Source organism: Arachis hypogaea, chromosome 18 (assembly GCF_003086295.3).
Source record: "Arachis hypogaea cultivar Tifrunner chromosome 18, arahy.Tifrunner.gnm2.J5K5, whole genome shotgun sequence".
NCBI classification, from domain to species: domain Eukaryota; kingdom Viridiplantae; phylum Streptophyta; class Magnoliopsida; order Fabales; family Fabaceae; genus Arachis; species Arachis hypogaea.
Window position 1 is genome coordinate 1,762,275 of NC_092053.1, and position 142,423 is coordinate 1,904,697.

A 142,423-nucleotide genomic window follows, 5' to 3' on the forward strand; every position below is an offset into this window, starting at 1 on the left:
TGTAGCAGGTATCTCCATTAAAAATATTGGCTAATTATTACCGCATACAATGAGAGTGTAATAGTGAATTGTAACAATTATTTATCATCTAAAAAATTCGTATATCAGACATAGTATTTTTTTTGTTTATTATTTTTCATACCACATACCATTCTATCAACAATATTACCTATGGTAGATTATGTAATGAAAAATTTGAAAAATAAAGGCAAGAATAACGAGTAAAGATGGTCTGCGGATGAACGTGGTATATAGAGAAGTTTTTGAGAGCTTATAATGAAAAGGTAATAACGAAATCTCTTAATTAAATTTATTAATTTATTTGTTATCTAGAATTTTTTTTATTAATAATAGGCTTACCATTGTAATTATTTTTTAGTGAGAGTACATAAAGAGTACATAGTATATAAGGTGTAATAACTCAACAATTATTTTTAAAAGGAAATTTTTCATTTTCTTCGACAATGAGAAGAACTTATTTTTCTCCCTCTCTTAGTCCATTCTAATTCATCAAACCAATAACATCACACCTTGTATAACTACTTCATTGATACACTTTATTGTTCAACCATCTCCGTTGCATTTCAAAACTCCAGTTCCCTCTCTTTCGGTTCTGTTCGAATTTCAGAATATACTCCATCCTAAGGACTGAAAGCTCGTCTGTGAGATAATGGATTTTATTACATCAGTTTGGAATAGGGACCTGGATCTATATTAATGTTCTAGACAACAAGTATGCGTACGTCTCAATTGAAATTTCTTCCAAGGAGAAATTTCTAGCGAGTATGGTAGGCTGTATACTTAGTGCAGCAGCCGCAAACAGTGGCTATGGCGCCAATAGTGCTTCGGTTATGGCATTCTTTAGGGACGAGGACTACACCCTCAGGGGAGGGGATGGGAACAGCGACAGGGATCAGATGTCAGCCGTAAGGCAGCAGATGAGGATAACAATCGCAATGGAGCGGATGAGGACTACAACTGCACCACCGTCTGGGCTAGTGAAATTTTTCGGAATTTAATATTTTGTTCAACTATAATTTAAGAATGGTGAACAATAAAGTATATCAATAAAGTAGTCATATAAGTTGTGGTGTTGATGGTTTGATGAACATAATGCATTAAGAGAGAGAGAAAAATAAGTTATTTTTCATTGTTGAAGAGAATGAAAAATTTTCTTTTGGAAATATTTGTTGAGTTATTACACCTTATATACTATGTACTTTTTATGTACTCTCACTAAAAAATAATTAGTTAATTACAATGATACACTTATTATTAATAAAAAAATAATATAGGTAATATTATTAAAATTTATTATTATCAATTTAAAAGATTGACAAATTCTAGGTACTAATAGGTAATGCATTCTTATTGTACATTTATAGTTTGAGAATATTAGAATTATCATAAAAATTCGTATTATTTTATTCTCCTGATAAACAATTTTATAATTACGTTAATTATATAATTTTGTATACTAGCATTGATATGGTATTGTTTCAAGTATATTTTGCAGGCATCAAAGGATAGTGTTAAATTGTTATTTAGTGGGTTAAAATTATTTATTATTTATTGGAGAACTTTTTACATTAAAATTCTCTAATAATTTGGTGTTCATTTTCAGCTGATTTTAATATGTTCTTACACCTATAACAATTTGTTGGTGGATTTAAGCATTACTAGATTATTTATGGTCACATCCAATATATATGTCTGATTTATTGAAAAAAGTAGATTACTAAAATCGGTTAATAACTATTTTAAAATTAATACAATTAACACTAAATTAAGAAAAAATAAACAATACATAACTCATTACTTTTTTATTAATCAAATTATTATAATTTAAATTAATTTTAACAAAATAACTTAAAATTATAATTTCAATTTCACGCATAATTACACTTGTTATCTAATAATTTATGATAGTAACTTTATAACATTTTCATGAATTCATATTAGACGCACCTATATATAGTCATGTTCAGGGTTAAGTTACCTTTTGAAGTTGAGTTTACCTAAGAGGCCACAATATTATTGTGCAGAGTCTAAGCGAAAATGACCTTAATCATGTATATTAGCATATTCATTATTAACACATTATACTAATATATTTGGGAGTTATTCTGATAAAAACGTTTAAAATATTTTTTTTAAAAGATATTTATTAATAATTAAAATTTAATACATATAATTGATTAAATTGTGTTATTTTTGTCAAAATTAAGCTAGACAAATTAATTTAATCGAAAATTGGTGAATCAAATTTTGAATTGGTCGAAATTAATATTATTTTTTATAAAAAACTACTACAATACTCTTATTATAAAAAATTACTAAAATACTCTTATTATATATATTAATTTTGAGAATCCTAAATTCTAGCTTTTTTCTTTTTTGTCGTCATAGGGTTAAGATTTAGAATTTTCAAAATTAATATATATATATATTTAATATGGGTATTTTAGTTATTTTTATAATAAGAATATTGTAATATTTTTTTATAAAAAATAATTTATATCAGTTCAAAATTTAATTTATCAATTTTTTGGCTAAACTAATTTATCTGGTTTAATTTTAATAAAAATATCACAATTTAATTAATTATATGTGTTAAATTTTAATTTTTAAAAATATCTTAAAAAAAAGACATTTTTACCATCTTTATTTAAGTGACTCCTAATATATTTTTGAGGGCAATTTACGCAACTAAATTGTTTGATCCTCAATATTACGCAAATACATTGTTTCAGTTTTTAATACGCAAATGCATTGTTTCTATATTTTATGTAAACCGCTACTGCCAGTAGCGGTTTACGTGTGAGTGTGTGTGTGTGTGTAAACCGCTACTGGCAGTAGCGGTTTACGTGTAAGTGCGTGTGTGTAAACCGCTGCTGGCAGCAGCGGTTTACGTGAGTGTGTGCGTGTGTGTAAACCGCTACTGGCAGTAGCGGTTTACGTGTGTGTGTGCGTGTGTGTAAACCGCTACTGCCAGTAGCGGTTTACGTGTGTGTGTCTGAATGGGGCTGCCTATATAAACCATAGAGGGACCAAATGTGAAGAAGTAGAGTGTTATTCACAAATGGAGGGAGAGGATAGTTTTGTGGCTCTGGTTCACTGCTCTGGAAAAATTCAAAAGAGCAAAAGGCATGGTGTAAAATTTACAGATAGAGAACCACTTAGTGTTTTTATCCGATCTTCGAATACGTTGGCGGAGATTAAGCAAAGCATATTACGGAAGCTCGGTGTGTGTGGGACGAAGTGGGTAAAAAAATTATTTTACAAGATTTCCATTGATGTTGTCTCAACTGGTGTGAGATATGAGACCTTCGTGATCGGGTCGGATGAAGACTTGCATGTCTTGTTTCACTGCAGGCGTAGTTTTCCGGAGGTGAGGGTAACTGAGCTGTTTGCAAAGTTGGAAGATGGTGTGGATAGCTCAGGGGCATCGGCCCCTAATCCTCAGTCGATCCCAGCCGGTGGTGCCTCAACATCGATGCCTGTGGTAGCAGTGGCAGTTCCGAATCCGGAGCCCGAACGTGCTGGGGCTGTTCATGCATATGTTGGTCCTGTTGTTCCTGATTTTGAATGCGATGCCGGACCGGATCGGGTTGAGAATGCACTGTTTGACGATGATTTGGATGAGGAGCCTCTCGATATTGGTGGGGACAGTGATGATGATATTCCAAGAGACGGACGTTCAGCCCATGGATGTTCCGGTTCTGCAACACAGGAGTACCCTCCCCACCTCTCTTCTTTGAACTTGGAAGCCATCGGCCAACAGCAGAATGCTGATGCAACATTCGAGGGGCAGGGGATGCATGATGGGACAAATATGTCTGAATTTCAGATTGGCCAATCCTTCCAGAGTAAAGAGGAAGCCGTGTTGAGTGTGAAGGATTACAGTATTCGGCGTGGAGTTGAGTACAAGGTTATGGAGTCCGACAACCTGAAATACCAAGGGAGATGCAAGGAGTTTGGTAACGGGTGCACGTGGTCGGATAGTCATGCGGAAAAGGAAGGGCACATGAGAGGTTAGGAGGTACAACGGTCTGCACACGTGTATGGCCACATCGATATCAAGCGACCACAAGCAGCTTGATTATCATGTTATCTGTGCGAGAATCTATCCATTGGTTCGAGCTGATGCGTCGGTGTCTATTAAGGTGTTGCAAGAGGCCACGGAGGCGACTTATGGATTCATGCCTAGTTATCGGAAGGTGTGGTTGGCGAAGCAGAAGGCAGTAGCGCAAATATATGGTGATTGGGAGGAGTCATATGCAGATCTGCCTCGGTGGATCCTTGGAGTCACATGCACGATGGAAGGTTCGATTGCTCTATTGAAGACGTCCCCGGTTAGGGTGGGTGACCAAGTTGACGAGGATAGAGTTTTCTTTCATCGGATGTTCTGGACGTTTCCTCCGTGTATTGAGGCTTTCCGCCACTGTAAGCCGCTGATAAACATCGACGGCACACACCTGTATGGCAAATATGGCGGGACGTTGTTGTTGGCGATCGCACAGGATGGTAAGTCGAACATTTTGCCTGTTGGGTTTGCACTCGTGGAGGGAGAGAACGCAGATTCTTGGTCGTACTTTCTATCGAACCTTAGAAGGCATGTCACTCCACAGCAAGGTATTCTCGTGATCTCTGACAGACACAACGGCATCAAGGCTGCATTAGAGAGCCCCGATAGTGGTTGGCAACCCCCCCATGCTTATCGGGCATTTTGTATTCGGCATGTTGCTGCAAATTTTGCCCTCACTTTCAAGGGGCAGGATGCGCGGAGGTGGTTGGTAAATGCCGCGTATGCGAAGACGGAAGCAGAATTTGACTATTGGTTTGATATAATGAGGACGGAGAACCCGGCCATGTGCGAATGGGCAAACAAAATGCCTTATGAGAGGTGGACACAGCATAAGGATGGTGGGAGAAGATACGGTCACATGACCACCAACATCTCTGAGTGTGTGAACTCTGTCTTAAAGGGCACAAGAAATCTCCCGGTGACGTCTCTGGTTAAGTCGACATATCTCCGGTTGGCCGAGTTGTTTGTTGTCTGTGGGCAGACGGCAGAGGCACAGTTAGGGTCCGGGCACCGGTTTTCACAGGTAGTAGTTAAGGCCATTGAGCGTAATCTGAAGGAATCGAGGTGCTTCACGGTGACAGTGTTTGATAGGCATCAGCTTGACTATACTGTGGCTGAGACGACTCCCACCGGGAAATTCTCTTTGGGTAGCTATCGGGTTTCTCTGAGGGATCACACCTGCGATTGTGGATACTTCCAGGCGCTTCACTACCCCTGCTGCCATGCCCTCGCATGCTGTGCGCAGTCACGCCTAGATTGGGCAACTTATGTTGATGAGGTGTACACCATGTCTGAGGTCTTTAAGGTGTATGAGATGTCCTTTTCACCATGTATTCCAAAGGGGCTTTGGCCACCATATGACGGGCCGACGGTTATACCCGATCCGGGCATGAGAAGGGCTAGAGAAGGACGACCACGGTCCACCCGCATCCGCAACAACATGGACAAAGCCGACACCAGCCGACCTAAGAGGTGTGGTCTGTGCAGGCAGCCCGGTCATACCCGACGGGTTTGCCCTTAGCGAGGATCTACTAGTGGGATGTAGATTTATCTTTACTTATTTCGTTTGTCGTAGTTTCCGTGATAACAAACGTGTCTGCTTGTTATGAGTTTTAAGTTATTTGTTTTTAGTCTTTTCGTTTATCAGTTATGAGTTTTTAGTCTTTTTGTTTTGTCTTGTTAATGATAATATCGGTAGTTGTGTTTCACTTTTCTAGAGATATTGTGCTTAATTTCCATTTTAGCTAATAGATCGATAAAGAATAGACTGTCTCAACATAATCATAATGTAAAAACTGAACAATATAAAAGTCCTTCCAACAAGACTAAATATAAGGTCCAACGGGCATAAAACATAAAGTAACAAGTACCCAAAATAACAGTCATCCAAATATAAAAAACATAAAAGTCCTAAATCAGAAAATAAACTACATAGCGAGAAATAAAAAACAACAACACATGGTGCTAACCATCGCGATCATCCCTCGCAACATCATGAAAGTCACCAAGGAGATGAGATCCTGTCCCACATCGAGCTGGACGTCTGACTCGAGTCGGTCGGGCTGCCTCCTGTCCAACATCATCACGTGGAGGGTCTAACCCGAACGCGGACTGGGGGGTGCCCCCCATAGTGAACCAAGTATCCAACGGACTACCTGCAGGCACGTTCAGATCTACCCCATACTGACCCTGATAATCATGTGGCTGGGAATGCATCTCCGTCATATGTGGCTGGTAAGCTCCGGTCTCCATCTGCACATCCGGCATCTGCTGCTGGTAAGACTGGCCACCAAACTGCACATTCGACGTGCCAGCATCATCCCTAATCAACTCAGCAAAGTCTGCATAAAACCGTGGACTGACCAGCTGATCATCTAAATCCATAGTCATGGTCGGTGTGAACTCCGGCATCTGAGAATAAGCTCTGCTAGTGAATGTATCCCCTCCAGCCTCAGTCGCTGCGGTCCCACTAATTCCGCCTGCGTGCTGTGTATCATCCGGAGTTCTCCCACGTCTGGCATTAGCCCGACGAACACGGTGATCGACCTCAGCTCTAGCATCTCCGCCTGCGTCATCCTCCTGCATGACATCATGTAACCACCTCCACTCTCGACCAGTGTCCCTAGTACCAACACGACGGCGTCTCTCAACACGACGGTTGTCCGGCATATCAGGTAGCTGTGATCTGCGTGGAACCTGGGAGGATCCTCTCTGATATGCCTCCGGAGGTATCTGGGTGCCTCTAGGATCGGCAAATGCAGCCCCAGGGCTAAGGAACCGCTGAGCCTCTCGGTACCACCAATCTAGGTAATCTGCGGATGGGCCAGGATCTGCCACTCGCTCAATGGAAATGACGGCATCAAGTCGGTTCTCCCAATGCTCATGCCATTTCCGATAGTAGTGGGGAAACCACCTATCGCCACCCCTACCGTCCTTAGCATGCAGCCAGTCTACGTTCAAAGCATCCTCGGGGATATGTTGTACTCCACCTAGCTGTGGAACAACCCTGTCAACCTGATGCCACTCGATGACCGCAAAGTATATCAAGGCAGTCACGGCTCGCCACATGCGACTGTGCTCCTCTGTAAGTATCTCTGGATGGACCACGGCAAGTACATCAAGCGCGGAGTAGGGCTCCCACACAATCTGAAATTTAAGAACTCATCAAGGACTACAATAACAAGTATATATCTAGTCACGAATAGAGATCAAACAAAAAGTAAAACTCTTGCTGCTATAAAACTTACATCACGAGCGGTCAGTCGATCCAATGCAAGCCGATACCTAATGACCCTCTGCTCCTTTCCATCATTAGGAGGTAAGTAGGCAGACCACCTAAATTTAAGTCATATGAGACACAAAATTTAAAATATGCCCAATAAATTTGTTAAACTTAAAAAAGCATAACCCATACCTTGATGCCAGCGGGAAAGAGAAAACCTCAAACCCGGCCGGCCTAAGAGACGGAAACCGCCAGAATATCCAACTCTGAAGTAACTGGAGCGGGCCCGCAAGATTAGTCACATTTCTGTTCGCTACCCGACACATACATCGGTACAGCCACGCCAAAGCGGCCGAACCCCAGCTATACCTCCCCATGCCATCAAGGTTTGCCACAAATGGCAACCATCGTATATGAACCCGGTTCGCACTCTTGTCCCCAAATAACTGAGTCGATAACAGCATCATGATGTAGGCCCGTGCGTAGATGCGGACAGTCTCCTCGCTCGCATCTGGTGGTAGCACCCTAAACCTCTCGTGGAACCATGTAAAGTGTACTGTCATCTTCTTGACCTTATTCGGTGGGGGCCGCTCACCGAATAGGTCCTCAAACCACTCCCAAGCTGGTCGGCCACCCTCCATGTATGTCTCAAACTCACCAAGGCAACCACTCACAGCCTCCCCATCCACAGGAAGCCCTAGCTGAAATGCCACATCCTGCAATGTCACTGTGCATTCTCCGAAAGGCATGTGGAACGTATGCGTCTCAGGACGCCACCTCTCAACGAACGCACTAACGAGTGGCTCATCCAACCAGAACCATTGGCTATTTAGCCTAGCCAAATGGTACAATCCAGCCCGCTCTAAATACGGGATGATCCTTTCATGCATGGGCATATTCTGTTGCCGCCTCACACTGTATATACACCTATTGGGCTGCACAGAACAACAAACGAAAACAGAGTCCAATTAAATTCTCCTATCCTTAAACAGATTTCCATATCTAACCGAATACGAATACCTTAAACCATCAGCAAATTCTCCTATATAATATTTAAAAAAAATTTCCTACTCACGATAGGGAAAATAACAACACAAATAATTTACTTATTAACATCCAGAAATTTTAAAATATTGTAAAGATTTAAAATTTAAAACTTCATATCATACAAATATCCTAAACAAACTATAATAATTCACTAATGTCAACTATCCCGTTCCCTAAACTAAACCAACATTAATTAGCGGGCATAACATTCATTGAATGGAATTAAATTTCAGGTAACTAGGCATATCTATAACTAACCAAGAAAAACTAAAAACACTAAACCAAGATTAGTGAACTAACATCCTAGCATGCGAACCCTAAATTCAGGATACAACGACTAATCTATAAATTCTAATTCGTCTACCTAACCTACCGTTTTTCTGACTAAGATATGCAAAGACTAGAAAAAAAATAAATATTAACTAACCTCGTCACCAATAGAACCGGCAATATGCGCAACGCCGTTCAGTCGGTACAGGTTCCTGCCTGCCATGATAACTCGCCAGAAGTCGCCGCTGAGGAACCTCGGGCCCGCTCACAACTTGCTCTGACTTCTCTCTACAATTTCCTCTCTCTAGAAAACTCCTCAAACCTTCTAAACACATAATCCGCGGCTGCAACCACGGTTTATATAGGCAAACCATCACACGTAAACCGCTACTGGCAGTAGCGGTTTACACACACGCACACACACACGTAACCGCTACTGCCAGCAGCGGTTTACACACACGCACTTACACGTAAACCGCTACTGCCAGTAGCGGTTTACACACACACACACTCACACGTAAACCGCTACTGCCAGTAGCGGTTTACACACACACACACTCACACGTAAACCGCTACTGGTAGTAGCGGTTTACATAAAATATAGAAACAATGCATTTGCGTATTAAAAACTGAAACAATGTATTTACGTAATATTGGGAATCAAACAATTTAAATGCGTAAATTGCCCTATTTTTGACGTACCTAACATGTTCCCTATTATTACAACAGCTAATAATAATAATAATAATAATAATAATAATAATAATAATAATAATTTGTAATCTAAATCAATTTTGCCATCGTATACAGTACTTGTTTGGAGTTTTTTTGATCCATGTGCCTCAATTTTGAATTGTGAAGGTCAATTCAATTGGTAAATGGTAGTAAATTAGCCATAATTCAATGATTTAATTTATGCATGATTTTTAGCTAGGGGCTAAAAAAACAAATAGATAGTTCCAAATTGATAGAAAGATTCAAAAGTATATTAAAAAAATTAAGTGGTAGTTAAATTCATCATTTCTTTAATATCCATATTTAACATATATAATATATTTGAAAAACTAAAAAATTCAATTAAAAAAACATAACTACAATTCTTGAAATTAAATTAGATGAATCGAATTTGTTGTACATAAAAAATAATAAATATAATATTACGAATTATGAATTCATTTGAAAGAAGGAAACGTGCATTCATGTCATATCGTTTCAAAGTTTATTAATTATTTTTTGATGGAATAATTTCTTTAATTTTCAGATCTCTTCTGCCGTTTTCAAACTCTTCGTATTTTATGTATTACTTTATTGTAAAGTAGGTTACTCATGTTTGATTAATAACTAATAAGCTTACAAAAGTGTTTATTCAACGTCATTCTATTTTTTAATGTCACAATTAAATATATGACAGTATAAATTAAAGCTGGACCATCATGTTGCAACGTATTAATCTAATTAAAACTTCTGGAAATTGTTTAGTATGTATCACTGATCTGAATGCGAAAGCCTGATGATGCTAACTATAAAGCTACAAGATATTATTATTATTATTATCATAATTAATTAAGATGTGACTATATTATATGATTCTAATAGAAGTATATAATATATGAAGAACAGAACAAAATTAGTTAGAAGGTGGCCAAACGTGAAGTCCATGCACAATTCACAACTAATCATAAATCATGGAACATGGATCACCAACTTCAGCAGCAATTGAAGTTATCACATAGAAAACCAGAAACCACACATACACAAAAAATTGAGACCATATGTTATAACTTTAATTCAAACTATTAAAAATTAGGTAAACAATTAAATTAATCTTTGAAAAATAAAATATTTTTTAAATTTGTCTTTAAATTTTTTTTCAATCAAATTAGTTTATCAAAAAATTAAAAGTTAATCATATTTGTCATTTAATCATTTTATTAATAATTTTTTTAATAGTTGATATTGTAAAATGTTAATTGACAACACATATTAGACCTAATATGTCTAATTGAACATTAACCTAATATGTCTAATTGGACATTAATCAAATATGTTTATAAAATTTTATTACTTTACTTATTTTTCTCAATTATATAAAGGTTTAATTACTTAATTGAAAAAAAAATTGGTACAGAGACTCAATTAAAAAGAAAAAAATATAAGGACCTAATTAAAAATTTTGCGAAACTATAGGAACCAATAGAGTAATTAAACCTTATATAAACTCTATTCCCAAAATGACATAGCGACTAAACTAATAAATTTTCATAAATACATTTGGTCAGCGTCGAAGCGTCCAATCGAACATGTTATGTGTCCTGTATTCTATTAGTTAACATTTTACATTATCAATAGTTGACAGAAATTATTAATGGAATAACTAAAAGATAAATATGATTAATTTATAATCTTTGAAAAAATAATTTAATTGATAAAATCTGTTAAGAGAATGAATTTAGAGAAAATCTCAATTTTTATGTCACCCATTAAGTATTTATGTAGATAAGGGAAAATGGTTAGTTCAGAGTTATTAATGTGAGATAGCTCTATGGTTGAGGCCAATTTATAGCGTTAGGCTCTGCACAAATTCTGATTCACTTTCTTACTTCTCTGCCTCCCAAGTAACATGATGTCACATGTATGAACCTTTGGCAGAATTGGAACACCATTGTGTTTCAGACTTTCAGTTTCATCCTAAATTTGCAATTATTCTTAAGAAAAAAAAAAATCTTAATATCTTTATCTGTGTTCTCTTCACTTCTCTATATGTCTCTATCTCCATTGGTTACTACTCACATGTCACAAAAGAAAAGAACTCTCCTCTCTTTTCTCTCTTTGCATTGAGGATTGGGCTACTTGGGTTGTTAAAAGTTCCAAACTTTGTCTCATTTCTTTTCATGGTGGTCCATTCCCTTGTGCTTGGTTTTGGTTTTGACAACCCCTTTTCATCATTTTCTTTTTCCTTTCATTCTGTGCCATGGCGTTAATACTACCCAAATGATGATGCTGGAAGTGCAAGTGTAGCAAAGTAAGCAAATGCATTTACGTTAAAGCTTTGAGCTTTTGCAAGTTTAAAGTTGAATGAACCATAAGAAAAAAAGAGGGTGTTTGACAAGACAACCCCTTGAGCTCATTGAAGGTCTTAGTTTTCATGCATATGTTCACATTGCCTGGTTTTTGAGGATATTTTTTCTTGTTATTCTCTTTTTCTTTTTTAATCATATAAAGTTTTGTTATTCCCAATGAGGAACTGTTACGAGCTTGACTCTACAGGGTTTTCATTTTGTTTACTACAATAATATTAAACAGAAAAGTGTATGATATGTTGATATCTTTGTTTTATATTCTTATTTTTTAGCTTAATGTTCAATGTCCAATAGAGTAGAATGATAGAAAAACAATATATGATAATAGAGAAAAAGAAAGGTTTGGATCTCATCCCTAGTGTCTTTTTTCTCTTCTTTGTTTGATAGTTGCCAAATTATGTTTCTGTATCTTCTAAACCAACAAGATGTCAGGTACCAGTTCTTTCTTGTGGCTTGTCTCTCACATTGTTTTGGATTTCTTCTTTTTCTTCATTCATCCAAATCACTGTTTTTCTACTTTTTAATTGAAATGACATTTGGGACTGTGCAGAGTGAAAAAACTAGTACTGAACTTTGAGTGGCTCAGAGAGCTAAAATAACCTTTATCTTAAGTCATATCAGTGGCAATTGAAACTCATGGTTACTGTTTCTTTTGGTGTAGAGGGGTTCCTCTAAGGTCATGTCAACAGTAAATCCAGCTAGTTGGATCCATGTTTTGACTTGGAGGTTGATTTGAAGGCTCAAAGGCAAAGCCAATGCAAAACTGAAAAGGCATGTTCTTTGGTTCAGTGAGCAGTGCTTTTCAATCTTCATGGATTTCTTTTTTCTCACACTTGAAATCTACATTGCACTGTGAGCTGGGGAATGCAGCATGTTGCTTTCTGAGCCAAAAGGGTCACATGGATTCTTCACGGATTTGATACTATTTTGGGAACCTAGCTACATGCAGAAACCATCTTGTTCTTGAGTGAAGAAAAAGCAAGTTCATGAGGAAGTTAAAAAGAGGAGTTGTTTGCATTTGATTAAAAAGGTCTTATTACTGGTTTCTCTGCTATTGCTTGATGATTGAAAAGGTGGGGTGGGGCCAAAGGAGTGAATTTGATCATGTTCATCTGATACGCTTCTCCAACTTCTTGTTTAGTATATACAAATACATGTCTTTGATGGTTATTCACTGAAACCTGTTATAGCTTTTGTGGGATTGTTGGTGGTGGTGGTGGTAGTGGTGGTGGTGGTGGTGATGATGAGTCGAGAACAGCATAAGCGAGGGAAGGAAGAAAAAGGTTCAGATGGTGCTGAGAAGGTTATTGTTGCTGTTAAGGCATCAAAGGAAATTCCAAAGACAGCACTTGTTTGGTCTCTGACTCATGTTGTTCAACCTGGGGATTGCATTACACTAATAGTGGTTGTGCCTTCTTCACAAAGTTTTGGTAAACCTTCTATTTGCTTCCATATGCTCATTGTTTCTGTGCTTTCTTTCCTTTTTGTCAGATAATACTTCTCTTTTACAAAGTACTGAATAGTTTAGATGCTGTCCTATGTGGCACTCACAGGTTCTAGCATTCAAGTTGTTATTATTGTTGATTGAGAATTTTGAAACATAGCTATTTTGTTTGGTATCTTTTACCTGAATATTTTTGTGCAAATATGCAGGAAGAAGATTATGGGGTTTTCCAAGGTTTGCTGGTGACTGTGCCAACACTCAAAAGAAATCTCATTCTCCAACTAGTTCAGAGCAGAAGAGTGAGATTACTGATTCTTTCTCTCAGATGATTCTTCAGCTCCATGACATCTATGATCCAAATAAGGTTAGAATCCTTTGATGTATGTATTGTTAGGTTCATCTTTGTTGCTGTTTCAGTATCATTATTTTAAAACTGTTTTCCTTGTTCAACAGATAAATGTCAAGATTAAAATTGTTTCTGGATCACCTTGTGGAGCAGTGGCTGCAGAAGCTAGAAAGGCCCAAGCCAATTGGGTTGTATTAGACAAGTAATTAGTGATAACAAAATTGATGAATTCTCAATTCCTGGTTTAATTTACAATTTTATTGATCTGAGATGATAGTTTTTTGCTTTTGGTATTTATTTTGGTTGTGCTTTCTTTGCAGGCAGCTAAAACAAGAAGAAAAGCAGTGTATGGAAGAGCTGCATTGCAACATTGTTGTTATGAAACAATCCCAAGCGAAAGTGCTCCGGTTGAATTTGAATGGATCACAAAAGAAGGATCTTGAAGAAGCAGCTCCATTACATTCCAAGCAAGATGGGAAGCTTGGAAGACAAGCCAAGAATAAGAATGATTCTTTGAGTTCCATAAAAGGAGCAGTTGTCACCCCAACTAGTAGTCCAGATGTAGGGACGCCTTCTACTGCGACTGAAGCCGGTACTTCATCTGTTTCAAGCTCTGATCCTGGAACTTCACCATTCTTTGTTTCTGAGATGAATAATGGTGAGTCAAAGAAAGAGGAAACTATTAAACGAAATGAAGAAGTTGATGCTAGTTCAGACTCGGATAGCGAAAAGTTGTCCCTATCCTCAGCAACCTTGAGATTCCAACCATGGATCAAAGATTTACTTTTATGCAAACAATCATCTCAATGCAGAGAAGAAGGATGCCATAGCAAGAATCAAACATCCACAGCTAGAGCTTTGATGGAAAAGTTCTCAAGGCTAGAAAGAGAAGCTGAAATGGAGATCTCAAGCCATATGAATGAGTTGGATTTGAGTGGAAATGTAAGAGAAGCAATAACATTATCAAGAAATGCTCCACCTGGTCCACCTCCATTGTGTTCAATATGCCAACACAAGGCTCCTGTTTTTGGGAAACCTCCAAGGTGGTTCAGCTATGCGGAGTTGGAACTCGCTACGAGTGGATTCTCTCAAGCTAATTTCTTGGCAGAAGGGGGATTTGGCTCTGTTCACAGAGGGGTCTTACCTGATGGACAAGTCATTGCTGTGAAGCAGCATAAACTGGCTAGTTCTCAGGGTGATGTTGAATTTTGCTCAGAGGTTGAAGTCCTCAGCTGTGCTCAGCATCGAAACGTTGTAATGCTCATTGGATTCTGTATTGAGAATAAGAGAAGGTTGCTGGTTTATGAGTACATATGTAATGGATCTCTGGACACTCACTTATATGGTAATTTTACTTGCTTCTGCTTCTAACTTTTGAGTTGGTTTGAACTTATTGAAGTAATTCTAGATGCTAAGTTCATATAATTGTAAACTGACATTATTTTTTCAGGGAAAAAACAGGAACCATTAGAATGGTCAGCGCGTCAAAGAATTGCCGTTGGAGCTGCTAGAGGCTTGAGATATCTTCATGAGGAGTGCAGAGTAGGCTGCATTATCCACCGTGACATGCGGCCGAATAACATTCTTATCACCCATGATTTTGAGCCACTGGTAGGTGAAAAGGAAGACCTTTAGTACATCATCCTCTGCAGTTTCTTTTTTCATGAAAACATTGTGTTGAATTGTGCAATGCAAGGTTGGTGATTTTGGGCTAGCAAGGTGGCAGCAACATAGAGACACTGGTGTGGAAACTAGAGTGATTGGAACATTTGGGTAATTATTTTTTCATCATCTAACTTGTCATTGTAATATAACAAACATGCAACTAACTATGCTCTAATTTGTTGATATTCTGTTCTGTTTTTAGGTATTTGGCTCCTGAATATGCTCAAAGCGGCCAAATAACAGAAAAGGCTGATGTTTACTCCTTTGGGGTGGTATTGGTGGAGCTTGTTACCGGACGAAAAGCTGTCGATCTTAGCAGGCCGAAGGGGCAGCAATGTCTTACTGAATGGGTGAGTTAAGGGAGGACTATTAATATATTGGTGAAAATTCACGTGCAGTTGTCTTCTTGCAAAGATGATTTTTAAGAGTTTAGTTTAGTCAAATATATCAAATCACCTAACGTTTCTTAACTATTATCTTCAGACGAAGACAACTGCATGTGAATAGTCACCTTATATTATGTCTAAGATCTTTGCATCATTTCAAGAGTATAAATGTTAATATGAAAACTTGTATTATGAAGGCACGACCATTGCTAGCAGAATATGCAATTGAGGAACTAATTGATCCGAGATTGGGAAATAACTATGCAGAAAATGAGGTCAATTGCATGCTTCATGCAGCTTCATTATGCATGAGGAGAGATCCTTATTCCAGACCACGCATGTCACAGGTGAACAAAACCATCATGTTTCTAAGCAAGTTTTACTTTGATTTAATCAGCTACATGATGTAATCCTAACTCTTTTGTTTGTATTAGGTTCTCAGAATACTGGAGGGTGACATGATCATGGACACAAATTACATTACAGCTACCACTCCCACCACCACATAAAGATGATATATTTTCTTGTTTTAAGAATGTCATGTAATTTTGTACTTGTATTCTGATCTGTACAGTATAGTAGGAAACTAGGATAGTGTCCAATAAGTAGAAGCAGCCTTTTGTGCTTTTTCAGGTACAGTTACAATGTCTTCCAATTTTACAGTGAGAATGTGAAATGTCTTTAGATGTGTGGTGTATGTTACATCAATTGCCTAATGTTTTAATTGTTTAAAGAGTAAATTAACCGTTTTCAGTTTGATCTCTAAAAAAAATACACAAAAGATTAGTTTAATCTTAAGAAAAACTTGTCATGTTAAGTTAATCTTTAAAAAAGATACACATAATATTAGTTTAATTTCTAAAAAGTTTATGATACTTATTTGTTCCTAAAAGGTACACATGATTTTTTTTTTTTTAATAAAGATAGGAGACTCGAACCCACAACCTGTTAATTGAGTATAGAGAGATTATGCCATTTGAGTTATAACTCATTGGCTAAAAGATACACATGATTACTTCTATTCTTCGAAAATAAAAAATATATAATTAAAGTGAGACAAAAACTAAAAAGTTATGTATTTATTGAGTTTAATTGTTTCTACAGTCATTTAATTAATCACATGTTTCTTTAGATAGTTATTTTTGTCCATTTCATTTTTTGTAATTAGATGTATGTATAAAATTATTTTATATTGATAGTATATTTAAATTAAATTTTTTATTAAAAAATAATTAAAAAAACTTCTGCACTGCTAATAAATTAATTATAAATTTTAGTTTTGCTAAAATGTATTTCAAAATCTTATTTTAAGAATATCATAAAAAATATTTGAATAAAATTTTTAAAATTTTTGATATATTACGTATATCAAAAAGTAGAAACTCAGGTGCAGTCTACTTCATATGAAGTTGATAATTGAGAGTCGATAGACTAAATTTTTATCTAACAACTATTAGTTATCAACTTCACATAAAATCGCCTGCAGGTAAGTTTTTACTGTATCAAAAACTTAAATTTATATATATTAGACAACCAGTCAAACGGAGTTAATTAACTTTTCTCCACACCAAAGAAAAGGAGAGAAAAAAAAAAAAAAAGAGTCAACAACAAACAAAGGGAGAAAAGAAATTAAGAAACAGTGACGGCATAACGCAGTGAATCTTCTTACTCCGTTGGGTTAGGGTTCGCTGTGAATCTTCTTCAACCTCATTTGATTCGCCACTCCCTCTTCTTCATTTCATTTCCAGAATACGGTAATATTTTGCGCAAACTCAATGGACTCTGAAGCTGAACCTCCTGAAACTGAAAACCCACCCAAAAGGTTAAACACTTAAAACTTTTTTTCTCTTTCAATCATTTCATTCTGTTCTATGTGTATGCATGTGTGCGTGTTTTCGATTATTTAGATACTTAATTAAATGTAAACTACCATAATCACGATCGCTTCTTTGTTAGTAAAAGTATTAGGTAGCTAGCTAGCAGGAATATTCGATTCATTTTTTCAGCTTGTTTATGTTGCCTATAGTATCTTCTAGAATAATCTTCCCCTTACTATTCAAAGTTAAGTTAGATTAACATAATGTATTCTATGTTAGAATTCTAATATAATTCTAAAGCATGCTTTGTTCTGTGGTGCTTATAAATTCAAAAGTTAATAGATGATAGGATCTTTTATATGTCAAGAGACTAGAGGAGGGTTATGTATGTTAGAGCATGTGACATCATCTTAAATTGTTTAAAGAATGCGTAATTCATTCAATTACAGACACAAGTGCTCGGCATGCTATAAGCAATACAAGAAAAAGGAGCATCTTATTGAGCACATGAAAATCTCTTACCACTCTCTTCATCAGCCGAGATGTGGGGTTTGTCAAAAGCATTGCAAATCTTTTGAGTCTCTCAGGGAGCATCTTACCGGTTAGTTTCCGAATCCATTGCAAGTTCAAGTGTAATTGCTTTTGTGATCTTACTCCCCGCTTTTAGTTTTTTATTCCCCTTCGCGTCTTTATGTTGTAGGTCCTTTGCCAAAAGGACTTTGTGCAACAATTTTCTCTCAACAAGGTTGTCAACTTTGCTTGTCAATATTTGATAGTGCCGTATCTCTCAGGGAGCATTTAGAAACATGCCGCTTATCTTCCCCTGCTCCTATGGTAAGTTGATTGTTGGCAGCATAAAGCACCTATATCAAATAAAATGTGTTATCTGTACTTTTAACCACGACCTGCTAAAGAAAACCTGCTAGCGACCAATGCGCTTTGTCTTCTATTTTATGTTTTTGTGTGGATGTTTATGTTTGGCATGAAGCTGTTTTCCAGGGAACCGATGCAATGCCCTATATAAGCTCCCAAATTGACGATCTAGATTCCTATGATGAAAATGGTGCTGGTGGACGTCCTAGAGCAATTGCAATGGATTGTGAAATGGTTGGTGGTGGGAGTGATGGAACGCTGGAAATTTGTGCAAGAGTATGCTTGGTTGACGAAGACGAGAATTTAATCTTCCACACATATGTACAGCCAATAATCCCTGTTACTAACTACAGGTACATTAAACTTGTATGGTATTTGTCCTGTTCTATCCAAGAGAAAGGTGGAAAAATGATCCAAGAGCATTGGAGTTGACTTCACTTTACATTTTCAGATATGATATAACTGGGTTGACTGAAGAGAATCTTAGAAATGCTATGCCACTGAAGGAGGTTCAGAAAAATGTATTGCAAATTCTATATAACGGAGAATCCACTGGCAAAGTTCTAGATGGGGGGAAGGCCAGGCTTCTTGTGGGGCATGACTTAGAACACGATTTTGATTGCTTGAAATTGAATTATCCCAAACACTTGCTGAGGTAGGTCTTTGTAGAGTGAAATTTATGTTGTGCTAATTCATTCCAAATATCATACTTTATTATAATAGGCTTATTCTCTGATGAATGAAATAATTGATGGAAATTCCTGTCTTCGCACCCCCACCCCCTCCTCCCAAAAAAAAAAAAGAAAAAGAAAAAGAAAAAGAGGATTATTTTTGTATGTTGAAATGCTATCAGGTTTGTTGTTGAATTCACTTTTGAATTATCATTTACTTCAGCAATAATTTCTTTTAGCAAAAATGAGCTAGATTTTTGTGATCCATGTTCCATCCTATTCATTTGCTTGGATATATATCTTACATTGAATTATGCTAGGTTGATTAAATATTTTTATTCTTTGAATGGATATTTTTAGTTTGGCAGCAGTTTTTTTATTTTTTGAGATGCTTGATCTCACTTTATGCCAATGCCTATATTTTGTGTGAAGGGACACTGCAAAGTATCGACCATTGATGAAGACAAACTTGGTTAGCCATTCGCTCAAGTATCTTACCCGAACATATCTAGGGCAAGTTAACTTTTTCCTTGAGTTTCTTTCAGTCTTAATTGTCTCTTCCGCATTTTGCCTTCTGTTTTTTAAAATCTTGCATTTACATTGCGCCTGAATTTAGTTGCTCTAGGTTAAACATGATAGATTCTTGGAAAGACTATATAGTTTTATGTTGATACAATATCATCATTAGCTAGGAATTGCAGATCCTATGCAATTTTTAAGCTGTCTCATGTAGGGCTTTGGCTTTTACAGTTATGATATCCAAAGCGGCGCTCATGATCCATATGAAGACTGTATTTCTGTGATGAGACTATATAAGAGAATTCGAGGTCAAATTCATAAGGAGGAAGGCTATGGAACATTGACTTCCAATAACAACATAGGCAAGTCCGATTGTTGGGAATCCGAGAAAGTAAGTAACCTCACACCAGATGAACTATATGCCATGTCAAGATCAGACTACAGATGTTGGTGTTTGGATTTGAGACCAAACTTGGCACCCTGATTTTATTCATATCTTCAATGCGTCTAACTACACGGATTTGGGGGAAATGTTTTGGCATGTTCCTTTACGTAAATGTCTTACTAAGCCTCCGGGATAAGAAAACGAAGTAATTGGAGGAAAAACAGGCACTATGTTTTGGAACTTTTGTAGATATTTATAAAGCTTTGTTTCAATCACCTGCCTAGTTTTAGAATTTGGACTCATGCTGCATTTTGATGATAATTGAAACATCACACAAGGATAAAACAGGATTTTGACTTGGTCGTTGATCCACCTTCAATGGAGCTACTCGTAGATCTAAGGTTATGGCTGTTTAAATTGCAATACACAAACAACGTTGAAGGAAACTTTGAGAAAAGAAAAATATTGGTTATCTATTACCTTCCAAAAAAATGCCGAATTGAGCAAAATAATTAATTAGGTATGATTTTTTAGAGATGAAATCCAACCAACCAAACATCACATATGAATACTTTTATCATTGCTACTTTGTGTCAATTTTATTTAAAGGGACCCCTATTGTTTCTCTCGTTGAATTATTTTTTAATTAATTAATTTATTTTTATCTCAACTACTACTTCCAAACTAAAACCCACCCGCAACAGAGAATTAAATTTAGTCCATACTTCATATCTTGCAGTAAAATTCAATATAAAATAAAATAAAATAAATCAAAGCTGAACGAAGTTCTCCCAAGCATTATTGCAACTTTCTTCACAAACCCCCTAAAGAGGAAAATTTAAAAAAAGAAAATTCAAACATAAATCTGAAGGGGGATAAAAAAGAGGAACATTTTGAAAAATATAAAAAATCTAAAAATTTTCGCTAACAATAAACCAAATTACAAAATGATGGTTGAAAATTGAAAACATCAACACCAAGTTACCACCACAACGTGAACAATAACCAACAACAAAAAGAACAAAGATTAGAATAATATGAATCTCTTCATCATAATCACAACTTAGAAGAATGAAATTCAAGAGGAAGAAGCAACACCAGGGTGATGATGGTGGTGGTGTTGTACCAATCCAGCAGCCTCCTCCTCATCAAAGAACAAGTCGTCCGTCCGGCGCAGCGCGGCGTGCACCACCACCAGAACCACACCGACGAGGAGCGCGATGAGTATGTTTGCGGTGGCACCGGTGAGCAGCAAGAGCACGACGGTGAGCACTGACATGACGATGAGGATGACGCGGTCACTGATGAGGCGGCCAAAGATCGTGAGTGGCTCGTCGCGGAGGAAGTAGAGGAAGAGCCACGCGGCCATGAGAACGACGAAGACGATGAGCGAGATCGGGTGCCATAGGAGGCTGAGGAAGAGAACAAGGAGAACGACGATGGCGTAGTTCATCTGGAAGTAAGCGATGTTGGTGCGCACGCGCGAGAGCGCGTCTGAGAATCCAGATGGGAGACCGAAGGAGTGGAGGTTGAACATGAGCTTCCATGGGCGGCGCGTGCCTAGACCCTCCTTGATCCGCTGCTTGGCGCGTGAGAGGAACTCCAGATTTGAGGAGGGAGAAGAGGAGGTTGGGATGGTTCCGTACGTCGTCATCGGTGTCTAAGCTTGGAAGTGAAGAAGACGACGAAGGATATTGACCAGCTTTTGGGGATTTTTCTTAGAGAGAACGTGCTGATGGAAAATGGAAAATGGTGAATGAACGCTGAATCATTAATAGGAATGCCAATTTTTATTATTTATTTATTTATTTATATTATAAACTCCTTGTGCTATAGTTGCTGAACTCGTGGGACTATGAATGATATCTTTCCTTTTATTCATATTGGGTTCATCATTCATTGGAAATTTTTATCCGAATAACTAATTAATAATTAATTTCTTTTTATTATTTTCGGATTAAGTTGGGGGTTTTAATTTGTATTCTCTTTTGGGGTTGTGTACTTGTAAGTTGTAACTTTTGTTTCTCTAGTTTACAAACTCCTAAATCCTAATATTTGGTTAATTAGATTTTTTTCCTCAAGTCTAATTCAGGTTAAAAATTATCTTCTAGTCACTAGTCTTATCGAATAAGGTTCCGTTTGGATAAACAGCTTAATTAAATTTTTTTTAAAAAAATAATTTAAATAATAAATAATTATATTAAAAATAATTTATAAATAAATTATTTTATATTTAAATTTTTAATTTTAAAATTATTTATTTTGTAGAAATGTAATAAAAAATAGTAGTATTATGAGAAAAGTCATTTTTTTAATTTTTCTATAAATTTTTAAATAATTTTTTAGAAAGCTGCAATTTGATTTTGAAAATTGTACTAGACATTAATACTACTACTTTTCATAAGTCAAAAGTTCAAAAAAATTATTTTTAAAACTTTCCAAACGGACCCTAAATATTAAAATTTGAATTTCACAGTGGAATTAGAAAATATCATAAAAAAAATAATACAAGTAAATACTATTATAGTTTTTTTCAAAAAAAAATCATTATACATTTAAAATTTATGTCAGCTAATTATTAGTTTGTTTTTATTTAATTAAGCTCAATATTTATCTATTACAATTGCAGAATAAAAAACAAGAATATAAGAAAAAAATTACAATATTACTTATTGTTCAAAAAATTGAATTTGAATATGTAAAAAAAAAAAAAACCAATAAACAGTAAAAGATCTAGAAAAAAAAAGGACAAATGTCAAAAGTTACAGAAAAATTTGAAAAAATTATATATAAGATGATTAAAAAAGATTTATGAATAAATAATTTTATTATAAATATGATATATAATAGAATATAGAGAAAAGGACAAATAGGTTCCTAACCTTTTGCCTCGAGGACATTTTTGTCCCCGACCATTGAAAAATACTTTGAAGTCCCTGACCTTCACAAAACTTGGACGGATCAGTCCCTAACGGAGGCATTTGGACGGATCAGTCCCTGACGGAAGCATTTGGACGGAGGGACTGATCCGTCCAAATTTTGTGAAGGTCAGGGACTTAAAAGTATTTTTCAATGGTCAAGGACAAAAATGTCCGCGGGGCAAAAGGTGAGGGACTTATTTGTCCTTTTCTCTAGAATATAATAGCAGTGTTTAAGCGATTTTCTCTAATTGAATAAGGTTTTGTTAGTGTTGTATACTCTATAATTATGTTGTAAATATATAGGAGAATTTACAATTGATGATGTGAACAATCATGTGCCACGAAAAGAGGAGTTCTTGATTGAATATACTATAGTTGAGTAGGATGGAAATGTCACTTGACTTTGTGAAGAAGGAGAATTTATTAACATTTCCGTTTCGATTTCATCTCTTAAATGTTGCTTTTATCACACAATAATACTACATCAATAATACAAATGTCCCCTCATGTGTTTTATTAGTGATTGAAATAAATCTCAATATTCTGTTTAGTATAAAGTGGAAGACAAAAATTGAAACAAGAATGAAATTCTAATTTAATTTGTACAAAGAGTAAAATTAGAATTAACTAATTGAAATAAAGGTATTTTAGGTATAAAATGTTATTCAAGTTTCCGTCTCTATCTCTACAAATTTTAGTCTCCTGTATCCCAATTTTTTGAAAGTACTGAAATACTAAAATTTTGGAGATAGAGACAGAAATTTTAGTACCAGTCTCTGAACCAACAAATATGATACTGAGTTTTAGTCTCCCAATCTCTGTCTCAGTACCTCAAAACAAACGCTACCTTATGATTGTTACATGTTAATGTAACTTTTATGTTATCGTAGCATATATTTATTTATTTTTGTCTAAGGTTTAAAACTTCTAATGACGAAACATGATATAGTTCTTTCATAGATTATGATAAGTTCTAAGTTTGAACAAACTGATGAACATAAAACAATGTCACATATCATACATATATACAATTTAAATCATAGTAATAGAACTGGAATTATAACTTTTTTTATAATAAGATATTACATACTATATATATATATATATATATATATATATGAAGTATAATTGAGCAATGAATCAGCAATAATATTATGAAATTTATAATTGAATTTGGAGAGGACATGAGTTGGGTGGATAAGGGCACTTTAAACATTGTAGGGACGGCAAATCAAAAAACAAAAGGCGACGGCAATGTAACGACTATAACTAAACCCAAAGCAAATAATAAAACAACGTGTGACCAAGTCAGAAAAGCCACGTGTCCACTATGAAATGTCCCAGAACATTGCCAAAAAATCTTTCTTATGCATTTTTTAAAAGTTTGGTTTATTTGGTCAAATAAGCATAAACATCATCAACATGACAACTCACTTCATCCACGTTTCATTATTCATGTATTACTATGATTTCGTTAATGAATTCTTTTATGAATAAACATGATATAGTATGCAGTGTTCCCTTTTTGACCATGCACTACTAAACACAAGATTTTTGTGAAGATATAAATTAGTGATGGTGCATAACTGTGATTTGGATCCATCATCATCATCAATATGATTTGATGGTTAATGAAGAATTTCATCTATTTTAGTAGTTGTTGTGCTATTAGATTAGTTGCCAAGTGCCAACATAGATGCCCGCAAATCAAATATAACCTTGTCCAAAAATTAGAGTAAACAATAAATCAGTTCCTGATTTTTTATTTGAAATAGGGCTGGAAGTGAGTCGAGTTGAGCCGAGCTAAACCAAGTTCAAGCTCGACTCACCAAAATTGAGTTTGGCTTACAGCTCGACTCATTAACAATCGAGCCTATTTCTTAAGTTCAAACTCGGCTCACCAAAAGCTCACGAGCTGGCTCAAATAATAGAAATATAAATACATAATCTATAATTTTATATCAATAAATTATAACTTATATATTTTAAAAAATATTTAAAAAGAACAATTATTGTTTATCTATCAATAAATATAAATTTTTTATTTATGTCTTACATCAAAATTATATGTAATAAATAAATATAAAATTTTAAATAATTAAGATCATTAATATATATAATTATATATTACTATTTCATATGTATATATATAATATTAAAAGTATAGACTAGATGCATATAGGATATGTGTATTAAAAATATTTGAAAAGAATAATTATTGTTTATCTATCAATAAATATAAATTTTTTATTTATGTCTTACATCAAAATTATATGTAATAAATAAATATAAAATTTTAAATAATTAAGATCATTAATATATATAATTATATATTACTATTTCATATGTATATATATAATATTAAAAGTATAGACTAGATGCATATAGGATATGTGTATTAATAATTATATATATAATCGAACCAGTTCACGAGCTAATGAGCCGAGCTTATCCAAACTCAAACTCGGCTCATTTAATTTATGAGCTCAATTTCAGGCTCAAGCTTGGCTCACGAGCTCACGAGCTTAGCTTATCGAGCTATTAACGAGCCGATCTCGAGCTTGCTTATAAGCTGACTTGACTCACTTCCAGCCCTAATCTAAAAGATAAATAAGTCATTGACTAATTAAAACTATAAAAACGTCTTTTATTTTTTAAAATACGAGACATTTAACTTCTTTCAAAAAACTAATTTATCTTTATATATTTTGAATAAAAAACTTAAATATCTTATATTTAAAAATATCTCATATTTAAAAAATATATATTTTATATTTTTAATTAATTAATAAATTATATATTTTTGAATTAAAAAATTAAGAACTTATTTAATTTTTTCTCCAAAAAATTATTATCAGGTAATATAATGTAGGGTGCAAAGTGGTTTATTAACACAAAGCTGGGCCTAGGCCTTAAGTTAACAATGTGTGTTAAGATTTTAAGGATGTTCTTAAGTCCAAGTTTGTTTTGGAGTGGGATGGCCCATTACTACTGATTTGTGGTTAGGCATAAATATCGTATAATTTGGGCAACAGCCTTATGTGATCACTGCCAAACCAAACACATGTGATGTTTGTTCACATTAAAATTTAGTTAGTTTAATGAGAGATGATGTAAAAGGGGTTCCTTGCCCCGAAGTTAGTTTAGTTTTGTAGGTTTTTTTTCTTTTTTTGGGCCTACGGCCCCTTACACTTACCAAAAAAAAAAAAAAATTTAGATTCTTAATATATAAAAGTAGGTACATAGGTCATTGCTTCTAAGTTATTTCTCTTTTTCTACTAACGCCATATCAGCATCAACGTTTACTTGGCAAAATTTTAGAATACATCACTCAAATCTTGTCAAATCAATTTTTATTTTCACATAAAAAAAAACACAAAAAACAACTAAAAAATACAATAAAAACTAACAAATTAACTTTTTTTTAAATCAATCCTTATTTCTAAAACAACAAAAACGCAAATTAACATTTACCCCAACAAAAAGCTCTCAAAACCAAAGAGCTTATTACCTTTCTCAAACCCTCACCCTCTTAGCACCTCTCCGTACCAAGATCCTATTTCCTCCATCCTCTTTCGGTCCTATCATATTTCCTTCATCCTCTTCCGGTCCCATGAGCCATTGTTTTTTCCTCAAAACAAATTGTACATCGCGATATCCATCTCCGGCGGAGCCGCATTGCATAAATTGCAGAAACCAAGGCAAACTTCATTCCTCCTCTTGCGGTCTCAGACCAACGTCACCATTCGACACCGCCAACGTAAGAAATTTGTCTCAGGTATTTTCCTTAAGATTTTCAACTTTGTCGTTTACTCTTCTCATTGTTCAGTATCATTTTCAATAACCTTATTTATTTGTTATAAATAATAACATTTTTATTGTTAACTCATTGCAAGTAGCACAAGTTTATGTATTCCTCTTTTGTAAATGGTTCTGTCCAACACTCAACCAAAATTGATGTGCATTTAAAATTATTGCTCCCTATATACTATTAATTGCAATATTTCATCATCAAATTATAAATTCTTATTTTACATGTGGAGTACTTCTTCCACAATTTACATTTACGTGTTCCTCTTTTTCAAATTGTTATTCCACATGTGCAATATTACTTCCACAATTTACTTAAAATGGATTATCATTCTTTGACCATGTTTTATTCTCTTTGTTGTAGAAGGATTTGCAGTGGTAATGACAGACCAGAAGAGTTAATACCGAAAATGGCTAGATGAAAATCAACCAATCACTATTTAGTAAAATGTTTTAAAAAAATTAAAACAAAAAACTCTTATCTATTATTATTCAATTGAAACATCAAGTACTAATTAAATGCAATAAACATACATTAAAAGTGTCATAATAATAATTATTATAAAAAATTTCAGTTACAAATATTCAAATTCTACAACTTATACATATTAAGACTCTTACTACTCTTCATTTCTTAATCTCTTATACTAATTGTCAAAAATTCTTTAAATTTAATATAACATTTTTATATATTTTTCATTCTCATTCATTTATTTTTTCATTATTTACAAACAAAAAAACCGCAAGAAAAGACAAAGTATAGCTATTAATGCAAATCGAAAAATGAAAAAAAAAATGCAGTTTTGTATAACTCTAATATAAATAACCTATGTCTTTTTTAAAAATAAATAAATTTAAAATCTATTATAAATATGTTCTCTAAAATATTTTTAATATAACATTTATTAAAATATACTATATAGTATAAATAATCTACCTCTCCGCGCATTGCGCGGGTCTCACTCTAGTTTAGATAAATGCTCGGCTGCAATTTTTTTTATGTGAAGTTGGTAATCGATAATTGTTAGATGATAATTTAATTAAATTTGTAAAATTATATAATAGTTTTCGACTATCAATTTTACATTAATACAACTATAGATAAATTATCATCTAAATTCTATCATTTATAAAAGCTTGAAATTTAGTATTATTTTTTAGAGTAAAGTATCGTTTTTGTCCCCAACGTTTGGGGTAAGTCCTATTTGTGTCCCTAACGTTTAAATCGTCCTATTTGTATCCTTAACGTTTATAAAAGTGATTCAATGTTATTCTACTATCAATTATACTAACAAATTATATTATATTTTTCAATTATTCTCACTTGGATGTGTTCGATTTTAATATTATATCCATTATTTGTGTTTAGATTCAATTATGTCCCTAGAAAAGTGAATTATGTAAATGTTGTAAGAATTAGTTTCAACATTTGATGAGGTATTTTTCGGAGTAGATCATCGATTCTATCCCAGACATTTGTATTCTAACTTCAAGAAGAGATTTTTGAAACTCAAACTAAAGCATTCATGATGTGTAATTGACGGCAGGATAACATTGAATCACTTTTACAAACGTTAGGGATACAAATAGGACGATTTAAACGTTAGGAACACAAATAGGATTTACTCCAAACGTTAGGGACAAAAACGATACTTTACTCTATTTTTTAAAGAGAACATACCTAATATGTACCAATGAATGCCTCCTATTTGTTTCACTAAAATACGTAGTTTTGAGTAATTGCAAAATGCGTGTTTTGTTAGAGACTTATTTGTTCTTTTAATACATAACATCGTCACGACAATATAACAGTCACATATAATTAATAAAATAAAATTTGTGGCAAAAGTGTTTGATGTGAAATTCTATTATAATTAACTATAAGATGTTCATTAGAAAACTTCAATTTTGAGAATAAGAGCAATAAAAGAATAATTAATGAAAAATCAAATGCAACTTTCTTCCATTAAAAAATGATTTTTTATGTTTCCCACAAGGCACACGCCATGGATAGTTGTTAGCTTGATATCAAAGAGCATAATTTGTTTCGCATATACTCCTTAATTAACACATATTTGAAAACAAGACAATAGACGACAGTGACACTTTGGTTTCTTAATTAATTTTTTTCCCCCACCATGTTTTTATTCCGGAATCTTAAGTATTGATAAGTTGTCAATCCCGCAAGGCACTCATCAACCAATTATGTTAATCAAAAGAAAGTGAGTAATGTGACACATACAACATTGTCAAACCTTCACGTATTTGATGAATTATGTTTCATAATCTTCACGGTTGGGATTCATCATGCATGGTGGTGAACCATGTATGAGATTAAGATACTCAATCTATTCAATTTCATAAAAAAAAAAAGTTTAATTACTCTGTTGGTTCTATACTTTCGCAAAATTTTCAATTAGGTCTCTATACTTTTTTTCTTTTAATTGAGTCTTTGCACAAATTTTTTTTAATTGGGTTCCTATATTTTTTTTCCTTTTATTTAGGTCCCTATACCAATTTTTTTTTTTAGTTGGGTCCCTATAAAATTAAGCCAATTACTACTAAGAGGGACTTAATTGAAAAAAAAATAGTGCAGGAACCCAATTAAAAAGAAAAAAAGTGTAGGGACCTAATTGAAAATTTCACGAAACTATAGAGACCAACAGAGTAATTAAACCAAAAAAAATTATTATTCTAGTTACAATAATGCTAGGGAACCAAGATGGTTCTAGCAAAAAACCAGCCAAATGCCTCTGGGTGAATCCAAAATCTCTATATGGATGGTATTTATACTATGTATTAAGATGTTTTTTTCTTTGTAAATTGGATGATTCTGAATATGTTTTTTGATTTATCATGTTTTAAGCATTTAGAGAGAGAAGGGGGGTGAAGAGACAGAAACTAATTGAATCAGTTTCCATGATTCACGTTGCAATGATACATCTCCTCCTAATTTGAATGTGGTGAAATATTTAATAACCAATATTTTAAATCATAAATATATAAAAGTAATTACTATATTTATAATTAATTAAGTTGATCCATTTTTGGCTGATTTGGAGTTGGTTCCATATACTTTTCTTTCTAGTTAATAATTAATACGACTAGAAATTCTAGTGGTGATGCAGTTGACACGAAATTGTTTGAATCCAACAAAACTGTTCCAGCTTTAATTAATTAATTAATTAATATTGGATTAATATAACAAAGTCAGCCTCTTAATCCTCTGCATATTCTTCTTAATTGACCATCATATTGATTTGGTCTTTTCCTGTGTTTTGAGTTCAAGAAACTTGTGCTTCAAGCGAAAACTTGTTGGAAGGTTAACTACAAGTTTTTCCAAGCTCCCCTCTAACAGTTTAATTGCATTTTAAGGTCCCTTCTTTTTGCTTCTTCATCTGCATTATGTAGCACCACCAACCTCATAGAACCTTTATATATGAAATGTGATCATATATATTCAGTTTACCTCAAAAGTCAAAGCAAAGTTGATAGTTTTCTCATTGTGAAAAAGTTGCTACAAGGTTATGGCAGTAATGGAAGAAAAGCATTCTCTTCTCCATGGAACAATTGAAGCTACTATCTTTGATGCCACACCTTATTCTCCTTCATTTCCCTTTAATGTGAGTTTTAGATAACTATCATTCTATATAGTATTTACATTATTCTCAGTTTTGAAATAACTGTCATGTCTCTTTTTTTGTTTTAACAGTGTCTATGTCCAAATGGAAAGCCTGCTTTTGTGACCATCAAAATAGGCAACAAGGTGATGGCAAAAACTACACAAGAAAGAGGGCGTGTGTGGAACCAAACTTTTCAGATTCAATGTGCTCATCCATGTGATTCAACCATCACCATCACTCTGAAAACATCATGTTCCATATTGGGAAAATTCCAAATTAAGGCTCAGCAATTGAAAGAAGGAAGCTTCATGAATGGTTTCCTCCCCCTCCTAATGGAAAATGGAAAACCAAGCACACAACTCAAGTTGAGGTTCATATTATGGTTTAAGCCAGCAGATTTGGAGACAAGTTGGGCAAAGATAATTAGCAGTGGGGATTATAAAGGGATTAATGATGCTACATTCCCTCAGAGGTCTAATTGTCAAGTTAAGCTCTATCATGATGCTCATCATTCACATGATTTTCAACCTCCTTTTGATCTATGTGGAGCACCAAGAAATCTATGGGAGGATGTCTACAAAGCAATTGAGGGTGCAAAGTATTTAATTTACATTGCAGGGTGGTCCTTCAATCCCAACATGATTCTGGTAAATAAGAAAATATCATATCATTCATACCATTTTTGATAATATACATGTTGGTTTTGATAAAGTTGCACTCATGCTATTTTGTTCAGGTTAGAGATCCTCAAACAGAAATCCCACATGCCAGAGAAGTAAAGTTGGGTGAACTATTGAAGAGGAAAGCAGATGAAGGAGTGGCTGTGAGGATTATGATTTGGGATGATGAGACATCTTTGCCTTTTATTAAGATCAAAGGTGTTATGAACACCCATGATGAAGAATCTTTTGCTTACTTCAAACACACAAAAGTAATATGCAGAAAATGTCCAAGATTACACCATAAGTTCCCCACAGTCTTTGCTCACCACCAGAAAACTATAACTGTGGACACCAGAGCACCCAACAACTCTGCTAATGAAAGAGAGATTCTGAGCTTCTTGGGTGGTGTTGATCTCTGTGATGGTCGGTACGACACAGAGACACACTCGTTGTTCCGAACACTTGACAAGGAATCTCATTACCATGACTTCTACCAGACAAACATTGCAGGAGCTAGCCTCAACAAAGGAGGGCCAAGAGAGCCATGGCATGATGCTCATGCTTGTGTAACTGGTGAGGCTGCATGGGATGTTTTAACAAATTTTGAGCAAAGATGGACAAAGCAATGTGATCCTTCTCTTCTAGTCCCTGCCAACACCTTAGTAAAGCTCTATCCTTCTTTTGCAAGTAATCCCTCTGAGAGGGATTGGAAAGTTCAGGTATACCGGTCGATTGATCATGTATCTGCTAGTCAAATGTTTAGAAAGCTTACTGTTGAGAGAAGCATACATGAGGCTTATGTGGAAGCGATTAGGCGCGCCGATAAATTCATATATATTGAGAACCAATATTTCATTGGAGGGTGCCATATGTGGGAGAAAGATAGTTATAGTGGCTGTGGAAATCTGATTCCAGTTGAGATTGCACTCAAGGTGGTTAGTAAGATCAAAGCAAAAGAGAGGTTTGCAGTGTACATAGTAATACCAATGTGGCCAGAAGGTGTTCCTGAAAGTGAACCAGTTCAAGATATACTGCATTGGACCAGAGAAACAATGGCAATGATGTATGGATTAATTGGAGAAGCAATACAAGAAAGTGGTGAACCTGGGCACCCAAGAGACTACTTGAATTTCTTCTGCCTTGCAAATAGGGAACAGAAGGGAATAGATGAGTTTCTTCCACCACATTCTCCACATCCTGAAACACAATACTGGAATGCACAGAAAAACAGAAGGTTCATGGTTTATGTCCATTCCAAGATCATGATTGGTATGAAATCATTACATTATTGTTGATTAGTTACAGTAACTTATGTTGCTCATTCTATGAAAGTGCTTAATTTTGTTGGTTCTTTCTATGAATAGTGGACGACCTATACATATTAATAGGATCAGCCAATGTGAACCAAAGATCCATGGATGGGCAAAGGGACACAGAGATTGCCATAGGATGCTACCAGTCTCAAGATGGAGCTGAGTCTGACAAACTCATGAATCATGGTGATATTCATGCATACAGAATGTCACTGTGGTATGAACACACCCGGAGCACTGATGAACTGTTCTTGGAGCCGGAAAGGTTGGATTGTGTGCATAGAATGCGGTTGATAGGAGATAAAATGTGGCAAGTGTACAGGAATGAAGAGATTGTGGACATGGATGGTGTGCACCTTGTAACATACCCCATTAAGGTAACACAAGAAGGGTGTGTAGAGGACATGCCTAATGGTGAAGATTATTTTCCTGATACAAAATGTTTAGTGAAAGGAAAGAGATCTAAATTACTACCCCCTCTATTTACCACTTAGCAATATGGGCACACAAAAACAAGACTAACAATTCTTTTGTGTATATCCCTTTTTCCTTCTCAACCAAAAAAAAGATATATATCGCTTTTCCCTTTCAGTAGTGTTCATGTACATTATGAATTTATGATTCTGATAAAAGCAGAGACCTTGTACATTTGCTGATGATTGGTGTTGACAAGAGGGCTGAAACAACATCCGATGTAAATTCAAATTACTTAATAATATTGTTTAGTCTTTCCATTGCTCTGAGTGATATGGAAACGAATTTCTAAGTGAAATCCTAACAGTGAATGAAATCAAATCGCAGTTAATTTCCGAGCAAAAAGTCCTGTTCATGCAAATCTCAGCATAACATCAATAAAATTATAATGCTTCATCTGCAGCTATATTAGTCTAGTTATTGAAGAATAGAAAACAAAAAATGATTATCTTCATAGATTAACTTTAAAAAAAAAAAAAAAATTTATAACAGCACCAAAAGGTATAGTAAATCAAATCTGTGAAACATATTTGAGTCCAAGGAAGTACAATGCATGGAACACACGATGACGGAACCGTGGCGGTTATATGAAAAATCTCGATGGAATAATGAATAATCAAATGATAGTAGTAAAGTTCTTTGCCATGTATAACACATGATCATGAAAATGAGTGCGGAGAAGCGTTGAAATGACTATCGAACAGGTTTCAAGCTAAATCTGATTATATAGCAACGACCTTAAGGCATGATTCATTGGCCTAACTTCAAATATTGGTGGTATGAAGTAGTCTGCATCAACCTGAATTTGAGGCATGTGTTGAAAAATATCTAAACGGAGACATCCCTTCCTCCAGAAACCACATTTAGCAACATCTGAAGCAATCATTCATGAACCATCTACCAGACAAAAATTGTGTCACAACTTTCAGCATTACCATTTGTAAGTCGAAACAATCCGTGACCACCACCTAAGCTTCATATCCAATCTCAGAATATATGATCCCAGCCAAAAATGGCATGCTAATATATGTAGTTTACCTTGACGCAACAAGCTATCTAAGTACATCCTCTTGATTGACCAGTCTTTAGCTCACAACGGGAAAATTCATCCCATTTGCATTTCAAAATCAATCAAGAACACACTGTTGTTCCTCAAAATCTTGCAACATTAAGGCCAAAAGACGTGGACAGTTTTCCTCATTTCAAAGTCCCCTACAAAATTTCCCAGCCTCTCATCTGCAACAATAATAGAAAACATCAGTTACTTGAATATGCGTGCAAAGGGGGGGAGAAAACATTAAAAATAAAAAATATATATATAAAAAGACAAGTGCATGAACATTACTCTTAATGCCATATCATATAGAAAAGCCTTATCGAAACAAAATAAAATGAGAACTACAAGATACGGGAGCAATCTTGAAACTATAAGAAACTAATGAGGAAGCCAAATGACTGTTAGCATCCTTCATCCTGACCAAGTGTAACAAAAACCTCCTCAAGAGATTCATGACATTAATCACTAAAGTACTTGTTATAATGAAATGTGTCCTGGTATTTCCAATCCAGTTGGACACTGGAACAGCATTATAAGCAACTCCAAAGCCTCTGACTCCCCAGGGAAGCTGACTATTCATCTTTTCTAGAGAAGACTCAAACTTACTCTAGAGATAGCCAACTCCGAGTGCTTCATGTTCAAGTCAGCAGTAACTACTAGCCCTGGGTTAATGCTCCTAAATTAATATAGCCTACATGAATTACTGAGAGAAGTAGCAACATCAACTCACCACTTGAAAGGAATTCAACCTATAAGTTGCAAGCGTCCAACTTTAGCCATGAATCCATCCAAGTTAATTGGATGGTCAGGTATTCCAGAAGCAATCAACCATACTTCACAAAATGATAGTAGGTCTTAAATTGTGAGTCTTTAACTTCACTTCAAAAACTAGCTCAACGGGAAAGGGATGCTAAAGTACTTATAAAGGCTGTCTTTGCATATCCATAAAAAATGTAGAAGCTTACACACCACAATGACAGCCACATGATTGGTTCTGATACTGCCTTAACAAGGTTGGACTCCAGAGTTTGATATCTTCATGTAATGCGGGACTTAATGATGTAACAATTTGTTAAGATACAAACCAATATCTCAACCTTCCTTTCACTCCTATTAGATTGATAATGACAACTGGGACCTATGTGAAGGTTTTGCATCCTTTAGCTTTCCAGGCAGCTTCAATTGTCGAAGCACCTAACTAATAAATATGAATACAGAAGATTCAATTTCGTAGGAATGGATGCATTGCAGCTAATATTATACTACTGCTTAAAGTCGAATTAGAAGGCTAGATTCCTAAACATTACTCTAAATTTTCTGGTTAGATAACATTCCTAGAAACAAAATCTGATGATGGAACTTGGTGACCTAATACAGGTGTGCAACTACTAGTTTATATTAAGCAGAATACTAAACCTTTACATGATGGTAATCAGAAGGGTAACACATAGCAAGTTCCATACTTGTTACATCATTTAGACCAATAAAATAAGCAGAATACTTGCCTATGAGCTTCAGATCCCCAGCTCGCCTCCAGACATACTTCAGGTTGAAAGTCTTCTCTTCAGATATTCCACAGTGATGGTTGCAATATATGATAGAATTTTGGGCATCATGAAGATTTCAGCAACCCAACCAATATGAAGAATGGGAAACTCCCTGATGTATGAGATTCACTCTTCATGTTGAATGGGTATAGAACTAACTTACCCCTTGAATCCTAGTGCCGGTCAGATTTGTAAGCTAACATACATCTCATTCTACATCGACAGCAGCCAATTTCTGGCCCTCTTCAAATAAACAGTGAACAAGAGCAGTACAAGACCTAATACACTACCATCTTGCTGGGAAAATCCACTTGTTTAAAATCAGGCTCTAACATGTACCACTACAGCACTTAATAGTTTGAAGCATTCGAGGTCCAATCAAACTGAACATGTTTTAAAGCATGGCCAAATAATGGTGCAAAATACTTCTGAATCTGTATTCACTCCATCCAATTTCATTGTTCTTGGGGTTTTCCTCACGACAAAGTATCATAGGGTATTGGGCATCGTATGCACCAACAAACAACTGCTTCTGGACAAACGCAACACGCTTCTACCATCCACCACCCATCCTCCATGCCAGCAAAAAGCAGTAGTTACCACCAGCAACTTAGCAGAGAAAACAAAACAAAAGGTTGAATATTTCAAAAACCGAACATCTCGTCCAGGCATGTATATTAAATCCGATATTTGATTACAGCCACCGTCAATACAAGCACCTTTTCCAGCAATGAAACTAAACAAAGTCCCAAAAACTTAACTAAATATGAAACCCTAGAGCTTAATTTCCAGGAAATGGATATCTTACATTCGTTCAGCCATTAGCAACATAATCACCCACAAGGTTATATTCCCAAAAATTTATGCAGGATGCCTCCTTTATCAGTTGCAGGACTACAATGACTAATCCTAATAAAATCCATCAGGTGAGGAACACCATACTGCTCTTCAGTGAAGTTTATCCAATCTTAGAAATAGCTATAACTGAGATTTATCACATCAAGCCTAAAGAAACATACTCTATATTCTCCTTCAAACTGTAACGTCTCATTTTGTTCACCTCAGTAAACAACAGAATACCTAATATAAATTATGCCCCAAGTTCCTCTCTGTCTGATGACTGCTGTGACAGAAATAATTACCCACTAGATGGGACTAATTTCAATATCACACATCCACACTCCATCTGTGCAGCACCATTTATTTAACATATTGCTAGATTACTAAAACTTCAACAAGGAGCACTGATAATAATAATGATACAACTTAAGTATCCATCGCCCTCTAAAACAGCTATCCACGATCACCCACCAAATACTGAATCTCAGGCAACATGTTTCAGCACATGGGAACTATACCTCATTTCATCTCATGAATTATTTAAAACATGTCTTTCCGAGAAGAAAGATAGACAACAATAATAGCCAAAAGCAATAATAAAAAAACTAGAAATATGTATCAATGGAAGATAGATAAATTTAAGTTTCATCATACTAGGTTTTGAACTTAGACATATTGCAACAACTTTCCCTATAAATACGAAACAAAGCAACACCGAAACCTATATATGCTAGTTACGAACCAATTATAACCAGAAAATAAGCATTGATGAGGCATGCACAGATAGAAGGATGCCAAACTCAATCACAGCCATGGTGTTAACACGGGCTAAAGTGATGGCAAGCCTCTCTTCTTCACCAACAGCGATCACTTGAATTTCAACGGCGATTAGTGCGAGACTTCTCAGGTCCTTTCCTTGAAGTAGCACCTGCCCCATACAGAGGACCTTTCTCCACAGCACCCTAGACAGAAGCATATAAGAGGTGAATAAAGCCTTGAAGGTGAAGCCTAACATTTAAAACTTATAAATTAAGGATGACACATACCAGGTGAACGCCATATGGTCCATATCCATCTGCATACAGAGCTGGATAACCCCCTTTGGGGCTACCAAACTGTGTTCCATAAGGCCCACCTTTGTAAATGATTAGAAAACAAAACATCATCATTTTAATTATTTAGATCATCAATAAATGGAGGATACAACTCTATTAAGGCCATCTATTGGTCTAATTGAATGACCTTCCTTATTCAAGCCATTAAATCAAATCAGGCAATTATAACTTTTCTAACAACCCATACAGTTAATAAAACACAAGAAGATATCTATAGAAGGATAACATAGAGGTCATACCAGCACCCCACTGTCTGCCATCAACACTAGCAAGCTCTGCACGTAGCTTCTCCACTTCCCGAGCCATGGAAACCATGTTTTTCTCCATTGATTGCCTTTGTTCCATGAACTCTATGTTTGCCTTCTTTTCATAATCCATCATGGTTCTAAAAAGCAAAAACTAATCACCATCAGTTTAAGCTAACAAATTCAGGAATGCACATCAGAGAAGGGCTCGAAGCAGAATATGGGAACTGCGATCACAGCAGAGCCACACACCTTGCACGCATTAGCTCCTGGCGTAGGCCATCAATCTCGGACTTCAACATGGGAATCTGTTTATTATCAGCTTGTAACCTTGCAACATCCTGATTAAGCGTCTGAACCTTCCCTGTAAGTTCTTGCTTAAGAGTGTTAAGTTTCTGAACCTCGGCTCGCAGCTGCGCAACCTCACTCTTCAGGGGCTCGGCAGCCCTGAGATCAGACTCCATCTTCCTTCCTTTGTCAATGAGCTCCCTGGAATGCAGCTCATGCTCAGCACGAATATCACCAATGGCAAGGTTCATACGGTGAAGTTCCTCCTTGGCAGCAGCAAGGTCACGCTGCAATACCACACGGTCCTCAATGAGCCTGCGGTTGTCAGCCACAACCCTACGCATCTCGGCATGCTGCAATTCGAGTTCTTCTTCGAGGAGGGCGGCGGGATGCGGCGGGGGGATGGCTGGGCGGGGAATGGGAGGAGGCGGGCGGGCATAAGGGGCGTCGGAAGGGTAACCCCGGCGGGAACTCAAGGGTTCCCGGTGATGAACGCGGTGCCTTGACATTTGAAGTAAGCCCTACCTTATCTACCTAACAACCTATAATAATCTCACAAACACATATGATATAATATATTTCATTTCTTTAGAAAATATCAAATCTTTAGAAATCATGAACGAAGTTCTGCTGACGTAAACAGAAACTAGGAAAATGAATGATAGAAAGAAAAGATGAATGAAATCGGATTTCAATATGAGCGAGAGAGAGAGACAGAGACAGAGACAGAGACAGAGAGAGACAGAGAGGTTAAGGGGAAAAAGCGAACCTTGTGAGAGGGAGAAGATGAAGATGAAGGTGTAGGGTGATGCTGATGTGATCGAAGAGCAGAAAAGAAGGTCGTGTTCTTCCTCTCTGCGGCAGCGGAAGGCAAACACAAAAGACACAACCGCAATTCTTATCAACGGCGTCGTTTCAAACTCTTAAAAATAATGGACCAACAGTTGGGTTGGATTGGGCTTATATTGGGCTTTCTTTCATAAATAATGGCCCATAAGTAAAACTCTATATAGAGAAGCCCAATATCAATACCAACAAATAGAACAACCAAAAAGACATACTTGAAAAAGAATTTGTTCCTTGACCAAAAAAGAAAAAGAATTTGTTCCTCACCAAAAAAAAAAAAAAGAATTTGTTGATCCATATTCTTTTTTTTATACTTACTCTTCTTTTTTTTTTTTTTTTTTTTTTTTTTTTTACTAAAGATAGGAGACTCGAACCCGCAACCTCTTAATTGAGTATGGGGAGACTATGCCTTTTTTTATACTTACTCTTGGTTCTTAGAAATTTCTCTAATAAATGAATTAAAAAGTTCAATCCAACATTTGACAAATTAATTTTTAAATATTTTTTAGCTGATGTAATTCACCAAAATAAGTGATTGAAGTGCTGCACATCGATATGAACTGGTTTACTTTTTATAACCTGCAAAAAACCTAGAGAAGAATTATACGTTCTAGAAGAAAATACATATTATCTTTTGTAAACTGCAAAAAATTTCAATAGCCTATATAACCTGTTTTAAAGAAATTCACATTTTTTGAAACCATATACAATTGTTTCAGCCTATATTTGAAAGATAACAATGGAACGGATTATCAAATAATTTGTTTATACGGAAAACTGAATTGTATTGATCAAATGTAGAAGTACAAGAGAGAGAGAGAGAGAGAATTTTTTGAGCTAGTAAAATGTAAAAATCTTAGACCCACAAAATGATCTTGGCGCCGTTACAAGTGAAACTACTTCATTCAGATCTAGTATACCTAAAATTTAGTATTATGTTTGTTTTGAGGTACTGAGACAGAGACTGAGAGGCTGAGATTTAGTATTATGTTTGTTGGCTCAGAGATTGGTACTAAAATTTCTGTTTCTGTTTCTAAAATTTCAGTATTTCAATACCTCCAAAAAGTGAGGATACAGGGGACTGAAATTTTTAGAGACAGAGATTGAAACTTTAATAATATTTTATACCTAAAATACCTTCATTTTAATTAATTAATTCTAATTTTACTTTTTGTACAAATTAAATTAGAGTTTCATTCTTGTTTTAATTTCTGTCTCCCACTTTGTACTAAACAGAATACTGAGATTTATTTCTGTCTCTGTCTCTCAATCTCAGTCTTTCAGTTTCTGTCTCTCCATCAAACGCTACTTAAATGTTTGTGGCTGTGGGTCCCCAATAATCTCCATATCAAAACTCAAAAGCATGAATGATACATTTATATATGGGGTGTATAGAGTTCCATCAAGTTGTCCTATGAATTTCATCATTATCACATGGGTCCCTTAAACTCAAAACTATTATTCCACTTACTCTTCTTATTCAATCTTTCCCCTACCCTCTTCCAAAGCAAATCCAAAAGCTAACAAAAGAAAGAACAACAACAAAAAGCATATCTACCCTTCCTTCTCTAAAACCACCAAAAAAAAAAAAATGCATACAAGGTGAAATGGGAAAGAAGAATTAGTGAAAAGTAAAATGCCTAATTGAGGGTCCCTCAAAAGATGAAACCTTTTGTTTTGTGTTGTCTTGATGTGCAAAGACAAAAGCAAAGGGGACAAATTCATTAACCTTACATATGAAAGTTCCCCACACGTGTGTACATATTAACCAACCTTCTTCATGGACCCCCTTTTTTTCTTTCCTAGCTATTCTTTTCGATCTTGTCTTTTTTTTCTTTGTTGGTTTAATAAATGTTAAATAAGATAAATTTTGATGGTTGATTACTCAACATTTTTGGGTTTTTATTGCCAATTAATTAATACATAGATTTTCTCTAAGATTCCACTCTTCTAACCAAGATTGGCATCCTCCTTTTCATTCTTACTGTTGGGAAATTCACAATTGTATCTTCTTCTGCATACCATCTGTTCATGAAAAACACCAAGAGAGTTTCAGATTCCTAACTAGTAGTCATATATAGGGTAGCAAAAAAAAAAGCACTATAAAGATTGCATGTTTATTATGAGGACCAAGCTAATCTCAAGTTGTAGCATAGAGTATCTTCCTAGAGGATGGTGCAATAAGACATGATCTATAGACCTAAGGAATAATATCAACAACATGCAATTTGTCTCCAAGCTAAAAAAACAAAAAAAGAAAAAGAAAACAGTTCCAATAAGTAAATAAAGTTTCTTTCTTAGTGGAGTTGTGTAATTTGCACATTATTTAACATATCAAATAATATAATATTGTCTCTCTTATAAAATTATATCCACAACATCTCTACCACAATCACATGTTAAACAATACTAAAATTTATGTGAAAAAGAAAGGTACTTTCTGCACTCCCAAAATCACAGACAAATGCATCCTTTTATGTTCCATACTATGTAAAATACATAGTATATGCTTGAATAATATTTCTCTTGTTCTCATCATCAACAAGAAGACAAAGTGACAAACACATGGACTTAGGTTGCTTGACCAGTCAATTATTCCTTTCTAGCCCTGTACATATACACATTTCTATAATTCTGTCATTTCTTAAATAGCATAATCACATACATACATGTGTGGAATCTATGGCTTCACCTGAATTTAGTAGTACATATATATTTTCTTTGACATGTATCTTGTGTTTTCAACTATTCTGTTACTTTATTGGAAGTAAATTCAATGTGTTAAGTGATTCAATAGAGAATTAAATGCAGAATGAGAATTGATGAGCACCTAAATTGAGTGACCAAGTGATGCAAGAAGATAGAAGCCTCAAGCCTAGCCAAGTCAAGGCCAGGGCACAATCTTTGTCCACCTCCAAAAGGAGTGAAATTGCAAGTGCTTGTGTCTTTGTCCTGTCATCACCCCAACAATTTGTTTTGCTAAATAACTAGAAGATTAACAATAAACAACTAAGTGTGTTATAGTTTGTATGGTTCTCTTACTTGCCACCTCCATGGATTGAATTGGTAAGGCTTGTCATAGTTTTTGTCATCTAGATGAATTGATCTAAAATATGCTAACACACACCATCCTTTTGGTATAAAATACCCTTTTATTTCTACATCTTTCATAGCCTTTCTCATAACTCCAATTATTACATTTCCTATCCTCAAAGTTTCTGTGATAACCTGCATAAGTAAGCAGCCATACTATATGTATATCAAAATACAACTAATATATAACAAAATACGCATTAAAAATATTAAAACAACACGTATATTTATACACAAATACATACTAACTAAGTAACTAATTTAGTAGCTGGATTTTGGTATAGAAGTAGCATTTTTGGTAAGCCAAATACATTAGTAAACCATATATAATTTAATATATCATTTATGTTTGACTTACTGTTTGAGTAAATGGTAATGATAAGTAATCACTCCAATTCAAGGGCTCCCCAAGCTGATCTTTGAGTTTCTTAAGCTTCACATTCTCCTCCTATTACCAACAGTGGAACCATTTACCAAAGAAGTGATTAATCAGTAATCACTTCAGTCAAATTTTGTCCACAACAAAATTATTTGATCATTTACCAAGATTTGTTAATCAGATATTCCTTGACATTAACATAGAATTTAAGTGGATGAAATTTTCTACAATTGTGATGTTTGCTTCTCTTTATAGGGTTCATTCATTGTCAATTTGTCTATTTGTCCAAGAATAGAACTTAGAATCTTTAATAATAACAGAACAAGAAATGACATCATGGTTTCACAAAATGTAATTTTCACAATAAAATAACAAAAAGTTGTTCTAGTTTTATATTAAGGCCTATAGGTAACTATGCAAAACCACTAATTAACCAAATAATTAAGAGTGACAGTATTTTGAAACTGAACAATGTGCTGGAACTAATTTTAATGTAATTTCTTTATTTGTAAAATAAAATAAAAAATAAAATAAAATGGCATACTCTCAATTGTTGCAAAGCAGTGGGGCATTCTGATAAATACTTTACAGCAAGAGTCATAAGAACTGGCACTGAATCCTCCCCTGGAATCATCATATCAATCATATTATCTGCTATTAATTCATCTGTTAACCTGTCATTTTCATCATTCAGAAGCACATCCACCACATCTTTTGGAACTTTGGAGATTCCACATTCTCTTCTACTTTCAATAGTTCTCAGCATTAACTTCACCATCTTCTTTTTTGCCTGAAAAAATAAAAAACAATTAGGCTAAAAATCATAGCATGAAGTAATATAAAAAAAAAATATATCCAATTAATGACTTACCACTTACCTGTAAGGATTGATGAAGTTTAGTTCCTGGCAAATTTATTGGTAGAGACATGAGGCCAGACATGAATTCCTGAAAATGTTTCTTCAGAAGCTCCATTTCTTCACCAGGATCCAAACTAATCAATGCCTTGGCTAGTACTTGAAAGGCAATCTGGTGTGATAATTGGTATGATATATTAAAAAATAATATAACATCATAATAATTGTGAATATCATTTTCAAGGCAGCATAATCCATGCAAAATGATTATGAACCCCATAAAAAGACAACTGGAATTTTTTGACTTTTGTAATCTTAGCTGCTGTCTACTATTTCACCTTGAAACTCAAGTATGAGCCAGACAAATAACTATGTCACCTAATATAATTTTTATTTTTACAATTCAACAAGCTTAATGAGAATGAGAATGAGAGCTTCACCTTGTTATACAACTTTGCATTTGTAACATTCACAAATGTCTATTTTTTGAACAGATTTTTTTCATCTTTACTATCTCAGTGTCTTTGTAGACACTAGACTTGGATTTGAAGACAAAATATCAAACTTGGGAGATGGATAGAGAACAGAGAAATAAGAAGGAAAGAAAGAAAGCTAACATTTTTTGTCTCATCTTGTATGTATACAGGTTGATCCTCCTTCCAATTAGTCATTGATTGTTGGACATAGTTCTGCATCTCTCTAGTGATCTGAACCTTAAGCTGCTGAGACTTGAAGAAAGCTCCAACTAGTCCATGTATTCTCCTCTGCAAGCTTCCATTGATGAGCAAAATGGAAGACTTTCCCATCAACTCAGTCAGAGACTTGGGATAGGAAGGAACAAAAGCCTTTGCATCACTTTGCAGAATGAACTTATTAACTTCTGCATCTGTGGACACAATTGTTGGGCTCCCAAATATGTGAGACTTAAACACCTTCCCATACCTGCAAAAATTCAAGTTTTATATAAGAATTTAATGTATCTGAATACAATTTATTTTGAGATGAACTTACATGCTGCGACGCTTGTCCATGAAGCTCTCAGGATGATCAGAGTAGGCACAGGAAATAAACTCAATGGTTTCACCAACAAAAGGCCATCCAAGAGTGCCTAAGGGAAGTTGATTATTCATGTGTTTAGATTTGATGAGTCTAAGCCATGTGATCCTTCTGTAGAAGAGGATGAAGAACAAGAGTAATGGTGTCACAAACACAATCCAAACATTTTTGTCCATTTTTCTTTTCTATTATGACACTATATATTTGGCTTAAATATTGCTATATGATTCATAAGAAGTTTTATTGAGTGTTGTGAAGTGATGAAGTATGAGCAAAAGTGTTGTGATAGTGAGAATATTTATATATGCAATGCATTGAGAAAAAAAGAAGTATAGTACTATATATAGACTATAGATACAAGATTGCCTTTTAATTTTTACTGATGCTACTACCTTTGGACTTAACTGAGGTCAATACTCAAATAGTTTAATAGTTTTGCTCTGAATTTTGGGAATGTTATCTTCAGCTTCATTTAATTTAACTTAGTCTCTGTCTGTCTATTACAATATACTATATATCACAACTTGCTGAATATGATGATGAGGCAAATTATATAAATTTGTTTGGTTTTCTGCTCAATCAGCTATTAGTCAGTGTCATTCACATGTGAGTAGATTATAGTAGTACTATTATTTTAATTGAATAATTAAGTTTAAATAGTAACTTGGAACATCAAATGGAATGAAGTAATTATGTATTGTTCTATGTAGATATTTATATATACCTTCATATTGATATTAAATTTATATATAACAAGACACTATGTGTTGTTCATCATGATCAAGAGACGTGATGGATTTGAGCAAAATTTGCTGGTCTCAGCACATAAATACTTGAAGGTTCTTAGGTAGCGTTTGTTTTGAGGTATTGAGACAGAGACTGAGAGACTGAGACTTAGTATCATGTTTGTTGGTTTAGAGACTGATACTAAAATTTCTGTCTCTGTCCCTAAAATTTCAGTATTTCAGTACCTCCAAAAAGTAGGGACACAGGGGACTACAATTTTTAGAGATGAAGACTGAAACTTTAATAATATTTTATACTTAAAATATTCTCATTTCAATTAATTAATTCCAATTTTACCCTTTATACAAATTAAATTAGAGTTTTATTTTTATTTTAATTTCTGTCTCTCACTTTGTACCAAATAGAATATTGATATTTATTTCAATTTCTGTCTCTCAGTCTCAGTCTTTCCGTCTCTATCTCTCTACCAAACGCTAAGAGTACTTATTTAGATTATTGTATTGTTTCTATTTTTTTGTTTTTATCTTCTGGGAGTCTTCTCATTATTGTTGATGTAAAAGAAGGAAGAGACAGAAAATGTCAAGCATTATGTTTCATTAATAGTGATAGATAATAAGTTAGGCTTTTCAAATCTTGACTCTCAGTAAAATATGAAATCTAAGTTTTTGATTTAGTAGTTCAAAAATGTTATGCACAAAAGAAAAATATTTATCATATCAGTTACTATATGTATTTATGTATGAATACATGTGTTATTTTACATATTTTTAACATGTATTTTATACAAGTGACTAATTATTCTAATAAAGATGACAAAAATATTTCTCATGATGATTTTAGTTTAAAAAGTGACTTATTTGTTTTGCCACACTTTAAACAAAGATAACATTTTTATATAGCATATAAAAATCAAGTCCTAAAATCTATATCCAATGGTCAAAATGAAGTATATTTATATGAAGACAATTATAAAATCTTCGTTGGAGTATCTACGTTTTTATAAGGTTTAATTACTTTGTTGGTCCTTACAGTTTCGCGAAATTTTCAATTAGGTCCCTATACTTTTTTTCCTTTTAATTGAGTCCTTGCACCAAATTTTTTTTTTTAATTAGGTCCCTACACTTTTTTTTCCTTTTATTTAGATCCCTATACCAATTCTTTTTTTTTAGTTGGGTCCCTATAAAATTAAGCCAATTACTACTAGGAGGGACTTAATTGAAAAAAAAAATTAGTGCAGGAACCTAATTAAAAAGAAAAAAAGTATAGAAACCTAATTAAAAATTTCACGAAACTATAGAGACCAACAGAGTAATTAAACCTTTTTATAAATAGGTAACATAGTTGTGAATAGTTTTGACATAAATGAATAAAGGAGAATTGAATTACCCCACAAATTAAGGGAATGAATGATTAATGTTGTTGTAGATTAAGGGCGTCCCCCACCTTTTCTTTCTTTCTTTGTTTGGGTTCGTGCATTCATGTGAGACTCAATTAGTCCAACCACAATGCTCCATCATCATCAAAATTATGTCCCAATCCAATCTTCCCTCATAACCTCTCGTGTTACAATCATTTCCACTCTTTCTAATATTATATAATATATATATATATGGTAGAGCCCCCTCATACATGTGCTTTTTTCTTTAACCAAAATTACTATACTATTGTTTTTAAGTACAATTAAATTAAGAAATTGGGAGAGTGCTAGCATTAGTATATTCTCTTAATTGGACCTAACAAGGATAAGAGTGCCAAATTTGTATATAAAAGTAAATAATCTCTTTTCCAAGGAGAAAATGAAGATTCCATGTGCTTACCCATGTATGATTAAGCTTTTATAAATCTTTGTTTTTTTTTTTTGGTTTACTAATTCCCCAACCCGACAGGTTAAGGACTAATCCGTCGCGGATCTGAACTCCATTTAAGGGTCTGCCGCTGGCCAATGAATTGCTGCATGCATAAGGTAGGGTTCGAACTCCCGACACTTACTTAAGCGGACGAGTGAGCTGACCACTCGACCAACCCAAGTTAACCCAAGTTGGTTTTTATAAATCTTTGTTTGACTATGTTGTCAATAGCTCCTTTATATTGATTTCGCAATGGCCCATTTCTTGATTACCCTTTAAAAAGAAGAAAAAGGAAAAGAAAAATTCTAATTCTAAACTCAAAATAATCAGCTAGCGCAGCGTTTGTATCTTTGGTTATTTAAATTAATCTTCATGCAAGCGACCTAGTTCAACATTCAAATTTCACACTCCGGTGTATCATCATAACAACTTAGATTACTTGTTTATATCTTTCTCTCTTGCTTTTTAAGTTCCATTTAATTATTCAACAAGATCATCATTTAGAATCTTAGAAAAGAATGACCATACGTGCGTATAAGAACTATGCAATAATAACTTCAGTGGCATGCGGAATACCTTTTTCAAATTTTGTTGGCATTTCATTATAGTAAAACATTATATATAGGAATAGGAATATATATTGATTCAAATATTTTAACTATATATAGTAGCATTGTTATAGAGGTTCTATGTTGTGGGAACTCGTAGAGTCTGCATGGTACCGTACCCTGTCCACGTCCAAGGGAATTGTGCATGTTTGCATTAAGCTCACGTGACCAGAACTCGATGCTTAAAAAAAAAGCATTCTAAATTTGCAAACCCAAATAAATAAAAGAAAAAAAATAATGTTTATACTAATTTATATATATACTTTGTACATCTTTCTTTTATAGTATTAAAACAAATTTTTTATCTACATTGTGTATAACCACTTTTAACTATAAAAAATAAAATAAGTTTAAAAAATGATGTATACAACATTTATTATTGTAAATATGATAACCAATGAGACTCATGTAGGTATATTTAAGAAAACTTCTATAACCAAGAAAGATCCTTCCAGAATGAATCTTATAAAGGATACTTAACAGTAAATAATATAATTCAATTAAAGTTCTTTAATTAAGGCTTCTGATGATAAAAAAAACTTGAAGTGCTTTTAGTACATTAATAGCTTGAAGCATTCATTCTTCCAATCTCAAAGTCCACTTTAAACATAGGAAGCCATCGTATTTTTCATTTTATTTTCCTCTGTGCCGAGTAGCTTAGCCACAAAGAGTAAAAACAATGCAGTGACATAATTAAATCAAATGCGACTGCAAAATGAATTGATGGGGTATGAACTATCGAGTATAAACAAGTGTTTTGATTTTACAGTGATACAAGGCTTCTCCATGTTCTATGGACATTCGAACCAAGTAAGGAAGAAGAGTCTAACAAAAGCTGTAAACCAAATTCCTACCACCATTCTTACAAAACCTAATTTAAAAGGACAGTAATAATGGGTCAGGTCGTAACATCAAGGACATCATCGCTGAAGACCGGGCCATCTCCATCGATTAGCTCCACGGGCGACTGCTGCCATAACCCTTCCCTCGGTCTCGGAAACCTGATTTGTTGTTGCAGAAATTAAAGATCTCATAAATAAAACCGTCCCATAAACGAGGCACAAAATTCTACAAGCAAAGCATGTTATCAAGCATATTAATGAACAGGCCTCCCGGCCCAGGATAGAATTTGAGAACAACTGATGCATGCCTACAGTAAGCATTTTGGATAGAATCCTTAAGAGACTGCCATGGCATCATGGTAAAGTTCAATTTTGGCAGACCAGGGCAAGAGACCAAAGGAACAAGAAGTCCCTTTGGATCCATGCCATTCGGGAATAACTAAGACATGCACTCAAACCAAAAAAAAAACGGCTGGGGCAAAGAACTAATGTTATATGTTAGCCAAGTTATACGAGTGTCCACGGTTAACAGACCTGATGGCGGAGGAGGTGCACCACGCCCCATTGCAGCCAATTCAGGGCTCACTCTTTGTCCAGCTTCCTCAAGTATGGTTATAAGTTCCTTTGCAAATCTGGCATTAGCAGCTGTGAAAAACGTGTATGCAGTTCCTTTTGCACCAGCTCTCCCTGTCCGACCAATACGATGTACATAATCTTCAAGTGATCCCGGGAAGTCATAATTTATCACATACTTCACATCCTTCACATCTGTCAGTAAATAGACAATAGATGATACCAGATTCTTGGGAAGCAGTAGAAAGCAATTCTACCTCAAAAAGAAAAACTCATGTAGAATTTATCCATCATTAAGACAATTTCAATTATGATCCGGTTGATGCACAAATATCAAAAAACGAAATATCTGATGCGATAGAAATATAGAATGATTAAATGAGCACAAACACAAGCTTCTATACCTAAACCCCGAGCTGCCACATCTGTTGCAGTCATTATTGGACTCTTTCCAGATTTAAACTCTGAGAGCACCCAATCTCTTTCTGCTTGACTTTTATCTCCATGAATTGATAGTGCGGGCCAACCATCCATGCGGAGCTGCCTAGTGATCTGATCACATCCCTTCTTGGTATCCATGAATATCAGTATTCGGCTGCCGTCCATGATGTCCTCCAGCAGCTTCACCAATCTGATAAATTAGACAACTCCATTAAATGGTCCCATATGATGGGGTAATAATGTTAGGTAATGAAAATAAGCAGAACATCTCCTACTTGTCATATTTCTGCTTTTCAGGAACAATGTCAACATATTGTCGTATGGCATGGTTAGCTTTTAAATCTGAAGAACCTATAATTACCTGCAAAATGGTTACAAAAATCAATTCAATCTCAAATTACACATAAAATTCTCAGCACGTATGATATCCATAGAAAGATAAATGAAAATGAAAGTATCTCACTTTGTATGGGTTATAAAGGAACTGCCTTGCCAATTGTTCAACCTCCTTTGGCCAGGTAGCACTCCAGTACAGAGTCTGACGATCTGGACGAATCTACATAAATTTGAAAAAAATATTAATCAGACAACCAGAAGAATAAAATTCCAGTTGCAGCTTCAGAAATCTATCTTTGCTAATTTAGGTCACATAGATTGGTGTCAACTTTTATGATGAGGCTGTCTAAATCACAAGGTAATCTATTCAGCAAGTGATGCAGAATAATGTCTCCTGAAATTAGTATATCGTCTGAAAGAAAACAGTAGGTATCTATTGCTGCATTTGTTGAACCTCAACCTTGCACTTCTTCAAAAGAAAAGGGATTGTGTATAAGATAACATAATTTCATTTTGATTTTCCGTGGGCTTTTCAGCCAGCAATTGCTACAAAAGGGAAAGGGTCGTGTGATATCTTACAGTGTTGCCATTCTATTGCGTAGCTGTTTTTTTTTTTTCTGTATATTGTTGGTTTGCTTTACTAAGTTGGAACCTTTCTAACATATAAAATTCTCTTATCCACCCAAAAGAAAACAGAATTGGGTTACAAAAAAAATATAGCAAGCCTTGGAAATTTGAGCCACCAGAAAATGGAAGCAAACAAATTTCCCACCCAATATTACTTTATGACATTTCTCAAGATTGTACTATTTTAAAATAAGAATAAGATGATATAATAGAGTCACCTGTGAGACAATCTTCCTTATCTGAGGATCAAACCCCATGTCCAACATCCTATCAGCTTCATCCAATACTAGGTATGTGACCCTCCGCAAGTTAGTATGATTTGACTCAAGCATATCAATTAACCTTCCGGGAGTAGCAATTACAATCTCAACGCCTAACCCAAAAATGAACAGAAGTATCATCAGATTCAAAACTATAACACAATAAAAGCTGCATCAAGAGGAGGGTGGAACTTGCAATGGAAAGGTAAGTCCTGGCATTGTAATACTTACTTCACCACATACCTTTCTGGAGATCACGCACCTGAGGCCCCTTTGGAACCCCACCATAGATGCATGTACTCTTAATCCTTGACGACGCACCAAATTTAGTAGCCTCCTGTTGTATTTGGACGGCAAGTTCACGAGTTGGGGCCAAAACTAACACAATTGGTCCATCTCCAGGATCTGAAAACATTGTTCCAAATTCTTAGAATACACAACAAAAAAGAAGCTTAACAACTCAGTCATACAGCATCATTATTCCCTTACCTAGAATTGGCTGAGCATTTACATGAACTATGGCTGGCAACAAGTAAGCAAGCGTCTTCCCTGACCCTGTTTCCGCAATTCCGATCAGATCGCGCCCTTTCAAAGCCATTGGCCAACCCTGAGATTGAATGGGCGTAGGTTCGACAAAGCCAGCTTTCTTAATCTCTTGCAGTACATATTCTAATTAAAGTTCAATGTTGTGAAATCAGTACAATGTTGGAAACACAGCAGCACCCACATAATCTCACAGAAACTCTTCCATTTCACTCGAATACAGTCATATTCAAACAATTCCACTACACTATTCTGGTCAGAAAGGAGATTAATATACCTGGAAAGCCAACATCGTGAAAGGACTTGACAGGTTTGGGGACGTCACGGCCTTCAACGGTGATTTCCCTGCGGAGACGGTAGTCGTCAACCTCGGACTCAGTCATTGCCCTAACGGAAGGCGATTCATGGTAGAAATTCTTCTCGAAATGGGGCAAGCCGTCCAAATTGAGCTTCCTTGGGGAGGCTCCACCGTCATCGTAATCCCTTCTACTAGAAGCTGAAGCTGAAGCTGAAGCCGGAGGTGCTCCTAGCCCCGAATCGCTAAACACACACAAAAAAAATGATTCCATTTTGAATTGTTACGTTCCAGTTTGTAATGAATTGAAGTAGGAGCTGAGAAGAGAAACCCTAGAAAGGAAGCTGAAGTAGAAATGGAGTAAGAAGGAATGACGTTTACCTTCTCCGGTCACGATAGGAAGCTGGGTCGGCGGCGCGGCTGTCGTAACGGCTCATGGCGGTGACTGGGGAGTTCGATAAGCAGCGAGAGTCGTAGTAGAAGCAGAGCACGACCACCAACTGGCAAAGGTTTTATTAAATCCTCATGGTAATTTAATTTAATTTAATTAATAATTATTTTTTTCATATGATTTGGGCCAGCAAGGTAAAAAATATATGGGCCGAAAACTTGACCTTACACTTGGGCCTTGTTGGACCAAAGCAGAACCCAATAGGCCCAATAGGAGATAAATATCTTCTCGAGATTTCACTTTAGCTTTATCCGTAACTACCTTCAGTTGAGTTCGAAGTTCGAAGCTAATAATGCAGGGTCTATACGGTGCCGCGACGGCGACGGCGACGGCGACGGCGTCTTCGTCATCATGTTTGGTGAAATTAAGAGTGAGGGCTTCATGGGACACACAACAGAGACTAACATACAACCCCAACGCGCCTCGCAAGCTCACCAAGCAGCTTCAAACTCGGACTCTCACACAAATCCAGTCGCCTCCGACGACCACTGCAACCACGCGTAAAGATGAATTCATCAATGATCTTCTCAAACGCGCCACTCCTCCCTCCGCGACTGGTATTTAACTAGTTACCTAATTGACTAATTCCGTTACTATAAGCTTCAAAAATGTTTATATTTTCGTAGTCTTAGCTGAATGAAATGAAGTGAATGTATAATTGTAGATAGAGAGAAAGAAAAAGAAGAAGATGATGAAACATACTTAGGATATGAGAAGTGGTTACCGACTCCACCTAAAGTGGTGAAGCCTCGATCTGTATTCAATGCTGCAACGTTAGCTTATATCGGTGATTGCATATATGAGGTCTCTTACTTTCTCATTGCTTATTTATTTATGAATATAAATTATTTTTTATTTATTAGGTTTTTCTTTTTTTTTTTTTTCTTTTTTAAATGAAATTTGCAGCTCTATGCCCGTAGGCACTTTTTATTCCCTCCCCTCAGTATTGAAGAATACAATGATCGTGTCATGGCAGTGGTGCGATGTGAAGCTCAGGTATGACATTTAAAAATAAATAAATAAATGAAATTTAATCAGTGGTTCTTTAACTCAATGTTTTGCTGTTTATGCAATGAAGGTAGATGATTGAGATGCTGCTTCTTGAATAGTGTTGTGAACTTCTATTTTTTGTAATGGGCATATTTCATTGTGGAAAATGTCATTGAGTTGTGATAATAAGATGGTCATTATGATTATTATTATTATTATTAGTAGTAGTAGACTAGTAGTGGTGGTTTTCATTCCTTGTAAGTATGAACTCTTGTTCGCAAACTTAAGAAGGCTTTTTTCCCTCAAAGGCTGTGTTTTTTAAAGAGTTTCTTCATTTTCCTGTAATAATCATTGTTGTGTCTTTTTGGTGCTCCTAAAGTGAATAAGTATGTGAGATATATGGCTTCTGTCGGCCACTGATATAATTTTTGTGTTGATTTCATATTCCAGGATGCATTGCTTCAGAGGCTTCTTAACAGTAACTTTTTATCAGATCAAGAGAGGTACTGATACACTAATCTCTGCAACCATTTGTTTTTAACTATTTATAGATTTATGTTATTTCAATATTTTTCTGATACAAGATACTGCTACGCTAATCTCATAGTGGTTCAATACAGGCTTAGATACACTTACCATGGTAAGGTTGGCAGATCATAAAAGATCTGTTAAAATTTCTTTTATCAGCTTATGGCTTTAAATTTTTTTTTTTTTTTTTTCAGGGATGTTCTTCGATGGGGAAAGAATATTATTTCAAGCAAAACCAAGACAAAAAGGCGTGCTGGTGCAGCTGTATACAACAGAGCATCTTCACTAGAAACATTGGTCAGTACTTTCGGATGTAACTCTTGCATAAAATAGTTCTCTTTTTTCTTGGGAGTTTTCTGTGAATATTTGTCTTGAGTTTAAATTGGGGATTACAAATGTAACACACTATTATATGAAACTAATTTGATTATTTAAAGACTAGTGAAATCATGTATGGCAATTTAAGCTTGGTTTTTTGTTGCAACTTACAAGATTAATGGATGAATCCATTAGTATTGTTCATTAGTAGTTGAGGATCAAAGAATTTGAGAAGTATGAAACAGAGTTGCTATTTACGCCTCTTCCCTAACGAGGAGATCTATTGGAATAGGTTGGCTATCTTTATTTGACAAATGTGAATCGCTTGGAAAAGCTAATGTCGGAGTTGGGATTCTCAGTTGATTCAGCAATGCCATTGAATTTGGAAGAAGCAATAGTAAGTCTTCATAGTTCATACTATCTAGTCTCACTTGGACTGTTTGCTTTCTGCATAGACATCTATGATATAGCCGAATAGATGAAAATTACCATCTTTATGCTTGAAGGCAGCTGAGTTGAACAATGGATAGATGTGATCTTCAGCCGACCCTACATTGGAGCAGGCAAAACAACTTGTTGAATATCAGGTTCAATTCATTGTGTTCTTCTGCAAAACTTTAGTGACTTGACTCCCTCTTTTTACTTGTTCACTGGAGATGCTGTACCAGTACCACACATCAACCACACATATTCTGCCATGCACCAGAAGCCTTTTTGTAGGTCTTTTATAAGATAAAAATTCTGTTATACAAAGGCTGTAATCACATAAATTACATCTTTTCTTCAGAGGGATACAACCTGAAGATCTCTGGTTGTATGTGGTAGAGTACTGCAATGGTTTAAGAGATTTTGGTTGAGTTTGGTATAGCTAATTTGTTTATTTGGGATAATATTTGAATGTTATGCAGAGAAGATAGGGACCAAATATCTATTTTGTAGTATTATTTAGAAATTCCAATCCCATAATTTGTAATTATGCATGTTCGAAAGGTTTTTCCTTATGCACTGTTTTTCTGTATCATAAATTAAGATTTATATTGGAATTTTGGCAGTTAAGATAGCAAGCTTAACAAAGTGAAACCCTCTCAACTAGTCAACTATATTCATCCCAAACAACTTGTGAAAATAAAAAAGGACTAAGCAGCATGCTGGGGGATAAGTGATAATAATACTATCTTGTCTGTATAGGTAAGTGCAACTTGATTCCATAAACTTTAGTTTGTGGTATTGGTTGTGAATGTTGCATTACGGAAAAGTCAGCCAGATAAGGTCTCAACAGAATGTTATCACAAGTTCATGGCCCTGAATGTATGATATTTTATGCTTCAAGAATAAAGTTGACTATATGTGTCTGAAATTGTAAATACATTACATGAATGCTCATTTAATTGGAGGAGGAAGAGAAGAACATGAGGGCCTACCATCCCTAAGTTTTCTGGATATGCTTCCAGTAAATAGGGTCATGCTTAATACATGTCATTCCCATCACATAGGCAGATAACCTGTCTCATCCCATTTAAAGCGTTTTGCCTCAATATTCCACAGATTATATGATGTGAGCAGAAATATATTCAAAACCTTCAACTTGACTGCCATAAAATTGCATGTTGATGTTCCTCTTTTTTTTTTTTTTTGGGTCATACAACACACACACACACACACAAACCTAACAACTACACTAGGATTCTAACTTGGTGTGGCTTCATTTGTGGCAAACATCTTTGCCACTACATCACATGTCTCAGCCACACTGATGTTCCTCACTTGAGTCATTTCTCTTTTCACAATAATTGAAATGTAGGAATAGCTGATAGATGGTCATGGTGGTCCAAGACCATGAGAAAGAGATAGTAGCATATGGTTGGAGCCTCTTTCTAAAGAAAGCATAAAAAGTGTTAAACACAACAGGTCACAGCCCACCCTACTAGTCTAATCGGATGTAGTATTATCCCTATTATCCACTTGTGTGGTTAATTGAACATGTCCCGTGAGTATGATGGCCCCATCTCAAGAACAATTCATTCATTAATTCGGCCTAATAAGGTCTCCAAAATTTTGAAGGCTAATGGTAGTTGAACAAAAACAAAAATGTACTTTGTCAACTGGGTCTATAGCTAGTAGCCACATTCACATTCACATTCACATTCAGGAGCTGTTTGGTCCCAGACAGGATTAACCGAAAGAGGGCATCAAGATTTTAACAAGTACATGATATTCTCATCACTTATCAGGCTGCAGATAAAGAGTATAGAGTACACATATTCTTAAAATGTAAATAAACTTGGGTTAATTTAGTAGTCACTTGTTCGCTTAAATAAATGCCGAGAGTTTGAATTCCGTCTTGGATATATAGTAATTCATTGTCTAGTGGCAGATGATAAAATGGAATTTAAATCTGCGATATATATTAAGTATGATTTGTTTTGAGGTACTGGGACAGAGATTGGAAGACTGAGACTCAGTATCATGTTTGTTGGCTTAGAGACTGGTACTAAAATTTCTGTCTTTGTCTCCAAAATTTCAAAATTTCAGTACCTCCAAAAAGTAGGGACACAGAGGACTGAAATTTTTAGAGATAGAGACTGAAATTTTAATAACATCTTATACCTAAAATATTCTCATTTCAATTAATTAATTTCAATTTTACCCTTTGTGCAAATTAAATTAGAGCTTTATTCTTGTTTCAATTTCTGCCTTTCATTTTACATCAAACAAAATACTGAGATTTATTTCAATCTCTGACTTTCAGTCTCTGTCTCTCAGTCTCAGTCTTTCAGTTTCTGTCTCTCCATCAAACACTATCTAATATTGACTTATCTTCTCATATATGTGAGCATAGAGTAACATCGTGTGCATGATTACTTGCAGTAGAATAATGGTTTGATTTTGATCAAATTACTATATATCATCACGAGTATATGGGTGGAAGATTATTGTTAAATAACGTATAAGTATCAGATAATATATGTTGATGCTGATGTGTATCGGTCTGAAAGGGAACAAAGAAAACGAGTTGGTGATTGGTGTGGCATCACATAATAATGATGCATGATTATGAATTTCTGATAGTAACATTTCATGTCTTTTGAAACCAACCAACTATCAATAATAATAATAATTAAAAAACACATTAAAACTATTCATGGTCACTACAAGCTTTCGAGTAACTTCATCAACTTAATTATATTATTGTTTCGGCATCAAGGAAACTTAGCACAACTCCTCATAGCACTTCAAAAGCAAACAAAAAGAGGAAAAGAAATAAAGTGATAAAGTGATCATTGCTTTTAGTTTGAATATTATTCAATCGAATGATGATCATTTCAAAACTAGCTAGCACAATCTTGTCACTAACAAAGCGTTTGCATGCACGTATTTTATAGAAAACTTAGAGTTTAAGTCTTTAAGACTTATTAGGAGTTGACTACTCTACCCTCTGTTGATGAACAATCTTGCCGTTTTAATTACTTAATGTGAGTACCCATCAATGATACCATAGTCTTTATAATTTGATGCTTCTATATTCTATAAAATAACGTGGCAAACACCATCATGTTTATGGTTTATGACCATATAATTTGCCGCGTTGAACTCGATCCCTTAGATTTTTAAAATAATAAGTTAGATCTTTTAATGGTTCATTAATATAACTTAAGCAGTATTTAATAATGAGCCATTAAATCTCAATGATTAACGGATACATTAGTGGAGATTGTTAGTTAAATACCATACTACTAATAATAATAACAATAAGACACATTTGTATATAATAGCTTGAAACTTCAACAAGTTCAGAAGAATTAATGAATTATTATTGAATAATACAAGTAAATGTTTAATTATATATTTTGCATCCGGCTCTAGAAAAAGTCAATAATAGAGGGAAGATATGGATTAGAATTGTTATTGATCTATCATCTTTGATGAACATATATGTCCATATGCATATGCACTTTTTACAGCCCCACAACATTTTAGTGACCATAGTTGTTACTTGTATTGGATTTAATTAACATTAGACCCTACCATATAATATATATCCAATAACAAATGATGTTGATGACTGAGAGTGTTGCAATCAAATGGGTAACGCCAACACAAAATGTATGTGGCAATCTCATCCCTTTAAGTTTGAGATAACTACTTGATGGATGTGCATGGCTTCACTACCTCTCTCGCCCTAACTATTTGGCTTTTTCATATATACTTTGAGAAATGGTATTTGCAGGAACAGACGATGACAGATGATGACAGATGACAGATGACATTCTTAGCTACAAGTTTACAAATGGTATTTAGAAAGGACTGGTGCCTCCTAGAGTTGAGTTTTTTATTTGATTTGTGCTAGTAGGTCGAGTTAATACAAAGGAGCGGTTGAGTCGGTTCGGCATCATAACCCAGAATGATACAGCTTGTGTGATGTGTAATAAAGAAGTTGAATCTGTGCAGCAATTGTTTGTTACGTGTGAGTTTGCGTGGCAAGTCTGGTGTGCGTGGTTCGCTCGTGGGCCGGACATGGTGCATCCCGGGGTCCATAAAAGAACTCTTTGAGAGCTGGAAGACGATTCTTATGAGAAAAGACGAGCGCAAAATATGGTTAGTTGATTTCTTCTCAGTTATATGGAACATCTGGCTGTGTAGGAATGAACGTATTTTGTTAGAATAAGACAACGGCCGTGGTGGATTGCATTGCTAGATCACTCTGTAGTTTGAGGGATTGGTGTAAAACTAACTCGTGTTGTTGATGGCTATGCTGAAGATGACATAAGAGTTGCTTTATCTCTTTATTTTCTTATTATTGTATGCTCCAACGAGTGTGTTGAGCTTGTTTGTCTTTCAAAAAAATGTTACTCTTCTGGACAAAAATGGCATGACGAGACTATGAATAAATGAAAAAACTACGTTATTAGTTAACAATTAAGTTATTAAGATTAATAAAGTCATTAATTCACAAAATTGTCAAATTATAACATTAAACGTGTATATTAAAAGTCTAATAACAGTTACATCGAAGAGATATAATAAAAAAAAAGAAAAATTTAATAAAAAAGACACTGTTCATTCTATGACCTAAAATACTACTGATTTGAGTATTGGAGTGTTTTGCATGTTGTCTTCTCGACTTAATTCTAACATTGTCAAATTAATTTCTGAATTTTTCTAGCTCGTAACCTCACCAAAAATACGAACAATTACAATGGATGTTGATGCCTAGCTATGTCATGCAAAAGTGTCATTCTCATCTTGGTGTGGCCCTGTTCTTCTTTTATTCTTGCTTGTATTTTTTGTGTGCTCTCTTTTATTCATTTCTAATTCCCATATTAGTAAAGTCATGTACTATTCATTCTTTGTCTCTGCACCTAAATTCCTAGCTATAATAATTCAAAATAAATAAACAAATAAAATTAGGAGAATATCATTATTTCTAACTATAAAAATTAAGTACTTACAACAATTCTGATCATAAAAAGTATAAACAAGGAAAAAAAAAGTAAACAGAAAAGCATGGTTCCCTCTCAAGTATTTGAATTTCAAAATATTACAATTGGATCAAACTCTTTTAACATAAAAAGTTAATTAAAAAAAGTCTAATCAATTTTAAACTAAAATAATAAAATTCACACATAATAAAAATTATAAATTCAATGGCCTTTGGATTTTCGAACATGACGAAGGAAACGTGAGTAATGCACTAAATGAGAAATGCAAAATTCCAACTACAATGAAAAATGGGCTATGGGGCTTAAGGGCCCATTTTGGGACCATGTGCCTAATATATATATATTATGCTTTTGAGCTAAAACTGTAATTTTCGTTTGAGTGCTTGAATGGAGCTGAAAAGAAACTATGAAAGTGTATTTAATTATTGGAAAAGTATAGGTACTAACATATTATCTGCCAACTTCTGTCAACTCTTATTTATAATTGTGTTTCATGGAAGTGTGTTCGTGGATGTGTCTAATAATTAATATATTTTAAATACATATATAAAGAGACACATCCAGAAAATATATTTATAAAGACACTTCTATTAAACACAACTATAAAAAAAACATTTTTATTAGACACATCTATAAACACACTTCCATGAAACACAATTATAAATAAGAGTTGATAAAAGTTGGCAGATATGCTGTTGATAAGGTAGCGGAAACGTTAATTATTTATGTAAAGACTCATTACTAGAGACCAGAGAAGAAAGAAATGGACACTATTAAAAGAAGAGCGGCGTCTGCTTTTTCTCATTAAAAACTATAACATGTAGAAAATAATACCGCTCGTGCACTTTGAAACATAATTATTGCTCTTTAATTTTTATTTACTTTTTAGCCTATTCAAATTCGATAAAAATTCACTTGCAATTATTTTTGTATGAAATTGATAATTAATGATTAGATAATTTAATATATTTAATTAAATTATCATCTAATAATTTTTAATTATTAATTTTATACGTGAGTTTTTACTTTCGAATTCAATTAAATCCCACTTAGATGACTTTTGGTCGTATTTAGTTATTTACTATTTAGATGGATTTTTATGAATATATGTAATTTTTTTTTTCAGAAATAGGTCATATTCTAAATGTGAGAATTTTATTAGTAAATCCGTTATCATCCCTTTGCTTTACAATTAAATTAAATCTTAATATTTTATAGGAACATGTACAGACACAGACATAAGGGAGAGGGGAGGCTTCGTTTTCCCAACTTTTCTTTAAAAAAAATTAATAATAATAAATTATTAAATATAGTTTAATTTTTTAAAAAAATTATTTAATATTTAGTTTAACATAAATAAAAGTCCAGTCTAATCTAAATATTAATAATTTTTTATATCTAAAAAATAAGTAACAATATTAAAAAAATTTGAAAAAGATATTATTACTATTATTTTTTAATTAAATAATTTTTTTTAAATCTCATAAAGTAAATTTTTTTTTGTGACCGTTTTTCTTAATTCATTTGATATTAGTTCTCTCTATTTTAATTGCTACAACTGAAATATCTTTTTCAGCTATAAATATTGTAAAAAATGACTCATAAACAAAATGAAAGATGAATTTCTCGCTAATTGTCTTTTAATTATATTGAAAAAAAATTGTTAAAAAATTTGACATATATTCTATTATCGATGAAATTTATGATACGAAGAATCGAACATTTTATTAGTAAAAAGTATACACATATTTTTTACACTTCAAAATATATTCTCTATCGATATATTTTTTTAATATATCTTATATTATATAATTTTTTAATATTATATATATTACTAACTTTCCATAATAATATTTTTGGATTCCTCCCTACACATGTAGAGCATTGCCAATGTGTTTTATTTATATATTTTAATTTTTATTCGTTGATTTATAAAAAAGCAATAAATAAAATATAAACTAAATTCCAAACATGCTAATATACATTGCATTTCACCAGGACGGCGCTAGATTAACCTTGAGAGAAGGGTAAAAAAAATTTACAGTGAACAAAGAATAAAATAAAAATTTTAAAGAGGGTTAAGCTAAAATTTATGTATGATTTGTAAAAAAAATTTAATGATTGAAGAAGGTCATTGTCCCTCTTGTGATATATGAAGCTCCGCCTCTACGTTACACATTGTTTTGTGGTTGTTTTATTTGAATTTTTTTTTATCGATCTTAATAGGAAGTGTCGACTAAACTTGTATCAAGATTTTAATTTGGAGAGATTCTTTCAATAAAAAGTAGATTTAATCTAAAAATTATTTAACATTAGTATTGAATCGACTTATGTCAAAATATTTGTGATAAATTGCAACACAAAAAAATAAATAAAGCTAAAAAAAATATACAATTAACAAAGTAAAGAGCTTGAAAATAAAATAATCAAAGAAAAGAAATAAGGTTATGTAAAAACAAAAATAATAAGAAGGAAAATAAATAAACTAAACAAAAAACATAAATGAAATAACAAGTGGGTTGAAGTTTAAAATAACATAGAAGGAAATTAAAGTAATAAAAATAAATTGAAACTTAAAAGAAAAAACAAAGGAAACAAATCAAATAATAAAAGAAGATTGACTTCAAACATTCACATGCATTTGTACTCTATTATCTTCTATCGAGTCAATTTTAAGTTTTATGCGGCGATAATGTAGTGTTCAAATTGAAATCTCTATTACTTTTACATTTCTCTTATTCATAAACCACAAGAATAAACTTATAGATTGTTTTTTCTCTTTCCATTCTTTCTATTCTTCAGGCCATGACAACTCTATCTTGACTCTTGACCATTAGAAATCCTGACTCCTAAATTTGCGTCCCACATTTTATCTTATCTTAATTTTCATGTCTCATATTTTATATAGTATTTTTGGATAAAACCACGTGTAATTGTTATATATTTCGACCTCAGAAGTTACTAACTCGATTTTCTATTTTACTTTTCACGTTCTATGATAAGTCGAACTCAGTGCTAATACTCTATGAAATAACTTATGTTATGACATTTCGACTTGGATTCTTATGGAGCAACTCGTGTTACGATCCTCTGATCTATACATTGATTCGTTTATTATGTGGGTCAAAACGACTATAGTCGAATTGTTTGTGATGTCGAATTTTGTACTAACAGTGATAATCTCTATAAAAATATAAAATTATAGATAATGTAATACATATATACTATAGAATAAACATCTCTTACAATAATTCTTTGAATTATAGAAGCATCCCATGTAATAGGTCCTCATCTGTGAGCATTGTTGCACACAAAATTATGATGTCATGAATTTTGTGGACCACGTGCACGTCACATGCTATCAAATAATTAGGGCACCGGCAATATTGGGCATGGTACTAATTCGTTTATTTAATTAGTTGTACTATTAGTAATTAAGCTTACAAATGGAGTTTTATGTGATGAAACCAATATGCTGGTAATGCAAAAAAATGAGCTGGCTATGCATTTATAGTCAACAAAATGGTACTGAAGGCAATGAAAATGTTGGTGCAAATGGCCAAGCTAGGGTCCACTTTTTTTTATTTATTTCTTTATTATTATTATTATTAGGTTTAATTACTTTTTTTTTTTTTTTGAAAAAATATAAGTAACCAACAATATTTTTGAACAATGTGTAAACAATGTGAATTAATAGGGTTAAAAGAGTAAATGTAATTAGTAGCATTAAATTAGGGTATAGTGTATTTTCATTTGATTGGTGGTTGTTCATGTTGTTCAAAATTTTCATTGTACCCCTAGCACTCCCCTTTTTTTTTTTACCAAATACTCGAACTCGCGACCTCTTAATTGAGTATGGGAAGACTATACCATTTGAGCTATAACTCATTGGCGGTTTAATTACTCTGTTAGTCCCTATAGTTTTGCGAAATTTTTAATTAGGTCCCTATACTTTTTTTCTTTTTAATTGAGTCATTGCACCAAAATATTTTTTTAATTGGATTCTTACACCTTTTTTTTTCTTTTATTTAGGTCCCTGCACTATTTTTTTTAGTTGGGTCCCTATAAAATTAAGCCAATTATTACTAAGAGGGACCTAATTGAAAAAAAATTAGTGCAAAAACCCAATTTTAAAAAAAAATATAAAGACCTAATTAAAAATTTCGAAAAACTATAGGACCAGTAATTAAACCTTATTATTATTATTATTATTATTTTGTTGAGTTAGAACTTAGAAGTTAGATTGGATCACAGCTAATCACCAACTATGTACTAAACTGTTCACAATATACACTAAAGGGAGTAAAGTACCTCTCCAACTTGAGATTACATAACCACCACATTAATGAAAGGTGAAATCAAGTGGGGAAAATGAAAAGGAAAGTGTATCTCTCAAGTTCTTGTTTGGCCTATATCATTGACGAGAATTCTAAAAGACTACATCATATATATGTATTTAAAAAAAACAATATTAATCTCATAAAATATAAAAATAAAAGCATGGATATAATAAGATATTAATGATTTAACAGGTATTATCGTGTTTATCTTATTAATATTTTATCATTTTTAAAGTTTAATTATTGTGTATTAATAATTTGTGACTATCTTAAGTACCTTGAGCTATATAAAAAAGATTTTGATGCAAGTTATTAAAAAAAAGTTGTCTACAAAATTTGACCAGTGACTACGAAACTATTTTTGTGGCTTTGTATGACACACGACATTGATTCTTTGGTTTCTCACCCTACAAGCAAGCAACCAAACCATCCCTCCAACTTTGTACTACAATGCTATGCATTAAATTTTACAACAAAAATAATGTTTCTAGCTTTAAATATATATAAAAATTAAAAACTTTTGCAAATGTTTAAAAATACTCATTAACAAAATTCTTGAACAATAAATGAAATCATAAAAAATTATTATCTGTTACTTCAGTAATCCCTTGTTCAATTTATATAGAAAATTGCCTTCAATTTTAATTAATAATTTAATATTTATAAATAACTAATCAATAACACATATAATATAATGCATCACATCTATTCATTTTATATAGCTAGTCATTTTAATTTAAACTAAACCATCATATTTATGCATTTTTTTTTTGATAGAAATCACAAGCCTTTTAATCCAAAGTTCAACCTTTTCTTTTTTAGTAAATTACCATTTCTTCTCACAAAAGTTGAAAACGTTGATATATCTACCCATAGAAAAAAGAAATTATCATTTGTACCCATGAAATATGAATTTCGCATAACAAAATTATTCAAACACTAAAAAATTACCTAAAATCCCTAAATTACACTTATCTTCACCATCACACCACCTCCTTCACCCAATCACCTTTCTAACCCTAACCCTCTTCACCCAGCCACCACTCCTCTTTCTCTTTCTAATCTCAAATGGTAATTTTGTTATGCGAAATCCATATTTCATGAGTACAAATGATAATTTAAGGATTTTAGGTAATTTTTTAGTGTTTGGATAATTTTGTTATGCGAAATCCATATTTCATGAGTACAAATGATAATTTCCTTTTTCTATAGGTAGATATGTCAGCGTTTTTAACTTTCGTAGGTAGAAATGGTAGTTTACTTTTTTCTTTTAAAAATTCTAATAAATCTGAATACATGAATTAATGTGGTTGGGAAAGTTAGGTTGCTGCCTGCAGGTTGTTGAAAAAGCATGGAAAATAAGAGGTTGGGTACTTGCAATTGCAATGGAAACCAATTCAAGTTAAGTTGCTGATTTAGAGTTGATTTAATTAATTTATTTGCTTTGGTTGTGGGATTTGGAAGTTGTAACGGAAATGTAATCAGATGATGCTTATACTTCACATCATATCATAAATAAAAAGCACTACTTCTGTTATATATCGGTTCTTTAACTTCCCTTTCTCCTCCCACAAGTAACCATTGATTCCCTTAATTTAGCTTCATATATGCTCACTAATTTACCATAATAATGCACCATTTTTATACTCGTTTAACTTGAAAGATTCATTGGGTTAACACTAAAAGGTCAGATAAAATTAGACTCACAACAATCCATTTGGATTTATTGGAGTGATTAACTTATTCATATATTTAAATAATTTTTAAATGTTTAAATTTTAATTTGTATATATAATAATTTTATTGATTAAGAATAAATGTTTAAATAAAACTCAAATCTGTTATAAATTATTTGTTAATAAAAATATAAGCAGATACGGATAATTCGATTAAACCATTTAAATTCGATTCGACTCGATTATTATGAAATACTACTTAACGAATAATTGAATCTAATTAGGTAAAATTCAATCATAACCAACCTTAATTAATCTGAATATCAAGCTAAAAGATGTAAAACTCGACCCGATTGAATAATCTAATAACCCAACATATTATATTAGAAAATATATATATAACTTTTACTAACTGAATCCTAATTTCACTCGTGCCAAACCATAAAAAAAATAATTGTAATGTATACTTCATCAAATTTTTTTAAAAAATTTCTTAAAGGCATATAAAAAAAATTTTCATATTTTTTCTAATTTCATATTTAACATCTGATTATCCGGATTAAACCGTACCGACCCAACCCAAATTTAAACAATTAAGACAATTTCATAAAAATAAAAATTCAATTAAGTTAATTTTATATAAAATTGATAACTAAAAATTGTTAAATAATTTAATAAATTTAACTAAATTATTATCTAAAAATTTTTAATTATCAACTTTACATAAAATGAACTACACGTGAATTTCTACCACAATCCGAATTGAATTGGTTCTTGTATGAACAGGAAGGGATGAAGCGCGTGGATGAGGAACATAGGGGCGGTGAAAAAGGAACCGACCACATCGGGATTGGGTGGAGAATCTTTCTTTCTTCCTGTCCTCCAAAACTCGTTTTCGGGCAAACTTCCTCACCCAAACACGCCTTTAACTTTCAAAAAACATGTTAGAGCCCATTTAATGATTTAAATATCTTCGAAAATGGCAATTCATTGCCTTCGAGGATCAACCTATGTTTTATGTTCCCCGTCAACCCAGATTCTTATAAATTATTTAATCTACATTTTATAAATTTATACAATTTAGCTAAACAAACTATTTTTTTATTTTGATATTGTATAGCAAGTGTGTGAAACACATACATATTGGACAATATGTCTTTGCAAATGATACTTTTAGAATAAAAAATATTTTTTCTATAAAATGTTTAGTTGGGGGGTGTTTACTAAATTTTGTTGCCATAAAATAAATAATATATTATATTATATATAAACAATTATTTAAAAATAATAGTTATTTTATATTAAATTAGGTGTGAGACTAACTTAAAGTAATAAGTACAAAGTCAATAAAAATAATTGGCCATTTTTTGGATTTCATAAGGAAAACATATTAAACACACAAATCTTGACAAGAGCAACACTAATCTTTAGCTCTTCATAACAAATTTGGAGTTTAAAGTTTGAAGGTTTGAACATGGTGAGCACGGGTATCGGGTATCCGATTATTCGTTCGAATTCGAACCGAATCAATTAAATTAGTTCTAAAATTAATGGGTAATCAGGTCCAATTCGAACCAAATCGATGACTTTTGTTAGTGATTGATTCGGGTATCGATTTTGGGGGTGCGAAACTCGAACCAATCCGTGAACCCGATCATATATTAATTAAATAAAAAAAATAAAAAGATATATATGGCTTTTCCATTAGACAATGATTATTCATTATTAATATCTTTGAATTTTAATGAGTTTAATTTTTAATGTATTTGGTGTTTAACATGTTTGGATTATTTCTATTGATGTTACATGTTTATTGTACTTGTTGAATTTTTAAGATAAAAATTTAGTTTTTTTTATGAATTTCAAAGTCATCGGGTACCCAATTATTCGAACCGAACCAATCCGTTCTTAATCGGTTTAGTTTGGTTCGGGTACATATACAAAAAAATGCAAATCCGAACCAATTATATTTTGATCGGTTCGGTTCTAATTTTACCATAAATCCGAACCAAATCGACCCGTGCTCACCCCTATGTTTGAACCTCTTCAATATAATAACAATAATTAAAAAAAATAAAATCATACAAATACTTTTTCCCCAAACAAAAAAATTACAAATATTTAGTTGGGTCCACCATATATCCAACAGCACCTCCTCACTGTGTTACACTCCTCATTCCCCACTCCATTCACTTCACACTCTCTCTCTTTATATAAGTACATGCAAATAGCATTCATTTTCTTACTAAAATATTGTTCTATGTACTTTTTTTTTTCTGTTAAATTTAATCTAAGCTGCAGGAAAGAGAAAAGGCAATAAAAAATAGAAGGGGGCATGAAAATTGAAAGAAAAACTCAAAAACAGTGTCTTTCTGAAGTTCCCAACTTGTTTCTGGCTACCACTTCAATCATTCATTCACTGCAAATATAAGAAAAAGAAGGATTAAATAATAGAAAGATAGATAGCTCATAGAAGACAAAACACAAAAGTGTGAGAAAGAATCAAAAGCCATTTCCATGTTACTTCCCTTCTTCATTTGCTTAGAATAACACAACCTGCATTTGCTTTTGCTTTTTGACTTTACCAAGCTGAAGGGGGGAAGTGAAGGTCTTGTTCTTCAATGGTGAGCATGAGCTTCAAGCTCATAATGTGGAATGTGCTTCTTCCCTTGCTGCTCCTGGCATCTTCATTCTTTGTTTCTTGTAATGCTTCTGTGTCCTATGACTCAAAGGCTATCACCATTAATGGCCAAAGAAGGATCCTCATTTCTGGATCCATTCATTACCCTAGAAGCACCCCTGAGGTATTATTGCTCTCAGTGTCCTTTCTGGTTTCTGATGTTCTATTATTCTTTTTGCTCAAATGGGTACCTTGAAGTTTCTTCCTTTTTAGTGTTTTGTTTTATGGATTCCTGAGGTTCTGGTCTTTGCTTGTGGCTATTTCAGATGTGGCCAGATCTCATTCAAAAGGCTAAGGAAGGAGGTTTGGATGTGATTCAGACTTATGTTTTCTGGAATGGCCATGAACCTTCACCTGGCAAAGTAATGAAATAATTAGCTTTTGCCTTGTGTGTTTTGCTTTTCACTGAGTGATTAATGGTTAACAAGTTTTTCCCCCTTTGGTAATTGTAGTATTATTTTGAGGGAAACTATGATCTGGTGAAGTTCATAAAGTTGGTGCAGCAAGCAGGCCTTTATGTGCATCTAAGGATTGGTCCTTATGTCTGTGCTGAGTGGAACTTTGGGTAATGAAAGCATTGATTTCCTTTCCTCCTAAGAACATTGGCAAAATTATTCTGCACATGTTAGAACTAGAAATATCTTATAGCAGTTTTACCTGATTGGATTTTAGGGGTTTCCCTGTTTGGCTGAAGTACATTCCAGGTATCAGCTTCAGAACAGACAATGGCCCTTTTAAGGTAAGATAGGAGACATAATTGGAAAATGTCAACCTTTTTCTTCTCCATTGATGTCATGTGAGCATCTTCTAATTAATCTTGACTTTTGCATTGCCATGTTGAAGTTTCAAATGCAAAAGTTTACCACGAAGATTGTCGATATGATGAAGGCAGAAAGATTATATGAAACTCAGGGAGGTCCAATAATTCTATCCCAGGTATGTGCTTCTGCAATCCTCTACTAAGTCCAATCTCTTAATTTACATTATCTTGCAGACATCACTTATTTTTTTACCTTGTTTGTTACTTAGTCCAATCTTGGAGATTTGTATTGAGACTTTACATTTTACACTGGTGTCATTGACTCATTGTGCAGATTGAAAATGAATATGGACCTATGGAGTATGAAATTGGTGCTTCTGGTAAGTCCTACACTAAGTGGGCAGCAGATATGGCTGTAGGACTTGGTACTGGGGTTCCATGGGTCATGTGCAAACAAGATGATGCTCCTGATCCTATGGTAAGTTCAACCTAAACTTTATTTCTCTTTAGCATTCTCACCTAAGTGGGGATACTAAAAAGGGTTATATTTTGAAGCCTCTATTATTGCATTGTTGATGCAATGCTTTATAGGTTTTAGACAGCTTCTAAATTCAATGTGAAAAACTTCTTTTTCAGATTAACACTTGCAATGGTTTCTATTGTGATTACTTCTCTCCAAATAAGGCTTACAAACCAAAGATGTGGACGGAAGCTTGGACTGCATGGTATTGATTCCCTCTTTCCTGTTTATTATGTATTAGTAACATACAGAGGTAATGCCTGGTTTTTCATTTTATGACTCTTTACCTTTATGCTTTTGCAGGTTTACTGAATTTGGAGGTTCGGTTCCTTATCGACCTGCTGAAGATTTAGCATTTGCAGTTGCAAGATTTATACAGAAAGGGGGAGCATTTGTCAATTATTACATGGTAACTTAATTATTTGTTGGTATCAGTTTTTAGGTTCACCTTTTCTAAATACTCATCCTTTCTAACTATTTGTTCATTTCAGTATCACGGGGGAACAAATTTCGGTAGAACTGCTGGTGGTCCATTTATTGCTACAAGCTATGATTATGATGCACCTATTGATGAATATGGTAACACACAGCATTCAAATACTTGACATGAACCATAAATCCTTTGGTTTGTCTCATTATATACATTAGATTCCACAATAAGAAATAACTTGAAATTATTCATGTTTGACATCTATTAGTAGGTCCTTTTCTGGAGTTGCTTCATTCTTTCTCTTGTAGACTCTGTCATACTATATGTGAAGTTAACATGATTGACATAACACACATTTATACATTGGAGTAAATTGGACTATATTTTTCTTCCTATATGCAGGACTTCTCAGGCAGCCGAAGTGGGGTCATCTTAAAGATTTACATAGAGCAATAAAACTCTGTGAACCTGCTTTAGTTTCGGGGGATCCTGCTGTAACAAAGATTGGAAACTATCAAGAGGTATAACTTGATCTAGTAATGTGACAATTATCGATCCTGCGTGAGATGCTCTAATCAAAGTGAATTCCTATCTTTCATGTCCAGGCTCATGTCTTCAAATCAGACTCAGGAGCTTGTGCTGCATTCCTTGCAAACTATGACCCAAAATCTTTTGCAAAAGTGGCATTTGGGAATATGCACTATAACCTGCCTCCTTGGTCTATTAGCATTCTTCCTGACTGCAAGAACACTGTTTATAACACTGCACGGGTGAGCGGATCTTCTTTAGAATTATAATATAATTGAGATTTGATTAAAGAGACATACCAAGTATATATGATTGAGTGAATTAATAGCATGCTTGAAATAAAGAGAAGGATATCCTCTTTCAGCATATTCAAGTATAGATTTCAGTTGAAGTGAAGTTGCAAATATCTGTACAGGTTGGTTCACAGAAGGCACAGATGAAGATGACTCGAATTCCCATTCATGGAGGACTCACTTGGCAATCATTTAATGAAGAACCAGCATCTACTGATGACAGTTCCTTCACCATGACTGGCCTATTGGAACAGTTAAATACAACTAGAGATTTATCTGACTACCTTTGGTACTCCACAGAGTGAGTGACATGCAATTTCTTTCTATCACAATCCTTTGCTAGAAACTTAACAGATCATTCTGGTTTTTCCATATCTTAAATTTGTCTTGCTCCATTTCTTGCTAGTGTTGTGATTGATTCCAATGAAGGATTTTTGTGGAATGGAAAGGATCCTGTTCTTACAGTGTTATCTGCTGGGCATGCCTTGCATGTGTTTGTCAATGGTCAGCTATCAGGTGAGCAGCATATTGCTGGTTTGTGAATTTTCGGTTATACTTAATTCATCATAAAACAAGTTAATGTAATGTATTTGATATTTGACAAATTAGAACATTGAATGGAATTAATATATCAGGGCTTCATCAAGTAATTTATGTGCATAACACTTGGTATGAACAGGAACTGCTTATGGAAGCTTAGAATTCCCCAAACTAACATTTAGCCAGGCTGTGAAGCTCAGAGCTGGTGTTAATAAAATCTCTCTTCTAAGTGTTGCAGTTGGACTACCGGTATGTTCTCCATCACACACTCGCGCGCACACATACACAAACGATATTGTCACATTCACCACCTTCATTTTCCACACTATGCCAATTTTCATAATCATGAAATGTATATATTACATAACTAACTTGTGTCTGTTCCTAACATGCAGAATGTTGGTCCACATTTTGAAACATGGAATGCTGGTGTTCTTGGCCCAATTACATTATACGGTCTCAACGAGGGGAGAAGGGACTTGTCTTGGCAGAAATGGTCTTATAAGGTTCTTTCTAAAACATTCATCATGCCATCTCTTTCTATTGCCTTATTTTGCTTGAGATTCACTTGAATGCTTGTTTTATTTAGATTGGTCTTAAAGGAGAAGCCTTGAGTCTCCATTCTCTCAGTGGAATTTCCTCAGTTGACTGGATTCAAGGGTCTTTAATTTCTCAAAGGCAGCCACTGACTTGGTACAAAGTGAGTATATCACAAAGCTTCTTTAGCCTTCTTTTCAGTTGCACTTGTTGAAAGGCTTATGATAACATCCTACTCTTTTTTTCTTCTTTTCTTTTCTTTTCTTTATTATTGCAGACTACTTTTGATGCTCCGGCTGGAACCGCACCATTTGGTTTAGATATGGGCAGCATGGGCAAAGGTCAAGTGTGGCTAAATGGGCAGAGTCTCGGTCGCTACTGGCCTGCTTATAAAGCATCAGGTACCTGTGATTCTTGTGACTATGCCGGAACTTACAACGAGAATAAATGCAGAAGTAACTGTGGGGAGGCTTCTCAAACATGGTGAGAAATATACATACAGCTTTCTCTGAAGTTGTATCAATGCTGTTGAGAAACTATTCACAAACTGATGGCTGGCTGGTAATTTCAGGTATCATGTTCCTCATTCATGGCTAAAGCCAACTGGAAATTTATTGGTTGTGTTTGAAGAACTGGCTGGAGATCCCAATGGCATCTTTCTGGTTAGGCGCGACATAGATAGTGTGTGTGCTGATATTTATGAGTGGCAGCCAAATCTTAGAAGCTACCAGATGCAAGCTTCTGGCAAAGCTGACAAACCTATTAGGCCTAAAGTGCATTTATCATGTGGCTTTGGACAAAAGATCTCGTCGATCAAATTCGCTAGCTTCGGTACTCCAGAAGGATCTTGTGGAAACTTCCATGAAGGAAGCTGCCATGCTCACAAATCATATGATGCATTTCAAAGGGTATTGCTTCCTTTCTTGCAGAATCTTCAAAAAAGTTCAATTTTTACTTTTACTTGGTTCATAAGTTAACAATGATTTTGTTGTTGCAGAATTGTGTTGGACAGAGCTGGTGCACTGTAACAGTGTCACCCGAAAATTTCGGAGGAGATCCATGTCCAAATGTTATGAAGAAACTCTCAGTGGAGGCTATATGTACCTGATAGTTCCATTATTGTTATGATTATTTTTTCCCCCTCAAATTGAATACAGGTTTATCTGGTGAAGTAAAAGTTCACACTTTGTTAGAGCAGCAGAAGACAAGCATTGATTTTGGCTTCTTCCAAAGGTGAAGTTGAAGAAACCACAACACACCATCTGGTTGAAAGCCTGTAGAGATTGCAGACATGAATGTGGATATGTGTATATACATTGGTGTTCTGCTTTTTAATTGTTATACAGAAAAGGTGAAAAATTAAGAAGATTTGGTAGATGCACACTGAGACATGCTAATTAAGTCCATGTGCAATTGTTTTTTTTTTTTTTCTCTCTTTTAGTGTGGAAGCCTCTTGCTTCCTGTAATATTATTTTCCATTGTAAGCTTCATTCATATATGATATTAGCTTAAAATTCAGTCATATTTCCCACCTCACTCCCCTTTTCTTTTCTTTTTTCAGGGTGTTTTCTTGGTACTATTTTCCATGATTTGTTTCTGCCTTTCTGGCCAATGCTAATGCTTTCAAAAAAAAATATCAGTATTCACTGAAAATTAACTTATTATTAGAGGTTAAAAAATAATATTCTAAATTTTTAAATTTAAATTATTGATCTAAAATATAATAAAAAAAAGATTTATTTAATTAATAAAGAATTTAGCATTCTTTATTTAATATAGAGTGTTTAGAGATAATTTTGTTTTGCATTATTGATTTTTTTTTTTTTTCGGATGGATTGGACGGCTCCAATTTTAGACATTATACAATTTTCGAATTTAGGTGCACTCATTACAAGGTATAAAAAATGACTACTAGACTAAGACTATGTGTGCTCTTTATATGGGTTTAGTTTGAGAATTTAATTTTGATATACTATAAAGTAGTTTTATACGTGCATTCAATTATTTAATTTCTCGTTAGTAAAAATAATTACTTTTTATATTAACTGCATAAATAATCATCTAAAAAACGGATGTGATTATACGATTGTGTAAAACACTTTATTGATTTGTGGGCTATTCAAAACTCAAAACTAATGTGACAGAAGTCAATTAACCAAACCCAAACTCATAGGATGTTCTAGACCAAAAAAAAAAAAAAACTCATAGGATTTGCTTCAAACTAAGTTGGGCCTTATCTTTTGGATCACAAAAAGGGGCATAGGAGAATTTGCTTATGTTGCTTTTCTATTGGGTGATTCTGATTATTTGGTGTCACAACTCATAACTCATGAGCATAACCGACCTGACACGTTTACACACTACAATGCATGATATGATATGATCCATTCCTTCAAAAGGTGGAAAAGATCTTCTTGTCTTTGTTAATGATTGGACAAATGCAAATCATTTTTCACTAACTTGTGGAATTTGTGCCTTAGCAGTCTTTGGATTAAATGCGAAATTATTAATGTAAGAGTATAAAATTATGTTTCCTTAAATATATATTATCCACTCACTAGTAGTCAAGATGCTGTCTCCTTAACTTCATCAATAAATTGCATCTAAATAATCATGTCTTTAAATAAAATTACAAAATCTTGATTGGACCTCTAACTTAAATAGGACTACTACTTCTATCCTCTTATGTATATTTTTTTTATATTTTCTACAAAACAATATTTATTTTCGTTGTGTTAATTCAAAGTTCAAACGTTAGTTTTTTTAAAGAAGAAAATAACCTAATGTCTAATTTTTTTTCCTTCTTTTGGTCACTAACTAAAGTCTGATATGTTGCTTTATACTATAATCAAAGACTTGAGCTGCCTTAAAATAAATCCTCTGAAAACCAAATTATTTATTTAAAATTTTAGATGACGAATTTAGGGTAAGTTACGTAAATAAATTAAATTAGTTTAGAATTTATGTAATTATAATTTTTTGAAATAAGTTATATATTTATTTTTTTAATGTAGTAAATTACGTTAAAATGTGTGCAAAATAGAAACTGCTATAAGATATTATGTTTCTTAAGGAATTACCAAATTAGATCATGTACAAATCTTTATAGAATTCAACTATTAATGTAAAAACTAAAAATACGCTAAATTTTATAGCGGTTTATGCATCGTCCAATTCTTTTAAAAATTGCGATATGCCGTAATAATTCCTGTTTTGCACACATTCCAATGTAATTCACTAAATCCTGTATTGGATTATATGTATATTGTAAATTCTATAACAGTTTACATAAATTAAAAAAAGTGCAAATATATAATCTGTTAAGTTATAATTACATAAATTTTAAACCAATTTAATTTATTTATGTAACTTATCCACGAATTTAAAAGCTAATTTGAGATAGATTTACGTTATTATAAATATATGATGAATTTAAATAATTTTTTTTTATCTTAAACTAGTATAATATTTTTTCTAAACATGAATTTTTCATAGACATATTCACTTAAGAATAAATCCAACTGCATCCTAATTTATAAAGACAACATAATTTTAAGATGTCAATATGTGCCTATATTTTTTTGTGAATAATCTATGATGTACCGACACCGATACGAATACAGGACACGATATGACACTGGATATGTTAATATACGAATTTTAAAATTTTATAAGATACGAGGACACTATACATATAAAATATATAATATTTTTTAGATAAACAGTAACGATATTTTAATATTTTATTGATATTAAAATATAAATTAATTTTTTTAATTATTTTTAATATTTTATTTTAATTATATCAGGTATTTAAAATATTTTTATTTTAATAAATAATAATATATACTATATTTAAATTTATTTTAAAAATATATGTTAAGAATAAGATTGAACACCCTAACACGTGATGATATTTAGGTGTGTCTAAATATGTCAAGAGAATAATTTTTTATTTTTTATTAAGACACAGTTGAACACAACAGACATGTGTGTCGAATGAGTGTCGATAAGTATCGTATCTAAAATATGTCCGATACACAAATACAATAACTCAACAAAGTGTCCGTGCTTCATAGTGAATAACTGATATAACAAACCTTAAAATAAAATATTCACCTATTTAAATAAAATAACTTAGGTAAATTTAGTATCCTTGTTTCTTTTTAAGTGTTTACATTTAGTTCAGTAACACAAAACGAAAATTAGTTAATAAGCATAAACTAAAGGTGCAAAATTAAACATGTAAAAAAATGTGCAAAATTAAGCAGGTAAAACATTTCAAATAATAGAACTACTTAAAAAAGTTTGACCCCATATTATAAGTTACCACTCTATCTTTGGTTAGATCATGAAAAACAGGCTAAGATAACTTTATGTAATAGCATTAAAGCTTGTGGCACACAATAGACAACAAAAGTACCCCATTCCAAAAATCATGAACAGAGTAATGATATCCAAAGAAAAAAAACAATTATGTAATACTTTTTCCTCAAAAAAAAAAAAATCAAGAATCGATATAAACCTAATCAACAATAAAATTTAGATTCTTCCAAAGAACCATCACGCATAAATATGAAAAGAACCATAGTTGACGAGAACTAATCATTGAATTAAACTTACTCATTATTTATGATGCTCCCTAATATGACGTGATAAATACTCTGCTACTCTATCTAGTTGTGTCAATCTAAAGACAGCCTACATTAAAAATCAGAGACCAAAAGGCATCTTATCAAAAGAGTTGACGTTGTGGACCAGAATTAACACTAAGTTTAAAATCAGAAGAAAATAATGAACAATAGAAACATGAAAGAGAAAAATTACTGAATAACAATTATGAAAATACCTTATATATAATATGTTCAAGATAGTGGTTATACTAACATTTACATCACTATTAGGAAATAAATCAAAATTTAACTCCAACACCTCGATGCGTAAAAAAATTCTTTAAACAAATACTAAAATTGAGAAGCAATAAAATTAGGCCATTCCTCAAAGAGATTGGAATTCAAAATCATCAAGTTTGACCTTTTGTCTTTCTATAATCAACTAATGAAATTATTAATATCATATAAAGGGTCAAATGAATTTGGGAAAAAAAATAGAAAAAGCAATAGAAGGGAAGCTAGAAACTTGATAACCTACATGTGCCAAAAATTGGTCAAAAACAGATTCAACATATAATCAATTATTCTGTTGAATTATTTTAAGTTGTATTATATAACATTGCCAAAAGATAACTTGTTATGGTATGTCTTAAATCTTAACCGAAAGTTATTGCTACAACTCCAACCAATAAACAAATTATTTTTCACAACTGTGGTAAGTAGTTTCCATGTCTAGTTAACCACCGGAGAAGACAAAAAAAAGTCGAAGGCTTATATGACTTTGGATATACTGTATAGATATCAAAATAGTAATCAAGGCAAATACTTACTTGAAAGTTATACACGAAGTAAATCGTTCACTGTGATAAGAGAAAAAAACTAAAAGCACCAAAAATATTTTCTAGACACTATTTAATTATGTAAAAAAAAAAAAAAAGAGGTGAACGTGAATTTTTCTTCAAAAAGAATTAAGTTTATAAGTTAAACAAACTCATAAACATAGTCCAAAAAGACTCATAAACATTAAGGACAGCCAAAAAAATAGAATTCAAGAATATATTAAAATTACACTTGAATATTTTGTAATGCATTCGGATTTTAATATGGATAAAAATAATTTTAAATAATTAAAAAATACAATAAAAATAGGTGACACGTACAAATAAATGTAGGAATAACCCCAAAATAAAGGAGGCTACTATAATTAAAAAATAATACATGTAAATGAATACTATAATTAGGTAATAAATTAAAAAAAAATACATTAAGACGACGGTTATAGTTTCGCTTTGCACTATATATATATTTGTTAGTGAAGTATACACCTTTAGAATCTTCTCCCTAACCAAAAGTTAGTTTCAGTTAGCTACGGCAGTTCACAGCAGTTAGTTACATCTCTAACCAACACGTGCCTTTAACCCTTAACATCATCATTCAGTTCATGTATATAAATACACCAATGCTGTAATCTGCACTCACTTCTTAGTCTCTGTATAATTCACTTTACTCTTTCCAATACAATAATGCTAAATAGCTTTTCTCTCATCTTCTCTCCTATCTCTGTTCTCTCTGTTCTATTCATCATACTTTAACTTCTTCTTCTATTATCCAGCTGCTGATACCTCACAATAGTGAGTACTCATTTTCTTTGTTACACGTGTCTTTCTCTTCTAAGTTCTCTCTCGTGTATCGATAAGGTACAATACTCTTACGCGCGTTGATCTTTTGATTTTCTTTCTCATTTTCTCACTTGTCTTCGTTCTTTACTGTTAAGGTTCTATTGCATTGTGTTACGCGCTTAGATTTTTTGATTTTGGCTTCTTCCAAAGGTGAAGTTGAAGAAACCACAACACACCATCTGGTTGATGAAAGCCTGTAGAGATTGCATACATGAATGTGAATATGTGTATATACATTGGTGTTCTGCTTTTTAATTGTTATACAGAAAAGGTGAAAGATTAAGAAGATTTGGTAGATGCACACTGAGACATGCTAATTAAGTCCATGTGCAATTGCTTTTTTTTTTTTTTTTTCTTTTAGTGTGGAAGCCTCTTGCTTCCTGTAATATTATTTTTCATTGTAAGCTTCATTCATATATGATATTAGCTTAAAATTCAGTCATATTTCCCACCTCACTCCCCTTTTCTTTTCTTTTTTCAGGGTCTTTTCTTAGTACTATTTTCCATGATTTGTTTCTGCCTTTCTGGCCAATGCTAATGCTTTCAAAAAAAAAAATCAGTATTCACTGAAAATTAACTTATTATTAGAGGTTAAAAAATAATATTCTAAATTTTTAAATTTAAATTATTGATCTAAAATATAATTAAAAAAAAGATTTATTTAATTAATAAAGAATTTAGCATTCTTTATTTAATATGGAGTGTTCAGAGATAATTTTGTTTTTGCATTATTGAATTTTTTTTTTCCGGATGGATTCGACGGCTCCAATTTTAGGCATTATACAATTTTCGAATTTAGATGCACTCATTACAAGGTATAGAAAATGACTAATAGACTAAGGCTTGGTTTGGTAAAGCTTTTACTTGTAGCTTATGAAAACTGTATTTTAAAATATAGCTTTTTAAAAGCGGCACGTTTGGTAAAATCACCTTAAAAATAGTTTTTAATAAGTACAAGTACTGCAATTGTGTTTGGTAAAACAGCTTTTAAAAATTAAAAAAATTATAATAAACATATTTATAACGAATAATTTTTTTTTTTTCAAATTTTAGAGACCAATAATTTAAATATTTATTTGATTTACTCTCTATATTAATATAAATAGAGTTATCATTAGTCAATAATAAAATTTGTATGTAATCCAATGTTAGTACTGATTCGTCCATTACCCATCTATATATATTAACTCACTTTTACAAATCACAGAAAATGGGACATATATCTCAAGTAAAATTATATATCTATATTTACATATGTATATATATGTTGTTATTATAATTTTGACTAATGTTCATGAAGTTGGTGTACGAAAATTTTATAATTGGTTTCTATAAATCAGGTCTCCTTCACGTTTTAAAGAACAAAGAAAAATAAACATCTACTAAAAAATACAAAAATAATAACGCACAAAAAATAATATAAATAGATAGAAGTTCATACCTAATACATGATAGAGATGTATTTGTGTTGAAATTGTGAAGATTAGATTGAAAAATAAAAAATATATGAAGATTGTGTTAGAATTTGTGAAGGTTAGGTTGAGAAATTAGAAATATATGACTTTCAATGGCAATATAATGGCGAAAAATATGTGTGGAAAAATAAATGAAATCTGGTGTTAATAATTAATAATGGTCATTTTAAATATTTATTATATTAGATTTTTTTTAATTTTGATAAGCACAGGCCAACTTTGAAAAGCTCCCTCTTAGATGCTTTCAAAAGTACCCCTAACTTTTAAAAGCCGCAAGCACAAGTACTTGGGCTTTTTAATTTACCAAACGCAAAATGAGGTACTTGTGCACCTCTTCAAAAAGCTTTACCAAACCCAGCCTAAGACTATGTGTGCTCTTTGTATGGGTTTAGTTTGGAAATTTAATTTTGATATAGTATAAAGGAGTTTTATACGTACATTTAATTACTTAATTTTTCGTTAGTAAAAATAATTATTTTTTATATTAACTGCATAAATAGTCATCTAAAAAAATGGATTAAAGGGACACTCTACTATACAGATTAAAGTTATATAGAGAAAATATAATTTTTTTATAATTATTTTTTATTATTTTATTATTGTTTAAAATATGGGTCCTAACTTTTTTAATCTCTCTTTGATCCCATAAAAAGAAAAATAGATAAACTTACGTCTTTACCATATAATTCATCTTGTGTAAAACACTTTATTGATTTGTGGGCTATTCAAAAGTCAAAACTAATGTGACAGAAGTCAATTAACCAAACCCAAACTCATAGGTTGTTTGCTTCAAACTAAGTTGGGCCTTATCATTTGGATCACAAAAAGGGGCATAGGAGAATTTGCTTATGTTGCTTTTCTATTGGGTGATTCTGATTATTTGGTGTCACAACTCATAACTCATAAGCATAACCGATTTGACACGTTTACACACTACAATGCATGATATGATATGATCCATTCCTTCAAAAGGTGGAAAAGATCTTCTTGTCTTTGTTAATGATTGGACAAATGCAAATCATTTTTCACTAACTTGTGGAATTTGTGCCTTTGTAGTCTTTGGATTAAATGCGAAATTATTAATGTAAGAGTATAAAATTATGTTTCCTTAAATATATATTATCCACTCACTAGTAGTCAAGATGCTGTCTCCTTAACTTCATCAATAAATTGCATCTAAATAATCATGTCTTTAAATAAAATTACAAAATGTTGATTGGACCTCTAACTTAAATAGGACTACTACTTCTATCCTCTTATGTATATTTTTTTTATATTTTCTACAAAACAATATTTATTTCGTTGTGTTAATTCAAAGTTCAAACGTTAGTTTTTTTAAAGAAGAAAATAACCTAATGTCTAATTTTTTTTTCCCCTTCTTTTGGTCACTAACTAAAGTCTGATATGTTGCTTTATACTATAATCAAAGACTTGAGCTGCCTTGAAATAAATCCTCTGAAAACCAAATTATTTATTTAAAATTTTAGATGACAAATTTAGGGTAAATTACGTAAATAAATTAAATTAGTTTAGAATTTATGTAATTATAATTTTTTGAAATAAGTTATATATTTATTTTTTTTAGTGTAATAAATTATGTTAAAATGTGTGCAAAATAAAAACTGCTATAAGATATTATGTTTCTTAAGGAATTACCAAATTAGATCATGCACAAATTTCTATAAAATCCAACGATTCATGTAAAAACTAAAAACAGTGTGTAGATACTTCGCTAAATCTTATAGCGGTTTATGCATGGCTTAATTCTTTTAAAAATTACGACACGCTGTAATAATTTCTGTTTTGTACACATTCTAACGTAATTCACTAGATATTGTATCGGATTACATGTATATTGTAAATCCTACAGCGATTTTATAGATTAAAAAAATGCAAATATATAATCTGTTAAGTTATAATTACATAAATTTTAAACCAATTTGATTTATTTATGTAACTTATCCACGAATTTAAAAACTAATTTGAGATAGATTTACGTTATTATAAATATATGATGAATTTAAATAAAAAATTTTATCTTAATCTAATATAATATTTTTTCTAAACATGAACTTTTTATAGACATATTCACTTAAGAATAAATCCAATTGCATCTAATTTATAAAGACAACATAATTTTAAGATGTCAATATGTATCTATATTTGCCAATGAGTTATAGCTCAAATGTCATAGTCTCTCCATACTCAATTAAGAGGTTGGGGGTTCGAATCTCATGTCTTTGGTAAAAAAAAATATATGTCTATATTTTTTTTTGAATAATCTATGATGCACCGAGACTGATACAGATACGGGATATAGTACGACACAGAATACGCTAATACGCAAATTTTAAAATTTTATAAGACACGCGAATACGCATACATATAAAATATATAGTATTTTTTAGATAAATCGTAATAATATTTTAATATTTTATTGATATTAAAATATAAATTAATTTTTCAAATTATTTTTAATATTTTATTTTAATTATATCAAGTATTTAAAATATTTTTTGTTTTAATAAATAATAATATATATTACATCTAAATTTATTTTAAAAATATATGTTAAGAATAAGATTGGACACGTTAACACGGGATGGTATTTAGGTGTGTCTAAATATGTCAAGAGAATAATTTTTTATTTTTTATTAAGACACGATTGGATATCATAGATATACGTATCGAATGAATATCGGTAAATGTCGTGTCTAAAATATATCCGACACACAAATATGATAACTCAGCAAAGTCTTCGTATTTCATGGTGAATAACTGGTATAACAAACCTTAACATAACTATAATAAAAACAAAATATTCACCTATTTAAATAAAATAACTTAGGTAAATTTAGTATCCTTGTTTCTTTTTAAGTGTTTACATTTAGTTCGGTAACACAAAACGAAAATTAGTTAATAAGCATAAACCGCAAAAATAGTATTTAGTAAAATTGTTATAAAAATATAAAATGATACATTATATATATTAAAATGGGCAAAAAACCATATTGAGCCAGAGCAAGAAACTTGTAACCAAAATGCGCCAAATCCAATTTCGTTTCAGCAATGAGCCAAAGTGTATTTTAATACTGGTTCGAATTGCACTCCTTCATAATTCGAACCAAGATGGTTCGAACATCTCCCACACATAATTCGAACCAATAAGGTTCGAACTTCTCTCATACATAATTCGAACCAGGGTGGTTCGAATTATGCTTTGTATTCGAGTCCATGTAATTCGAACCAGGTCGGTTCGAATTACTCCTAATGCACTCCTTCATAATTCGAACCAGGCTGGTTCGAATTATGTGTGATTCGACTATATAAGGAGTTCGAATCACCCTCATTCGAACCATTATCCCTCCCCCCTACCCCACAAAATCTCAGAGAAAACGACCCAGATTCTCTCCGAGAAAGACCTGAACGGACTACTCTGCTGATGGGGGACGATCCGGCACGGTTATATCGGTTGGACGGAGTCGCTCATATAGCCGGGGTCATCAACGACGAGGTTAGTACGGAAATTTTTTTTGATTCAAGCGTTAGTTGTGCCTTAGTGGTTTTGTATCTTGGTTAGACGGTACTTTATGTTAGTGGTTTATGTAGGTGGTTTAGGTGAGGGGATTATGTAGGTGGTTTATGATAGTGGTTTAAGCTAGCGGTATAAGTTAGTGGTTTATGTAAGTGGTTTAGGGTGGTGGTTTAGGGTAGTGGTTTTTGTTAGTGGTTTAAGTCAGTGGTTTTTGGTAGTGGTTTATGTTGGTGGTTTATGTTAGCGGTTTTTGTTAGCGGTTTTTGCAAGCGGTTTTTTTATGTGGTTTATGGTAGTTGTTTAATGCTAGGTGGTTTAAGTAAGCCGGTTTATTGAATTTGTTTCTTGTTAATGGGTCTCGTTAATTGTGGTATATGCTAGCGGTTTAGTTGTGTGGTTTAGGGTTTGTTTTCCAGTTAGTTATCTTTCATGTAATGTTATGCTGTTTAATTTAGAAAAATGGTTAATGTAAACCTGTTTATGGAAACCGTTTTATGTAAACCCGTTTACGTAGACCGGTTTACTGTGAACCGGTTTATGTGAACCGGTTTACTGTAAAACCTGTGTAGTTATATATCTCAGTATGCGGTTCTTTTCATGCGCAGCCCGAGCGATGCATTAGGAGCATGAGGCGGCAGCAGGGCATGCGTCTTGATGACAGATACGTTCCATACTTGCAGATGGCAGGGCTATACCATCTTGCAAGGCTGAACGACCGGTGGTTCCGGCTAGACGAGGCGCTCGTCAGTGCATTCGTGGAGAGATGGCGTCCCGAGACGCACACTTTTCATATGCCGTTCGGAGAGTGCACGATCACACTCCAGGACGTGGCATACCAGCTGGGTTTGCCAGTCGATGGCCGTTACGTGAGCGGGTGCCTGTCAGAGTTCCATATATACATCGACGGAGGCCGTCCACCCTGGGTCTGGTTCCAGGAGTTGCTAGGAGTTATACCTCCTCCCAGTCAGGTTCAGAAGTACGCAGTGAACTGCAGCTGGTTTCAGGAGACCTTTGGTGAGTGCCCTGAGGATGCAGATGATGACACTGTTCGCCGATATGTCCGTGCGTACATCATGATGTTGCTAGGCACGCAGTTGTTTGCGGACAAGTCTGGCAACCGGATTCACATTAGATGGCTTCCATATGTAGCGAGGCTGGAGGAGCTGGGTACGTACAGCTGGGGTTCGGCAGCACTGGCCTGGTTGTACCGGTGCATGTGCAGAGTGGCAAACAGACATGTTGTGAAGTTAGCGGGCCCGCTCCAGCTACTGCAGTCTTGGATCTTTTGGCGGTTTCCTCAGTTTAGGCCTGCAGGACATGAGACGTTTAGCTGGCCGTTGGCGTCGAGGTACTATACTGGGCCTATTCTTTTTCAATATGACTTAGAGAATTGCGTGTATGTTAATACTCTATTGCATAATGTAAACACAGATATTAGTATATGTAACTCATGTATATGGTGCAGATGGGCAGGTTACAACCCTTCCGGTAGCGAGAAGGGTCCGAGAGTGCGGTCGTGGAGGCTTAGGATAGACCGGTTACAGTCCAGGGAGGTTAGTCTGCTAATTAATAACTGATGCATTTTAGTTAAATATTTTACACTTGGGTCGTACAGTTGCCCTGATAAGGGTCGGTTTGTTCTGCAGTTTATATGGATGCCGTACAGTAGCCCCGACGTACTTCAGGTGTTGCACCCGGAGGTTTTGGAGCCTCGGCACATGGCGGTGTGGCGCAGTGTGACCGCGCTGATCTACTTTGCTGTCATAGAGTGGCATCAGATAGATCGTGTTCTTCCTCAGTTTGGAGGGGTACAGGCCCCTCCGCGGCCCGCCTTGAACATCGACTTTCTGATGTCCAAGGACGGGAGAGGCGGCGATCGATGGTTCCCCTCTTCCATGCCGAAGTGGCATGCATACTGGGACGCTCGTCATGACAGTGTATTGAGGTTCGACGTTGTTGCCGACCCTGGACCGTCTCATCAGTTCCTTCAGTGGTGGAGTCAGTCTGGGAAGAGGTTCTTGGCCCCGGACATTGACCTGGGGGATCCGAGATTAGTTCCTATACCAGTTGAGGCCTCACAGCGGGGTCCGGGGCGAGTGCCTGACATGGATCCTCTGGATGACGTGCCTGACAGGCGCAGGGTTGAGAGGAGGATGGGTGTAGGGACACGGAGGAGCCAGCGTCAGTTCAGGTGGCCGGATCATACGGCGAGGAGTGGTACTGACCTTGGGGACGACGATGACGACCAGCCGGGCCACGTTGGAGGAGGCACACACGATGGAGGTACTAGTACACACGATGGCGGTCATGGAGGTGAGTGGTATGGCACAGGGCTCGGTGACGGGGCTGATACTGGTGACGCTGGACCTGGACCGGGCCCGCTTGGAGATTACTTCGTTGGTGTGCCAGCGGATGATCAGGCTGAGCAGGGTGGTACACCTTGGCGCATATCAGGATCACAGTGGGCAGACTTTGTTGGGTCAGACTCGTTTGTTGGGGACTTCGGGAGTCCACGCTTCCTAGATGAGATCACCGCCATCATGCAGGGTGAGGTGACCCCCCGCAGAGCTGGCCAGACCTCAGGGATCCAGGCCCCCTTAGATGTTGATCTGAACGAGCCTCCATCCTCATCTGCTGGTCAGCAGTTTCGTCTTGGAGGTACCCCTACATCCGCCTTCACCGCTGCATCTGAGTCTATCGCAGGATCCTCTGCAGCACCGTTGCGTGTTGCGCCACCAGTACAGCCTGCTCCGCAGGAGGAGGAGGATGAGATAGAGGATGAGGAGCCGCTTGTCCGTCGTGGTCAGAGGGCACGGGTAGCACGTCGCTGTGGTACTGGTTCGCATCTGTTTAGATGAGTCACATTTCATGTATTTTGTTTCCTCTATTTCAGTCATGTATGATAATTAGGTGTAGTTTTCTTGTTATGTAGTGCTGTGTTTATGTATGTTGTTCGTAACTTGTGTTCGGGGACGTTGACTATTTGTATTAAATGAAACATGATAAGGTATAATGATTTCCTTTAGTTATTAAAATGAGAATCAACGAGTCCTGTAGCATAACTTCAAATGAAAGACAACATATTCATTACTACTCACAAATACCAAAGTTCAAAGAATTAATCTCAACAAGTTACATTCGTGCTCAAGCAATGCATATAACAAGACAACTTAAATGTAAATACCACTAACAATAACATCATGGAAACTAATTTCGCCCTGTCTGAGACGATCCTACTACCTGTGGGCATCTACGTCTAGTGTGACCGGGTTGGCGACAAAGGCCACACCGTTTTGGCCTGTTTGGATCTGCCTCATCCATATTCGTCCATATCCTTGTGGATCTAGGCCTCCCCTCTCTCGCACGCCTTCTGTTTGGGTCCGGAATCACCGTGGGCCCATCGTAGGGTGGCCAGAAGCCCTCCGGGATTGGAGGTGTGAATCCCATCCGATAGACATTGAACACCGAGCTAATCTGATAGACGCTATGAACATAGGAGCTCCAGCTCACACGTGCGTAGGCACAGCATGCAAGTGCGTGCTGACACGGGAAATGAAGAGCCTGAAAGTACCCGCAGTCACATGTCCGGGAGGCAAGCGATACTCGGTAAGTACCCAATGAGAAAGTACCAGTCGGAGTGGTCTCCGCTACGGTGAACTCGGAGTTATCACGGTCATACAACGTCACCGTGAAGCACCTGGCCGTCTTCAAGTTGGCCTCAATACACTTCACCAAATGCTGACTGAACTGCTGTCCGGTGCCCATCTGGGCCTCAGCCTCTCGCCCCTTGCGAACAAAGAGTTCGGCCAGCCTACCATATGTTGCCTTCACCAGGGATGCTACAGGAAGATTTCTTACACCCTTGAGGATTGAGTTTACACACTCGGAGATATTCGTCGTCATGTGACCGAATCTCCTCCCCTCATCGCGATGCTGCGTCCACAAGGAGTAATCAATACGGTTCACCCACTCACACATCGCCGGGTCTTCAGACCTCAGTATATCAAACCAGTAATCAAACTCAACCTCAGTCTTCGCGTACGCTGCATTCACGAGAAGCCTCCTAGCGTCTTTGCCCTTGAAGGTAAGGGCGAAATTGGCCGCTACGTGTCGTATGCAGAATGCACGGTACGCAGAAGGTGGTAACCAACCTCCGTCCGGGGCCTCAAGCGCAGACTTGATGCCGTTGTGCCTATCCGATATAACCAGCAGACCGGGAAGCGGGGTCACGTGCTGCCGAAGGTGCGAGAGAAAGAATGTCCACGACTCCGCATTCTCACCCTCTACTAGTGCGAATGCGACAGGTAGAATGTTGGAGTTCCAGTCCTGTGCAATCGCAATTAGCAACGTTCCCCCATACTTACCATATAGATGTGTGCCGTCAATGCTGACTAGCGGCTTGCAATGCCGGAATGCCTCGATGCATGGAGGGAAAGTCCAGAAAAGTCTGTGGAAATAAGCTTGAGACTCGTCCACCTGTCCTCCAACTAGAACCGGGCTCGTTCTGAGGACCGCAACAGTACCAGGCATCGTCAGCTGGACACCCAACACCCACCTAGGTATCTCGCTGTATGACTCATCCCAGTCACCGTAGATGAGGCCAACGGCCTTCTGCTTCGCCATCCAAACCCTCCTGTAAGTCGGCCTAAAACCAAAATGCGCTGCCGTGGCGTTCAGGAGCACCTTGATGCTAACCGATGCGTCAGCCCTAACCATTGGCATAATGAACGCCGAAATCACAGAATGATCCAAACTTCTGTGATCACTTGATATGGATGTGGCCAGGCAAGTGTGAGGGCCATTGTACCGTTTGACCTCCCAAATGCCCTTGCGCTTCCGGAGACTGAGCCGAATCAACCATGTGCACCCATTCCCGAACTCGGAACACTTGCCCACATACCGGCGGTGATCGGACTCCACCACCTTGTACTGTACCCCTCGCCGGATGCTGTAAGTCTTCACACTTAACAGGGCCTCATCTTTATCCTGGAATTGCTGACCAACCTGGAACTCTGTGAGACCAGCATTTCCTTCCGCATCTCTAGCTCCGAATCCAACAGGGTGACCTAGCGCACCCTCATGCGTCATGGCGTCCAGGTCCAGAGAAGAAAAATATGGTGGATACTGCTGTGTGCCAGAGCTAGAACCACCGCCAGCCAATGCAGGCCCAGCCGCTTGAACCTCGTCCCCGCTATCATCCTCAATCGTTTCGGGCTCAACGTCGTCCTCATCAGGATCACCCAATTCTCCGTCTCCGACGCCAACCGGTGGAACGCCCTGTAAAGCGTTTGCCAGAACATCAAAGGATCCTACCTCGTCGCGGACGCCGTCATTCAAATCAACAGCAAATGACGGAGAGGCGACAAGTTGGGCCGCTGGCTCGTAAACTGGGACGGAGGAAGAAGCCACAGCAGCCATCGAACTGGAGCCAACTGCCGTGGCTACATTGGCGGTATTCCGGTTTGAACCCCCTGAGCTGGATACCACATCAACCAGCTTTGCCAGCAACTCTGGTGTGCGGACCTCCGGAAACTGCCTCCGACAAAGAAACATGACTTGGAGGTCCTCATCACTACCAATCGTCAGACAATCATACTTCACCGTATCGTGCAGGATCGTGACTGGAATGCGATAGAAAAACTTCTTAATCCGCTTCGCACCTTCCAGGCCAAGTTTCATCAGCACAGCTCTAACCAGGTCATCATACCTTGTCGTTCGATTCACCACAATATAGAGAGGATTCTTATCTGTGAACTTCACTCCGGACCGAGTTTTCCTCTTGATGGATCCTTTGTGGTGTACCAAAACAGCAAAACTCTCCTCCTCACTAGCCATCTTACGTCCTCTAATGAGAGCAATTCACGTTTACAGCGTTTATATAGAGCTCTGATTCCTACTAATTCGAACTAACCTGGTTCGAACCATGATACATGTAATTCGAACCAAGCTGGTTCGAATTACTACAATCAACCTCTCTTTAGTTCGAACCAACCTGGTTCGAACCAAGAAAGCATGTAATTCGAACCAGCCTGGTTCGAATTACTACAACCAAGCTCTCTCCCCATAATTCGAACCAACCAGGTTCGAATTACATGCTTTCTTGGTTCGAACCTATCTGGTTCGAATTATTCAAACTTTTTCAGTAGTAGTTCGAACCAAGTTGGTTCGAATTACTAGTTAATACAGTTCGAACCTTGGTGGTTCGATTTATATAAAAATGCCTCTTGGCTTATTGCTGAAACAAATTTCTGTTTGGCGTATTTTGGTTAAACTTTTCTGCATGTGGCTTAATATGGTTTTTTGCCCTATTAAAATGATACATTATATATATATATATATATATATAGGTCCTTAAAAATTTTCAAGAGTAAAATATCTAAATAAATCAAAGAGTCATCAATATTACCCAATAATCTCAAAATAAAAAATGTTACGTAGATGTCTCCATGCATATATCTATGTAAATCGAATTGATTTAATTTGAATTATACATTCTGATACTAAATCGAAGTTATTTTATTCGAATTATTAAAGATTGAGAAATAAGATATTTAAAGTTTCAAATTACATATTGTATAAATATAGTTAATCTTTTTATATTGTATAACTATCTGTTATTTGTGATTTCAACAAAAAAATTCAAGTTTTAACCCTTATGCCACCTTAGAGGGTTATACTTGATATTAATTTTTTCAATATCAAAAATCTCGGTAATGATTCTTCAGATACTAATGAGTCAAAGAATGATTTTAGTGAATTTTTAGAAATCGTTTATTATTCTGTTTATATTCATAAGTTTATAAAAATATAGATTTTCTAAAATTTGAACTAAAATACAAAAATTGAATTTTTATTCTTATTCGTTTTGATTTTTTAGATATTTTATTTGAATCCAATTAGAAGTATTTTCTTATTAACATTTATGTTTTAAAATTAATATATAGAATAAATAAATAATTAACTTAAAATTAGTAAATACTAAATCGAATTAAACTGATTCTATTTATATATATATATATATATATATATATATATATATATATATATATATAGGTAGTAAATCGAATCAATTAGATTCGATTTATTACTCATGAGCTATATTTCGAATATCAGTCATTAGTAATTTGAATCAAATAACTTCAATTTACCAATAACTCTATTAATTCGAATCAAATTGATTCGATTTAGTACAAGAATGTGTAATTCGAATTAAATCAATTAGATTTACATAGATATATGTATGGAGACATCTATGTAACATTTTTTATTTTGGAACTATTGAATAATATTGGTAGCTTTTTGGTTTATTTAGGTGTTTTACCCAAATTTTAGCGTTGGACATTTTCGTCTCTAAAAAAATTTTATTATATCGAGATCCTTAAACCTTAAAAAAGTAAGACATAAATTTTTACTTTAGCTAGACTCAATATTTTTATTTAGATAAAAAAATTCTAAAAAATGTGATAAAAGAATTTATAAATCTTATTTTTATAGAATTCAAAGACCTCAATATAATAAAATTTTTTGTAAATGAAAATATTCGATATAATATTTCTAAAGAACTTATTTAAATATATATTAAAAATATAAAAAATTTTACATAATAATTTAATTAATTTTTTTTTTAAATAACTCTTTAAACAATGAGTTGAAAATTAATTATTTTTTATGATATAACAATATACAATTAGATGCCTATATAGAACTAGTTTATAAATATATAATTCATAAATATAATATAAGATTATGATAAATCATCTTCATAAATTATCTCATGGAAAAAGAGAAAAAAAAAAAAACAAAGAAGAAAAAGAATCTCTTTAAACTTGAACTTGAAAGCCTAACTTGGAAGTTGGAAGAGAATATTTTCATCACTTTGCTTCTCACTCTTCTCTCTCTCTCTCTCTCTCTCTCTCTCTCTACATGACGCGCTTCTTCCATGGCGCCTCCACCATCCTATTCTCTCTTCCATGGTAACCCATTCTCACTTCACCTTCTTCACTCCCAAATGCACGATCCCATTTTCTTCTTCGCCTTCCTCGCTTCTCTCTCACTCCTCTCTCTCACTTTTCTCTCCTTCTCCATCTACAAAAGGTTCTCCAAAACAGATAAACAACACCACCACCCTCCTCCGCCGCAGAACCTGGAAACTCCTAACGATCCAGTCGACGACGGGGTTCCTCGACCCGGAGAAAATGCCCCGACCCACTTGACAAGTTCGGTTTTTTTGGAGGTTTTGCCCTCCGATTCTGCGAAATGGGCGTGCTTGTTTGAAGATAGGGATTCAGTATCTTCCGCTATGGAGGTTCCTGGAGCGGAGCAAAGAGGGAAGAAGAAGAGAAAGAAGGGGAAGAAGAAGAAAGCGAATTCGGGAGCTGAAGAGAGTGAAGGTGCCAATACGGGTTCGGATCCTGGGGTTCATTTTGAATCGGGTTGCTTGTACCCGTTCACTTCTTCAAGCAGCGCTATGCAGAGAAGGATCAAACTGCAGTATGATGAACTCGTCAAGTGCAACGAGTCCAAGAAATTGACACTCGCCCAGGTTAAAAAGAACACATTTTTCTTAGAATTTGAGTATGTTTTTGTTTATATTTTTGGTGTTTGAAACAATAGGAACAAGCTTTTATGGTTAGCTTTCCATGATTAGTTATGGTTTTTGAAACTGTTGTTATGTTTCTGAATTTTCTACCGACTGTTGGATTATGTGATGTTAGTTTAGTTTAGCTTTTGTTAATGAAATCATGGAAAAAGTTTGAGCAATTCTATCTCTTAGTTCTCCACTTAGTACCAGATGTCATCATAGATTTTTCAGAGCCAAATGTTCTTGCTGCTTGCTAAAGAACAATCTTAACTTCTATGTTTTGTAGCAAGATGACTTTTTGTTTTATATTTGAAATTCACAGTTTGTTTATTTTTGCAAATCATGATACATGATGGTTTCCTTTTCATTTACATACATAGAAGTTGGAACTTATAATATTCATTTTCAAAATGAGATAGCAGCACCAATTTTATTTGAATGCCATCCACTTTCAAAATTTAATACTCTACTCTTTTGTAATGCAGGTTGTACAGTTTGCTAATTGTTTGGTTGATGTTAGGAATGAACTACAACACAAGTATGTTCAAGTTTATTCTAAAGCTGTTACTTCAGATTTTTCTATGCTATGTTTTGGCTTTTATTTGCTTAGAACTTATGTGATCTTATTCATCATGAAATTAAAGATTTTTGTTCATCTATTAACTAATGTTATAAAAACAGCTACCCTAAGGTTTTCTATTGATACCATAATCTTGTGAACTTAATATTTTAAATCCAAACTGATTTAACCTGGGGGCTATATATTCAAACTTAGATTTTGTCGTTTTATTCAATCTTGGCTTTAGTAATAATATTCTTTTCAAGTTCTGTTGAATGCTCTAATTGCTTTTACATGCTCTCTTTGTTATAGGGCTGATGCGATCCAACGTAAATTTGTAATAACAAAGGCTTTATTATGCAAGGCAGACAGATCTTCTTTTGATCGACTGCGTCAACAGGTCGGTTAAGTTGAAGCTAGCGAACTTTTGTGTCATAAACTCATCAAGTCTGCATATGGCATCAATGAGTATCTAAAATTTTTTAAGTATTACAGATATACAAGCTTGAATTGGAGCAAAAGAGATTAGAGGAGGATGCTTTTGTTTATAATTCACTTCAACAGCAGCTTAAACTCTCACCAGCATACCAGAAGGTATACTGTTAATTCGAGTCCATCATAAGAGGATTGATAAATATCTTTGTTTCAATTTCGTTGCAGAAATATGTTAATGCTATTTAAATGATGCTTTAGTTTCCCTAAGACATTTTGTATTATCTAGTTAGTTAGCTTGGCTTCTGCTTATAAAGTATCTCTTATATTAATATGCTATGTATTTAACAAAGATGCTTGAAGTTGGGGCTTGCATGGACAAGGCGAAATCCCGTGAACTGGTAGAGAACAGAGACGACGAATTTGCTGACATTTCTTTTGAAGAATTATTAGCACAAGAAAAGAAGGATTCATTCTGGTTAGTTTCCCTTTTACTGTTTCTCTTGTTCCTCTTTCCTTAAGCTTTTTAAGTTCATGAGAGCATCCAATTCACCCAACATTGTTTTGTGTATTTGGACAGGCAAAAAAACGGGAAATCAAGACTGTGCTGAAGCTAATAACAGTTATTGGCATGGCTAACTGTAACCAGAGTTAGTTTAGTATGTAAATCCAAAGTTTACAACAGTGTACTGTCACCGTCACAGCAATGTTCTTTTTGGTTCTTTGTCTGTGCCATTTTTGCTTGTTTATGGGACATAGATATGAATACAAAAAACATTTGAGTTTCTTGGTTAGAGATTCTAAATGATATCTCGATATTGGAGTTGGAGAACTATCGGTATTTTGATAGATCACCGAAATAGACATTGTCACTCATATTTTGATAAAGTCATTTTTTTTTTAATTCATGTAAACATATAATATAAAAAAAAACATCATGTGTGAACATATATGGAGCGACATTATCAAACATGAGTGAAAATGTTATTTTCCTAGATCACTAAGCATCTATGACGCACGGACACAGAACACGCCGACACGCGAATTTTAAAATCTTACATGACACGGGGTATGTATATATATAAAATATAAAATATTTTTTAGATAAATTGTAATGATATTTTGATATTTTATTGATATTAAAATATAAATTAAAATTTTTAATTATTTTTAATGTCTTATTTTAATTATATCAAGTATTTAAAATATTTTTTATTTTAATAAATAATAATATATACTATATCTAAATTTATTTTAAGAATATATGTTAAGAATAAGACTAGACACGCGAACATGTAATTATATTTAGGTGTGTTCAGGAGTGTCTGGTAAAGAATTTTTTATTTTTTATTAAGACACGGTTGGACACAACAGACACACATGTCGGACAAATGTTAATAAATATCGTATTCGAAATATGTCCGACACGAAAATACGATAACTCAGCGAAGTGTCCGTACTTCGTAGGCAAGCATTATAAGCAATACTCACTGCTCGAGAGACATCCATAAACTTTATTAGTGGTTGGTAGTTGATAGGTTAGTATAATGATGTGTACTATGGCTAGGGCCTAGGGGTCCAATGTTTCCGTGTTTGCCACATTTCATAGAATTGCTTCTTAATGATTTCATGCTTTAATGCAAGCATCCATATCTCTAAGCTCTTGATACATACATTGTCTATAAAAAGTTTTTAAACTTAACAGACCTTTTTAAAGTGTTAGAATATTAAATACATTAAAAATTAAAAAATATTATGTATATACAGAATCAATTGTCAAATTAATCACTATATATTAATATATAAATATGTTTATTTTTTTTACGTATATTTTGTATTTTAATATTTATTTTATACAAATAATTGATTTAGTGATTTATTTTTTATATATAATTATATACTATAATGATATATATATATATATTAGTATTTTTTTAAAAAAATTGAGTTTTATCATTTATACCATTTTTCAATATATCTTTATCTATATTTTTATTTTTTGATTAAAGAGTGAACATAATTAAATACAATAAACAAGTATTATTTGTAAAAAGAAAAAATGCACTAAGTGATAAAAGTATTATTTTTCATCTACTAGAAAAAATATGATGGATTAATGTTAGCAAGGATGGAGGAAGTTAATGGGATGTGGTATTGTTGGGTATGTAAAATATATATTTCTATCTATAATAATTTTTTTTGTTGGTGGTAACCTTGAAGGTTTCTATGATATGATAAAGTATTTTATAGGAGAGAATGTTATTGAAAAATCTAATAGTGAAGCTATTATTACAAGTTTTATTGACAATAAAAGTATAATAGAATGGCTAAATAGGAAGGAAAGTACGTCTCTCGGGAGTAATAAAACTTAAGAAATAAAGCTTATAAAATAAAGTATTTGGTATAAAATATTAGGATAAAGTATAAGAGCACGAGAGATTTTAAGACAAGATAGGAATGAGAGAGTGTGGCTATAACAAACAATAGCTCTTGGGTGAAGTGGATCACATAAATATAAGTGCATGACAATAAATATGGGATGAATAAAGTGAGTCGGTAATATTAGAATAATATGAGTGGTTAGCATGGTAAAATTATTTGGAGAAAATCAACACAAGACAAACACAATATTTAAAATGTTCAATAACAGACATAAAAAAATTTATTCGTGTTTTGTCCTATAATGTTATTATTTATTTGTTTGAAGATCTGTTATGTTTTGGTTGTTAGTTTCTAAATATTTTAGTGCGATGTGTATTTTGTTTAATTTGAGTTTATTCTTGATGAGATTGTTGAAGGGAATAATTCCCAAATTAAATCTTTTCTCCCCAACTTAGGTCGAGTTCCCTAACAACAATCTAAAAAAAATCTACGAAAAAAAATATTATTTCTCTTATAACGAATTAATAAAATTTCGGAGCTTTAAAATGTTTCAAGTTTTCCTTCTTTTTATTTGTTACAAGTTTTCCTAAAATGAAGGATACTGTAGTAAATCAAATTTTACATTGTTACTACATTCTTCTCGTAACTGAAGACAGAATAAAATTCTACACTAGATCGTGACTGACATACAAAGAAATCAAGGATTCAAGGGGTACTTCCTAAAATCTGGGTTCTGTATGTATCTAGCTCAGCCAACACCTCCTTCTCTGGCCGATAAATCAGATCAATCATTCGCCATACCTGCATCATAACAAATTATAACGTAATTCTTGAGTAATAATATTATATACATGCTGGAATGCTTTTATAACTTCGTTTCTTCACAGTATTCAAATCAAGAATTTCAGAAACTTGTGTTTACCTGTAAAGTACCACCACCGCTAGTACATTCACAATCATCTGAGACACTAACAATTGTCCATGGGTCAAATGCATTCCAGTGGAAGTCAACGACCTTGTCCCTGAATACATAATAAGAAGTCAAACTATTTCAACATAACCAGAAACTGGGTGAAGAGTAATAAGAGAATTTCTTTGGTGAAAAGTAGAATTGGATAATGAGCAAAGGTTTTTACTTAATTTATAAAGAACATGTGCATTGCACAATGTATTTCTTTTGTGGGTTTTTTCTTTACTAAAAGAAGCAATATACCATATCATTACGCGAATAATAATTATGATTGCGTTTATAATATACATACCTATGGCCAGCATGCCGAAAAAATAAACCTGATGGGGCACTTGCTCGATGTGGACCTGATGTCTGACCAACCTAAAAGTAGAAATTCCAACGTTATATTGAATAATCTTGGACAAGAAGAAATGAAAACGAGATACAACATAGAAGCATAAGACTGATGAGTATGAAAGAATCAACCTTCTCATGGTCCCAAATGTTTAGAAAGCCATCCTCAGCAGAGCTTCCAAACACAGAGGACTTGTCAGGACACCACTGAAGCATATGCATAATTGTAGGTTAATATTCACGGTAAAAAAATCTCCATAGCTGACCGTAGACAAGAACTGCAAAATTAAAAGAAGCAACAAAAGCATGATCTCCTTGATACCTGTACACAGAGGATAGCTGCCTCATGACCTTCAAATTTATATACAGGAGACCCAACTCCCTCACTGTTAAGCTTCCGGCGATCGAACATTTTGACTGTGTTGTCAGCAGAACTGAAGCCAAAACAACAGAAAATCATAATGAAGATCCAAAACTTTGATAAATTGTTTGGTATCTGAGGGAAAGGCTCCAACTTCTAAGTTAATTCCATTTATGGCAGTAAGATGTAGAACGGAAATGCAAAAATTAATTAAAAGAATCAGGTGAAGGACATATAAATTGTAATTCAAGTTCATTTAAATGCACATGCAGCAAGTTAATACCCAGTCAGAATGAAATTTATATCATGAGGATTCCAATCAACACAATGAATATCTCCATCATGTGCCTTGTTGACCTGTTTAAGAAAGAAACACGAAAAAAGGGAAAATGCAACAACGTAGTCACATACACTAAATAGGAAATATTCGTAATGGTATTTAAAGCATGAAATATCGAATAAGAATTACCAAGATGCAATTTATGCAAAATGAAATTTACATAATAAGTTGTATTCCAGTATTTTTCAAAATCTACCACCAAGGATTAGGGCATAGTAGTTCACAGGCTGCCAAAACCTTGATGCATAAAAATCAGATTCGACAATCAACTACTTGCAGTGATAAAGAAATACTAGAGGGGAAACTGGTGGAATTAAAGAATGTAATTTTTTTTTTTTGGTGACTAATTAAAGAATGTAATAGTACTTCGGGAACCAGGCCCACCTCTTTGAAAACTGTATTTACCACAAATCTCGAAAGCTATAATATTGAAACTTATATCGTCAGAAGAAATCAACATACAGAAGTTAAAACAGTTACTGATATCATAAAGCTTAATTTTATTTCTCTCTTCGCCTTGAACTAATTTAAAAGTTACATTTCATGGTTCTAATCCTAAAGAAAGCAGCACTGATATAGATGAGTTGACGAAATCAAACCTTGGCAGCTGGAACTGATCCAACTCGTGCATCCCAAAATATGAGGCAGGAATCATCACCAACACTACAGAACTCCAGTGCACTGCATTTGATAGAGACAAAATTGCATAGGAAGTATATCAGAAAACGATAAGAAACTCATGGCGCCAACCTCTTAAGACAGTAGGAAAGTAGATTTGATTGAAATTTATAACCCCGTTAATAATTTTCAGGACTAAGAACTCAAGTGCACGTCTCCTTTTTAATAAATTAGATTTGTTTTATGATAAACTAAATAAAGTATATCTGTAAATATGTAATACAGATAATCTTGTAAGCAACCTTGAAATCCATAAATAATAATGGCTTTAGTTACAGAGTATGACACAAGTACCGATAAAAGCAAGAAACAGCTACCTTGATGGGCAAAATTGCACATCTTCAACAGTGTTAGTATGACCATGGAAGATGCCACGTGGTCCAACAGAAGGACTTTCTGTAGCTTTCTGACTACTCTTAGAATGTTTAACATTGGAACCAGATTCAGCTGCTAAACTTGCAATATGATCCTGAATACTCCATAGGACCACATACTTGTCCTTCCCTGCCATTGAGAATTGTAACCGAGTTAACGAAATAAGTGTACAGCATAAAAAGTGCACCATCCAAAAAGAGTAAGAACCTGACCCTTTACTAGTGTGTGTTTTGTCTTTTTTCCTTGACAGGAAATTGATGTGTAAAAGTTAACGTTATTTATTATATTAGCAACATTAACACGGTAATGTATGTCTACTAAACATGCATTTGTAAATGTATTTGTATTTGTTATTTTTTTCGAGGTCAGTGTCTAATACAATTGTATTTCTATTGTTGATAATATGTAAACTTTAATCTCAGTTACTTCAAGTGAACCTAAAAAGCTAGTGCATGCATAACGGGTAAGGTGTTTCTAAACCAACAGAAAGGAACCTTTTGATATCATTCACAATTAGATGACAACTAAAAACAAAGAAGACTTTAACCTCCCGAAAGAACAAAGGGCTCAGTTGGACACATAGCAAGAGCATATTCAGCATTATCATCATGCCCAGTTAATACCTGCAACAAGGCATACCTAAAATTTCAGGTGGTCTAACACGTGAACTCAAATATATAAACAGCATAATGGCTAAATGATCAATTCAGCCCTTATAAGTGTAAACTAACACTAGTTACAATTAATACAAAATTTTATTCTTTGGACAGTAACAAATATTTATATTTATTTAAAAAAATTTATAAAATCTGAAGAAATTCCCCATGGGGGAATAATTTTTAAGAAAAACAAACCAGATCTGGACGGGAAGTGGGAGCACCCAGAAGAGCTTGGCGGTTGGGCTGAGTTTCAAGATCCCAAATAAACACCTTTTGTCCAAATAGAAAAAATAACAAAATTCCACATCAAACTTACACCAACAAGATTTTGGATAGAATAGCGTAAGATTGAAAATCTCAAATGATAGACAACACGTAGCATGAAAATTTCACTTACTTCAGGACTATCAGTATGAGTGGCAACAATCTTACTATTTTGCCGGAGCTCCCTGATTCTATTCACCTGAAACGTATTTATAAAATGCACAAAAAATTATGAACAATTTTTACATTGCAAAACGATTATCGGCCTTTGAATGTACGCATATGCATACCTCGCCAGGGTGTATGATAGTTTTATACTTCTTGACAAATGGAGAGCGCGATTCTTCATTAAACTGAGATAAACAACACACGACTTTCAATTAACAACGGACAAAAACGCTAGATTCAATAATGAATGAACTATTATGATTATGAAGTAATTAATAGTGTCATTGAAACCTGAGAGATATGTTCAGCGGCGGCAACCCTAGGTTTAACAACTTCGACATTAGCTACAACAAGAGTGTTGGGAACACTGCCATCAGTCTGAGAGAGAGAACAAGCAAGATTAAACACAAGTAATTATTATGATTAATGAGTATAAGCAAGATTAATTAGTATAATTGTGTAATTGAAGTGATGAACCTGTTCAGAGAGATAGAGACGATGGCGGTTCTTGTAGGTGGCTTGTTCGAGGAGAGGGCCCCACCGGCAAGAGAGTGAAGGCCAGACCAGGTTGTGGTTAGCCAGCCAGTCGTACAACACTCCCACCATTGACTTCCATTCACTGTAACGATCTTTCACTCCCATTACCACTGTCTTCGCCTTCTTCATCTCTCTCTGAGTCTCTGCTTTTTCAATTGTGCTTCCATTTATATGAAGAAGAAGCAGTGAGAGAGAAACGCGTTTCGCTGTCACTTTCCTTTTCCCGTTTCATTTCCATTTTTTCCCGCCTTTTCCTTTTGCAGTTTCCCGCATGCGAATTGACATTATTACCCCTCTTCATCTCGAATATCCCTTTCCATGTCCTACACTATCCTCCTGTTCCCGCCTTACCTCTAATCTCGCACTATTCAAAATTTTGTTTCAATGGTTATTAACAAATCACTAAGCTTCTATGCATCGTTATATTTCATCATGGAAATAATAATAACAATAAGGTGAAAACTCAGGTGCAGTCGACTTCATGTGAAATTGATAGTTGAAAATCGTTAGATGAAAATTTAGTCAAATTAGTCTAATAATCTAACGGCTCTTAGTTATCAACTTCACGTGAAGTCGACTACACCTAAGTTTCCACATAATAATAATAGTTACGTCGTAATCTTTTTCCCATTGTATCTCCTAATTATTAGTCTATTCTATTGCAAATTTAAAATTTAAGGATCTAATGCTAATTTACACGGTTACACATATCCAAAGAGATTCAAATTCTATGACTTATTTGAATGGACAAAATATCTTTTAACTTAAATATATATTAGATTTATTCATTTTGTAAGACTTTAGTTGTAATTTACTTTATTGTTGAGACTTATCTTTTTGGTATTTCAAAAAAAAAAAAAACAAATTTGAAATATTCTAAAGGAAAAATAAATAAATAGTAATGAAAAGAAAATATGCTGACAGCATTTCCAAAAATAAGAAAAAGGAAAATGGTAGTGTTAGTTAGTTTGAGATGATGGAAGGCAAAGGCATTGAAGGCAGAGAGTGATTATAAACACGAAAGGAAAGGGCAATGGTGATGACAGTGTGAGGCTCTCTCCCTTAACCATTTTTCGATCGCGATCTCATTCCACTCTCCCCTATGGGTACGTCTCTTCCTTTCGCACATTTCATGCAACTTTTTTCATTTTAATATTTGTAATTTGTTATTCAATTGATATTCGTTTGATTTGATTCATTTTGATAATTTGTATTATTGCGATTGTTGGATCACTACCGTTTATGTCAAAATGCAATGTCGCAATCACATCTGAACCTGTTCTTCTTTCTTGTTTTGCTTAATTTGTGTTAACAGCTTGGAAATTTTTATTTTACGCTTCTAAGTGCTAACGCTAGATGTGTAAATTGTAAAATTATGGTTATGCAGCGAAGAGTGAGATTCGTTTTTCTACTCAGCTTATTGATGGAGATGGCACATTCAATGTTGAGGGAATTGAGAAGTTCATGAAGGACGTTAAGTTAGCTGAATGCGGGCTTTCCTATGCCGTAGTTTCCATCATGGGTCCACAAAGTAGTGGTATGTTCCATAAGCTAGCATTTTGCTTCGGCTTTATGTTCAGATGATTCTTACGTCGCCTTTGGTAGCCGTGACAATACTCAATCGAATACAGTATTTGAACTTGAGGATTTCTATTTTGATTATACCAATCTTCTTATGTGGTAGACCGAGTAAGCAATATTTTGAAGTTCATCTTTCTATTTATTTGTTGGTAAGGAGTGATGAAACTTTCTATATTGGTGTAGTGTTCGGTCTTCGTAGAATTTTATTATCAAAGTGAGATAGATGCTATTCATATAGTTAAGCAATATTTATACAATCTAATTCTTCCTTTCTGGCATGGGCAGGCAAGAGTACACTATTAAATAATTTGTTTGGCACTGATTTTAGAGAGATGGATGCATTTAAGGGAAGGTGTGTGTTTGCACTTCCAAGATAATCACCTCAATGGTTCAACCTCATTCACGTAGCAAGGATGTTTTCACCTGATGGAATGCACTGATTTTTTTTCAGATCTCAAACAACCAAAGGAATTTGGTTGGCAAAATGTGCCGGCATAGAGCCTTGTACACTTGTGATGGACTTAGAGGGCACAGATGGAAGAGAAAGGGGAGAGGTGATTTTTCCCACCTTAACTTTATTTGATCATTATGAATATGGTGGAAATTCTAGATTTTATCATGATTTTTTTGGCATCATTTGTTTATTTTATGCCTTTGATTGTTTCCTCAACATATTAATTTCTTTCTCCCAGGACGATACTGCATTTGAAAAGCAGAGTTCTCTTTTTGCTTTGGCTGTTTCGGATATTGTGCTGATAAACATGTGAGTTCTTTTCCCCTTGTCCTCCTTTAGAATTCTTTTGTACAATCTAACTCTAGAAACTTCCAAGTATGTTTTGGCTCCTGTAATTCTTGCTTTCTGGATGTACTCTTTTTTTCTCTTTTAATTTCGTTGTGCAACTGATTTTTTACCCTCCAAATACACTTGTAAAGGTGGTGTCATGACATCGGCCGTGAGCAAGCTGCAAACAAGCCACTCCTAAAAACTGTGTTTCAGGTATCTTCTCTTGGCCTATTGACTACATGCAGCTATCTCCAATTTTAGAATATGTCTATTGTCCAGTTACACGATCGTTATTACTTTCAGGTCATGATGAGGTTGTTTAGTCCACGCAAAACAACATTGATGTTTGTCATACGTGATAAAACAAGGGTGTGTAAATAATATTCACATGTTAGTCATGTCTATATCCTTATTTATTACGTGATCACAAATTTCCTTTTGTAGACACCACTAGAAAATTTAGAACCTGTCTTACGAGAAGATATTCAGAAGGTATTGCATTGCTTTATTTATTACATGCTGCTGTTAGATTGGTCTCAGGAATTTCTGTTCACCTTTTCTTTCTTGGTGATTTTTCTTGTACTTTTCCCACTGCAGATTTGGGATTCTGTTCCTAAGCCACAGGCCCACAAGGAAACCCCACTGAGTGAATTTTTTAATGTAAGATAATCATTCTTTCTGGGATCACTAAATAATGTTCAGATGTGGTTAGTATTTTATTAGAGTTCCCTTGGTACTTCGCAATAATTGTTTGCTCTTGGCAAAAAATGATCAGGTTGAAGTTGTTGCTCTTTCTAGCTTCGAAGAGAAGGAAGAGCAATTTAAGGAGCAGGTATGAATGAACTGTGTTAATTTTGCACTATGGTGGAAAGCAGAATTAGCCGTTTGTTTGTCAGTAAATACCTGAGCTAAGTTGTGTATGTGTTGTTACTTTTGATCAACTTTAAATGTAGGTTCATGAGTTGAGGCAGCGATTTGTTCATTCCATAAATCCTGGTGGGCTTGCGGGGGATCGGCGTGGAGTTGTTCCTGCTTCGGGCTTTTCTTTTAGTGCTCAGCAAATCTGGAAAGTCATCAAGGAGAACAAAGATCTTGACCTTCCCGCACACAAGGTAATATCTTGATACCTGATGTGATTGCTTTTGATTGTTTTAATGGAAATACTACTTTTTGTTTTAGTTGTATATTGATTTCATTAATTATTTGTGGTTGAGCCACTTGTAGGTCATGGTAGCTACTGTAAGATGTGAAGAAATTGCCAATGAGAAATATGCCCTTTTTGCTGCCAATGAGGTATTTGTTTTTCTTTAGCTATGATTATCCAATACATTTTGATAGTCTTATATACTGTAATTACTGAAATTAGTTGAAATTACCACTCAGGACTGGCGTCAGCTAGAAGAGGCTGTGCAATCAGGTCCAGTTGCTGGATTTGGGAAAAAGCTCAATTCGCTTCTTGATACTTGTCTTTCAGAGTTAGTATAGTTAATTTTATCTGACATTTTATCCATGTAGTATATTTTATTTTATATGAAATATGGTAAATATTGTTAATAAGCTTTGAGTTAACTCTCTAAGCTTTTCATACCATTTTACTAAACTTAGCATGTTGATTAGTAGGTCATAACATATTTTCACATTTATAAACATCTGTATTTTTGTTTACCTATTTGTTAAAATAAGAAATTCATGAAGGTATATTGAGTCTTTTTTGTTTTTTCTTCTTTCAACATAGGTATGATGTTGAAGCCACTTATTTTGATGAAGGTGTGAGAACCGCTAAACAGAAGCACCTTCAAGAAAAACTGCTGCAAGTAACTATTATCAACTTAGCTCTTGTGCCAACATGCTTCTTAGACCTTCCCCTTTTCCATTACATAAAGGAATTAGTGGTTATTGAAAGAGATAAATACGTTGGCATTACGAATGAAGATTCATCATTTAAGATACTGGATTAGTCATGTCTATCTGTTCTATTCTGCCTTCAAATGCTTTTCCATGTTTGTGATATTAATTATGTTACTTCATTTCCCCTATTGTCTTTTCAATGGGATAGCTTGTCCAACCAGCATTCCACTCTGCCCTTGGACATATAAGGATTGGAACTTTCGATAAGTTCAAGGAAGCATTTGATAAGGCTTTGAATAAAGGGGAAGGGTTTTCTGAAGCTGCTAATAATTGCACAGGGATTTTTATGGCTCAGTTTGATGAAGCCTGTGCAGGTATTCCAAGTCCAGCATTTGTCTATCCGAATTCATTAGGCATCAATAGATTAAAGTTGAAAAATATGTCAAGTTTATTGTGTGCATCTAACTTGCTCAAATGAATTACAATTTAACAGTGATATAATATCCTTGCAGATGTTGTTATCGAAGTTGCAGACTGGGATACATCTAAAGTAAGGGAGAAACTACGACGTGACATTGATGCACATGTTGCATCTGTACGTGCAGCTAAGTTATCGGAACTTACTACAACATATGAGGTACATGTCTGAGAATTAAGATTGATCATTCTCTTCTTACAAATTTGTGAGTGTATCCTAGGCCAATAGCAATGTAACATCATCTCAGATTAAATTTTCTCATTTCATTGTAGTATGAAGTTGGAACTAAGCAATAATTGCAGTAATAATACATTCATCAATGGGTTAAAAAGGTAGATTGATAAAATTTATTGTCAACATTTTGCCTGCTGTAATGGCATTCAAAATTCTTATATGAAACTTCCCATGCTTAGCTAGTGGTTAATACTGTATTTGAACCGAGAAATTTTATCAGATTTCTATTACTTGTGAGTTGTGTCATTTGCTATTCTTCTATAATTATCAAGCTAACTTCTTTGCGTGTTTGCTGATAATATATATAATATACCTTTGCAGGAAAAACTAAAAGAAGCTTTGTCTGGACCTATTGAAGCACTTTTTGATGGAGCTAATAATGAAACTTGGCCATCAATAAGGAAACTCTATAAGCGTGAGACTGAATCAGCTGTTTCTGGGTTTTCTGCTGCGCTTACCAGGTTTGATGCAGATGAAGAAACACAAAAGAACATGATTGTGAGTTTAGAGAATTATGCAAGAGGTTTGATAGAGACAAAAGCTAGGGATGAAGCTTGCAGAGTCTTAATACGTATGAAGGAAAAGTATGAACCTTATGCAACTATCTAAGTTAACTTGTTTATTTATTTATTTTTTCCAGTGGCCTAATGTCAAATATGAAAACAGGTTCACAACATTGTTTAGTCATGATGCTGAATCAATGCCGCGTATTTGGACAGGAAGCGAAGATATTCGATCCATCACCAAGACTGCTCGATATGCTGTATGATAAAATCAAGAATAATATTTACCAATTGATTGTGTTTTGGCATGTCTTTTAAACAAAATTTTAAACATTTGCAGTGCCTGAAGTTGCTATCTGTTATGACCGTAATTCGTTTGGATGATAAAGATGACACTCTTAACATTGAGAATATTTTAGCAAAAGCATTGCTAGATTCACCCAATGAAAAAGAGAAGAAAATCACAACAGTTGATCCACTGGCTTCAAGCACTTGGGAAAAGGTGCATTTTGATCAATTGTTTACCCATTTCCCCAAATTCTACCTTTGCTTTGAACTCGGTTAGCACAACTAATTTTATGATATATTATAAGATAATAACATTATTTTTCATCATCACTATAATTATAATTAATATATACATATGATATCACTGCCTTTGGTTTGCTTTGCTATATTTTACTCTTTCTTTTCCAAAAATAAAATGCAAACGAATTTATACTGTATCGTCTGGTAAATTAATTTTCCTGACTATTGCATTTTGATCAATCTTTTCCATATTCTTATGTTTTGAGAACATTATCTATCTTAGGCATTGATCAGTTATTCCTGATAAAAATTTTATGCAGGTTCCAGCTTCTAAAACATTGATCACCCCTGTCCAGTGTAAATCTTTGTGGAGGCAATTCAAGATTGAGACAGAATATACTGTGTCTCAGGCCATTGCTGCACAGGCATGGTTTTTATTTATTTATTCATTTATTTATTTATAATATTCGAGGCTCCTCTTCATTACTCTACAATAATAACAAGAACAATTAAGTGTTATCTCAGAAGGTGGGGTTGACTACATGACACAGATCATATTCCCTTGATCATGCTATATTGGTGTATCTGTTATGACAAAATTATAATGCTAATTGCCTAATTCCATTTCAATTTCAGGAGGCCAACAAGCGTGGTAACAACTGGTTACCTCCACCATGGGCAATTGTTGCCTTGCTTATTCTGGGATTTAACGAGTTTATGACACTTCTAAGGTGAATGTTAGCTTTATAATGTGCAAATATATAATTTGTTACTGTTAAACTTGTATTGACGCAAACATCACTTTACTTCATCTATGTAATGTAACATGTCTAACCTAAGTTTGTTATTCTGTGGCAGAAATCCTTTATACTTGATTCTCATTTTTATTGGTTATCTTCTCATTAAAGCCTTGTGGGTGCAACTTGACGTTGCGGGTGATTTTCGCCATGGTGCAGTGAGTATCTCTAGACCGACTACTAACTTAATTAATAGCAAGTTCGTTAATCTAATAGCTAATGACTTTGGTTGCACACACTAATAACAATTCTGTGCAATTCATATGACATTTAATATATAAACTTTAGTATATGGATGCATATGGCTTGCGGAGTCTAACCAAGTTTGCATATGCCTTTTTCAGCTAGCTGGACTCTTATCCTTGTCTACCAAGTTTCTTCCAACTATAATGAATCTTATGAGAAAGTTAGCAGAGGAGGGGGTTCCTGAAACTAACAATCCTCAGCCAACTCCATCAACAAGTAATCAAACTACTGGTAGCTCTGTGTCATCTACTGCTTCATCTAAGGTAACTTTTTTAGAACGTGGAACTGAGTACACTGCTTCATCAAAAGAAGAATAGGGAAAGAAACTCGTCTTTATAGCAGTGCCAAATCTTATGTTAAGGTGTGATAGCAATCCAATGTTGGTTTGTGGCAATTCAATGCATTAGGAAGCATTGGTTTTTACGCAAATGCAACATACAATTTTTTTTTTATTTTAATTTTTTGCTACAATTAACTTGCCCATCGAAATAGATATATCTTCCCCAATTCAGATTCTTTAGTTAGTTGGAGGAGCAAGGTTATTCTACCTGATTTTTTATGGCCTTGCATGCATTCAATTTTTTTTGTTTTTGTTAAGAGTTGCATGGATTCTCTAAATGTAAATGGTATATCACCTTAACGCAAAATAACAATTTTCTGCTGGATGATTACTCAAAAATAACTTAGTAGTACTATTTATCAATCGTGTGAAATGTTAATTCATAAATCACAATCTTATATTCTAGTTAGATACATGCCAGAAGTGTGTTCATTTTTCAACCACCTCATAGGAATTAATTGCCAACCTGTCCAATTACACGTTATGTTATGGCAAAAATTCTCAATTTAGCATATCATATGTAAGGCTGATTCAGTGATTCTATAAAATTTGGGGTCCAGCATTACCCAAGCTTGGTGGCAGAGTGGAGGCCATCATAAATGCAAATCAGCTAACAGTTGTAGATGAATTCACACCTTATATCCTGTCTGGCTAACTAACAAGTACATATGATTTGTATGGATTATAGAATCATCTTTAGATGCTAATGATGTATGATTCATGGGACGCATGAGGAAGTGAGGAACCGGTAAGAAAAACACTGAATAATAAACACCGGAAATCTAAGAACTTATTTGAGGGAACTCCTATAGAAAAAAAAATAATAATAATTTTTATTTAGATATTTTACGTAAAAATATATTTTTATTTAATAATTATATTTAGTTACAATAATATAAAAATACTTTTTTATTTATTTATTATGTTAAAAATATTTTTAAATAAAATATTTTTTTAAATATAAATTATAACTTCTAAAAAAATATTTTTTATGTTCTAATATTTTTACTTTTACTACTAAAATTTTATCAAACACACTAAAAAAAAATCTTTTCCTAACAAACACTAATTCCTAATGGCTTGTTGAGCTGAGAATCCTATTCTTGTGACCTCTTTTTCAGGGAATGATGCTCATAAATCAACAAAATATTTGAGTTCTAATACCTCTAAAAACGAATCCAGTTCCAATTGAATCCAGTCACAAATGAATATAACCCAAACACAACCCCCTGCCCCCCTTTCTTTCATTTTATATTGAAATAAAATAGGAAAAGAAATACTTCACGAATAAGTGTTTTACTGTTTTTTAACCAAATCTTTAAACTATTTTTTTAATAATAGAAATATAGAAATTTTATGAAACCAAATACAAAATCTTTTAAAATAGAAATTTTCAAAGAAAAATACGACTTTTTTATAAAAATACAGAAATTTTATATATTTATATTTTATTTCTTTTTCCTCCTACATTTTTTTTTCTTTCTTTTTTTTTTCAAAAGGTAAAAAAAGGGAGAAACATAACTAAAGAAAATAAAAGAAAAAAAAAGGAGGGAGAAAGAAGAATGCAGATTATTGAGGGGAAAGAAGGAGGAGGAAGCTGACTTTTTAGGTATATCCTTTTTTTGGGGGGGATCTTTTGGGAACCTAGTTCTAGTTGGGAGCTTGGTTGAACAATTACATATTCAACTAGTACGACTCAAACAGGAAACATGAATAGTAGAGCAAAATAACAATTTTACAGAACAAGAAGATACCAGCAAATCATTCAGGTATCACTCCAACTCAGTTGCTTCTTCTGAATCGGATAACGGTAACAGGGTACAGATTCCGAGCATGTGACCGTTCAGGCATACATAATACTCGACACAATCTTCATAGGAACCCAACCTGCAACTCGCACTTTGAGGGATCATCTTAGCTTGCAGCATGCTCCACAACTTTGCCTTACAGTAAGGGCAAACTTCTCTTGGATGGAGCTTGGCACCTTTCTTAATCAACATCTTCCTGACCTTCGAAGTCGCAAACGACTTAAAAACTCCACGGAAAAATCCTATATCTCCTTCCTCGCCCTGGTCAAGATGCTCGCAAGGATCAGACACATATAAAACATCAGTTCTACATTTCGGCAAAAGAAAGCTCTTTCCGGATGTTCCAGAAAATCGAGTCTGATACACAAAATGACCAGGGATATGAATGCTATTGAACAAGCCACCTTTCTTGCATCCTGAACAGTATAATAGCAGCTTCCCTAGGGCTCTCCAGTTCCCATCAACACTGTGACTTCCACTAGATTGCAGATCAAGCATCATCTTTGGAGCTCTCGTTCGACAAAACTCTTTCCATAGAACTCGTTTGGCAAAATCATCAAACCATTTGCACACACTTGACAGAGCAGCAATTAGCTTGGGATTCCAATTCAAATGTTGAAACACTAAAAATAAGACATTTTCACTTAAATGTCCTTTTGTGCATTGACAGCTAGCTGAGTGTATGCAGCGAAACTGCTTCGTGAGAATCATTCTCTTCACCTGGCAGAAATGAAAGACAAATTGAAAACAATTTAATGATACTAGGTTCATGAAGAACACTAAAGCACATACACCCTTTAAGAATTCACTGGATCAAGCTGATTTCTAGAGTAGTTCAAGACAAAACATAAAATAAAATCTTTCTTCTTCCTCTAATTACATGGTATACCTCCAACTTCCAGTGATGGTCACTTCAGTATCTTAGTCTTACACTCTTACCCTTCACAAAACAAAATATCACCTACCCTTTCTCCTTGAGGAGATGTGAACTCATCCATGTCTAGAATCCCTAACTAGCTGGAAGACCCTAAAACAGATGACAATTTTCAACTCCAACAACAGAAAAAATCCATCCACATTTAAAAATATAAATAAAATAAAGCCCTTTATTTTTACAACTGCAATTTGGGAATGTCAGTCACCCAAATATCAAATGGAAACGAAATTCTTATGCACATCCAAGAATAGAAATGCAGAGGAAGCTAAAATGCATAGTTGCTAAACCCTAGACACAAAAAAACCGAATTGACCCAGCTCGACAACTCACACAATGAACAATTAAAAAACTTGGAGGAAGAAAAACAGCATCAAAAGAAACCGAGAGTGGAATAGATCATAAATCACAGCACAGCTACTCGAAATTAAAGATCCAAACAAACAAATAAAGGAAAAAAGAGAAGAGCTTGTAGCAATTAATAGTGACTCACAGTGAACTCAAGTCAGCTTTGGGCATAGCCACCAAACCCTAGAAAAGACCAGCACTGCTCTGATTCCAAATTGTAAATGCAAATCCAATAAAGAAGCACAACTAAAGTTTTATGTTTATGCTTAAAGCTTAAAGCTTAATTGGGAGAAGCTAATCTTACAGCAAAACTTGGCTGACAAAAGCAGAAAAATAAAATAAGAACAAAATGTGGTAATTACTAATTAGTAATTAGAGGCGTAAGCAGGGGCAATATGGTCAAAAAGTGCATAGAATACGCGGAAAGTAGCAGTGGCAGAGATGGGGTTGTATTCTATCGCTATTGGGTCAATGGGAGGGCATTTTCGTAATATGCACCACACAGCATATTTTCTGATTTCTCCCCCCTCCAAGTGTTCGGTTCACATTTTCTTAGAATACCTTTAAATAAAGATTATTTATTTTATAATAAAAATATGTAATTTTTATACTTATTTTATTTAATTTTAAGAAACCCCGTAATTTGTGTCCTTTAAAAAGTATGTTTTAATTAAATGATCTCCAAAATAAAAAAATCAAAAACATTTACGTACCTTTAGGGTTTACTCAGAAGCTGAACAAATGTATACTATGTTTCTTTTTTTAAAGAAAAAAAAATAGTATATGCATGAGGTTGAGTTTTTTTATATGAGAAAAATATTAATAATTTTGTTAAAAATAAAATTATTTGATATAATTATATATGGATAAATTTTACAAATAAAAAGTTAACACACATAATACGTCATTATACCAATACGTAAAATGCGTTAGACACATGTTATCATTTTAATAAAATATAAATTATATATTAGACACATATTAATATCCTAACAATTTACAGAATTTATGTTAAACATTTTTTTATACATTTATAATATTATAATATATTTTAAATATTAATATTCAATCAAAACATTATATTTATTTTTGTATTAAAAATAATTTCTGTATATATGAATTTTTTATGTTTATATATAGGGTGAAATCTATCTGGTCACAAAATCCATCTTCCTCCAAGAAATTAAAAAGCCACCTCAGATGACCTGTTTCTTCAATTTGAGTTTTGACTTTTGATAGTAAATTACTATATTATTGTTGTTTTCATTTGATAATTAATGTTAAAATTTATTGTCGTTAGAATCTTATTTATTCTTATCCTTTGGACTTTAGACTTTAGAGGCTTAACTTGGCCATCTCCTCAACCACCCAAGTCACTCACTTTCCCTTTCCCTAGAAATTAGAATCAATCAATTTCATGCAATGTTCATCGTAAGGTATTCAATCATATCATCCTCAAATTCATTGCTTGCATATTCTCCCATTATTGTTCTTCATCTTTTCACCAAGACCTACAACTAAGGTAATTAAACATGGTTTTGCGACTTACTAGATACTAGTTTATATATTATATATATATATATACAAGCTAAGGTAATTTTCTACCACTTTAAATGTACATGAAAATCAGTTATTAGTATAATATATATATAAAAATATAAATATATATTAAAATTAAATTAAATTTATACACAAATATATTAATGATTGATTTTAATGATTCATTATAGTGTATACATAATATTTTTAACAATAATGCTAGGAACTAAGATGGTTTCAGCTAAAAACCAGTCAAATGCCTCTCGGTGAATCCAAAACCTCTATGTGGATGGTGCTTATACTAGATATTAGAATGTTTCTTTTCTTTGTAAATTGAATGGTTCTAAATCTATTTTTTTATTTATCATATTTTAGGTATTTGGAAAGGAAAGGAGGGTGAAGAGACGGAAGCTAATTGAATCAGTTTCTGTGATTCACGTTGCAATGATGCTGAACGTATCTTCTCTTAATTTGAATGTATTAAAATATTTAATAATTAATATTTTAAGTCATAAATAAATAAAACTAATTACTATATTTATAATTAATTAAGTTGTTCCATTTTTGACTGATTTGGAGTTGGTTCATATACTTTTCCTATTTTTAAATTTTCTATAACTTCATCATTGATCCAAATTGGTTTATGAGACTGGTAATTATTGTTTCTTTACCCCTAATGTTGTATTAATTAATTTTTTTGGTCATATTGCTACTATTAGAAATAAAATATAATGGCATAATTGAATTCATAATTATTGCACTTACTATATTCCGAAATTTCCTTCTGGCATTTCATATATATATGTCCTTCCGTAATTAATAATTTCCTTATTATGACATTGCACATCCACTTGATATATAAATTAGACTGAACAGTGTAAATGCTCCTATGAATATGAATATGATTATGGTACAAATTATTTATATCCACAAAACCTATCCTCATTTATATTCATACGTATACTATGTGAAAGGACATATACGTGAAAATCATAAATTTTATTCAAGTAGTAAAGTACGGCTCTATATACTCTTAATTCGTGATTCATTGTGCCACAATTATGAAAAGTTCTGAGTAGCTGGAAATCAAGTAAAACTTAAAAAAATAAAAAATTAATAAAATAAAATATTTGACTACTTGATTGAACTGAAAGAAGATCGAATAATATAGAGTAAAGTATCATTTTTGTTCCCAATATTTGGGATAAGTTCTAAAGTTATTCTTAACGTTTTAATCGTCTTATTTAAGTCCCTAATATTTTAAAATTGGCTCAATGTTATCCTGCTGTTAAGGATTTGTTAACAGAATTGACGGCAGGACAAAATTGAGATGATTATGAAATGTTAAAGACTTAAATAAAACGAAAATGTTAGGGACAAAAACGATACATAGAAATAAATTTTAATTTTATCCTTTAATAATATCATTTTTTTACTTTATATAATATTCAATTATTTTTTAATCACATCTAAGTAAATTACACTTAATCACATTATTTTTATTTTAAATAATTTTTTTATATTTTTATATTAACTTATAACTTTAAGTGTAAAATTATAAAAAAATTAATTTATTTAGAATGAAAGTAATATGATTAAGTATAATTTACTTAGATGATGTGATTAAAAAATAATTGAATATTATGTACAGTAAAAAATTGATACTATTGAAGGATAAAACCAAAATTTATTTCTATGTATCATTTTTGTCCCCAATGTTTTCGTCCTATTTAAGTCTCTAACGTATTAAAATTGTCTCAATTTTGTTTCACTGTCAATTCTGTTAACGGATCCCTAATGGCAGGACACCATTGAGTCAATTTTAAAACATTAGGGACTTAAATAGGACAACTAAAACGTTAGGAACAACTTTAAAATTTACCTCAAACGTTGGAGATAAAAACGATACTTTAATTTAATACAGGGAATTAGAAGATATGATGGTAAAATAAACTTGTGTTATTGTAATATCAATTTGACAAGAATCATCCATAGAATTCAATAATGCAATTAACGTTACAAATGAATAAACTTGTGTTATTTTAATATTAATTTGACAAGAATCATCCATGGAATTCAATAATGCAATTAACGTTCCAAAACATGGAATTTGTAATAATAGTAGTTGCAACTCCTTAATTATATTACAAAATTACTTGAAAGGCCATAAAAAATCAATCTAAAACCATTTAATAAAATTATCTTATTTTGTTTAATTCTACTTCTTTTATTTTTTAATTACTACTTCTTTTATTTTATATTCTTTAATTATTATTAAAATAATTAAGTAATATTAGATATGATAAGTATATAATTATAAATATTATATACATAATATTAAAGAACTACCTCAATAATAAGAAAATAAAATTGCATTTAATATGAGCTAATAATAATTAAGAAATACTTAACCAGTAATTATTATTAATTGTTTCCAACGCCTTCACCTAACTGTGTGTTGAGGGCAGGTGGGGACTTAATTAAAGGCTTGATCCTAGTTTTGGAACAGTTGGAACTTTTGCCTCAAATCTACAAATATTGAATAATAATTGTCTAATAGCTAGGTTTTAATTAAGTGGAAGGCATAGACATAGCATAGTAGATAGAGTTAATTAGAGAGCTCAAAGATTGGATTTGGAACAACCAAACCAAACCAAAATCATCATATCGATTATTTTGTCTATTGATGTGAGTGAGGGTGGTACTTGGGGGTTGCACTTCCATTTTCAGCCAAAAACATATTATGAGTAATACTTTAAATAAATTATTAAAAATTATTCAAATAAATATTTTAATTTTTATGAAAATTTAATCATCAAATTAATTTTTTATTTTTAATTTTGTTAGATAAAGTAATTTTTATGTTAAATTTTAGTAAAAACTAGATAAATTAATTATTGTCATTATTTAATAGAGACATAATAATTCTTAAAAATTTTTAAAATTTTAAAATCAATCTTTTGATTATATATAAATAAACATTCTAATGTAAAATTTGATTTGTTTAACAAAATAAAAATTTAAAAATAAATTATAATTAAAATTTTATTTATTGAAAACTAAAATATTTGTCTAACAATTTTAAAAATTGATTGAGTATTACACACATCTTATTTTCAACAACTTAGCTATATACTAATTAATAACAATTTTGCTAGATGAACAATAAAAATTGCGAACAACATAAACAATGAATCACGTTTTTAAGCTCAATATTCAAATAATAATTAATTAATTAAAAATTTTAATTTTAATTTTAATTTTATCTTTTTTTTAATCCATTTTTCGCTCATATACTTTCTCTACTAATAATAGCTGCTACTAAAGCTTCTTTTTTCTTGTGCATGCCATTCTTGTTTGTTTGCTTGTTGCATGTGCATATTAATAACTCTCTTCTGTGTGGATGGTGTTGAAATAAATAGAATACATCTTTTAGTCAAAGCTATGATCTATAATATTAATATTTGAGTTCTAATAATTATCATTAGGGTTTGGTTCTTCAATGCTCATAATGCACCACACTAATCTAATTCTTATACACAATTCATATTTCAAAAAAATGTCCATTATTATTATTATTATGCTAAGAGCATTATTGGTTGAGAAAAATAAAACTCTTCATGATTGAATCATCATCGTTGAATTTTGTAGAAGTTTGGAACTATATATATTTACTATTTAGACTACAATATATATATATAGACATTTAATTTGAGTAACAAGGAAGAAAAGAAATTAAAACAACGGAAATATTTGGTAACAAAAAAAAATTAGCCAAACACAGCCATAACTTGCCTTATTTAGCATTCATTAATTATTGCGACAATTAATAAATGCTAAATAAGACAAGTTCTGACTGTTTTTTTTTTGTCTCTCTAGCATTACCCAAAAACAATAACAAGGCGATGACAACTACAACTAACTTATAGTACTGGCACTTAATTAACATTTATTAATACATGATTTTCAGATCGTTTTGAAACGTGCAATCGTAGTATATGTTTTAATTTATGCTCTTCCTTCTAAGGAAAGTGTTGTAATTAATTTCATTTGTCTTATTTTCCTATAACTATATATGTGTGCGTGTGTGTGTGCATGCTTACATGAAGATAGCACGTCATAGTTAATTAGCGTGTTTGAGCAATGATAATAATAATTGTACCAACTTAATCTACTAATTAATCAAATAAAGAAGGAGATTAATGTGTGAATTTGGGTCCAAGTAGATGAACTAATATAACGGGTCATTCATTGGTGTAAGTTGTAACCCTAAGGCCCCTATGCCAATAAGTCACTAGTCAATAAAATAAATCACCAAAAAATGCCGGCAGGGATGCCCACTGTTGACTATAATCATCTTCTCTGAACCCAAATTTTCTATGTTGCATTGGAGTCTGCATTCACAAGGAAATAAAAACCATGTAACTAAACTTCACAACTCTTCTAAATTATTTCATCTTTATGCCGTCTTTATTTATTAATGTGATTAAGGAAAAGTATAGGCTACCAACATATTATTTGTCAATTTATTATCAATAATAATTAATTATTATATTTTAAACACATATATAAAGAGACACATCCAGAAAATATATCTATAAAGATATTTCTATTAAACATAATTATAAAAAATATATTTTTATTAGACACATCCACAAAGACACTTTCATTAAACATAGTTATAAATAAAAGTCGACAGAAGTTGACAAAAATGTTGTTAGTAATGTAGCGAGAATGTGTGATTAATTACCTAACTACGTTTCTCCCCTAAATCTTAGTATTGGACTGCCCACTGATAAAAATTAGAGAATATTATTATTTTACACATTTTAAGTTCATCTATTTTTCATAGTATTAATAGTTTAATACCATATACTTTGTTAAAATATTAGAAAAAGAAATATGTGCATATCACTATACACTTTTTTATTTTGATATTGAAAAAATTAATGTGTTATTCATTATTATTGGGATTTTGAGTATTATTCAGGAGTGTAAAAGATAATTGTTAATAAATTGGAGGGTTCGATATACACTTTTTTATTTTGATATTGAAAAAATTAATGTGTTATTCATTATTATTGGGATTTTGAGTATTATTCAGGAGTGTAAAAGATAATTGTTAATAAATTGGAGGGTTCGATTTAGTACGATATAAATAGGATGTTAGATTTTTTTTTTTAAAATCCTCAATTCTAATTTACCGATTTGGATTTTTAAAATTTTTTATTTTTTAACTACAAAACCTACCCTCGGATTTGCTATACACTTGACAAAAAAAAATTTTCGCACACACAATATCTAGGGTGATTTGTTCATCAATCAAGCTTGAGCATAAATCAGAGGCTAAATTTTCTCTTCCTCACAATACTTACCCTCCAATTTATGTATTGTTATTTAAAAAAAATTAACTCCATATCAATACAATGTACCCCAACAACCCATAACTAGTATTGCAAATCCATTACCAAAAAAAATGAGCTGCCACTATTATTACCACTTTGTCAACCTATTTGCATGCTGTACAATAGCAAAATTCCAATGAGATATATATTCTAATAGAATCCTGTCAGGGAGTTAATAGAGTATTTATACAATGTGTATAATAGACTATTTATTTGGTCTAATATGAATTAAAAATGAATATTTAGGATAAAATACTGTTAATTTTTCAAACACAATATACCCATATTATCCAAAATAACCATTCGAGTACCAAAGATAATAAATATCTGATATTCTATTGAATCGAACATCCTTAAACTTCTATTGTACACATTGTATAAATATTCCATTGGCTCGATATACTTCCTCATTCTAATATTATTTCATCAAATTCTACTAATAATTTAACTTCAATTGAATTACGTGTAATACAATTTATAGATACTACAAACAAAGACCCCTCTCCTCTCTCTTCCTCCCTTTTCTTTTCTTTTTTTTTTTTTTTTTTTTTGTATCCACCAAATAAAGTTAAATATGAGACCTAGAGACCTGAGTGAGGGAAAAGAATATACATACATATATACACCTCAAAGGCTCAAACAGTAAGCGACCTAACTAACTACAGGATATAAATGTAGCAACAAGAGGAAAAGATGCTACTAGAATTTACAAGCCATATATATATACATATACATAGCTAGATTTAAATGTAGGCAAAGAAAAAGGAAAAGATATACAGTATATAGTAAGTAAAGAAAGTACTTTATATATAATTAACATTGATAGATTTGGTGGCATAATAAATGTAGAGCGTTATTACTCTTACTTGCTCGTGAGCTGTCTTTCTATGATCAAAGTGGTAGATGCCATCATCGATCATCACAAACACAAAAATGCCAAATCCAACGGTCACCCTTTCATCCTTATTAAATGCAATCTTCTTTCATTCGGTCATGTAGGTACTAGTAATGCATCTTGTTAATTCACATTACTAACTGTTTTATCTCTAATCAACTTGGATTATTACTAGAAACAAAGTCAAACATAATAAGCATATGTATGTGATGTAATAATCATTGATAGGTTGTTATGTATGTAGAAGTAGGGTTAGGAAAATCGAGATCCCTAATGATGGTGACACATTTAATTTCGATCTCATTAATTATTATCATCACATTACTGGAAGTATATAAATAATTGAAAGTTTTTATAATATATATAGTCATAGAAAACAAGGCCAACCAGAGAGAGACACATAGAGTTTGAAGAAGGAAGCAGAAAGTTGCATCGATCTTGAGCTTGAGAGGCTCAATGGCTTCACTACTACTTAGTGCTTCTGTCAGATCATTTTTCCTCTTCTTCTTCCTCCTTCCACTGTGTCTCTTCAACTTTCTACCTCTCTCTCAAGGTTCATAAACTAAATCCTTTTAATTTCTCACGTTCCATTCTTATTTTTATGATCTGATCTGATTTTCTAGATCACACACAGAAACATTATTCAATCTACATTTTTCTTTAATTTGTTCATGGTGATGCATATAATTCCTATAATCGTGTCTTTTTCTTCCATGTTTAACATGCAACACAACTCTTCTTCGATATTAATGGATAATTTAGATAAACGGTGAAAAACTCAGATGTAGTCGATTTTATGTAAAGTTGATAGCCATTAGATGATTTGACTGAGTTGACTAAATTTTCATCTAACGGGTATCAACTTCACGTAAAGTCGACTTTACCTGAATTTTCACCGTATTTTTTTATATATTTATTATTAGAATAAATGATAAAGGTAAGTTGAGATTTAAATCTCTTACGTTTATTTAAGCAGGCGAGTGAGCTGACTAGTCGATTAATTTGTACAGGTAACGATAAGGAATGGAACCATGGATATGAATTCATAAGGAAGGCGAGCTCATTCTCATCGTCGCCGGCGGAATCAAGCAGTAGCAGCAGCAGCAATGGCTACGATTACATAATAGTGGGGGGAGGAACGGCAGGGTGTCCTCTCGCAGCAACGCTATCGGAGAAGTTCAGTGTGTTGGTGTTGGAGAGAGGGGGAGTCCCTTTCACGAACCCTAATGTGTCGTTTCTTGAGAACTTCCACATCACACTGGCGGACACCTCACCAACCTCAGCATCCCAATGCTTCATCTCAACCGATGGTGTTCTGAATTCAAGGGCTAGGATTCTTGGTGGTGGTTCCTCCATTAATGCTGGCTTCTACACTCGAGCCAGTTCAAGGTATATGTAGTTATGTACCACTACTTTATTATTATTACATACAACCATAACACCTAATTTTTTCTTTCTAAGTCTTTTCATTTTTAGTTTAAACCGTTAATTTCTAATCATTTTAAGATGCTTTAATCAATTTGTACAATATCACTATTAATTATCTTTTAGAAAAAATATTTTGAAACATAGAGAATATTATTCGTAATTTCTTAGTGTGGGTTTAATTTGCGTTTTTATTTTCTCGTATTTTTCATTTTCAGAATTTTGTAGGAAAAAAATTATGGTTTTATTTTTTTTATAATGTTTTTAAGATAAAAATACTAAAAATGAAAGGTAAATCAAGCGCACCATTTTTCTCATTTATATTTTTTTAAATAGAGCATAATTATATTATATATGCATGGTGAAATAAAAGAATGGGAAATTTTCAAATAGAACAATATAATAAGTTGGTGGTCTTGATTACATACATAATCATGACTAAGATAATAAAGCGCTTGGTGTTTTGGGTTAATGTGGTTAATGTTTGTTATTACTTCAATTTTATATCTCTTTAATTTATTCAGTTGTCAAAATAGTTTGTGTTAAGGGATTTGAAATTAGGCATATGCACACAACTACAAAGGCAAATTTTTAATGAGAATTTAGATGTAAGTTGATGGTACTATTTATACACCGCTCACCTATAAAATAGAAGTAGTGTGACCATGTATATATGAAGAAATGCGTCTAGCATTAGCATGAAGAGACTTTTGGGGGACCCCTATGGCTATCAATTTACCTTCACAAAGTTAATTAAAAATTTATTGCTACACATGCATACGTAGTAGTAATACTCTCTCTGTTTCTATCAATTTTCATTTTCATCAATTAATGCTCTCTCTCTCTCTCTCTCTCTCTCTCTCTCTCTCTCTCTCTCTCTCTCTCTCTCTCTCTCTCTCTCTCTCTAAATATGTGGTCCTTCTTAATCCTAACTTTATTTATTCCATGGCACTACTCATAATCCATTTTTATCAAAGTGAGAATTTGGTCTTAATTCTAAGAATCAAACTCATCACATTCTTATATTAATGGCTAATGTTGTAATGCTTTGATTTCCGGTTGTATATGGTTTATCATGTGCATGTGAATCACAAGTAGGTAGGTACCAATCAATTAATTCACATATCTTTTTCTTTCTTCTGCTCTTTATAAAACTTTTTAAATGTATAAATGTGAATTTTAAATCTAGCTAAATTAGAAAGCTACCTAAAACAATTAATGCAGATGGAAATATGAACATAACAGAATGATCTCTTCTATCTCAAAGAAGGTCTTTAACATTTGAACAATAAAAATGCAGATTCATAGAGAAGGTGGGGTGGGATTCTAAGCTGGTAAATGAATCATATCCATGGGTTGAGAAGCAGATTGTTCATCGTCCAACATTTTCAGCTTGGCAGAGAGCAGCCAGAGACAGCCTCCTAGATGTTGGTGTCTCACCTTTCAATGGATTCACTTATGATCATAAATATGGAACCAAGGTTGGTGGCACAATCTTCGACAGATTCGGTCGCCGCCACACTGCCGCCGAACTTCTTGCTACCGGCAACCCTGATAAACTTACTGTTTTGGTATATGCCACTGTTCAAAAGATTGTTTTTGATACAAGAGGTGAGAAAATTGAAACCACATATGTCTAAATTGAATGGTGAAAGTTGATAGATAAAAAACGTTAGATGACAGTTTCGTCAAACATATCAAATCATCTAATAATTCTTGACTATTAACTTCACCTGAAGAGAACTGTCTCCCCACCAAATTGAAAGTTTGGCAATGCAGAAGTTTAGGCCTTTTACTAGTATAGTACCATTGTATATGACATGATTGAATGAAATGGCAATGATGTCCTTGTAGGAACAAGGCCTAAGGCTGTGGGGGTTATTTTCAAGGATGAAAAGGGGCAACAGCATCATGCAATTCTAAACAATGATGGGCAGAGTGAAGTGATTGTGTCTAGTGGTGCAATTGGGACTCCTCAAATGCTATTGCTCAGTGGAATTGGCCCAAAAGAAGATCTTCAGAAGTTGAACATCCCTGTTGTTCTTGACAACCATTTTGTTGGGAAGGGCATGGCTGATAACCCCATGAACACAATCTTTGTCCCTTCTAAGAGACCAGTTAAACAATCACTCATTGAAACTGTTGGTATCACCAATTTGGGTGTCTACATTGAAACTAGCTGTGGTTTTGGTCAATCCAATGACAGCATTCACTGCCATCATGGCATTGTCTCAGCCGAGGTAACTAATATATTCACTAAATCTACTTAATGCAGATACAAAATAATGCTAAGGAATATAATGTAAACACTATAAACAACATTTAACATGAAAAAAACTTAATACAGATTGGGCAACTCTCCACAATTCCCCCCAAACAAAGATCAATAGAAGCTGTTCAAGCTTACTTGAAGAGCAAGAAAGATATACCAGTTGAGGCATTCAGGGGAGGTTTCATTTTGTCAAAAGTTGCCAATCCTTGGTCAACAGGAGAGCTCAAGTTAGTTAACACCAATGTGGAGGACAACCCTTCTGTGACCTTCAACTACTTCAGCCACCCATATGATGTTCATCGCTGCGTCGAGGGGATTCGCTTGGCAACCAAGGTTGTCCAATCTCAGCACTTCACAAACTTTACCATGTGTGATAGACAGACAACAGAGAAACTGCTTAACCTCACTGTGAAGGCTAATGTCAACCTCATACCAAAACATGTCAATGACACACAGTCACTAGAGCAGTTTTGTAGAGACACTGTGATCACAATTTGGCACTACCATGGTGGCTGCCATGTAGGGAAGGTAGTCAATCCTGATTATAAGGTTCTTGGTGTTGATAGACTCCGCGTCGTCGACGGCTCAGTATTTCCAGAGTCACCAGGAACTAATCCTCAAGCTACTGTGATGATGATGGGAAGGTATGTACAATTCTATACATAGTGACCATAACACTTCACCTTTGTTTTTCATGTCAGTAATCTATTTTTATTTATGTTTGTAACAGGTACATGGGACTGAAGATTTTACAAGACAGGTTGGGGAAATTTGATGGTATATAAGTGTGTGCTTGTATGTGAAGATTGTGTCTATTAAAGTGAGAAAAAGAAAATTGTGTCATATGAAGATAAGAAGAGAAGTATTAGTTTTAGGACTGGAAATTAATGTATTTTGCTTGTAATTGACCAATTGTCAGTGAAGAGTGATTGTTAAATAATCAACGAAGTTTACTTTTTTTGAAGAAGAAAAACTTCTGTTTATGTACTTATGTTCATATATGTAATAGCCATCATTATTTATTTGCATGATAACTTGGTAAGTTCCAAAGACAGTGGAAAATGAAAAACTCTCTAAACTACTTTAACAATAACAACATAAGAAGAAAAAATTGACATAAAGAGCAACATGAATAGATTAATTCCATACAAGGATACAAGCTTCATTCATTTTGCTCCTGAAGTTTGAAACACCAACTTCCGAATATAACATAACAAACAATGAAATTGTCAATAGAATTTGCATTGAGGCTGTGACAAATTTAATGGGATCAAGGCCATATTTTAGTTAAAAAAATTCATGCTCACTGATAGTCCCTCTAGCAAGATTTCTCATTTTCTACCAGAGATGCATCTTCTTTTCCCTGATGCACTAAACATCTTCTATGTTGATGCATCTATCTGGCTCTTGACTAGCTTGATAGTCATTCAGGGAGTTCTTACACTGAAAAATCCACTCTCTCATCTGAACTTTTGGAAAACTTCCCTTGTACATCATCTTGAAAACTTGCCTGTATTGCATAGTCTGTCTCCTCAAACTCACTGCATACCAACTTCAAGGCCTGCACAACTTCACCCATGAAAGGGCGTTGAGTGACTTCTTCTTGCACACACATGGATGCAATGGCTGCAACTTTTAGTATGCTGTCAAGAGAAATGCTGTGCTTTATATCCGGGTCTATAATCATCTCCAAACCTTCTTTACTTGTGAGAAGCGGACGAACCCAAGCAACAAGGTATTCTTGACCAGGCGATCGCGACCAGTCCACAGGCTTTCTCCCGGTTAGGAGCTCTAGGAGGACTACTCCATAACTGTAAACATCACTTTTCACAAGAAGATGTCCTGTCATTGCATATTCAGGAGCTAGATACCTGCATAACAAGATGTCAATGAGCTGAAAAATCAGTTTCACCTTAAGGAAATTTAATGAAGATGATTATGTTATAACATCTTTGAATGTCACATATTAGTATTACCCAAATGTGCCCATAACATGTGTGGAAATGTGCTTGTTTCTCTCATCAAGTGCTGTTCTAGCCAATCCAAAATCTGATACCTTGGGTGTGAAGTCATGTTCCAACAAGATATTGCTGGACTTGAAGTCTCTATGTATGACACATGGATTTGAATCTTCATGCAGATAAGCCAATCCTCGAGCAGCGCCAAGCGCAATCTTCATCCGTGCATCCCAATCAAGTGGACCTGTTTCCTTGTCTGAACCTGTGAACAAATTGTGCATTCAAAGGTCAGTATCTGAGAAGAAATCATGGTTTGAGTTTCAAAATTGATGGACTATGATTTAATTACCATGTAAGTGGGATTCTACACTTCCATTAGGAACAAGCTCATAGACAAGGCAACGACTCTGTTTCTCAATGCATATACCTATCAATTTAACTAAATTTCTATGGTGCAGACGGCTAAGCATCTCAACTTCGGCCAAAAATTCGCGGCCGCCATGATGATCATCCCTTTTGAGAATTTTCACTGCAACATCCCTCCCATCTTGTAGGCCTCCTTTGTAAACAAGGCCAAAGCCACCTTCTCCTAATATTCTTGAAGAACTGAAGCTATTTGTTGCTTTCTCTATTTCATTCAAACTGAATATCTTAGCTGATCCTGCATATGCTATTGTTCCAGAATTGGTTGAGGTTGATCTAGAATTCACCATGTTCTCATAAGGCAATGACCTGGCAATGCCTGCTTTATTCATATTGCAAATTAGCATATTTTTTCAGCACTTAAAACTTCAAGGAGAAACATTTTACAAATGAAATAATAACCATTTTCTATACTTGTCTTTTGTTGAAAGTTCCATTACTTACCTGAATTTTTGAAAGAGGGTGCAATTATAACATCTGTAGCTTGTTCAGTTTCAAGGGCTGGACAGTGGCATTTCAATAGACAAAGCCAAGTAACTCCAATGAACAGAACAGAAGCTGCAAAACAGGACAACACGAGCATACCAACCGTTCTTTCGCCATTCCCTTCTTTTTTCTTCTTATTAGAGACATCAACTCCTAAAGGCTTTATTAAATTCCCATCATTACCAACAGCATCTGGGTCAACTATACCAGAAACATCAAAAGGACTTGAAGGTGGAGAAGGTGGAAGACCTGCATCATCATGTGTTATCCAAAGTATGAATGAAACTAAATATACAATATAAGTTTGATTTGTAGATAGCCAAGAAACTTGGAATCAAGGCATAACCTGGATAATGAACATAGAGCACTTCATAGGCACCAAAAAGGGAAGCATCAGTGAGAATTTCTTTGTGCCAGAATTTCTTGTATATCAAGAATGCTGTTGTATCATCAAACTTAACTCCTTGAGGTACCAAATTTAAGAGAACAGTGGTTTTCTCTAGTTGATGATTTGCTGCATTAGCTCCAACAATGCGAACCTGGTTGCGACTCAACAAAAGACTGGCTGCAATTTCCTCAGCTAGCTTGAAAACCAAAGGGAAGAACTTGTATATTGCAATGCTGATGTGGAGTTTAACTTGAAGTGGCCACACACAACCACAAGGAGATCCAGGAGGTGTATTTGTCAATGGCTCTGAGCAAGTCACCATCATGCAATCTAAAAGGAATAGGATCAATATAAAATCTTGTAAGTTTGTTTAAATTGTTGAAAATGAAGGAACTAGTAGTGTCAATGAGTAATGTAAATAGTTATAGTTCTGTAAAAGATTTAGAATAATACCCTTATTAGGTGGTGGAGGTGGAAGAACCAAAGCATATGCTGGTGGTGGAGTCTTTATCTTATTCAATGATGAACCTAGAGGTGAAATTCTTGGGGAGGGAGAGGGCACTGATAATGGACATGGACAAAGCATGTAACAAACATTGAGGTGGTGTGAGAACATATCTAATTTGCAATCAGGTTAGAAAAAATATCAGAACATAAAGCTAAAAAGAATGAACACAATGAGGGATTTACTTTATACTTTATACCATTCAAGTGTTCTGATAAAACTGATGGTGATGGTGATGGTGCAGGTGCAGCAGAATTCCAGCTTTTTGGTGAAAAGAAATGAGGCTGTGATTTGAAGACTGAAGTACCTACATTTTCAAGGAATTTCAGGGGAAAAAATTTAAGTAATTTTGGCATTTCAACATGAACAAATCTGAAAGAAAGTTGTGCAACAATTTTAGTCAAACCTTGATGAGTATGAGGATTGTTTGGGTAGGTTGGCTCAGGAGTTTGGTTTCTAAACTTTCTTTTGTAATTGTGGTGCTTATGATGTGATGATATTGGAGAATCCACATAACCATGAATCCACATCTTTGTAGGAGCTTTGGAGAATGACTTGGATGGTGAAACTGCAGTAGTTCCATGAACTCCATAAGATGCCTTGGAAGGAGGAAGTGCTATAGATGCAGGAACTCTAGAATATGATGACTCAGATGGTGGCAATGCAATACTTGAATGGCTTCTGACCCTTGAATGGTGCAGATTTGTTGCTACAGAAAAAGAATAAAGTTTAATCTTGAAGTTTTCATTGAAGATCATACATATATATATATATCCATTGTAAAACTAATTCAGAACAAACCTGCATATTGATGAAGCTGTGGAATACAGAGAACTAAATGTAGCTTGATTAACAGGAATAGTATCAGCTGTAACCCCATTTTGATTCTGAAGATCTCTGAGTTTTCAGGTACAGTCACAAGAAGAATAAAATTAAAGAGAGTTTGGTAGCAGAAGAAGCAGAAGCAAAATGTGGAAAGTCCTACAATTAAAGCATACCGACAATGCTAACCAAAGTAATAACTAATTATGCATTCTAGTCATGGAAGCATAAGGAGAAATGTTTCCTTCTCTTCAGGGATGAAGAGCCTCTATTATTTGTTCAAATTAATCACATGATAGACAAATTCTGAAAATGACAGTTCCCTGATTCTTCAGGAAACACTAATAACAAGATCAAATGAAAACAAAAAGTAGAAAATAGATTGGTGGGGTAATTGTAGAAGCATTGTAAATGGCATAAATTTTGGGCAATGTCACTAACATAATTCAACACAATTAAGACAATCACCATCATGGGATTCTATATCCTAGTTTGAAAACTAAAGATTGATACCTTACACTATAGTTTCTACATTTTAGACTATTTTTTAGGCTCATGTTTCAATGTCTTTCTCAGTAATCATGACATCATAGCTAGCTTAAGAATACTGAAAGTGGAATTCAGGTCCCACAAGTTGAAGAAGTGGCTAAATCTTTTGAACTTATGTCTTCTGTTGTCTGAGGTCTAAACCATTTGCAGTAATAGTATTCAATGTAATATGAAAAAATAATGAAGGCCATCATGCATTGCTGGACATTGTTCCAATTATTGTGACAATAAACTGAGTATGGATAAAAATTCAATTTCCAAAATCCAAACTGTATCAATGGTAGTTGGATGTTATATATCTCTTGTTACTGTACTAACTTCACCCAAACGTATTATGAATTTTGTGTAACTATTAATATGTAAAGAAAAAAAAAATCTCACATCAAAGAGTAAATACTTGAAAAAAAAGTCTTATAAATAAGATTTTATGTTTTTATTGAGAGATTTTGAAAAAATTATCACAAAAATTATTATAAGTTGAGAATAGTTAAACATCTCACTTTATATAATAAAAAATAACAATTCTAGTTTACATTCCTTCAATTTCATCCATGTAACTGATATCTAAGGTAGATTTTGGAACAATAATTTTTACGGTTCCGCTATGTTACCAACAGCATATCTGCCAACTTCTGCCAACTCTTATTTATAATTATGTTTCATGGAAGTGTGTTCGTGGATGTGTCTAATAAAAATATCTTTTTTATAACTGTGTTTAATAGAAGTGTCTTTATAGATATATTTTCTAGATGTGTCTCTTTATATATGTATTTAAAATATATTAATTATTAGACACATCCACGAACACACTTCCATGAAACACAAGTATAAATAAGAGTTGACAAAAGTTGGCAGATAATATGTTGGTACCCTATACTTTTCCTAATTTTTATTTGTTACTATGTATATTAAAACTTAAATGTTGAATTGTGCAATATTTGCATGGCCTCTTTAATTAGCACGTGTAACACCATAATATTTTTAGGTGTGGTCATCAATATATGAAATAATAAATTCGGATTTTTCTCTAGAAAAAAAAAAGTACATAGGAAAATGGATACAAGTGAATAAATACCCGGAAAATGTTGTTGTGAAATAAGGTATATATTAATCTAGGAAGCCAATGAAGGAACAAGAAATGGTGAGACACACATGGGTATGGTCCATTTCATGAAGTGTCCCCACTTAAGACAATGATCACAGGATTTGGTTAGTTCTTAGAGAATCCAGTGCCCTTCAGATTGACCTACCCCTCCATGAAAATAACATTGTTGACCATGTCCTAAAGCATGATCATTTAGAACAACTAAAAAGAAAAATAAAGAAAAAGAATAGATAATATATAGAATAAAATACAATAATTGATAGATATTTGAAATGTGTCGGTGAATTGGCTCATCTTTTTGGGTAGAGATAGAGATAGTTAGTGCTTTTTAGCTAATTGGTGATTAATCATCGTCAGGTTACTTTTTGGGTTCGAGTATAATTTTGAGTTTTTGTTTATGGGCCTTGAAGCCTCCTTTATTCACCAAAAAATGTTAGGATAATGCTACGGTGCGGAGGCAAATTTTTTTGCTCACCTGCTGAAATGTGGTGGAAGCAAAAGAAGGAAATATTATATTGGTCTTTACTTGGTTCGATAAATACTGTAGTATTATAGAATTGATATGAAATGTGGGCCAAGTTATGCTTAATTAATTAGTGTTAGTTTTGCATATAATATGATGATTAGTTATTTGGGTTTTTTTTTTTTTCTAAAACAGATCAATTTTTGGAAAGAAATAGACTGGCTTTAAGCCATGAAAGATAATTTTTCTTTTTCATTTTTAAACGTGACAATACATTTAATTTTGCAATTAACCCATGTTTTGAATGTTTGTGGATAATAGTGTGTTTTGAGAATATAATGTTTATAGCGTTAAACTATTATGTGTTTCTTTTACAGTTAAATTATTTAATTAAAAAATTATTATTAATAAAATTATTTATTTAAACTTAACTTTTCTACATTATAAATAATTTCAAATTTAAAAAATTTCAGATTTTAAATTTTTTAATTTTAAATTTTAAATTTATTTTTGCTACATTTTTTATTTCAAATTTTGTAATTTTACAATATATTAATGATTTTAAATTTTAAATTTGAGGCTTATTTGTTAATTTAAAAAATTACAAACTAACATCAACTTTGATAAATCCTAATCTATGTTGTAAAAATTTTCACCTGAAAAAAATTTTTCAAATATTTTTATTTTTAAATTTGTAAAATAACGTAAAAATAATAAAATGATAAAGTTATATTTTTCATTACTTTTATGTTTTTAATAAAATTTTTAAAATTAAAATAAAAATATTTTCATAAAATCAAACTAAATTACAAACTCTAATCCGTAAACCTTACGCCTTAAATCCTAAATTCTCAAAAACATACCCTAAACTCTAATTCTAAATCTAAAATGCATCAATCCTAAACCATAAACCTTAAATTACAAACCTTAAACACTCAATCTATAATAATAATAATCTCTTCATACACAACACAAATAGATACGGTGATATAAAATCTCCTTACCTAAGACCCCTGCTCAGAGTGAAGCTATTTAATCTATCCCCATTACAGATGATAGACAGTGAGGAAGCAGTGACATAACGCATAATCAGATTGACTGTCAGACGAGGAAAGCCAAAACTCACAAGGGTTTGTTTCAGAAATCCCCAATTCACTCTATCGTACGCTTTCTCCAGATCAATCTTAAAAGGCCAAGTGCCTTTCTTTGACTTTGTATTCTTCATGAAATGGAGAACCTCTTGTGCTACAATGATATTGTTTGGGGTTCCTCTCCCCAGGATAAACCCTCCTTGAAGGGGCCCAACAATCTCTTTGAGATGGGGACGAAGTCTATTGACCAAGACCTTCGTTATAACTTTGTAAACCACATTACAGAGACTAACAGGTCGAAAATCCTTCATGGAAACCGGATTTTCTACCTTCGGAATAAGAACCACAAGAGTTTCCATTATCCTTGGATCCATATCCAAACCAGAGAACGCATGACGAACCATAATCCAAACATCAAAACCAACAATCTCCCAGTATTCTTTAAAGAAGAAAGCCTGAGACCCATTAGGGCCCGGTGCCTTAAAAGAATGCATACTGAAAATAGCCGACTTAACTTCTTCAAGATTAATTGGTGTTGTGAGGCTACAACAGGCTTCATCATTCAGTGAAGGCAGCGGCACATCACCAAGACAATCTAAGTCTACATCCTCCGACTGACAGAATAGAGGTTTATAAAAGGATTCAACTTCCCTTCTAAGGACATCCGGGTCCGTTTCCCACAACCCATCTTGAAGAAAGAGACCATGAATCTTATTATGCTTTCTCCGCACAAGAGTCTGGACATGAAAAAACTTGGTATTTCTATCCCCGAATTTTACCCACTGCTCTCTGGATTTCTGAAACCATAGAAGTTCCTCCTGCACAAGCGTGTTATTAAATTCCTCAATCAGCTGTTGTTCTTTTTGCCGCATAGACAAATCTTCCATTATTTCCAATCGCTTCTGAAGGAAATTAATCTGTCTCTCCAATTCGCATTTCCTAACGAAAATATTGCCGAACACTTTAGAATTAAACTCCAAAGAGTTCTTCTGCACTTCTGAAAGCTTGCCATGCATCTCTCTGTAGCCAACCTGCCATGACTGGTTCACAATATCTCTGTACCCCAGATGAGTTACCCAAGCCGCAATAAACCGAAAAGGTCTATTCTTTTTCGGTTGGGGATGACCCGTACAGCGCACTAGGATAGGACAATGATCAGACTGAATCCTATTTAAAATTTCTACATAAGCCTCTGGAAAGAGAGATAACCATCCACTGTTGATACAAACCCGGTCAAGTTTTTTCGTCACCTCAACACCATTTTTAACCCTTCTGTACCAAGAAAATCGTCTTCCAATAGTCTTCAAGTCAAACATATCACTATCCCCCTAGAGAGGCAGCAAGCCGATCTTCATGGCGACTTAAGAAGAGGCAACCCTTAGATTCATGAGAGAATAGTACTTCATTAAAATCACCAAGAACAATCCATGGCCCGCAGAAATACGAAAATTGAGTAACAAGATAATTCCATAGCAGAACTCTGGTATTAAACTGAGAACTACCATAGATACCACTGCACCTCCAAATCACATTATTTACTTGAACCTCAACTGTAACACACTGATCGAAAGCATCAACCCATTTGCAATGAACACCCAGCATTGCAGAAAGGAACCAGATACCCCCTTATGTCCTGACGCCTCCACTATACCAATAGGGTGATAACCAAGTATTTCCTAGAATAGTTTCAAGTGTTGAAAATGACAGTGAGTTTTAACCACAATAAAAATTACAGGTTTAAATTTTCTAACCAACTCTTTACAATTCACCCGGGCTAACTTATTAGAAGCACCCCTAATATTCCAAGCTATTATATATAAATTATCCATAATATAAAATATAAAAATATAAAACAAGGAAATCAAAGTGCTTCACCAACCTCAAACCGAGGCTTTCTCAGCGGAAGTGACTCCCGTGACCTTCATGTTTGTCGGATCTCCATGGAATATCTTCTTATTCCCGCCTACCGATGCAGCAACAGCCGACAACGCACCTTCCTTCTCCAATGGAACTGCCACGATAACACCCTCATTCACGGTTGCAAGAAGACATGACGATGTTTCCACCGCCGTGCCTCCACTCTTCTCAACTGGCGAGCTCTATAGGGACGCCGGCCTTAGTTATTTCCGGAGAGAGGAGCCGCAAGGCACTGGGGTGTGTCGGGTTAAGGAGATCGACGTCTCCCCAACACGAAAAGCGCTGCGTCCGACCTTGACTCGTGACCCGACCCTGGCGCGATAGGAGCTGGATCCATCTGTGTGAGAGAAGTGGATGGTGGGCCTGATTACTCTATCCGAATCGGTTCTGGACCTTGTTAGATTGCTTCTGGCCCAGCTTGGTTTTACATTTCCTCACAACTTGCTCCCAGCCTGGTTCATCATGCATGCAGGCCTCCTCAACGTTATTTTCTTCCAAATTATTAGCCTCCAAATCCTCTTGCAAACTCAGTGCAGGATTCTCGCCAGTAACGCCACCTACCACATCAGGTTCTACTCCATTTGAATTGTGGATTTTGGGCTCAGGATGTGGCACTGCCGTTGTACCGTCTCGGGACTTGGTGGCATCGGAATCAGCATTCTTTCTTTTCCTGGAGTCTCTACCCAAGTACTGTGCCATATCGTGACCATAACGTGCACAAGAATTACAAATTAAATTTAAACTTTCATACTCCACTACATGAGTTACGCCTTCCACAATGATATCGTCCTAAATTTATTTGAACACATGTTCGGGCATATCGTCCTCTCTCAGCCAACTTAGTGGCTAGGTCCACTTTGATGGAGACTCCTATTGCAGAAGCAATATGCATCATGGCCTGTTCTTGGTAGCACCAGATTGGGAGCCTTGAAATCCGAACCCATACAAGCGTAGACCCGAAGGATTGCTCACATGGCCGAAAATCTATATCCCACAGTTTTATAGCAATATAGTGCCCCTCAATCAACCACGGGCCACCAAGCATGACCTTCTCACGATCTTCACCTACCTTGAATTTTACCATGAAGTACCCAAACTCCACATCAAGCAGATCAAAGCCACTTTTGATGCACCAAACCATCCAAAGTTTACACATGAAATTTGGGGATCGTCCTTTTGATCACCAAAGCTTCTTGATAAGGCTATGCCATTATTACTTTTGATCACCAAAACTTCTTGATAAGGCTCTGCCAAGCAAAGCTTGGCTTCTTCAGACTTCAGTGAAGTTTACACATGAAATTTGGGGATCGTCCTTCTTGTCTATCACCGTCGCTATACTATCCCAGATAGAGATCCTGCAAGTGCAAAGTCCTTTGATTTCTCTGGACCGCTCTCCCCTTATCTCTTTTGAGGACATGGCTGCCATCCTCATTGTGTTTCGCCCCCAAACACTCATTTCTGCTCTTTTTTTTCTCATTCTTCCTGAGTACGAAATACGTACTCTTTCTCTACTAATTGTACTGTTAAGTTTGAAAGCATTCAATAACGGTTTTTTTTATCTGAAAACAAAAACAACACAAAAAAAACACAAGAAAAGATCTTATAAAAATTGGCTCACTTATTATGTTGAGTTTTTCTTGAAATGTTAACACACACTTGTATATTATCTCTCATAGTTTGCAAAAGGCCTGCAGCCTCAGTGTATTTAATGTTTGTTTTTGAATAAAGTCTCTCTTTTGCCCCCATCAAGAGCGTGCCCTGCTTGAACTACTTGAACCACTTGCCTTTGATTTAGATGCTTGTTGCTCTGACTCAGTCTAACGTGACTCGGTCTAAAGTTATATTCTTAATTATTTTCTTAATTTTTTAATATAAAATTTTGAATCTGTATATTTTGGTGAATTAAAAAATATATATATATATATATATATATATATATATATATATATATATATATATATATATATATATGTTTGTTTGAACTTTGGGAGTGAAAGGAAGGAACATCGTCTTCTTGTAAAGACGACGGCTGTGGGTACCTACAAAGGCACTTCAACGCTCAAGTTTGTAGAAGTATCCAACGCTCAAGTTTGTAGAAGTAGAAAATAAGTATAATATTACTCAGAGTGAGTAGCGTATCTGTGACCTAGTGAGTCACTTGTATTTATAGAATTGTTTGTGCCACATGCAATTACTTAGTGGGTCTGATATTGTGGAACTGTTACTTAGTGGTTCTGATTATGTGATAACTACTCTTTAGTGGGCTTGTTTAGAGAGATTTGCAAAGAGATTTCTGTGGGTTGGCACGTTATTATTTGTTTTTATAGGATAAGTCTGTTAAGAGAACAAAACACGTACTCTCTACGTACTCCTGAAATAGCACGTGTGCATTTAATTTTAACTAAATTCTAGACGGATCAATATATATTTAAATTTTTACTCGTTTAAGTATCAAGAGAAATTAGGAGAATAAATTATTATTATTATTATTATTATTATTATTATTATTATTATTATTATTATTATCACGAAAGAAGTTGTTCAATAGACATTGTGAGTTTACAAAACTTGCACATTATGTAAACAGATATCTCCTAAGAGCATGTGAAACTTTGGCTCATTTGTAATTCCGTGTTGTTGCATAGCTAAGATATTTTAGTAATTAAATTTTAAAATTAAAAAGATTAATTTAACAACTAAAATTAATTATTATATACTTATATATAAATATATATTATTAATTTATTTTTAATATATATTAAAATTAACTACTAAAATAATTATTATATTTTTATATATAAATATATATTATTAATCTATTTTCAATATATATATATATAACATTTTTTGTACTATTTAAAGGTAAATTTTATATTCAGTTAAACCCGCACAATTTGATTAGAGAAGGCATAAGCTCCTAATGAAATAAAGAATTTTCACCATAGCCAAGAAAGCTAAGAAGATTGTTCCATATTCAATCAGAGGAAAATGGTTAGAAGGTTAGTGATTCCATTCTCATCTTAATATAGTCTTCATTTTCTTTATTCCTTCTTCTTGCATGGTGCATGTATTTTGATTATTTATGTTTCTTTATTTATTATTATAGATGATTTTCAAAATTCCATCTTCCTCTTCTTCTTTATTTATTATTTATCAAATTTTTAAAATTTCACCTTTCCGATTAATCCCATTAAAGTTTAAAAATATTGGTAGAAGTTCAAGAGTATATAGGAGTACACAAGAGTACATATAAATAAATTGTTTTATTTTTAGAAAATAGTTATTTTTTAATTTATAATTAAAAAATTCTTGTTAAATATAGCTTATTCGGATGTATCTATATATTTTTGAAAATGATAATGACTGTCATTATTTTTTAGATCTATATACTATTTTAGAGACATGATCTAGATTAGAAACGTAGATTTTTAAATTGAGTGAAGTTCACGGGTAAGACGAACTCTATAATCTTTATAGAATTCGTTAGGGTGCGATAAACTTATTCTAAATAAAAAAATCGTATTTGAGGAATTAAAATTTAAAAATTGTATCTGAAAAAATAATAATTTTTTTATTTTATTTCAATAAAAAATCCTTTATTAAAGTAACCATTTGAAAACTTTTATTATTAATAATTATATAATATACCTAAAGAACACATGTCAATTAAATTCTATATTTTATCAATGGTAGGTACATCAATTAATTTGCCTATAACATCAACTAATTGTTAACATAAATGCAGAATTCATAGAAGAATTCATTTGCCTATAACATGAATTAATTGTTAACATCAAAGAAGAGAATGACGCTGCACAGAAGCCAAAGACAGTAGCACTAAGTTGAAATGAAACTTCGATTCTAGAAACGAGTGAAGACACGCGCCAAGAGTGAGAGCTGGACACAGCTAAAGAAAGAGAAATGGTTAGAACGTTCACATCTTTCCACTTTCATAATACAATACGGAAAAGTTTAGGGGTCAGCAATTTTGTTAAATTTTTACCAGCATATAATCAGTAAAAAAAAGTGAATCATTGGATGAAATAAATTTTATTTTTTTGTCTATAGATATTTTTTATTATTCCACTATTGCCACATTTTATTTTTCCTATTGCGTTGTTTTCAGAGAGGTACTTTCTTCTCCCTGCTCTTTCTCTTTCTCTATCTCTACGTTCTCCTTCTTACTCTTTTTCCTTTTTGTAGAATTTTTGATTGGATTGGATAATTCCTTTCTTCTTATCATTCTTACTTCAAAATACTATTTTAACCTTGTATTATATTATTTGATTTGTAATAAAAATAATAACAAAAATAATTAATCTTAAAACTTTAAAAGATAAATATTATCAAAGGTGAAATTGATCTTTTAAAATGCTAAAAAATAATTTATAAGTTGTAATTAATTTTATATAATTTAAAGAAAAATTAATTTTTTGAAAATAGTTTTTAGATTAAAAAAAATTAGTTTTCTAAATAAAAATAGTTTTTTATATGCAAAAACTATTTTTTTCATGTAAAAATGGATTCTTTTTTAAAATTAATTTTTTATTTAAAATTAATTTGACTTATTAACCTACACAAAATTTTTTATTAATCAAACTTAAATTTATTTTTTGTTAATCTTAACCATATGTATTCCTACATATTAATAATAAATTTAAAAATAAAATAATTATATTTATAAATTTTATTTTAATATAAATACTATTATATATTTTTTTATTAAAATTTTTGGTCTCTTCAAACATTTTTTTCAAGTTCCGTCTGTACTCCTACGTACTCTCATTCTCTATTAAATTAGTTTGTACTTGATGTAGAAAATTTAGAATCATATGACTATTTTAATCATTTCATATAATATTTTAGTCTTGTCCATGTGTATCCAAACATAATACAAACACGGTACACAAAAAATAATTTTTAGTGTCTCCATCCTATTGTCTCTGTTTCAGTGTCATGTTCTATACTGTCTCTAAAAACAAACGCAGCCACCACAACAACCTCGGAATTGAATCCCACAAAGGAAGATAACCTCCCGAAAATTTCTCAAACTAAAACCATTAAAACTCCAAAAATCGGAGTATCATGAGAAGACTCCGTCAAACCGGTAGCAAAAATACTGATAACTGCCACAACAAGAGAAATTCAATATATACTAGTGAAACCCACTAAGTCACACAGGTACGTGTATTTGATCGCACAGAAATAACTTTAATACCATTTTTACCTTGTTGATTTATAGACTAATTCTTCTTGTAATCTCATGTATTCTAACGTACTCTCATTTTTTATTAAATTAGTTTGTATTTGATGCAAAAAATTTAAAATTACATGACTATTTTAGTTATTTCATATAATATTTTAATTTTGTTTATATGTATCCAAACATGATCCTGAACATTATATTAGTATCTTATACTACTTAAACATAATACACAAAAAATAATTTTTAGTGTTTCTTATACTATTAAAACAATATATTAATGTCTTGTACTATTCAAACATAATACACAATACACAATACATTCTATTATTTCTGTCTCAATATTCTGTTCTGTCTCAAAAAATAAACCACCATAAATAATTTCCAAACGAAGTGATGACCGGATTGGATGAATACGCAACAATAACATTAGAGAATTAATTTTGTTTACGCGAGATAGCTGTAATTCCAATAAACGGGCTTGTTGATGTGAAAACTTACCGATTAGAGCCTTGAATGTATTGTGTGACTGATAGGAACATTGCCCACCTCATGATGAATAGTTTTGGGTTTCAGACAGTTCACCTCATCATTGAATAGTTTTGGGTTTCAGAATCATTGTCAGTGTATATATATGGGATTTTTTATTAAAATAAAATAAAAAATTATTATTTTTTAAATTTTTATTGTTTAACTTTAATTTTTTAAATATTATTATTTTTTAAATTGCTAATTCAAATTGCTAATTCAAATTCTTAAGTTTCACCACGAATAATAATAATCACTATCATTCTTAAGTTTCACCACAAATAATAACAACTATTACTATCGTCTTCAAGATACACAGGAGTACATAAGAGTACATAGGAATAAGTTATATTTTTATTGGAGAAATAATAATTTTTTTTTAATTTATAATAAAAAAAAATCTTTGTTAAATATGGCTTATAGAATTCGCTGGAGTTAGGACGAACTCTATCATTTTTTATAGAGTTTATATGATGGATGAAATGGTGTATTACGTTGGTATGAGTTGAAATGGGTGTATTTCACAAGTGTGATGTATAATACAAATCGTAAAACAAAAGAAATCGTTACTCACGATTTCATAAATTACATTTTTTTAAATTAAAAAATTAAAATCGTAACTCACGATTTCCTATTTTTTTGTCTTATTTGGAATCGTAATTTACGATTTTTGTTAACTTTTTTTATTTTTTTGTCTTGTTTGAAATCGTTACTCACGATTTTTTTTATCCCATATCACTGCATTACACCAAAACATCATAATATTAACAAAAAACACCAATAATAACCCAATATAAAAAAAAGTTTAGCCGCGGGTATAGAATTTGCAGCTCGCCCTAAATAAAAAAAATTATATTTAAAAAATTAAAGTTAAAAAATTAGATATGAAAAAATAAATTATTTTTTAATTTTATTTTTAAAAAAATCTTATACATATGAGAAAAAAATAAAAAAAGAATAAAAAAAAAGTCAATAATTATTATCCCAGTTTTTCATGGTCAACGTGCTGGCTCATGGCGTTAGATTGAATTTTTCAATGTATTAAATAAGAAAATCGTAAAAATTAATATTTAACTTTTTTTTTAATTGAAGATAAGAAGACTTAAACTCATAATTTTTTAGGTGAGTATGAAGAGATTATACCATTTAAATTATAATTCGTTGACTAATATTAAACTTATATATTCTAAAAATAATTTATAATATTTTATTTAGTCCTTTTAAGATATTTTTTAGCCAATCTCACTAAAAAACTAAGAAGTGTATAGCCAATGATCATATTTAAACCACGTTCTATATTAATTAATTGTCATTAATTATTAATTATTTAAATTTTATTTTTTAAAAATACAAAATTAATAATTATTAATTACTTTTTTTTAATCTAATTCATCTTTTATCATTTATTACGCAAATCCTAATTTCTCTTTTTTTTAAAAAAAAGTTCAAACTAAAAAAATGACAAAATATAAGATAAAGAATCATCCCAATCCTAAAAAAAAACATACAAAATATAGGAAAAATAATCATCCAAATTATAAGGAAAAAAAATATACAAAACATAGGAAAAAGAATCATCTAAAACTAATAAAAAAAATCATCCGAAATTTAAGAAAAAAAAACATAAAAAACTAGTTAAAAAAATCATTCAAAACCAAATAAGAGAGGACAAGAAGAAGAGCCGTAGGGTGACCGGTGACAACATCTTAAACGGTGTTGCGTGTACGGTGGGAGACTCGTGGTGGCGCGTTGCGAGGAGGAAGCCACGGAAACCGCACATCACGAGTGGAGGAGTCGCCATGGATCGGAGTAGTCGATCGTCCGTTACAAATGGAGGACCTATCGACGATGGCTGCGCGCAACGATTGGCGGCCACGGCAGTGCAGATGCATTGGGACGTGTGGTCGACGGCGTCGACGAAAGAAGGACGTCGACGGAACGCGTGGAAGAGGCCACGCAGCGCGACGAAAGACGCGACAGTGAGTTTGTGGAGAGAGAGATTTGACTGTTTTCAAATGAATGGAAATAGATTAGGTTTTTTATGGATTAGGTTTTTATTGTGTATTATAAATATTGTAACACCCTAACTTTGAGCACGTCATGATCGTACCAAAAGTGAGGCGTTACTGACCTGTTTTCCATATTTACTATTTAATACTGAGCCTTTAGTTCGATTTCGCGTTTCAATTTTTAAGAAAAAGCCAAAAAGTTTTGGTTCTATTAATTAAAATCATATATCAAAGACCTCCAAGCAACACTAGTCACATAGTTAGTAAGAATAATAAATATCATACAAAAAAAAAATTCAAATGAAACTCAGATACAACTCATATTCCTCTATATAAAATAGAATCTTAGCTTAACTAACAAAGGCGAGGGAATTCTAGGAAAACGACTCAACACATAAACTTAACTCAAATAAGACTAATAATCGCCCGCAGCTTCAAACTGAGTCTTCGAACCTGTGTCACTGAAAGGGTGAAAGATTTTGGGGTGAGAACAAACCACGCATTCTCAGTAGGGAATGGGAATGCTTTAAAAGTAATGAATTTAATGCAAATAATTAACTTAGTAAAACTATTTTGTTAAACCTTTGGAAATACTTTTATTTCTACTTTAGATAAATAATTATTTTTCTTTAAATTTCTAAACTCAAAACAGATTTTACTTACAAAATTAGTCATACTAACCATCTCTCAACCACATAATCATATTTCAACCACAACATCCCACCTCAATACATCTGTGAACTAACAGCACAAGTAAGGAATTCAAACCAACATACAAACAAGTCAAACAGCACAATCACAGAGAGACAAGATAAGCAAACACAATCAAATGCAAATGTGCAAACAATGATGATGCATGTCTAGTCCTATCGCAGGTAATGAGCTCATTTGTCGGTTTCGACCCGCACCCGACGCAATCCGACTCACAAGTCGGATAAGGCATTCCAGCGGCATAACCTCCGCAAGTTTCTACTTCTTGCGGGCGCTGATTCTCCAGCTGAAGTATGCCGAACATGACCTCTGCAAGTACTTGCAGGCGCTGATTCTCCAGCTGAAGCATGTGCCACTTTCTCCTGGAAGCCATTCCATACACACGGGCATCCCCGCACAATCCTTCACACATAAAGCCCACGGCTTAGCATTTTCACATCCGCACCTTAACCACTTACTTTCCGTCACCCTCTCGTGACCTTTTAATCATTTCATAAATCACACGTGTCGTGTTCTCTTTTTCCTTTCTTTCTTCTTCTTAACAAACCGAACTCAAATCATTTTTATTTAAAACCAACAACTCCTCCAAAACCATTTCAGATTTAAACCTCTTTCAAAAGACTAAAAAGAATCATTTATTAAGTAAATCTCACGGCAGAGTTCCGACACTTTAGGGAGGATGACAATCAAACTCGTTCTTTAAAATTAATAAACTCCTTGAATCATAATTCCTTAAAAGGTAGTTCTTTAATCAAACTCAAAACATAAAGTCGTCTTTAATGAGTAAAAACTCAAAACATAATCTTTTCTTAACTAAATAAAACTTAAATAATATCATTTTTTAAATCCAAATCTTTTAAAATAACTTTTCAAATAAACCTTAGATTTTATAAAATTTCGGCAACATCTCTCCTAAAACTCGGACTTTGCCACCCTTTTCGGGTCCCAACCGAACCATTCTCCGCTTTTTCCAAACATTTCCAAAATTAGAAATCATTTCCAAATTAATAAATAATCCCAGATTAATCACCATTCACAGCCACAATTCAACCAATTTCATCACATTCAATTATATTCACAATCACTAACAATCTCAATCTCATCAACTTTTATCAGTTAATCAAACGAGACATTTATGAATTATTTGCAGTTACTCACTAAATTTTGATGGCATTCGTAAATTAAAACAGTTAATTTTGAAATAAATTTCCTACTTCCGTACGAAATCGAAATACTCGAAATCCCGGAAAAGCCTTCTGATCGAGCCGTTGAAGAAGAAAACGTCAGAAATCGCCTGTGCCTTCTAGAACTCCAATTGGCCGAACTCAAGGGGCAGGAGAGTTACGTTACCGTCGACTTCCACCGGACAAAAATAACGCCAGCACGTAAAGGAGGAAAATACGAACACTTTTATCGGATTAGATTTTTTTATTAGAGTTACGAATCACAAAAAGAATCCAAACCGAAAACTCAGAGGTTCTACGGTTTTTTTTACGCACACTCTCGGTCTCTCTTTGTTTCTTTTCCAAGTGCAGTTCGGTGATGAAGGAAGGGAAATAAAGATGGGTAAAGGGTAATAGTGAAACTTGAGGATTTGTGGCATTAAGGTGTTATCAGGTGTCAAAAGAATAATAAAGTAATCAAAACATGTGTCATTACTATATATGTATGTATGCATACTAAGCCACGTTGGTGGCTTTCTTCCTTTCCCAAATGGCATTCGGCCAAGGGATATAATGGAAGCTAGGAGAATAATAATAATCAATTTAATTTTTGTTTTATTAAATTATTTTTTTTTTGATAAAAATTAAATAAAATAAATAATAATTAAATTAAATTTTAATAATTATAAAAATTTATTTAATTATTTTTGTTAAAAATAACTTTTTTAAAAATTATATCTCAATATAATATATTAACTCATAAATAATTATTTATTTAATTTTCAAAAATTTGGGGTCTTACAAATATGATTAAGATAAACGTAGAAAGAATTTTTTTGAATTTTAAATTTTGATTTATTTATAAAATTTAATTATAATAGAGTTCATTGTTAGCAAAATCGGACCAGATTGACCGGTTTGATCGAAAAACCGGTGAACTGGATCCTAAGCCAATCCAGTCCGATAATCTGACCGGATAAGATAATGGATCGGTTCGATCGAACCGGTCAAATTCGATCTTACCGGTTCGATCGAACTGCTTGAGCTTCAAGATTTTTTCAAAATGTTGAAGCTGGGGTTCGAATCCCCCTCCTCAAAAAAAATATGATACTCACAACCACCAGGCTATTGAACTTTTTATCAATATATATGCAAATTAATATATATATAAATATCTTTCAGCAAATAATTTATTCTATTTAATTTATTTTAATTTTAGTTATAAACTCATTCATTCTTAAATTAATTATATTTTTATTTAACAATAATTATAAACTCATTTATTTTTTTATAATTATATAATATCTATTAATATTATTTTTCAATAAATACTTGTAGTATATAATAGTATAATAGATATAAACTAATTAATAAATTATTAAAATTAAAAAATAATAGTTATTTTAATATAAAAAAAATATTTATAATAAAGTAAAATTAACAAAATACTTATTGTTCCTGTTTCATATTGTTTTAGAACAGCTAGATATTTTTAAAATGTTAGTGAAGATATGTATTTTAAATTTTAATTTTAAATTTTTGACTATATTTTATTTTTTATTTACATAGGACCGGGTCAATCGGTTCAACTAATGACCCAGCAGTTGAACCAATGATCCAGTGACCCAATGATCTGACCGATTCGATCACCGGTTCGATTCTGATAACTATGATAGAGTTTGTTTTATGTTGACTTGTAAATAAGTTGTTTCCTATATTTTTGTTAACAGAGTATTTATTTTAAAATAGAAAGGTTTATTATAAAATACAGAAAACTATTAAAAAAAAATTATAGAAAAGATATTAAATTAGGTTTTAATGTATGTATTATATATTTATTAAAGTAACTATTTGAAAACTTTTACTATTAATAATTTTATAATATACCTAAAAAAAAAAAAAAGTAAAAAACACATGTGAACTAAATTCTATATTTTATTAATTCATTATTTCGGGGTTATACATGTGAAGGATTTATTTAAGAGTAGTCATAAATGCAGAATTCATAGAAGAATCCATTTGCCCATAACATCAAATAAGATGACGCTGCACAGAAGCCAAATAGAGTAGCACTAAGCCACTAAGTTGAAATGAACCTCCCATT

At 33.4% G+C, this 142,423-nt stretch overlaps 17 protein-coding genes and 1 long non-coding RNA gene across 19 annotated transcripts; 10 read left to right on the forward strand and 8 right to left on the reverse strand.

The window, feature by feature from the left end:
• The first annotated feature begins 4,064 nt into the window (after nt 1-4,064).
• On the forward strand, nt 4,065-5,609 carry LOC112772588 (uncharacterized). The gene has a single exon (XM_025817554.1). The coding sequence runs from the start codon at nt 4,065-4,067 to the stop codon at nt 5,607-5,609; it is 1,545 nt and encodes a 514-aa protein (XP_025673339.1).
• A 5,572-nt stretch (nt 5,610-11,181) lies between these two features.
• On the forward strand, nt 11,182-16,250 carry LOC112772413 (inactive protein kinase SELMODRAFT_444075). Its single transcript, XM_025817353.3, has 10 exons — nt 11,182-11,649; nt 12,369-13,137; nt 13,361-13,515; nt 13,605-13,699; nt 13,818-14,842; nt 14,948-15,108; nt 15,194-15,270; nt 15,365-15,512; nt 15,746-15,895; nt 15,983-16,250. The coding sequence occupies exons 2-10, from the start codon at nt 12,948-12,950 to the stop codon at nt 16,055-16,057; spliced, it is 2,076 nt and encodes a 691-aa protein (XP_025673138.1). The 5' UTR covers nt 11,182-11,649; nt 12,369-12,947; the 3' UTR covers nt 16,058-16,250.
• An 847-nt stretch (nt 16,251-17,097) lies between these two features.
• LOC112770831 (uncharacterized) lies at nt 17,098-20,088 on the forward strand. Its single transcript, XM_025815243.3, has 7 exons — nt 17,098-17,370; nt 17,815-17,966; nt 18,066-18,199; nt 18,365-18,591; nt 18,690-18,893; nt 19,342-19,422; nt 19,660-20,088. Exons 1-7 carry the CDS (start codon nt 17,324-17,326, stop codon nt 19,910-19,912), a joined length of 1,098 nt encoding a protein of 365 aa, XP_025671028.1. The 5' UTR covers nt 17,098-17,323; the 3' UTR covers nt 19,913-20,088.
• Nucleotides 20,089-20,546: 458 nt separating this feature from the next.
• On the reverse strand, nt 20,547-21,870 carry LOC112770832 (PRA1 family protein F3). Its single transcript, XM_025815244.2, has one exon. It carries the CDS (start codon nt 21,465-21,467, stop codon nt 20,892-20,894), a length of 576 nt encoding a protein of 191 aa, XP_025671029.1. The 5' UTR covers nt 21,468-21,870; the 3' UTR covers nt 20,547-20,891.
• A 7,947-nt stretch (nt 21,871-29,817) lies between these two features.
• LOC112769389 (phospholipase D alpha 4) lies at nt 29,818-32,914 on the forward strand. Its single transcript, XM_025813903.3, has 4 exons — nt 29,818-30,167; nt 30,257-30,814; nt 30,904-32,098; nt 32,194-32,914. Exons 1-4 carry the CDS (start codon nt 30,072-30,074, stop codon nt 32,634-32,636), a joined length of 2,292 nt encoding a protein of 763 aa, XP_025669688.1. The 5' UTR covers nt 29,818-30,071; the 3' UTR covers nt 32,637-32,914.
• A 132-nt stretch (nt 32,915-33,046) lies between these two features.
• On the reverse strand, nt 33,047-38,612 carry LOC112769390 (protein FLX-like 3). 2 transcript variants are annotated; one of them, XR_003186497.3, is made up of 6 exons: nt 38,478-38,611; nt 37,673-38,250; nt 37,415-37,560; nt 37,107-37,195; nt 36,803-37,022; nt 33,047-33,852 (listed from the first exon to the last, which is right to left on the reverse strand). XR_003186497.3 is itself a non-coding variant. In XM_025813904.3 (5 exons), exons 2-5 carry the CDS (start codon nt 38,215-38,217, stop codon nt 36,939-36,941), a joined length of 864 nt encoding a protein of 287 aa, XP_025669689.1. In that variant the 5' UTR covers nt 38,218-38,250; nt 38,478-38,612; the 3' UTR covers nt 36,675-36,938. The 2 variants fall into 2 exon arrangements, 1 of the variants encoding a protein (XP_025669689.1); XM_025813904.3 differs by lacking the exon at nt 33,047-33,852 and having other exon boundaries at nt 36,675-37,022; nt 38,478-38,612.
• Nucleotides 38,613-40,177: 1,565 nt separating this feature from the next.
• Nucleotides 40,178-44,254, reverse strand: LOC112772650 (3-epi-6-deoxocathasterone 23-monooxygenase CYP90D1). Its single transcript, XM_025817617.3, has 8 exons — nt 43,894-44,254; nt 43,500-43,824; nt 42,905-43,054; nt 42,571-42,816; nt 42,006-42,095; nt 41,597-41,782; nt 41,385-41,506; nt 40,178-40,579 (listed from the first exon to the last, which is right to left on the reverse strand). Exons 1-8 carry the CDS (start codon nt 44,112-44,114, stop codon nt 40,489-40,491), a joined length of 1,431 nt encoding a protein of 476 aa, XP_025673402.1. The 5' UTR covers nt 44,115-44,254; the 3' UTR covers nt 40,178-40,488.
• Nucleotides 44,255-47,833: 3,579 nt separating this feature from the next.
• Nucleotides 47,834-51,677, reverse strand: LOC112769230 (DEAD-box ATP-dependent RNA helicase 20). Its single transcript, XM_025813686.3, has 10 exons — nt 51,439-51,677; nt 51,040-51,302; nt 50,709-50,888; nt 50,463-50,624; nt 50,178-50,332; nt 49,460-49,552; nt 49,272-49,357; nt 48,960-49,186; nt 48,517-48,750; nt 47,834-48,141 (listed from the first exon to the last, which is right to left on the reverse strand). The coding sequence occupies exons 1-10, from the start codon at nt 51,492-51,494 to the stop codon at nt 48,092-48,094; spliced, it is 1,506 nt and encodes a 501-aa protein (XP_025669471.1). The 5' UTR covers nt 51,495-51,677; the 3' UTR covers nt 47,834-48,091.
• A 123-nt stretch (nt 51,678-51,800) lies between these two features.
• Nucleotides 51,801-54,345, forward strand: LOC112769231 (uncharacterized). The gene is made up of 7 exons (XM_025813687.2): nt 51,801-52,065; nt 52,173-52,312; nt 52,415-52,504; nt 52,949-53,001; nt 53,221-53,323; nt 53,637-53,741; nt 53,851-54,345. The coding sequence occupies exons 1-7, from the start codon at nt 51,801-51,803 to the stop codon at nt 53,872-53,874; spliced, it is 780 nt and encodes a 259-aa protein (XP_025669472.1). The 3' UTR covers nt 53,875-54,345.
• A 1,927-nt stretch (nt 54,346-56,272) lies between these two features.
• On the forward strand, nt 56,273-58,123 carry LOC140181540 (uncharacterized). Its single transcript, XR_011876284.1, has 2 exons — nt 56,273-56,817; nt 57,573-58,123. It is a non-coding gene; the product is annotated as an uncharacterized lncRNA (long non-coding RNA).
• Nucleotides 58,124-66,882: 8,759 nt separating this feature from the next.
• LOC112771114 (beta-galactosidase 1) lies at nt 66,883-72,611 on the forward strand. The gene is made up of 19 exons (XM_025815744.3): nt 66,883-67,605; nt 67,748-67,843; nt 67,934-68,046; nt 68,154-68,220; nt 68,325-68,417; nt 68,576-68,719; nt 68,878-68,966; nt 69,065-69,170; nt 69,253-69,340; nt 69,594-69,712; nt 69,797-69,961; nt 70,135-70,313; nt 70,419-70,528; nt 70,692-70,801; nt 70,948-71,058; nt 71,142-71,252; nt 71,367-71,572; nt 71,661-71,997; nt 72,087-72,611. The coding sequence occupies exons 1-19, from the start codon at nt 67,423-67,425 to the stop codon at nt 72,195-72,197; spliced, it is 2,538 nt and encodes an 845-aa protein (XP_025671529.1). The 5' UTR covers nt 66,883-67,422; the 3' UTR covers nt 72,198-72,611.
• A 17,565-nt stretch (nt 72,612-90,176) lies between these two features.
• On the forward strand, nt 90,177-92,768 carry LOC112772197 (uncharacterized). Its single transcript, XM_025817091.3, has 6 exons — nt 90,177-90,933; nt 91,458-91,510; nt 91,844-91,931; nt 92,027-92,125; nt 92,317-92,441; nt 92,544-92,768. The coding sequence occupies exons 1-6, from the start codon at nt 90,331-90,333 to the stop codon at nt 92,572-92,574; spliced, it is 999 nt and encodes a 332-aa protein (XP_025672876.1). The 5' UTR covers nt 90,177-90,330; the 3' UTR covers nt 92,575-92,768.
• A 2,079-nt stretch (nt 92,769-94,847) lies between these two features.
• LOC112773088 (WD-40 repeat-containing protein MSI4) lies at nt 94,848-99,258 on the reverse strand. The gene is made up of 14 exons (XM_025818131.3): nt 98,974-99,258; nt 98,788-98,874; nt 98,619-98,681; nt 98,462-98,527; nt 98,260-98,334; nt 97,953-98,028; nt 97,348-97,534; nt 96,952-97,033; nt 96,296-96,369; nt 95,974-96,085; nt 95,784-95,858; nt 95,608-95,678; nt 95,268-95,367; nt 94,848-95,146 (listed from the first exon to the last, which is right to left on the reverse strand). The coding sequence occupies exons 1-14, from the start codon at nt 99,160-99,162 to the stop codon at nt 95,051-95,053; spliced, it is 1,353 nt and encodes a 450-aa protein (XP_025673916.1). The 5' UTR covers nt 99,163-99,258; the 3' UTR covers nt 94,848-95,050.
• A 743-nt stretch (nt 99,259-100,001) lies between these two features.
• On the forward strand, nt 100,002-108,900 carry LOC112771174 (protein ROOT HAIR DEFECTIVE 3). Its single transcript, XM_025815821.3, has 23 exons — nt 100,002-100,139; nt 100,421-100,570; nt 100,900-100,966; nt 101,066-101,168; nt 101,307-101,377; nt 101,548-101,611; nt 101,702-101,767; nt 101,843-101,890; nt 101,996-102,058; nt 102,174-102,230; nt 102,352-102,510; nt 102,623-102,691; nt 102,782-102,873; nt 103,134-103,212; nt 103,455-103,620; nt 103,759-103,883; nt 104,280-104,542; nt 104,625-104,721; nt 104,802-104,963; nt 105,310-105,414; nt 105,626-105,720; nt 105,848-105,944; nt 106,131-108,900. The coding sequence occupies exons 1-23, from the start codon at nt 100,136-100,138 to the stop codon at nt 106,347-106,349; spliced, it is 2,421 nt and encodes an 806-aa protein (XP_025671606.1). The 5' UTR covers nt 100,002-100,135; the 3' UTR covers nt 106,350-108,900.
• LOC112771175 (EID1-like F-box protein 2) lies at nt 107,960-109,799 on the reverse strand. Its single transcript, XM_025815822.3, has 2 exons — nt 109,608-109,799; nt 107,960-108,900 (listed from the first exon to the last, which is right to left on the reverse strand). The coding sequence occupies exon 2, from the start codon at nt 108,889-108,891 to the stop codon at nt 108,145-108,147; it is 747 nt and encodes a 248-aa protein (XP_025671607.1). The 5' UTR covers nt 108,892-108,900; nt 109,608-109,799; the 3' UTR covers nt 107,960-108,144.
• Nucleotides 109,800-117,054: 7,255 nt separating this feature from the next.
• On the forward strand, nt 117,055-122,052 carry LOC112770886 (protein HOTHEAD). The gene is made up of 6 exons (XM_025815360.2): nt 117,055-117,854; nt 118,312-118,690; nt 120,027-120,337; nt 120,581-120,966; nt 121,074-121,642; nt 121,729-122,052. The coding sequence occupies exons 1-6, from the start codon at nt 117,758-117,760 to the stop codon at nt 121,781-121,783; spliced, it is 1,797 nt and encodes a 598-aa protein (XP_025671145.1). The 5' UTR covers nt 117,055-117,757; the 3' UTR covers nt 121,784-122,052.
• Nucleotides 122,053-122,109: 57 nt separating this feature from the next.
• Nucleotides 122,110-126,091, reverse strand: LOC112770885 (receptor-like serine/threonine-protein kinase ALE2). The gene is given in 10 exon segments (XM_072225416.1): nt 122,110-122,442; nt 122,444-122,869; nt 122,975-123,218; nt 123,306-123,701; nt 123,824-124,114; nt 124,212-124,583; nt 124,707-124,814; nt 124,958-125,065; nt 125,165-125,467; nt 125,560-126,091. Coding segments are annotated over 10 exon segments (2,400 nt in total). The 5' UTR covers nt 125,639-126,091; the 3' UTR covers nt 122,110-122,369.
• Nucleotides 126,092-131,450: 5,359 nt separating this feature from the next.
• LOC140181702 (uncharacterized) lies at nt 131,451-131,846 on the reverse strand. The gene has a single exon (XM_072226000.1). The coding sequence runs from the start codon at nt 131,844-131,846 to the stop codon at nt 131,451-131,453; it is 396 nt and encodes a 131-aa protein (XP_072082101.1).
• Nucleotides 131,847-142,423: the final 10,577 nt, after the last annotated feature.

Bases quoted from the DNA above. Each gene is read 5' to 3' on its own strand.
- LOC112770831 (XM_025815243.3), top strand. From the start codon at position 17,324: ATGGACTCTGAAGCTGAACCTCCTGAAACTGAAAACCCACCCAAAAG. The intron at 18,200-18,364 runs GTAAGTTGATTG...GCTGTTTTCCAG, and splicing joins TATCTTCCCCTGCTCCTATG to GGAACCGATGCAATGCCCTA. The intron at 18,894-19,341 runs GTAGGTCTTTGT...TTTTGTGTGAAG, and splicing joins TATCCCAAACACTTGCTGAG to GGACACTGCAAAGTATCGAC.
- LOC112771174 (XM_025815821.3), top strand. The intron at 103,213-103,454 runs GTAACTATTATC...TCAATGGGATAG, and splicing joins TTCAAGAAAAACTGCTGCAA to CTTGTCCAACCAGCATTCCA. The intron at 104,964-105,309 runs GTGCATTTTGAT...AATTTTATGCAG, and splicing joins CTTCAAGCACTTGGGAAAAG to GTTCCAGCTTCTAAAACATT.
- LOC112770886 (XM_025815360.2), top strand. From the start codon at position 117,758: ATGGCTTCACTACTACTTAGTGCTTCTGTCAGATCATTTTTCCTCTTC. The intron at 117,855-118,311 runs GTTCATAAACTA...TAATTTGTACAG, and splicing joins CTTTCTACCTCTCTCTCAAG to GTAACGATAAGGAATGGAAC. The intron at 120,338-120,580 runs GTGAGAAAATTG...ATGTCCTTGTAG, and splicing joins GATTGTTTTTGATACAAGAG to GAACAAGGCCTAAGGCTGTG.
- LOC112771175 (XM_025815822.3), bottom strand. From the start codon at position 108,891: ATGATTCTCACGAAGCAGTTTCGCTGCATACACTCAGCTAGCTGTCAA.
- LOC112769389 (XM_025813903.3), top strand. From the start codon at position 30,072: ATGGCAGTAATGGAAGAAAAGCATTCTCTTCTCCATGGAACAATTGAA. The intron at 30,168-30,256 runs GTGAGTTTTAGA...TTGTTTTAACAG, and splicing joins CTCCTTCATTTCCCTTTAAT to TGTCTATGTCCAAATGGAAA. The intron at 30,815-30,903 runs GTAAATAAGAAA...TATTTTGTTCAG, and splicing joins TCAATCCCAACATGATTCTG to GTTAGAGATCCTCAAACAGA.
- LOC112770832 (XM_025815244.2), bottom strand. From the start codon at position 21,467: ATGACGACGTACGGAACCATCCCAACCTCCTCTTCTCCCTCCTCAAAT.
- LOC112773088 (XM_025818131.3), bottom strand. From the start codon at position 99,162: ATGAAGAAGGCGAAGACAGTGGTAATGGGAGTGAAAGATCGTTACAGT. The intron at 96,370-96,951 runs GTTTGATTTCGT...TTTCTTAAACAG, and splicing joins GATCAGTTCCAGCTGCCAAG to GTCAACAAGGCACATGATGG. The intron at 95,368-95,607 runs GTATGTATATTA...TTATGTATTCAG, and splicing joins TTTCGGCATGCTGGCCATAG to GGACAAGGTCGTTGACTTCC.
- LOC112769231 (XM_025813687.2), top strand. From the start codon at position 51,801: ATGCAGGGTCTATACGGTGCCGCGACGGCGACGGCGACGGCGACGGCG. The intron at 53,324-53,636 runs GTCAGTACTTTC...CTATTGGAATAG, and splicing joins CATCTTCACTAGAAACATTG to GTTGGCTATCTTTATTTGAC. The intron at 53,742-53,850 runs GTAAGTCTTCAT...TTATGCTTGAAG, and splicing joins TGAATTTGGAAGAAGCAATA to GCAGCTGAGTTGAACAATGG.
- LOC112769390 (XM_025813904.3), bottom strand. From the start codon at position 38,217: ATGTCAAGGCACCGCGTTCATCACCGGGAACCCTTGAGTTCCCGCCGG. The intron at 37,561-37,672 runs GTGTGTGGCTCT...TTTGCTTTTTAG, and splicing joins CAGGAGCTAATGCGTGCAAG to AACCATGATGGATTATGAAA. The intron at 37,023-37,106 runs GTATGTGTCATC...GCTTCTGTCTAG, and splicing joins GACCATATGGCGTTCACCTG to GGTGCTGTGGAGAAAGGTCC.
- LOC140181702 (XM_072226000.1), bottom strand. From the start codon at position 131,846: ATGGTTTGGTGCATCAAAAGTGGCTTTGATCTGCTTGATGTGGAGTTT.
- LOC112772650 (XM_025817617.3), bottom strand. From the start codon at position 44,114: ATGGACAAAAATGTTTGGATTGTGTTTGTGACACCATTACTCTTGTTC. The intron at 43,825-43,893 runs GTAAGTTCATCT...GAATTTTTGCAG, and splicing joins ATGGACAAGCGTCGCAGCAT to GTATGGGAAGGTGTTTAAGT. The intron at 42,817-42,904 runs GTAAGTGGTAAG...TTATTTTTTCAG, and splicing joins AACTTCATCAATCCTTACAG to GCAAAAAAGAAGATGGTGAA.
- LOC112772413 (XM_025817353.3), top strand. From the start codon at position 12,948: ATGATGAGTCGAGAACAGCATAAGCGAGGGAAGGAAGAAAAAGGTTCA. The intron at 13,516-13,604 runs GTTAGAATCCTT...CTTGTTCAACAG, and splicing joins ACATCTATGATCCAAATAAG to ATAAATGTCAAGATTAAAAT. The intron at 13,700-13,817 runs GTAATTAGTGAT...CTTTCTTTGCAG, and splicing joins AATTGGGTTGTATTAGACAA to GCAGCTAAAACAAGAAGAAA.
- LOC112769230 (XM_025813686.3), bottom strand. From the start codon at position 51,494: ATGAGCCGTTACGACAGCCGCGCCGCCGACCCAGCTTCCTATCGTGAC. The intron at 51,303-51,438 runs GTAAACGTCATT...GTGTGTGTTTAG, and splicing joins TCCTATCGTGACCGGAGAAG to CGATTCGGGGCTAGGAGCAC. The intron at 48,142-48,516 runs GTCTGTTAACCG...ACAACAAATCAG, and splicing joins TGCACCTCCTCCGCCATCAG to GTTTCCGAGACCGAGGGAAG.
- LOC112772197 (XM_025817091.3), top strand. From the start codon at position 90,331: ATGGCGCCTCCACCATCCTATTCTCTCTTCCATGGTAACCCATTCTCA. The intron at 91,511-91,843 runs GTATGTTCAAGT...TCTTTGTTATAG, and splicing joins AGGAATGAACTACAACACAA to GGCTGATGCGATCCAACGTA. The intron at 92,126-92,316 runs GTATACTGTTAA...TATTTAACAAAG, and splicing joins TCTCACCAGCATACCAGAAG to ATGCTTGAAGTTGGGGCTTG.
- LOC112771114 (XM_025815744.3), top strand. From the start codon at position 67,423: ATGGTGAGCATGAGCTTCAAGCTCATAATGTGGAATGTGCTTCTTCCC. The intron at 69,171-69,252 runs GTAACTTAATTA...TGTTCATTTCAG, and splicing joins CATTTGTCAATTATTACATG to TATCACGGGGGAACAAATTT. The intron at 69,713-69,796 runs GTATAACTTGAT...TTTCATGTCCAG, and splicing joins AGATTGGAAACTATCAAGAG to GCTCATGTCTTCAAATCAGA.
- LOC112772588 (XM_025817554.1), top strand. From the start codon at position 4,065: ATGGCCACATCGATATCAAGCGACCACAAGCAGCTTGATTATCATGTT.